The following is a 101,271-nucleotide window of genomic DNA, read 5'->3' as shown; positions in this document are numbered from 1 at the left end:
TGTATCCTGGGCATTTTGAATATTATATTGTGAGACTCTAGGTCTTGGTTAAATCCTATGGAAAATGTTGAGTCTTTGTTTTAGGAGGCATTTGATCCATTTAGGATCAGTTCTGGTCTGCCTCCTGTGGTCTGTTAAAAACAAGACAACAGGCCCCAAATGGAGTCACTTATGCTAAGCCCCACATCACCAAACTGAGACTTAACTAGTTTCAGCTAACCCAGAAATGGAATATTAAACCAGTCAAACAGGAATCACCTGATCAGCACTAGTTAGGTAATCTGCCTGATAGACCCCTGCCATCCCCTAAAGGAAAGTAACCTTGCAATAACCAATGCTATTTTCTGCCTAGAATAACTTCCTTGTTTCTGCTCCCTTTTGCCTATAAAAGTCTTTCACTTTGTACAGCTCCTCAGAGCTCTTTATGTTTGCTAGATTGGATACTTCTCAATTCATGAATCACTGAATAAAGCCAATAAGATTTTTTAAATTTACGCAGTTGAATTTTGTTTTTTTTAACAGGGCCATAGTTCAATTATCAGTTTTCAAAACTTTTGCAACGTAAGTCAAATCTGCCCTAAGCTTGTGCCACCCAGGTACCAGTCTGAAATCTGGGTGGTCTGCATAGTAGTTTCATTCTCAAAGTCATTGCAGTAATGTTTAGGGTCAGATCCATACACGTGAGCCTATGGGATCCATTTCTCAAGCTTCCTCCTCTCCACAGTTTCTCCCACACTCCCCAGTTTTCAAGACCACCCTTTCCCTGGTCCTCCAGCTAGAAATCAGGGCTTTTAGTCTCCCTGCTCTCCTGCATACATTCTGTGACCGGTTCTGCTTTAGGACCAGGTGACAGGACGAACAGAGAGAAAAAAGCAAGGGGATTCCTCCCCAGCACACACACCTTTCAAGCCACAGTTCTTTTGGTCAGACAAAAGGATTCCCCTCCGAGTTTTAGGTGCTTTCCCGGCTTCCACTGCTACTGCTACTTCTGCTGCCCAGTTTCAACTTCAGTATGAGGCTTGCCCGGGGACAGGACTATATGAGAAAAGAACAACAAAAAAAGAGATTTCCCTCACTCTTTCTGTCCTGAAGAGGCCTTCCTTCCTACTCCTTAGACCAGAAAGACAGGGCTGCTCTTGGAATTCTTTCTTTCCATGTCCACTGCACAGTTCCAGGAGTCACGCTGCCTCTGAGACCAGGCCAGCAGATACAGGAGCAAAAAGCAAAACAGGAGACTCGCCACCAGATTGTTTATACTCCAAGTTCTGGTTCCCTTTCCCAGTCCACATGCTACCATTTCTTTTTCAGAGTCCTCAGAGAGCTGCTTCCTGCATTCTGCCCAGGGTTTTTATTTGCATTCAGTGGGAAGGACAGACTATGTTTACTCTAACTTAGTCAGAACTGGCACCCTAAGAAATGTATTTTTAAAACTACATACTCATTTGTGGAAAAAGGAAAATAAATACGGTCCATCTACAATACTATCCTCAAGCAGTAACCAAGTCAACACTTAGGTATTGTGGTATATTTCCTTCTTTCTATGCATTTTTTTTTGTTCATAGTTGAGAAAATATAATTTTGGATCCTCCTTTTTAAATTATTCTTTCAATATTCCGATTTGGATATGGCAGGACCAGCATTTCACATCCCAAGTGGAAGAAGTTGAGGTTGAGACCTCTTGAGAGGGTCCAAGTCCTTTTTTGCAAACAGTCTACTCTGTTCCTCTGGATTCAGGGTAGAGAGGCTGGATCTTAGTTCCCTGACCAGGGATCAAACCTGTGCCCCCCTGCAGTGGAAGCGCAGAGTCCTGATCATTGGAATTCCTGTCATGTTGGAGTTTTAACACAATCCTGTAAGAGGGGAGAATGAAATGTCCCTCACAGCCCAACAGCCTGGCTTGGAGCAGAGATTCCAAGCCTCTGATTTCATGAACTTTTAACTTTCCTACTTCAAAAGTACAGAATCACTTTCTTTCTTTATGATGAATTAAAGTCAATTAAATTTGGTGTGAGACGTTTCTGTGAAGTTCATAATACCCTGCCAGATAAACGGTGGCCCTGAGGATTTTCCTGAACAACCTCTGTTGAGGTGGTGATCTCATTACAAATCTAGGGACAGGTAGCTCTTGACCCTGAAGCACACAGCCCTGCTTACCTCCTGGGAAGCTAAGTCCAGATGCACTAAGAATCCATCAACCACCTCTGGACTGCGGACTTATGTCACACAGGAAGGAGCTCGGGATGAGAGTCGAGAGGTGAGGATTCTCATCCTGCTTTGTGACTTCAGGCAGACCCTGGAATTTTTCTGGAATTCTGCCTGTAAAATGGGAGTCACCATGCCATCTGGGGTGGCCATAGAACGTGTCCCACAGGCCTCCGATTACAGGATGCAATACCAAACAAGGGCCCCGCCGTGACACTCTGAAATCCATTGCCATGTTTATGCTGAGACTAGACTTCCCTCAGGCTCCTTCTAGCCAATTCCCCAGTATAGCAGGGATACCAAGGCAGGCCCAGTCCTGGGAGACATGGACTCTCCTGATTGGCTTCCTTGCTGTCAGCTGTGTGGTCAAGAACGTTTCCCGCCAAACTTCCTTCCCTCTCTCCTCCACTTGCATCACAGTCTGATGGGCTCTCCTAGCCTTCCTAGCCCCCTTCCCATTTTCTCTCACAAATGTTTGCCCTCATAAAATCCTTGCACTTTTAATCCCATCTTGGTGCTTGCTTCTCAGAGGACCTGGACTAATACACCATCCTACTCCCCCTCTCACAGGTGCCAAGAGACACGCAAAAGCAGAAAGCTTTAAACACACATAAAAGCCTCTTACCACAGATCTTTCTAGACTTCCCTTGGCAAAATATCTATAATGCCTTTCCCCTGAAGAAAAAAATGTTTTGCTGACTGAGCTGGGGAATATCCGGCAGACACCCCCTGTGAACCTGGGCCGGACCCTGCACACCCCTATAACCTCACACTCTGGCTCTGTTCTTCACAACAGAGTGGGGAGCAAGGAACAGCGGAATCCCAAGAATTAGGAGATGAAGACCTCGCCCTGCTGCTCCCTCTTTGTGCAAGATCGCTGCTATGGTCCGAACATTGGTGTCTCCCTAAAATTCATATGTTGAGACCTAATGCCCAAGGTGATAGTATTGGGAGGTGGGGCCTTTGGGAGGTAATTAGGTGATGAGGTCATGAGAGTGGAGCCCTCAAGAATAGGATTAATGCCCTTATAAATGAAGCCCTTATAAATGAAGCCTGTGACCCAGAAGAGGGCCCTCACCCGACCATGCCTGCACCCTGATCTCAGACTTCCAGCCTCCAGAACTGTGAGCAATAAATTTCCATTGTTTATAAGCCACCCAGTCTATGGCATTTTGTTATAGCAGCCCAGTGCACTAAGGCCATCTCTTTGGGCTTTAGTTTTCTATGTGTTTAAGGGTTGAACAAGATCTGTGGTTTTCACCTGGGAAACTTGGCAGAGGTGTGCGGGGTTCCTGGTTCATCTAGGGCAACTCTGCTTTGGCTTATTTGATATCGGGCTCCAGCATAAGAAGCATGGACAAGGGTTCTTCCACCAAAGAAAGTTTAAACATATAAAGAGAAGTGCTCAGCCCAGGCAGCAGGTACTGCTGAGCCAGAATCTACCCACTGGGATGCTGGCAGTGTTTGGAGAGGGAGAGAGGGGGCACATGAGGGTTGTGGCAGTCAGGAGGGGGCAGAAGGAGGCCTAGGTACTGGAAGGCTCCATCAGGCACAGGGAGCAGGGGTGGCCTCATATAGCTGGAGAGGTCACGGGGAGTGGGCTTGGAAACATCAGAGAACCAGAGCTTTACCTACCAGACCCAGGAGCCCAGGCCTTCTCCTTGTCTGCAGTGGGGACCAGAGGAAGAAGCCTCCAGCCGTCACAGACACAAGCATTTGCCGAGTGCCTGCTGCGGGCCAGGATTGTATAGTACTGTGTCAGGAAGGATTCAGAAGTGTAGCTGAAGAGATCCGGCCTGGAGCAGGAAGCTCCCAGACTCATTCCGCATGGCCCCAGGCTGTGTCCTCACTCACTCACTCAACAAGCTGATGTGGTAGCCAGCCTCAGAGGTGACCTCAATGATCTCAACTGACCTCCATGATCCCCTCCTCCTGGTGCATGCCCTTATGTAGTCAAGGTGGGAGGGCCCACATTGAATAGGGTTGACTTGTAACCAATAAGACATCAGAGAAATGACAATAATTTGAATTAATAAATGAAGATATTAGAGAAATGAGTGTGACTTTTGAAATTGGATCGAAAAGGACATTGTGGCTTCTTGCTCTCTTGAATCACTCACTCTGGTGGAAACCAACTACCATGCCATGAGTACACTCAAGGAGCCCTGTGGAAGGGCCCACATGGCAAAGGAACTGAGGTCTCCTGCCGACAGCCATGTGAATGACTCATCTTAGAAGTGGACCTGCCAGCCACAGTCAAGCCTTTATATGACTGCAGCCCTGCTGTCATTTGATTGCAACCTCATGAGAGACCCTGAGTCAGAACTATTCCACTCAACCACTCTCAAATGCCTGATCCACAGAAACTGAGATAATTTATATTCATTGCTCTAAGCCATAATGTTTGGGGATAACTTGTTACCCCAAATCAGTACAAGTGATGCTACTCTGCACCACGCCCAAGACACGGGCCCCACTGTCATCTGCTCAATGGACCACAACAATAGTTCTTCCCTTGTCTCCCTGCCTCCTGTCCCAAGCCCCTTCAACTTCTCCTCCACGTAGGATCCAGACCAAACTGAAGGGCCATTATCAAAAAACATTTGTTGTTCCATCACAGTCCTTGCCTGCTCAAAACCTTCCATGGCTGTCCACTGTATTTTGTGTTATTTCTCAGAAGTATTTACAACTGAGCAGGAACAGTGTGATGGTGGAGTCCCTGGCATCCCTGAGCTGATTTGGGAGCAAGAGTCCTTGTTTACCCTGGCCCCCTGGAATGACAATTCAAGGCCCCCCTGGGGAGGGTGGGAGGGGCCCCCTGGCAGCTGGGGCTGAGACAAGGCAGAAGCTTTGTTCTGAATCCACAATGGCAGGATGCCCAGCACAGACCCAGCTTCCTCCAAGGCAGGGTGAGGGGGTGGGAGCTGGGGCAAGAGCATGCCCTGGGGCCCTCGATGTGCAAGGGAAGCCTGGGGGTGGGGGCAGCAAGAGAAGTCTTGGGAGAGGAACTGGGAGGCGTTTGTAGTGAGCCAGTCTGCTAACATGGCTCGAGGACCTGTTAGGTTTGTGAAATAAAATTCATATCTAATGGCAAGACATATAAAATATATATATATAAAATTCTTCTCTGCCTTTTGGCCTCCTCTCTCCCCACACTGTGCATTGTGTATCTGCATTTATGCATCGACCGAACCTCCCACATCGGCAGGAATACCTGCTCAACCATAAAGAGCAACATTCTTCCAGCATCCAGGCAACTCCTTAAAAGATAACACCCCTTCCTGATCTTGTAAGGGGTCACATGACCCACCATGATGATGCTTAGATCTGGATTATGTAAACTGTCAATAATATGTCATTTGATGTACAGCCCTCTGTCTTAAAAAAACCTTACATAACTGTGCCTGGTCTGCTAATGGGCGGAACGGTTCTCAGAGCTTTCTGAGATGCTCATCCTGGGTTATCATCCTCAAATTGGCTCTAATAAAATTTCCGTTTCTTTCTTAGATCGACTGGTTAATTTTTCATCCACAAGTTTAAGGCACTGTCGCTAAGCACTGGGCATGTATGTTAGCTCCTGCCGCCTCCCAGAGCCAGACAGGTGAGGCTCTGCCGCTGCCCCCACTTAACACGCAGAGCCACAGGAGGGGAAGACTCCCGCCCAAAGTCACACAGCTCAGACACACCAGGGCTGGGGTTTGAACCCAGGTCCAACCCCTGCTCTTGACTGGTATTCTCTCCCGCCTACCCCATCCACACCAGGCTCTGTGCTGGTGCTGGGAAGACAGCGGTGAGCAGGCAGTTCTGAGAGTGGGATGTGCTCAGGGCCCTGCCTGGAGAGGTACAGGGAGCTGGCGTGAGCTTTGTGGCTTTCAACCCAGCCTGGCATGGGGCAGGGGAGGGGTGAGGGTAGGGAAGAGACATCCCCCCCACCCCCAAAGGAAGGTGACATCTGTTATCCAGAGATCGCTTCCCAGCACGGACTGGGCACAAGGAGGGAGGCTGGGGAGGTGAAGTGTCTCGCATGAGGAAACAGAACAAGTAAGAAGCAGAGTCCAGAGGGCCGTCAATGGGAATCACCTGATAAGCCCTTCCCTGTGAGTATCCCTGTGAAGCCGGCAGAGACCAGACAGGTCAGACAGGTGAGAAAGGGGGCCAGGACACAAACCCAGGCTTTCTGACTGCCAGGCCAGTGCTCACTGTGCCCACTGCTGGCAGGGGTGGTAGGGAGGGCTTTAACTCTTACCCTGAGGGAATCACGTCAATGCTGGGTGGCCCCAGGTCAAGCACAGCTCCAATTCCCCCCACTCTGCCCCCACAACCGCCAGGGGCTGGCTCTGATCTGACGGGAGGCTCACTCTAAAGCCAAGCATTCCCTGGGGCCCGGGAGCCAGGGCCAGGGCGCTGCAGGAGGCTCCGACAATGGCAGGGGGCTCCTTGAATGGGGAAGGGTCCTGAGGACCAAGGAGACCCTACCCACCTGAAGCCATTCATCCTCTGTCCTGTCTGGCCAAGCCTCAGTGCGGAGCCCGGAGGTATCCAGGCTGCACCGGGACGGGACTGGGCCGGTAGCATCTCTGAGTCACAGGGAGGGTGGGTGGTGAGTGACTCAGCCTAGGACCACTTCCCCTCCGCAAGACGGGCCTGGGCTGAGGCCAGAGGCAGGAAACCCTGCGCCTGTCCTGCCCTGGCCGGGTGCCTCCCAGGCCCTCACTGCCCCCACACCCAGCCTGGGGCTGACCCTCCATGCAGCCCTGTCTACCACTGGCTGGCACAGCAGTCCTCCACGAATTCTGGCTATGTGAAGGAATGCATGATTCCTCCGTGAGTCCCAGGCCCCCGAGACCCCAACCCCGGCCTGGTCTAGCTCCCATCCTCCCATTTTCCAGATGAGCCTAGAGCCTCAGAGAGAGTGGATGACTAGCCCAAGATAAGGACCAAGCCCACTGGCCCCATCGTTCTCTCTCTCCTCCCCGGGCCCCGCCTACCAGGCTCCTCACTGGAATCCTCCCAACGGGGATCATCAGCCCATTTTGTAGATATGGAAACTGAGGCTCAGGGAGGGAAGGTACCTACCCCAAGTACACAGTGAGGCAGGCAGAGCAGGATTAGGCCCCAGGTCTCTCTAACCCAGGCAGGGACCTTATGGTTTTTAACAGGCAGCCCCCAGCAGGGGCAGGTAGGTAGCGGGAGTTAAGTGCTTACCGCCAAGGGAAGGATGAGACGTGATGCAGCTGAGTTGGGCCAGCCCTCCAGGTGCCCCCGCCCCCCAGTGCTCCTCCTTCCATGGAGCCACTCGATTCCTTGCCCTCTGCGCCCACAGCCCTGGGCACGGCCCCTCGTCCAGGCCCTTCCTTCCTCAGGCTTCTTTTTTGGTTTTTCTTTTAGAGAAGGGTTGCATGTTTGGGTTTTCACCCCCAGGCAAGGGTTTCGCCATGAGAAAGGGAGAAGCAGATGTAGGAAGTGGACAACAGACAGGGGACCAGCACGTGCAGAGGCTCCGGTGGGGAGGCTTGGTGTCGGGGGTTGAGGGGGGTGGACCTGAAGGAAGCGGGTGCAGATGGAAGGTGGAGCCCAAGGAGGGGAGAGCGGAGAGGGGAGAGGAGCCTGGTGAAGCTGTGGGGCCAGGCCCTGAGGGCCCTATGGTCTGGGGTAGGAAGCTCTGACCTTGTCCCAAGAGCAGTGTGGAGCCACACAAAGAGTGTGTTTTAGGAGATGCCCCCGGGGCTGCGGGAAGATGGCGTGCAGGGGCCGGAGCAGAGGGCTGGGGTGGGGGCCTGGCCAGGCCCCGGTTGGTAAGGCGGGAGGGGGGTCCTCGTTTCCTTGTGGGCAGCTGGCAGCTATCGGCCCTTGGCTGCCACCCCGAGGAATGACACAGGTGTACAAGCAAAAATAGTTTATTTGAGGACGGAAGACCCAAAATTGGGGGGCCCAGGGCTGAGGCCACAGCAGCTGCCTGGAGTTGGCACAGACGACCCCAACTCCCTAGGGAAGCCCAGCAGCAAAGAAGCCCTTCCCTGGGCCTCCTAGCTGCCTCCCCAATTTCTTGGAGGAAGGATTGTGCGACCCCCCAAGAATCATCATCATCATCATCACCATCATCATCATCTTCATCATTAGAACATGGTGAGGTTTTCAAAGTTTGGCCAGCAGTTTTCGGCGTAGTAGTTGATACTAATCGTAATAATTACTCTGACAAGCACAGTGACTGTGCCGGGCTTGGACCCACCATCCAGTGGTGAGTGGGGTCTGTGATGAGGAGAGGCAGGCAGGGACAGGAGGTGGGTCTCTCTGGGAGTCCCCATTCCAGCCTCCAAGGTGGCCCTGCAGGAAGACCCATCTCCCCCGACAGCCCCAGAGGCTGCCCACTCTCCCCGTTTTCCCATGGCCACGGGCCAAGGCTGGATTCAGGCTGAGGCAGTCCCGCGTGGTCCCTGTGCTCCCTCAGGTCTCAGAGACCCTTGCCAGGCTGGTCTCTCCGCCAGAAGCCCCGGCGGGCAGCCCAAGAAGCCACGAACTCGCAGTTGTGGTAAAGGAACATTCCTGAAAGGGTGAGCGCAATGCCCACATAGCTGAGGGTGCTGAGGCGGCTGCCAAACAGGAGCCGGGAAAGGATGAGGTTGCCCACGACAGTGAGGTTGCCCAGGACGTGGACAGTGAGGGCCGAGGTGAGGGCCAGCAGGGAGAAGCTGGCCAGGTTGTAGAGCACAGACAGGAGGCAGCTGAGCAGGATACAGGCCCAGAGGCGGGAGTCGGTGGGGGCGGGCGGCGGTGCCACGCCAGCCTCCAGCACCAGGGCCGCGCCTGCCAGCAGGCAGAAGCTGGGCAGCGAGGTGGCATACAGCAGGGTCACCGCATCCAGCCTCTCCTCCTGCAGCAGGGCACCTGCAACCAGGACAGCAGCCATCAGCACCCGGCGCGAGACAACCCCCACGAGGCCAACCCGGCACAACCTCCTCCTCGGCCCATCCTCCAGGAAGCCTGCCTGCCCCAACCCCTCAGGCGGAATTAGTGGCTCCGGCTCTGTAACGAGAAGGTCACGAATCCAGAGTCAGACTGCCTGAGTGGTGACCCGGGTCCGCTCCTGACTACCTGTGACCAGGCACTTAACCTCTACAGGCCTAGGTTTCCTCACCTGCAAAATCGGAGGATAATAAAACCTTAAACATGCAGGGTTGTTGTAAAGATTAAAATAGATAATGTACACAAAGCCCTTAGAAGGTAAGTGCTCAGTAAATGTAAAAAGATAAAACAAATAAGCATTATCACCTACTCCTCCCACAGGCTGAAACAATAATCTGCTTGTGATGTCCCACTGATCAATAACCGTGAAAAAAAAAATTCTTCAGGGGCTCCCCAGGCCCTGGAGAAAAACATCCTGGGCTCTTAACCAACTTTGAAGGCCCTGAACCAAGCGGCCCGACCCACCTTTCTTGGATTCAGCCCTTCTCGCACCCTCAGCCCCACAGTGCAGCTTCCATGCCAGAGTAGGGACAGGCCACCAGCAGGCCAGTTCTGCCACTTACTAGCTATGTGGCCTTTAGCTTAAAAAAGATAGAGAGTTTGAAATAATAAAAACCGTTTGAATCAAATGTTCGATCACTTATGACCATTGGGATGACAGGGAAGAACAAGGTCACTGTTTGCTCCCGGCTGTCACTCACTGTTTATCGCTGATAATCAGCATCTTTTGCTACCAACGCTGGGGCTTGTCAAGATGAATCCAGGACACAGAGGAAACCTTAGTCTTTGCGAGGGAAGAGGGGATCCTACCACCTTGCACATGTGTGCCTGTCTGTGTGTATTCATATTACCACCCAGCTGGTTCACAAAACCAGTGGTGCCCATCATAGAATCACACCCGGCTCAGATGAAATGATAGTACTTGCATGAAGGCAACGAGACAGTTTCTGTGGAGAGAGATGAGTCATGGCTCCCCATCCCCTCCCAGGGCTCTCTGAGCCTCTATGCATTTTCTGACACACACTTTCCAAAGAACCACAGAGGCGCTTACTCATAGGCTATGCTTAGAATAGGAAATCTTATTTCTCCCTCCATTTCATTCTGATGTTTTGGCTTTGTTCTCTAGGCAACAGTCCTTCTGTCAAGCATTTCTAGAAATGAACAGATAACTGGAATGCCTCCTGTTCGTCCGCTCCAAATTTAGCACCATTACGAGCTGCCTGTGGCCTGCCTGTTAAAGGTGCGATCACTGGAAGGTGTTTAGGATTTCAGGTGAACTTCACCTTTGGCAAATTTCACCCTCTGAGAGGCAGCCAGGCAGGAAGGTCCTAACTTCCTCCCCCTGCCACTTGCTCCTGTTCTGCATCCCACCCAGCCCTCTGCCTCCCTCTGCTGCAGTCCAGGGAAAGAGCAGGGATCCTCTGCCAGAGGCCACCCACCCGGGGCCCCAAAATGCCAGCCTGTCATACTGCCTCCTCAGCGACCCCTCCTCTGCCAGCTCCCACCAAACCCTGCATTTCAACCTCTCCTGGGACTTCCCTGGCGGTCCAGCAGTTAAGCCTCTGTGCTCCCAATGCAGGGGGTGTGGGGTTGGGGAACTAAGATCCCACATGCCACACGTGTGGCCAAAAACAAACAAAAAACAAACAACTTCTCTTCCTCCAAAGACACTTTTGTTTCAGCATCTGAACACGCCAAGCTTCAGTCACCTGTGGACAAATGTTCTCTAGACCCCATTCCGCTGGCTTCTGGCTTATCCCGTCTCTGCTCCGTCACGAGCTGTGTGATATGACACAAGCCGCCCTCTCTCTATGCCTGTCCTCTTGTGGGAGCATGGGCAAGGTGACAACATGCCCCTCACGGGGGCCTGTGAGGTGCTGAGCGCAGGGCCTGGAGCCCAGCAGCAACTGCTGGCCACCGCAGCTGTCACCATCCCCCACATGCTGCCCCGGCTGGCTGACACCCGTGCCCTGGCAAGCCCTGCTTCCCCCTCCCAGAACGCCCTTTCCTACTCTGGCTGTATGAAGAGCTGGGCATGGTGTGGGCACACAGTGAGGGCTCAGCAAGTGTTCGCCACTATTATTACATTATTGTCACCAGCACTGCCTGCCTCCTCCCCCAGGCAGCCTTCTCTGGTTTCCCCTAGAAGTAGCCACCCAACCACAGCTATGCCCACCTTGGCTCCAGCACTTCTCCCCTGCCTTGTGATCTCTACTTCTCCTCACCAGCCTGAGAGCTCAGTGGGCAGGGTCAGGCTGTTCCCTCATGCAGGTGGATGTAGCTGAGGACAAGTCTCAGCACACTGGCACCCCACTTCCCAGCCTTTCTGTGAGTGGGAAGGTGGCATCACTCCTCTCCCCGTGTAGCCCCCCAGGTCCACAACTGGCCCAGGAAGGAGAGAAACTGCTGGACCTGCCCGTGGCTGCTGGGCACTCCTCTTTCTGGACTTTCATCCTCTGCTCCCATGGAGTCTGCCCTCAGGGAAGGAGCTGGTGTCAGCCATTCACACGCTAGTCTAAATTTGGCCCTGATGACTTTCCTGGAAAGTCTGGCAGTAGAAACCTCCTCTTGTCCAAAACCCATCTCACCCCTTATCTCTAGTCTGTTCCTCCCCACCTCTGCTGGGCTCCCATCTCTGTTGGTGGGGCCTCCAGCCTCCTAAGCTCCCTCCTTAGCACCCTGAGCCAAGGATTTTAACCAGCCTGCCAATTCTGCCATCAGACCATTAATAAATCCACCATTTAAGGGGTACCTTACCTGGGCCAGGCCCCAGGCTATGTGCTGGGGACATGGAGCTGCCTCAAAACCAGGCCATGCCCTCTCAGAGCTCCTGTCTGGTGGGAGGCAGACAGGTAAACAAGAGGCTATAATACAAGGCATGTGGAGTCCTGATGGAGGAAGCAGAGGATGCTGTGGGCACCTGGAGCAAGCAACCAACCTGCCTCAGGGGCAGGCAGGAGACAAGGAGAGAGCTGGCAGAGCCAAGGAGCAGCCTGATGCCAGGCACCTGCCACCCCATGTCCATGTGCCTGAGGCCTGGCCGGCCATAGCCTGTCCTGCAGGCTGGGGCTCCTCCTGTGTGAGAAGCACTGGGCCTTAGCAGGCGTGATGTGAACCCTGAGGCTGGGGCCTTCCCAGCCTTCTGGCCCTGCCCAGGGCAGGGTACAAGGTCAAGTTTCCCACTGACTCATGCCCAGAGCTCAGGTCCCAGCTCTCATGTAACCTGAAGGCAAAAATAGAACTGGGCTCTGGCCCTACCTCAGGGCCCTGGAGGATGGGTACAGGGACTCTGGGTCCTGGCTCCGATGACTGTAAGGCAGGGCTGAGCTCTGACTTCAACCTTCTCTGGCTGCAGGCTGCCCTAACCCCAGCCCAGGGTCCTTGGAGCAGCCCCTTCTCTCTCCCAGGCCTGGGTCACAGGATCTCAGAGCTGAAAGGGAGGGAGACCAAGAAAGCCCTGTGACTATCAACTCTGACCTCCTCCACCAAACAGATGGGGCCCAGACAAGATCCAGATCTCCCCTTCTGCCCAAGGTTGCCCAGGAAGCACAAGCCCAGGTGTGGCTGGAACCCAGGCCTCCCCAACCTGAGTGGGCACCCTTGGGTTGAGGCAGAGAGATGGTGGAGGCTGTGACTCAAAGGACCCTCAGTAGGACAGGCAGGAAGGTGGTCTCCACCCTCAGGCAGAGTGATTTAGCAGGGTCTAGGCCTGGAGCCTCCACCTTACCCTCTGTCCAGAGCCCCCAACCCCCTTTCATCAGAGCTGAGGTCCAGAGTCACATGGACTAGGATTCCAGTCCTTAGGAGCTGTATGCCTGTGGGCAAATCATGAACCTCTCTGGGTCTCAGTTCCAGCATCTTGTAAAATCGGGATGAAGGTGGTAGTTGCCATGAAGACCCAAGGTCAACACCTAGCATGGGACCAGTTACACTGCAGCTCCCAGTAAACACCAGCCCTTCCCAGACTTAGCAAAAGCCCTCAACTTCCAAATCCCAGCTCATGGCCTTGCCCTCTTTCTCTTTCCCTAGTCTCCACTATCAGGCCTCCCTCGGGTCCACAGCCTTATGCCACATCACTTGGACGGCATGAAGTCTGCCTGCCTGGGTTCAAATCTTGCCTCTGCTGCTCACATGGCCCAGGGCAAGCCCCTCTACCTGTCAAATGGGGACAATACAGTGACTTCCTCGATCAGGTATGGAGATCCAGGCTTGACAAAACATGGACCACAGATTTATGGCAGCCAACTGGATGAAACACTGGTTGGGCCTCTAGAGCCTAAGTCTGGGGCCTGGAACTCACTGAGCGGTTGGCCCTTTCTGAGCCTCAGTTCCTGACTCTTCCCAAGCCATGCGCCTCAGTTCCTTTATCTGTAAAACTGGATAATGGCCATAGCCCCTCACAGGGCCACCCAGGCCACACTCCCACCCCGATCCCCAGCTCCTCGACCAGTGTCCTGGGTACTCACTCTGCTGGATGGACTTGAGCCCACGGAGGCAGGTGGCCGCCAGCAGGAAACCACAGCCAGCTGGGGGTGTCCGGAGCTCTCCCGCCAGGCTGCAGGCAGCCCCCAGGCAGAGCAGGCCCATGGCGGCGAACTGCAGTGGGTGGTGGCGGCGGCCGAGCAGCAGCGCGGACAGGGCCAGCGTGATCAGTGGCGTGGTGGTGGTGGCCAGCTGCGCCAGGTCCAGGGGCACAGCGCTCAGGCCCACATTGCCACAGGCCATCGAGGCGCCCAAAGTGAGGCTGAGCAGCAGCACTTGGCGGCGGGTGCGGCCGGGCATGGGGCGCCGTGCCCCCGGGTGGCATGCCAGCGCAGCTGCCAGCATGTGCAGTGCCGAGAGCAGCAGGGGCCGCCCGAAGCCGTGCACCGTGAAAATCCACTTGTTGAGGCTCGACATGCTGGCTCCCGCCAGTAGCCACACCAGCGCTGCCACGGCCACCCAGGCCCGGCCAGGCCGCCGCAGCGCCTGCGGGGTGTCAGGGGGCCACTGGGGGATCCCGGCCCACCGAGCACCGCCAGCCACCGCCACTGCCTCAGCTGAGGTCATCCTGCCGTCATGGCGCTCCCGCGGGCAGCGGCACATCCGTACCAGTGGGGCCGGGTCAGGAGGCCGGCTCCCCAGCGACCAGCTCTGGGCCACTAGAGAGCCCCACTGTAGATCCCGCTCGGTCTCAGGTGAGGACACTGCTTCTTGTGCCCGGCCTACGACAGCCGAGGTCCAAGAGCTATGCTGTGTCCCCGGCTCAGGCAGGGCAGAGCCTAGGTCGCTTCTGCTGGGATGCCAGGCTCCCTGGTGCTCAAGCCTGGCCTAGTAAGCGCCGGGCACCTCTGCCCCGTGCCAGGCGAAGTCTCCACTCTTCTCCCCTTCTAGTGCCCACGCTATGGTTACATGGAATCCTCCATCCCTTTTCTCTTCAGTCCAAACCCCAGGTCCTCCAGCGTGCTCAGGCCAGGCCTGCAAGGGCGATCCGGGCTCCCGCGCCCGGTGGTGCCGGTGGTCCCGGTGGACGGGCTCGCTACCTCCGACAGTGCCCAGACCCTGCGGCGGGCTGACGCGCCGGCCTGCGCTGCGGCCGGTGTCAGGCGGCGAGCTCGACTCAGCTCGGCTCCGGCAGGGCCTCCGCGCCAGCTCCGGCTCCCGGCGGCTCAGGCTGCGGCGGGGTCTCTCGCCAGGTTCGGGCGGAGAGCGAGGCTCCGTGCTCTAGGCCCCGCCTCCGCGGCCGCCCCTCGAGCCTCACCCGGAAAATTGGGCTGAGCCCCAGGCGCCACCTCCGTCCAGGCTCCGCCCCCGAAGCCGAGAGGGATGTCTCGCCCCTCCCCCACGCCGCCCGCTCGCAGCTCCTCCTCCAACAGCCTAGCTTTACCTCCGTCAGCAGACCTCCTCCTAGCTGGAGTGGTCAGCCTGTCTGTCCCACCTCCCCACACCGGTGGGGGATCAGGCCCCTCCCCACGCAGCGCCAAGGCAGGCCCCCCATAGAGATGAACACAGGGCGGGAGACCCTGGGGTATCTTTCTGAGGGAGCCTAATAAAAAGCCCTAGCCTCTCAGGAGATTTCATTTTCAAGGACACCCTCCCCCCAGGAGACCTCATCCTAGGACCAGTCTCGGAACCACCCAATCTCTGGCCACAGTTATCCCGTGGGGCCTCTGCATCCGGAAGAGTTGGACCACGGGGCCCCTTAATACCCCTCCCTCGCCCCTCCCTAACCCGAACACCTCCTCCCTCTCCCAGCCCAGGGCGGGCCCCCTCTAGGCAGGCAGAGGGAAGCTGAATCACCAAGGCCACCCACAGCTGCGGAAGCAGGGTCCCGCAGGCCAGCATCTATCCCTGGCCAGCAGCCCCTGTCCCATCCCCTGGGCACTCAGAGCTGACTCACAGCTGAAATTCCTGGGGTCCACCCTCTGCCCCCACCCCTGACAGGACAAAGAGCCCTAGGTGGGCTGGGAGCCAGAGCAGCTGCCACTAAGCCTTTGCCCCTGCATCGGTGTTGGGTAAACAGCACACTCCAGAGCAGGACAGGCTGATAGGGATTCCAGGCTGGGCCCTGGCCTCTCTGAGCTCAGGAGTCCAAGTGTGCAAGAATCACTGCCCACTGTGAGCCTCTTTCCTGACGTCCAGCTTCCTTCTCTATGGAAGCTCCTTCCCACTGGGACACGGTTCACCCCTAGCCTGTCGTCTGACCAGCAAGTCCTTGATGGAGGAACCAGCAACCTGTCTGGAGGAACAAGACCGCAAAGGGAGACCGCTCATCTCGGTCCACGGCGCCCTCTGGTGGTCAGAACACAGAATGGCTGCAAGTGTCCCCTAATCCCCATCACAATCCTTGGACTGGGATTAAAATACCCCAGCCTCACTACTGTTTCAGACCTGCTGAATTCAGATACCCTCTGGTGGGCCCAGGGATGTGAATTTTTTTCATTTGCCTCTGGTGATTCTGACACCCGCATAAGCCTGCAAATCACTGCTGAATAGTCCAAACTGTAGGGCAGGAGATTTCCAGGTGAAAGACCAAAATATGCAGGTATTTAGATGGCGTTTTTCCAGGAGTGGTTGTGGGAGGGAAACTGAGCCAGCCAAGGGGGAAGCCCCCCTAGCCCCACATTTCCTGAAGAGGAGGAATCAGGGCCCCTAAGGGTTAGATTCTTTTTGAGATTTTGTCAGTTTTCCAGTTAAGCTTCCTTTAATTAAAAAAACAGCAATGAATTAAAAAATAGTAAACACCCCCCAATCTTCTAAGAGCTGAGCTACTGTGGAGTGGTAGGCAGTGTCTACACTTCCTCCAAGACTGCCAAAAAGCACTCCCACCTGCCCGGCCTGGTGAGGGGTGAGCTATGAGGAATGAGGATTAACCAAGATGAGGCCTGTGTTGGCCTTGGTGGGAGGGAGAGCGCTGTACACCCTTGTGGGGGAGCGGGGGCGAGGGGGAGGCTGAGGGCAGAGCCCAAAGCAGGGATCGTGCAGCTTGAGCGGTGGTGGGGGATTCAGACCACATCTACCTGGCTCCCGAGCCCCAGTTTTTAACCTGCCTTGACCTGCAGGCAGCAAGACTCTCCATAGGATGTTCCCTTGTGGGAGAATGGTGGGGGTGGGCACCCAGCTTCACAGAGGGCAGGGCAGCAGGGGCTCCATCACACCCGTTGGGGTCCACCTGAATGCCCAGAGCAGCCCCGAGCAGCCTGCCCCTGCCCACAGGCTCTCATATCCCTCCGGTCTGAGTGCTGCCCTTCACCTGCCGGCCCCCACCGCTGCTGCGGGAAGCAGGTGATTCGGGGCGGGACCCTGAGAGGCACCAGGAGGGAAGAAGAACCCATTTCCAGCAACTGAGCTGCAGAGGCTTGGGATGGGTCTCTTCTCTTGTCGCTGCATGTCTCTAGACTAGTCACTTCACTGCGGGGCCTCAGTCTCCCCACCTGTGATCTATGATGAGCTCACAGGCATGAATGTAAACCAAGGCGCCACCCCACAGATGTGAGTTAGGAACAGGCTGCACGAGGGGACGGGGCTTGTCTGGAGTCACACAGCTCTAAATGCAGGCCAGACGCAAACCTGGGCCCCCATTCCAGAGCGGCCGCTGCTTGTCAAACTCTTACTGTGGACATGACTGTCCTCCCACCCATGCCCCTTCTCGGGGTCCCTGCTGATGGAGCCAGACTAGACACATGACCCAGGGCCCAGAAGCGGGCTGTGCCGGTCAGACCCCTCTCCAGACTTTGGGACACAGGCTAAGAAGATAAGAGGGCCTGGGGAATTAAACTGGAAGTCAGCAGAGTCACTGCTGGGGCCACGTTCAGAGGAAGCTGACAGAGGGGGAGGACACGGAGAGGAGAGAGCCTGAGGGTAGTGGAGGGATGGAGCCCTGAGCCCCAACTTCCATTTCCCTACTGCCCTTGGCTGCCCTTAAATTGGTGCGCTGAGTCTTTTCAGCAAATATCCTTTTTTATTTTTTATTTTTTTGCCACCCCGAGCAGCATGTGGGATCTTAGTTCCCTGACCAGGGATCAAACCCATGCCCCCTGCAGTGGAAGCATGGAGTCCTAACCACTGTACCACCAGGGAAGTCCATCAGCAAATATCCTTTGATTTGAGCAGGATTCAGTAGCTCCCTGTTGCTCAGAGCCAAACACACCCCGACTAAGACAGTTCCTTCAGAGGGAGGCTCACATCCAGACCATGGACGCTGAAAGCCCAGTGCAGGGGTGCTCCCTTCAGTTAAGTCCACCCTCCCCCTAGCCTGGCCTGGGACCTGCCACAGCTGGCCTCCCCTATATGGGAGGGCCCTGGCTTCCTCAGGAGGTGAGGAGGCAGCAAGGCGGTGCAGGGGAAAGGGCTGGGGTCAATGGGTAGGGACCTTGGCTCTGACACCCACAGGCTGTGTGACCTGAGGGAAGCTGCAGGTCTCTCTGAGCCTCCACCCTTCTATGAGGAGAGGGTCCCAGGGCAGGTCCTGAATCCTCTCTAAAGTGCCCTTGGCCGAGATTAAGAAAGGACAGGCGAACAAGCACTCTGGGGATCTGAGCAGACATCTCACCTTCAAAACGGAGGCGGCGGGCTTCCCTGGTGGCGCAGTGGTTGAGAGTCCGCCTGCCGATGCAGGGGACACGGGTTCGCGCCCCGGTCCTGGAAGATCCCACATGCCGCGGAGTGGCTGGGCCCGTGAGCCATGGCCGCTGAGCCTGCGTGTCCAGAGCCTGTGCTCCACAACGGGAGAGGCCACAGCAGTGAGAGGCCCGCATACCGAAAAAAAAAAAAAAAAAAAAAACAGGCGGCTTTTTCATTTGGCTTTTAGGTACTTGGATGTCTGTAAAGCACTTTTTTTTTTTTTTTGCGTTACGTGGGCCTCTCACTGTTGTGGCCTCTCCCGTTGCAGAGCACAGGCTCCGGACGCGCAGGCTCAGCGGCCATGGCTCATGGGCCCAGCCACTCCGTGGCATGTGGGATCTTCCCGGACTGGGGCACAAACCCGTGTCCCCTGCATCGGCAGGCAGACTCTCAACCACTACGCCACCAGGGAAGCCCTGTAAAGCACTTTTTAAATCGCTTACTTCCCCTACTTGCCCAGACCCTAAATATCGGAGGAAGAAGCACATGTTTAATCCATGGCGTGGACGGCCCTGTGAGAGTCACTCTGAAACCTGACATGCTGCCAGAGGGCCCCTCCAAGGGCAGACCCCTTTCCTAACCTCGGTGGGGTGGGGCTTGTGGGGTGCCTGCCTGGCCTGAACCCTACTTCCCAGAGGGCAGCCCAGAGCCCAGGCCCTCCCACAGAGAGGCAGGGTCCCCACCCCACTGGCCGCTGAGGCCTGGGGTGGCGCCTGACTGTGCCTTAGGGAAAAGCTCTAGGGTCCTGGGCCTCCAGTTGCATTTGGACTCTGCCATGTAATCCTAACACTTGCCAACTAAAACTTGTCAACCGCCATCTGCCTCTAGGAGGATTAGGTCACTAGCTCCTGTAGCCGCTGACCTTCGACACACCCTGAAAGGAGTTCAGGGTGGAGATCAGGAATGAGGCACTCTGTCCTCTGAGAAAAACAGGCAGAACAGGCAGATATTTTTAGGAGAAGATTTTATGAGCCCAATTCTTGCATCTTCTCTTATCTAGAAAAGGACTAAAATCATTAATGGAGCCTAGCAGTAATGGTGACTAGCAGTAACCTTCACGAGACGAGCAGCAGATCTCTGCCCAAATGTGTGTTTGACCACATGTACCCCCTTCGCTAAGATCATATATAGTGCTGACCCTTCCCCTACCTCTTCAGAGCAGTTTCTCAGAGCTATCTGAAATGCTGTCTCCTGGGCTATAGTCCTCATTTTGCCCCAAAGAAAACTTAACTCGCTACTCTCATGTTATGCTTTTTTTTGTTTGTTTTTTTAAGTCGACACAATCATGAAAGCCCCTGATTTTCAGTGTTTGAGTGGAGGAACCAGGAGGCCTCCCCAGGCCAGGTCTGTCGTCTCCTAAGCCACGCTCCCCCCACCAGACACTCTCCCTCTGTAAAGCAGAGAGGAAAACAGAAACATCAACAACCTCAGAGTTGTGCAAGAGAGCGTCCAGCAAGTACACACTCCCTGAACAGTAATCAGTGTCACCACCGCCAGCACCGTTCCTGTGCACCCCTCACCTGTACCCAGGAGAATGCTTACCCCCCTCCTCTGCTCCCCACGGGCCTCTCTCCTCCTTCTCTGCTCCCAGCCCCCGCACTGGCTCCAAGCATGAGACATCAGGACCCTGGGGCATGTGCACAATCAATTCTTTAATCATTTTGGAAGTGGGCTGACAGCAGCCCCGCAGAGCCCTCGCCAGCTGCTATGCCGCAGTCGGCTCTGGGGCAGCAGCCCCGATGGAGTAAAGAGTGGAAAGCTAGGGTCAGGGCCACAGAGCTCTCCTTGCGGGACCCCCATCCCAGAGCAAGCGGTACTCACAACGCCAGTGGCCGGTGGCCTCCTCCTGCCAAGGAGTCAGATGCTCACGCCCTCCAGCCTATGAGTGGCCTTCATGGGACACCTGCGGGGCCAGGTGGGGCCAGACCTGGGCAGACAGACCTGCTGCGGAAGGTGCTGGGCTCCCTGCTCCAGGGTGGGTGGTAGTTTAGGACCCCCGCAGGGGTGGTGGCTGTGGCGATCCGGGGACAAGTGCACAAGAGGAGGCAGCAGGGTCAGGCGTGTGCCTGTTACAGGGATGTCTGGAGGGAGGGCAGAAGCCCAGGAAGTGTGGGAGGCAGCTGGGGTGGTGAGCCTGGGGTCTACCAGCCAACCAGCCTCAGCTCGATGGTTTCTCCATCCCTGGGTCTGTAGTCAGCAATACCTGCAGAAATATTGTGGGCTGGGAGTTAACAGGGCGGAGTGTTCCCCCCACCAACCTCACCTTCTGGACCCCTGCCCTGAGGCCACGGTCTGTAAGATGGGCTCAGGGCTTGGTGGAGGGAGACTGGGGGCCTGTCCAGAGCCAGTCTGGAGACTCTGAACTCAGTTGTGACCTCAGGGTCACTGAGACCCACAGGCTCATTTTGCAGTGGGGGACCCCCAGAGGGTGTGGGAGGGTATGGGACAGCACGCCGGAAAACCAACATGGGGCCAAAAGAACCAGAGACCCTGACAACACCTGACCAGCAGGGTCACTGTCTTCATAGTCCCCCAAAGGGCCATCAGGAAGAGGGACCTGCTCGGTGTGGTCTGGGGACCATGAGTGAAGTGAGCCTTTGCTCACTAGGGACAATCCAGGCTCCAGCACGACACCTTGGTCAAGCCCCAGCTCTGCACTCACTAGGGGTGTGACTCTGGGCAGGTTATTTAACCTGAGTGCTGGTGTTCCCATTTCTAAAATGAGGATAATAGTGATATCAACAACCGGGCCCTCCTTTTTCCCCATGGGAGTGGGCTTCCTGCTGGAGTGGGAGTCGAAGGGGGTAGGTAGAGGACACGACCATCCATGTCTGCCTCATGGCCAAGTCCATTGGGCTCTCCCCCTCGGCTACCTCCTCTGTCCAGTCTTTCTCAGTAATAGAGGCCAGATCTGGTCTCTCCATCTGTCACCTCTTGGTTTTATTTCTCCATTTGTCCAGAAGCCAGGCAGGAAAAGAGAATGCTTTTTACTGGGCTCCCTCAGCAAGTCCCACCTTCTGTAAAGCAATTGGCCCAATGCCCGGCCCATGGCAAATGCCCACTAGAAGTTTCAGGTAGCAGGAGTGGGGACAGATGACCCTTAAGAGTCTGTCTGGTAACTGGGCTCAGGGATGCTTATGACAGCTTGGGGCATAAGAGTTAAAACTGGAGACACCCTAAAGGTCCAGCAGGAGTTGATAAGCTGTGGTCCACTCATCCCACTCCACGCCAGGGCTGGGCCCTAATTGGCCTAAGCCAGTCTTGCCATGGTCCCTTCTCTCTAGCCAATGATGGGCGCAGAATCTGGGCCATCTCCTAGCAACAGGGATGGGTCCAGGAACGCGCCTGTGTCCCAAGTCCGCCTTCAGGATGCCAGGAGACATTTGTTGGGGGTTTCAGAGACAAGTTTCCCAAGTCATAAAAGGGAGCAGCCCCAGGAAGACACAGAGTAGCCTCTCTGGAGGTAGGAAGCCAGCAAAGAGAGGAGGAGAGTCACAGGGATGTGGGGCTGAGGCTGAAGTCCTTGCTCCCACTGGAATCTGGTCACATGAGCCAATGGATGAGCCAATGGATGTCGTGGAAACTAGTTTGTATTACATTTCTGTTACTTGCAGCCCAAAGCACCCTGCTGAATGAGATATCCTATGTGGCTATTACAAAGAAAGGGGAAGACCTACATATACCAACATAGAAAGATGGCTACAATATGTTACAGCTGAAAAAAATAAATTGCAAAACAGTATATAGAGCTGTGCCATTCGATATGCCAGCCATCAGCCACATGTGGCTACTGAGCACTTGAAAAGTACAAAAACCAGGCATGCAAAATATGTCATTAATAATTTTGCATTGATCACATCTTGGAATTATATTTTGGATGTATTGGACTAAATAAGATATATTATTAATGTTACTTTCACCAACTTCAGAATTTAGAGTTACAAATGTGGCTCACATTTTATTTCTATCAGAGAGCACTGCTATAGAGTATGGCTTCATTTCTATGAAAAAACAAACGTACATATTTTAAGAATTATCTGGAAGAAAATACACCAAAAGTTAAAAGAAGTTATTTCTGGGTAGTGGATTACGAGCAATTTTAATTTTCTTATTTTTTGCCTATCTGCTTTCCTAGAGTTGCCACAATAACGTATATAAAAATTCTTCAGAATACAGTTAAATACATTATATGCAAACTTGAGCATCAGTGGTTATCTGAGGCTGAGGCCCAGGAAGGTTCAGGGGAAAGCTGGCGTGAGTCGACAAAGCCTCAGTGCTGGGACAGGGCTGGGCTGGGGGACACGTCCAGAGGGGGCTGGCCACCAGACTCACCTTGCAGCAGGGGGGTGTCGGGGGCTCGGAGGAGTTGCCAGAACTCACGTTCCCCAGCTTTGTTCCCCATCACAGAGGTCAGGTAGGGGCCTGACAAGGAGGCCTGTGTTCCATACCTACCAAAGCGACAGGCAAAGAGGGAGGAAAGGTGACTTTTGCTCCCCTCGACCCAAGGGCAGAAGTAGAACCACCCACACAAGGCAAGTCCTGCCCTCGCTCTCAGGGCAGCACTAGCCAAACCCTTCCTGGGCCACCTCACCATGGGTCTCTCCTCCACGCCTCCTCTCCAGCCCGAAGGACACCGCCCACTCGGGGGACTGCATCCCCTCTGGGGGCTGACATTGCAGGGGGTGGGAATCAGAAGCTGACAACGGCCCACGAGAGACAGGGAGGCCAGCGTGAGAAAGAAGCAGGAACAGGCAAGACAGAGGCAGAGACGCCCAGTGGTGGCTCTGGGTCTCTGGTTCCGTAAGTTTCTGTGGCTCAGGGGCACCCCCCTCCTTATGGCTGGGTTGCTCAGTCTTCTCTCCGACTGTACACACCCCATGCTCCCCACTACCAGAGAGGCTTGGATTAGATTCCTGGCTTTTGCAACCAAGAGACTCCTTCTTCATGCCACCCCTCCCTGACGCCACTGCCACAAACACAAAGGGATCCCGGATCCTAGTTCCCGGACCAGGGATCAAACCTGCACCCCCTGCAGTGGAAGCCTGGAGTCTGAACTACTGGACCGCCAGGGAGGTCCCCAAAGGGATCCTCTTAAAACACTGTGGCCCTGTCCTTCCTGTCTCCTTATCAATGGTGTTGTTCTTAGAGAGGGAGGGTTTTCGTAGTTTTAAGAAACAGAAATACCCTCAGGGTGACCTGGTCAAAGGGAAGGTTTTAGGGAGCAGCCCGTCCCCAGTCCTCCCTTAAGTGCGGGGCCACATGGCTGCCCGGAGAACCGCTCTGGACCAGCCTCTCTCCGTTTCTCTCTCTCCTCTTTCTGTCTCTTTCTCTCCGTCTCTCTCTCTTTTCCTCTCTCTCCTTCTAGAATCCAGCTTTCTCTGCTGTGCACTTACATGCCTCAAATGTGCCTCCACACCCCCTCCACCACCAAGAGAATTATTTCTCAGATTGGTATCCCTGACGTTTTCTCAGAGGTCCTGGAGTTCTGAATAAAAATGTTAAGTTCAAATTTTTTTCCATTTTGATGACAATATCCAAACACGAATACCAGCAGGTTCTAGGTAATCCCAGGGCCTGCCGGACTAAGGCCTCCCAAGGGTGCCCAAGGGTGTGTGGCCCCCAGAGGACTGAGGTCGGCTTGGTAATAAGTGGCATGTTCGGGGCCAGGGAAGAGTGTACAAGCTGCAGCTGCCTGTGCAAACTCCGCCTGACAGCAGCTCAAACCCAAGAAAGTGCTGAGCACGTCGGGCTCACTGGCACTGGTGTGTACACCTGCTCCTCAGCAGACAGTCCCTATTTGAATGTTATTGGTTTCACAGTTTTCTTTGTACTTAATTTGCAAAGCTATTTAGGATTTATAGCCGTCTAAGAGCCAAAAAGAGAAAGGACTTTAAATAGTAAACATTAGTACACATCTAAGTCATATTATTACAGAAATAACCTGGGGTCTGGGAGAATTTTCAGCCTTTATAGGGGTTTTTGCATATCTCTGGCCTGAAATTCCCTGCCCCAGATGACCCCAAGGTGCCAGCTGTGGGTCCTCCCTGGCAGCAGGATGCTGTCCTTTGGGGGCTCCAGTTGGGAACGGAAATTGGGACCCTCTCAAACTGAGGCACATTTTTCTAGAAGAGAAGTCTGGGGTCTAGTGGGGTCTGGTGGAAGGTACTCATTCTCTGGGCCAGATCCCCATTGGTGATCCCTCCCATCTTATTTAGGCACAGACACAGCTGGCACAGAGCAGTGCTCTGGAAATGCTTGTCCTCAGATCTGTCAAATCTCAGGGTGAGAAGCAAGTTTAAGGCTGTTGTCCCACCTCCACATTCTGCAGAGGGCTTGTTGCCCAGGTAATTAAATAATCACAGGGATTAGACCAAGATTGTTTGATAATAAAAATTCTTATTCTTCTGAAAGCTAACATGTATCAAGCACTTCTAAGTGCGGGACCCTGCACACAAAAAGCATGTACCATGTCCTCTCTGCGCACTAATTCCTGGACTCCTGCATGGTCTCTGGTGGATGCGGGGAGCACAACTGCCATCCTCATGAGCTGCAGGAAAATAACTGGCCTGGTCCCTAGCTGGACAGAGGCGGAGCTGGGATTCCAGATGTGGAGGGTTTGCCTCGGGAGCCTGCTCTCCTAATCATGATGCCTGTTTCCGCCACAGCGTGGGTGAGTCGGCAGCGGAGAATGTGGAAGAGAGCCCGGGCCTCTCCCAAGGGAACCCTCTCTTCATCCCTTGCCCCATCCACGTCCCATTTTGGGGATGTGGGGTCGAGTCGGGTGAGGGCTGGGAGATGCGGGGGGTGGGGGGGCAGTCTCACGTGAATCTGCTGTGCTCCTGGGCCTTCTTCAGGACATCTTCCAAAGAGGAGCTGACAGGGACAGAGACGGAGTGTCTGTACGAAAGAAAGGTGCTGGAGACCTTCAGCGTGACATGGATGAACTCTGGGACTTGGGTCTGTGAAGGGGTCTCCGTAGCTGGTTCCAACAGGACTGTGCCAGGGAGAGGGGAAGGGGCAGCTGATCTGAGGGCAGGGGGCAAGGCCTTAGTCCTCCTTTCTTCCCTGGAAGACACTGTGGCCCATCGAGACCTCCTCCTTCCCCTCGGTCCCATTCCGGTCAACACCACCACCATCTGGCTGCCTTCCCAGCCTCCCGTCTCTCAGCTCCCACCACCCTCGCCACCCAAGGTCAGGCCCCTCACTGGTTTTTCTGCCTCTAGTACCCCCCTCCCACCTCTCTGCCACAAGCACCCCCCACCCAGGGTTATTTCTAGAACATACATGTTACCTCTGAGGGCCTCCCCTCCTTTTCACCCTCCTGCCTGCCACTCCAGCTCACTCTCTCAAACCCCACTCTTTAGTGAGACCCTTCCCCCCAACTCCAGTCTTGTACACCTCTGAGCCTTTGCCCTTGCTGCCCCCTCCCTGCTCTGCCTTTCCTCCCCTCTTCTCCACTGGCAAATCTCACCCACCCACCCCAGTCCCTCTCCCAGATGAAGCTCTGATTCAAGCAGCTAACTGGGACTCATTATGATGTATCAGAGCTAACAGAAATGTGTCTCTCGCCATTCATTCATTCGAACACTTCTGTACTGGGTATCACACAAGGGGCTGGAGATTCATGGCCTGCCCAGAGCTCACCATTTGATATCTCCCTCCCCACACTGTGAGCTTCTAGCATCTGTGACTGCATTCTAGCTGCCTGTGTGTCCCATGCACACCTGCAAACCCCTGTTGACTCAGCAAATCAAGATGGAGCAAGTTCCCTTCCTGGGACAGGCAGACCTCATTGCAGATTGAAAAGAGCAGGGCTTCTATGAAAGGCCCGGCTACCTCTTGGTGCCTCACAGTCTGGAGAGATGAGATCCACATAGCTCTTCTGGTTCAGGATGGGCAGCAGCTGAGAAATCATAAGAGGGTTCTGGAAGGCCTTGTGCTGTAGGCTGGCCAACAGAGCAGCCTTGGCCTTGAGGCATGCTGTGCCCAGCTCCACCGTGGGCCTAAGGGAGGCCATCAGCAACTGGTGATGGAATGGGGAAGAGGAGGTGGGTCAGCCAGCGGGGAGGGGCCAGTTCTTCCAGCATTCCACCAGTCCACCTCCCACCAGCCACCAGGGTGGAGCCCAGCCCAGAGTCTCCTTCCCACCTGCAGTGCCAGAGGGGTGCTGTAGACATTCCCAAAGTGGCCCTCTGGGGTCTGGGCCTTTAGGATCTTCTCTTGCACTCTCCCGAGGGCCACAGTGCTCCGGTTTCTCAGATTGCGGTTGAGGTTGGATAGCTTCAGACAGGAGAAGGCCAAGCCCGCCATGGCCAGTGTGTCTGCAAGGGACAGAGCCAAGTGGGGTCAGCCCGGGCAGGACCTTGGGGCAATGGGCAGCCACAGGAGGGCTGGAGGTAGGGGGACAATATGGTCAGAGCAGCATTTCAGAAAGTTTCCACCAGCTAGGGGGACCAACAACCTAGTCTTCCCAGTTTCCAGGATGGCAAACTGGGATGGGTGGTCACCGTATCGCTGTCTGCTGCCTGGGGGTTAGAGGTTGGGGAGAGAGACTGGAGGAGGGAGGGCCAAGAGGACTTTAGCCTACACACTTGTTCCCAAACCTGCCTGCACTTTAGAATCACCAGGGGAGTTTGTTTGATTTTTCTTTTTTTTTTTTTTCTTTTTTTTCTGGCCGTGCTACACAGCTTGTGGGATCTTACTTCTCCAACCAGGGCTCAAACCTGGGCCCTCGGCAGTGAAAGCACAGAGTCCCAACCACTGGACTGCCAGTGAATTCCTCACCAGGAGATTATTAAAGGAGCAGGTGCCTGGGTCCACCCCCAGGTGGTCTGGTTTATTAGGTCCAGGGAGCTGCTTGGGCCCTGGGGGGTTTTAAGCTCCCTACCCTGGGATGATTTAATGTGTCCACGGTGGGTTTTCTATAAGCCTCTGAGGCAGAACAAGCTCTCTGCTGGCAGGGGCCCTGCTGCCTTCTTCTCTCTGGGTACCTACCCTCCCCACCTCCAACCTACTCCATCCTACCCCGCCCTATGCGAGGCACACACACTCACAGAACACAGCCAGGCCTAGAAGAGACCTTGCAATCATGATGACAAGAAAGGGCACTGGAAACCCAAGGTCACACAGTGAGGAAGCAGATCCAGTATCCAGGCCTCAGGCCTCTCAGCTCATTTGATGAGAACATCATAGCTGTGTATCCAGGACTTTCTCCATGCTGAGCACCATGCTATGCCCTTTACATGTAAAGCATCTTTTACTGAGATGCTGCTGGGGTGTTATTTTATCAGAGAAGCTGAGCCAGAAAGGCCAGCTGATCTGTCCAGGGTGACCTACAGTAAGTATGTGATGGAGGATGGGGTCAGGAAGCCAGTCCAGCCCCAGCGCTGGCTCGCAGCCCTTGCACCACAACAAACCCTCACCATTGCGCTCCTAGTGGACTCGATAGGAGGGGTCCCAAGGAAAGGTGAGCATGGGACCAGAGGTGGAGGCCTTCATTTGGGGCCGGGGGCTGGAGGAGTGCCAGCCTGGCCTTCAGGGTCTGGCCCACTCACCCACAGGGAGGTGGCCCTGCTGGAGATGCTGTTTGTGTTCCACAGCATACAGGAGCTTGCCCACCACGCTGTCATGGACCCGCTTCTGGTGGACACACAGGGCCAGGATGCCCAGGCCGTACTGGTAGTAGCTGGTGTGAGGGTGGCCCTGGTGATTATGCCCTGGGAGGGAGAAAACCACAGGGTGGGGCTGTCATGCTGGGCTTGAGGAGTGACCTCTCTGTCCCCTCCCAGCAACCAGCACAGCCAGCACTGGACCCATTGCCTGTACTTCCCGACACCGTCCTTTGGGTCGTGGGATCCATCTTTCCTTCATTCCCTTGACTCATACTTGCTGAAACCCCACTAAGTGTCAGACGCTGTGCTTGGAGGTATGAACAGTGATGACAGGCCAGGCACAGTGCAGCCAGGGCCTCCGGAAATAACACAACCCACGCTCACGAGATCGTGATTATAACTGAACTGTGGACCGAGGTCCACGTGGCCAAATAACAGAGGTCTTTGAGTAGCTGGGGAGTCGGGGAAGGATTCTCTGAGTCAGGGATGCTGGGGAGAAAGGGCGGGAGAGAGGTGAAGGTGGAGTAGGAGTGAGCTAGAAGGGGAAGGAAACCTTCCAGATAGAGGGAACATATGTCAAGATGCTGGTTTGTGAGCTGAGAGAAGGCCAGGGTGGCCGGAGCCCACGGAGGGGCGGGCGAGTGGGTGAGCCAGAGGGTGGGTGGGCAGGACTGGGCCTGAGGGCTGTGACCACAGCAGGCAGCAGCTGCTGGAGGATTTAAGCAGCGCTAACAAGATCAGATTTATATTTAAAGGCTCGCTCTGTGTGTGCCAGATTGAGGTAGGAGGCAGGAAAGTTAGTGGAGAGAGGTAAGGAGTGAGTAGTAGGGAGGCTGTGCAGCTGTCCCACGGGTGGGTAATCAGGCCAGTCTTGGTGGGTGAGCAGCAGGGCTTGCCAACAGAGTGTATGTGGAATGCAGGAAAGGCTTGATCAAGAATGGCTACCGGGACAGGCCCAAGCCTCTAGCAGATATGGAGACAGGCAGAATGGAGGGCAGGAAAGAGGCCTGGGGAGAAAACCCGAAGTTCTAATGTAGACGTTTCACCAGACAATGTTGTCTGATGTGCCCTCCCCCACACCGGCAGACCTCGCCTCCTCACCAATGGCCCCCTTCTCATCCTCCAGGAATCGCTTCAGCTGTGAGACCAGGCTGTCCCCCTTGCGGCCTCTAACAAACTCGCAGTTGGCCCGGAGAGCGAGCAGGTAGAGGGCCAGCTGGCCCATGGAGGGCTTGGCCTCGGAGTCACTGTTGTCATTGCTGGAGGCAGACATAGGACAACGCCAGTTAACAACACTTCAGTGAGAAAGTGCCACCCTGGTAAGCCTGGCTTGGAGTGCCCCCCCACCACCACTACAAAGCGGAAAAAAATCCTAGCAGTTGGAACGTTTCCAAGACCTGCCAAAAGCAGATGTCAGTTATGTAAGTTGTGTATGTCACGCTTATTTCATAAAGATGAGAAATTAAACTCAAGGATAAACTCTGAGGGCTCTTGCATCCAAATGACCTGTTTGCCCCACCATTTTGGTCACACTTCACCCATACACTCTCCCCTTTCTTTCCTCTCCCTGCCCTGCATCCACTTCTCAAGAGGGAGTCCAAGCAGGAGATGCTCCATGGTGGTCCTGACCCTTCACCTCTCATTCAGACTCCTGTGCTGGACCTCAGAACAGGCTTCCTCTTAATGCCCCTGGAAAGGGAGCACGGATAGTCCAATACTGCTGCTGGGCTCAGTATGAAAGAGTGTGGCCATGGATTAGTAATGTCTGCCTCAGGTACCAGAGGGTACAGTAGCCGCCCAAGGGCCCCAGATTGGCATCTCCAGTCTAGTCGGATCAACCCCATTCCACAGATGGAGAAAGGCCCAGAGGAGATGAAAGTTGCCCTAAGGTCTCCCAACAAAGCAGTGACAGGCCCAAACCGGAACACAGATCTCCTGTCTCTTAGGATGTGGAGCACGCCATGGGGAAAAGAGGAGAGAGAGCATGGCCAGACCTCAGGAGGCTCTGCTGGTAGCTGAGCTTGAGGCTGTGCAGGTAGTGGGCCTCCTTGGCCCCAGCCTGCAGGCTGGAGAGGCGCAGGCCCACGTAGATACTGGGGTTCAGCTGCTCCGGGGAGAGCCGGTCCATCCAGGGCAAGAGGCGCTGGCCCAGCCTCTCCACCAGCGTGCTGTCCACCTCTGTTATTTCTTAGGAAAGAGAACAGGCCAAGTGAGGTCGCAGGGCCATGCCACCAGTGACACCTTACCAGGGTCTTCTCCAGGGAATAAACATCCCCACCTTACTGTCACCTGGCACACACCCTACTCGTATGCGGGAGTCCGACTGTAACAAGAGGCAGCGGTAACAGGAAAAGCCGGTATCCTGAAAGAGTGGCCGGAGTGGGCCAGGGAGAGCTGGTGGGCCCAGGGCAGAGGAAGCGGGTGCCAGGCAGCCACTCTGTCCATCAGGAGTGACAGAGAGACTGGATGCCGAGCAGCGTGGGGTGCCGCAGGCACTGCACCCCACCTCCCTCGGTCCTCAGGCCAGCCCTGTGACGTAGGTACTGTCATCATCGCATTGCACAAAAGAGGAAACAGAAGTCCAAAGTGTGGGAGTGTTCTACCCATTTACAAAAACTTCAACTCGCACAGGGAACAGGTTACAGAACCAGTTTTAAAACAGAAATAGAGTCACAGATGTAGAAAACAAACCTACGGTTACCAGGGGTGAAGGGGGGCGGATAAATTAGGAGACTGGGATTGACATATACACACTACTATATATAGAATAGATAAGTAATAAGGACCTACTGTATAGCACAGGGAACTCTACTCAATACTCTGTAATGACCTATATGGGGAAAGAATCTTCAAAAAACGTGGATATATATGTATAACTGATTCACTTTGCTGTATACCTGGAACTAACACAGCACTGTAAATCAACTATATTCCAATTAAAAAAAAAACAAAAACAAAAACACTGCAGCCTGCCCACTGGCTAACTGGGGCTGCCTGGTGAACTTCCTCTGGGCAGATCTCAGAATAACGCTTTCCCTGCCCCCTCAGTTTAGGTGAAAAGGACCTGAGATTGTGAGGTGAATTGTTAGAAAGCCATCATCCTTGTGTGCTTCGGGATTTACCCACGAGGGAAGCAGAAGCCCTTAGGGGTGTTTCCCAGCTCCAGCTGACTGGCGCTTTCCTCCCGAAGGGAGGGAACCTGAGCTGAGTAGGTGGCCTTGGAGCCACTTTAGACTTTTCCCCATTTACTGCCTCCCAGTTGCTGTGGGGCTCCAGCTGCTGGGCAGGTCGCCCCTCCCAGGGGACGGAGCAAAGGAACTGGGGAGGGGGCTGTTTCTCTTTTCCTTTCTCTTTCTCAGTGCTTTTCTGTGTGCCTGCCCCCATTTCTGTAGGAATCTCTCTCTCTCTCTGGATCTATCTCATTCTCTCCATCTCTCAGCCTGTCTCTCTCCTTATCTCTCCCTCCACAGTTCTCTTTTCCTCTCCCTTTTCTTCAAACTGGAGAGGGAGCCCCGCCCCCACCTTGGGCTCTGACCTCCAGCGGGTGAGTCAGCCCTGGGATTAGCAGGATAGGAAGAGGAGCTGGTGCTGTAAAGAGAGGTGGGTAAACACAGTTCAGCTTCCTTAGCAGGAAGGAGCTGCTAAGGTTCACCCAGGGTAATAAAAGTGAGCCTGGGCGAGCTCCCTCCCCTCAGGGCCTCCAGCTCACAGGGCCGCCCAGCTCTGCCTGCTGAGGACTGGCTTTGACAAGAGGAAGCACGGAAGCCCATCCTGCATGGGCACTAGTGCAGCTCTGTGTCAGTTTCACAGCCACACAGGGCTTGAACCTGGTAAAGCAGGTGGTGGGATCCTTGCATCACACCAAGGAGGAAGGCAGGGGAGCATTCTTAGCCCATTTTATAAGTGAGTGAATGAGACTGGGAGTGACTAAATGGCCCAGCAGCAGTGGGCTGCACCCCCGAACCCAGTCCAGGGCTCTTTTGGGGTCAGGCCTATGGACCAACTGTTGAAAGGTTCATACCCGCTGAGGGTGCCGGGTCTGCCCTGGGGACTGCCTGGACAGGAACCAAGAGCCAAGGGCCGAGGGGTCTGGTGGCACTTGTGGAACACGCCGGGCGGGAGGCTCCTGGTGCCTAGGGAAGACCGTGACCTGGAGTTCTGAGAACTGAGTCCAGCAAAGCCCTGGAAAGCTGGGGCGCCTTGGGCAGGTCACCTGGCCCCTTCAACCCTTGACTGCTTCATGAGTCACCTGCACACGACTGAACCTGCCTCTCGGTTTCTGCAAGGGTCACAGGAGACCCTGCTGGTGTAGGCAGAGCGAAATGCTGTGGGCAGAGGACGACCAGGAATGAAGAGAGGCGGGCGGCCCACCTTCCCTTCCTGCCTCTGCTTCCCGTGGGGCTCCGGGGCACAAGCAGCCCTGAGCCTGTGCGCTCCAACTCCCAGACAGGTCCCAAGAGTTCCCGAGATACTCCCAGGGGCACCGGAGCAGGCAGGCCCCTGTATGGAACGTAAAGCAAACGCCTTGCCGCCACCGTGACCCGCCAGGGTCTCCACACGCTCGCTTTCCCTCTGCCGGGGTGCCCGCCCCTCACTCCTTTCCTTGCCAGCTCCTTTTCCTCTTTCCGGTCTTAGTTTCTGCATCACTCCCTGGTCCTTGGAAATCCTTCCCACCCCTTCTCCCTGAATTGGCATTCCCCCACCCCCTCCAGGCCTTGGGCTTCCTTTGGCACTCATCACAGCCCCCAACACAGCACTGACTTGCCTCTTGACCACCATCCCATTCACTAGAATGGAAGCTCTAGGAGGGATGGGGGGAGACCTGTCTTGCTCTTTGTTCTTTCCCCAAAGCCTAACATGGTGCCTGGCAAAGAGAAGGCTCAATCAATGTGTATTGAATGAATAAATGAACAAATGACTGAATTAATGGAAGTGATCTTGTCTGGCGGCGAGTCAGACATACAATTCATCTCAATAAAATGTGCTACAACACTGAGGTCCAGCTAAGTCCAAACTGCTGTGGGAGCCCAGAGGGGCAGCTAAGTCATCCCTGCCACACACACACATCTGAGCCTGTTTCTCCAGCTATATAATGAGGGGCTTCGACAAGACGGTCCTCTCTCCTAAGGACCCAGCAGGCAAGAGGCACGGAGTAGATCCAGGTACTCACCGCAGATCTGGGCGAGAGCTCCCAGGCCCCCAAGCAGGAAGAGGAGGGCCCCAAGGCACCCCATGGCAGGAGCAGGGGTAAGCAGCAGGCGGGGAGCAGGACAGATTCCTAGGGCTGGCCTGGCAGAGGCTCTCCTGACCACAGCAGTCACTGCTCCGAAAGAGGCAGCTTCCTGTCACTGATTAATCCCTCCACGCCCGGCGGCACGCTGCTAAATCAGCAGAGAGAAAGGGGAAAAGGTCTGTAGCTGAGGGGAAAGGAAGGCCAAAGAACAAAGGAAGGAAGGGCTGGTAGAGCAGGCCTTCCTGGAGGTCGGGGACAGGGGGAGGGGGAGGGCAAGCAGTGGTGGTGTGCGACATTGCGAAGCCAACCACATTCTGTCCCTGCTGCCCAAAGAGCCCTGGACCAGCACAGGAGGTCTGACTTCTGATCTGCCCAAGTCTGTCCGACCACTCCTGTCCTGTATCCCCTTGGCTGTTCCAGCGGTGGACGGGCAGGGCTGGGGTGCCTACCTGGTACCCCTCCCAGAAGGAGACCTTGAAAGTGTCCACTCTGGCCTGGGACAGGGAGCAGGACAGGGAGCTGCGACGGTCACATGAGCAGCGGCTGGAGTCAGCTGTTCTCTGCCAGCCCGCCCCGGCGGTGGGGTGGGGGTGGGGGTGTGTGGAGTGCAGCCGAACCGGACCAGACAGGCCAGTTTTCTCAGCCGACCAGAAAGCTGGGAGCCTCCTGGAGACAAAACAAAGCCATTTAATGAACAAGACTTAATCATCTGAGACACAAAGCCATGGTTAGCAGGGCCACTTGTCAGGACTAAGAAAGTAACCTAAAAACACTCTCTTCAAGGAGGAGAGAGAACAAAGGATTCCCCCACCTGCCTAGGTCCACAGGAGAATCTATGTCCAAGAGTTAGCTCTGGAGGTGCTGTGTTACCTTGGCCAGGTGACTTAACCTCTCTGAGTTTGAAAGAGTTTCTCCTGTGTGAGCTGAAAGGGTTAGAGAAGATCATTCTAATTAAGCTCCCTTCCAGCTCAACTTGTGAAGATGTTACGACCTTAAAACATCTCTAATCATTTCTAAATAAAATTTTTACTGCAATCATTTTATGGCAAATTGCCACAGTTCAGTCTTTCAAGATAATCCAGTTTTGTGCCTGACTTATCACAAGCCAATAAATACAGACATAAATAAATAGAGACTGCATCTGTTTACGGAAGTACCTTATAAATATAAAATTAGATCGTCTAGTGCAAGGAGGCTGGGCATGGCCCATCAGGGTGAAGTTCCAGGGAAGGAGGGATGCCAGCTAGAGGCCCAACTTCTGCAGATTCTTGGGTTCAGACTTCCACGGGGGCCTTGGAAATTTGTGGGCAATGGAGCTGCCTTGGTTTGGGATGGGACTGCCCCGCTCCCCAACCCTCTGCCTGTGGCCAGTGTCAATGATTCTGTTTCCTGCCACCTCCAGGACAGCAGCCTCTGGTGAGAAGCAGCTTCCTTGGGAGAGTCACCTCTGATCCCTGAGGACTCGAATGTACCACAGTGACCAGTGGGGACGAGGTGCATTTCCATAGCTATCAGAAACAGAGTGACTGATTGGGGGTGGAACTGGACTGTTTCAGGTAATGCAGTCAGGGGAAGTGAAAAAGAAAAACGACTAAATCATTTGGTTCAGGACTTCTGTTTGGGGGTCTATAGCTGAGAAAGTAAAGATTAGCTTGGAATGAGCAGGTAAAAGTTTGCCTGTCCAGACAGGCACAGACAAAGCCAGCTGCAATGTAAAAAGGAAACATTATTTCTCCCAAGGTCACGTTACAACAACTGTAAAGTGTCCCGATAACCATGCTGTGTGAGTGACTATTACTTGTACTTTTTTACCGGGATTTCTTTTTTCCCCTACAATCACAAACTATCAGGAATTTGCTGCCTGAAATTATGTTAGTAAGAAAGAAACAACCCCAGAGGCGCCAAGTCACTTTGACACAGAGAAGTTGCCCCAGTATGGAATTCCTGGACTCAACGTTCCATGCCTGTCTCAACTTTGTAGTTTCCTCTTACACAGGATACTTTGCTGTCCAAACCTGAAGCTGACACTTCTCACGCAGCCCTGTGCTGTGCTGAGCCTATCAAAATACTGCTTGGTTGGGACTTCCCTGGCAGTCCAGTGGTTAAGACTCCACATTTCCACTGCAGGGGGCACAGTTTCGATCCCTGGTCAGGGAACTAAGATCCCACATGCTACGTGGCACGGCCAAAAAAAAAAAAAAAAAAAAAGCACTGCTTGGTTTACATTTCACCTAACCTAACCCCACTCTTCACCCAAATCCTGTAATCACCTTGCCCTCTGTGTAGTCAGATGCCCTCAGTTCCTCCCCCTCATTGCAGTGGATCAACTGAGCTGACTGTCAGACTAAAGGTTTGTTCTTGGTGGTCTCAGGACAACTGGACTAGGATACAGCCTAAGAAAGAATCCAACAGGAAAAAAATTAAATTTTATGCATGAACAAGGATATATTGTACAACACAGGGAATATAGCCAATATTTTATAAGAACTATAAATGGAGTATAACCTTGAAAAATTTTGAACCCCTATGTTGTACACCTGAAACTTATATAACATTGTACATCAAGCATACTTCAATTTTTTAAAAAAAAAAGGTGAAGTGAAAAAAAATTGTATGTGTGAAGGTGGCATGAGAAGAATAAATACATGGCTGTATCATTACATATGGAAAATCCATTTTCTTAATTAAAAATGTAAATATATTAAAATCTTAGACTCCATTTAACGTAGAAAGATGTTCATAATTAATCTTAAATTTTAAAAATTATATAAGTAAGATATGTGGATTGCATGAAAAATCAGAAAATGTGTTAAGGGAGAAGAAGGAGGTAGAGGAAGAAGAGGGAAAGAAAAACCAGAAAATCACTGATAGTCCCATAACCCAGAGGATTGTTCTCAAAGTGTGGTCTGTGGATCCCTGGAGGCCTCCAAGACCCTTTTAGGGGGTCTGTGAGTTCAAAATTACTTTAGAAAATACTAAGACATTATCTGCCTTGTTTGCTTTTTGGGTATTTGCACTCATGGTGTAAAGCAGTGGCATCTAAAACTGCTAGTGTCTTAGCAGGAATCAAGGCAGTGACACCAAACTGTACTAGTAGTCACTGTATTCTTTACCCCCGTGCACTCCAAGGTGGGGAAAACCTGGTTTCACTTAAGAATGTCCTTGATAAGGCAAAAAAAAAAATTATTAAATCTCAACAGCAACACCAAAAAAGGGGTCATCCCACAGACCTGGACTCTAGTTTTGCCTCTGTGACCTTTGGCAAGAGACACCTTTTCTAAGCCTGTTTCTTGTAAAATGGGCGTGTGGCACTGTGCTCATACGTTTCTCATGAGGATCAAATGAGAATGCTTATAAAATGCTTACCACCGGTGCCTAGTGTGTGGTTCGAGCTCATAACACTTTCAGCGCTTATCAATAACTATCTGTCAAAATCCAGGAAAGAATGTTACAGGGAACAGTCAGTGTCCACTTAGCAAGTTTCCAAATTCTAAGGATCTGGATTCCAGCTAAGTAAGAGAAAACAGCCTTGCATGTAACACAAGACTGTTGGACCATCTTAAGCCATGCAACTGAAGAGGTTCAGCTCCAGCCTCCCCCAAACACGCCATGGCATATGGATTCTTTTGAGCTAAAGGAAATCAAGACCCTGTGGGCTCAAGAGAAACATCTGTCCCTCCCTTAACTACCTGGAAGAACTTACATTGGAAGTCTCTCCCAAAATGAGAATTATTACCAGAGATGAATCTTATCTGAGTGACCCATCTGTGTGGCAGGGCAAATATCTAATTACCAAATGTTTGCTCTTTTGCTTCTTGTTCCTGTGAATTGCCCTCCTTCCTGTTGAAGCCCCAGGTCCCTATCCCATTCCTTAGCTCAGGATGGCATAAATACCTCATTTTACCTTTCTATCTTTGAACCTCTCACGTATGTGGGGTTCTCGTACTTACAAAATTAAATTTGATTTTCTGTTACTCTGTCTCATGTCAATTTGATCATCAGACCAGCCAAAAGAACCTTTGAAGGGTAGAGGAAAATTCTTTCTCCCCAACATAAGGCTGGGAAATATCAAATGATGCTGTGGCAGGATTGGAGTAATCCTGTCCGACAGTCTTCCCCTCTTTCCCCTGCATTCCCCCTCCCTCTTCAAAGGCTAGCGGTCTTGACAGGACCTCAGGAGGGGACACACTGGATTCCTACTTGCAGGTCCCAGGAGAGCTGCTCAGACAGATCCTTGGAACTGTTCTGAATTTACAGGCGACTCTTGCAGAGGTCTGGGTCCAGCTTCAAAGTAAATATAGGGCTCATCTTCCTTTCCTTTGGCCACTTATCCAGCCAAGGAGAGTATTCCAGGCAGAGGGAACAGCATGTGTAAAGGCTGGAGGTAGCCGAGGAAAGAGGATCGGCAGGGAAACAGTGGAAGAGGCAATGCCTCCAGGTCCTGGTGATCAGAAATGGCAGAGCTAGGGACTTCCCTGGCGGTCCAGTGGTTAGGACTCCGTGCTTCCATTGCAGGAGGTGAGGGTTCGATTCCCAGTCGCGGGAACTAAGATTCCGTATGCTGCACGGTGCGGCCAGCAATGGCTAAGCTAGAAGGACACTTGGCATCTGACCAACTGAGCTCAGACGCAGAATATGCCCTTTACTTCTGTGTAGACTTGGGCGTGTTAATTTCTCAGTCTCTGTTTTTTTAATCTCTAAAGGGGTCATAACAATACCCACACGTGGGAGAGTTTTTATGAAGATGCAAGTAGGTCAAGAAACTGGCCTGCAGTCTATGTTCATGAAACAGATTCTCACTCAAGATATAAAAACTGAGTGGCCCCTGTACCAACGGACATACATCTTTTTCAATTAGCCCTCAGAACAGCTCCATCATCCTCCAGTTTGTTAATGAAGAAACTGAGGCTCTGAGGAGACAATTGACTGAGGTCATGGCAGGCAGTGGCCAAGGGACCTTCCTCTGCTGTTGCTCCTGCCTTTCTGGGAGCGCTTCCATTCCCACTGTTAAGACCTTCAATAATAATGAAGACTATGGGCTTCCCTGGTGGCGCAGTGGTTGAGAGTCTGCCTGCCGATGCAGGGGACACGGGTTCGTGCCCCGGTCTGGGAAGATCCCACATGCTGCGGAGTGGCTGGGCCCGTAAGCCATAGGCCTGTGCTCCGCAACGGGAGAGGCCACAAGAGTGAGAGGCCCGCGTACCACAAAAGAAAATAAATAAATAATAATGAAGACTAAAGTGATTTATTATTATTATAAATAATATTTTAAAAACCAGCCTGGTACATGGCAGAAAAAAATGATATCTCTTTCATAATGTACTTCAAACCTATACCTCAAAGAATCCCAAAGGAAGGGGAGGGATAAATCAAGAGTATGGGATTAACAGATACACACTATTATATATAAAATAGATAACCAACAAGAAACTACTGTATAACACAGGGAACTATACTCAATACTTTGTAATAACCTATAAGGGAAAAGAGTTTGAAAAAGAATATATATATATATTCAGTTATATATATATATATATATATATATATATATATAAAACTGAATCTGTGCTGTATGCCTAAAACTAACACAACATTGTAAATCAACTATCCTTTAATAAAAAAAAAAAAAAGAACCCTGGAAAAAAAATTTAAAAAAAAATCAAAGAAGTTCTAAATAAATGGAGAGGCATTCTGTGTTTATGGATTGGAAGACTCAATTTTATTAAATGTCAATTCTTCCCAACATGATCTATAGTTTTGAATAATCCCAATCAAAATCCGAGTAAGGTATTTTGTGTATATTGACAAATTGATCCTAAAGGTCATGTGGAAAGGCAAAGAAAAACCAGAATAACCAGCAAAACACTGAAGAAGAACAAAGTTGGAGGACTGACACTACCTGATTTCCAGATTTACAATAAAGCTGCAGTAGTCAAAATGGTGTACTATTGGTCAAAAAATCAACAGACTGACCAACAGAACAGAATAGAGAGCCCATATACAGACTACCTCAAAAATAGTCAACCAGTATTTTGACAAAGGAGCAAAGGCAACTGACAATAGAGAAAGGACAGTAATTTCAACAAAAGGTGCTGGAGCAATCGGATATATCAAAAAAAAAGAATTAATCCTAGGCATATACCTTTTACCTTTCACAAAAAACTAATTCAAAGTGGACCTAAATGTAAGAGACAAAACTAAAAAACTTCTGGAAGAGGTGATGACTTTTAAGATACAACATCAGGGCTTCCCTGGTGGTGCAGTGGTTGAGAGTCCGCGTGCCGATGCAGGGGACACGGGTTCGTGCCCTGGTCCGGGAAGATCCCACGTGCCGCAGAGCGGCTAGGCCCGTGAGCCATGGCCACTGAGCCTGTGTGTCCGGAGCCTGTGCTCTGCAACAGGAGAGGCCACAACAGTGAGAGGCCCGCGTACCGCAAAAAAAGAAAAAAAAAAGATATAACATCAAAAGCATGGTCTATAAAAGAAATGATTGCTAAGCTGGACTTCATTTAAAAAAAAAAAACACTTCTGCTCTGCTAAGCACACTGTCAAGAGAATGAGAAGACAAGCCACAGTGTGGGAGAAGATATTTGCAAATGATATATCTGATAAAAGATGGTTATCCAGGGGCTTCCCTGGTGGCGCAGTGGTTGAGAGTCTGCCTGCCGATGCAGGGGACATGGGTTCGTGCCCCAGTCCGGGAAGATCCCACATGCCGCGGAGCGGCTAGGCCCGTGAGCCATGGCCGCTGAGCCTGCACGTCCGGTGCCTGTGCTCCCAACGGGAGAGGCCACGACAGTGAGAGGCCCGCGTACCGCAAAAAAAAAAAAGATGGTTATCCAAAGAACCCTTGAAACTCAACAATAAGAAAACAAACAACCCAATTTAAAAATAGACCAAGGACCTGAACAGACATCTCACCAGAGATGATATATAGATGGCAAATAAGCATATAAAAAGATGCTCCATTTCATATGTCACCAGGTAACTGCAAATTAAAACAACAATGATACCACTATATACCTATTAGAATAGCTCAAATCCAAAACACTGACATCACCAAATGTTGGCAAGGATGTGGAACAACAGGAATTGTCACTCACTGCTGGTGGGAATGCAACATGGTACAGCCACTTTGGAAGACAGTTGGCAGTTACTTACAAAGCAAAACATAGTTTCCCTATCAGATTCCACAATAGTGCTCCTAGCTGTTTACCCAACAGATATGAATACTTATATCCACACAAAAATCTGCATGTGAGAGTTTATAACAACTTCATACATAATTGCCAAAAACTGGAAGCAACCAAGGTGTCTTTCCATAGGTGAATGGATAAACACATTCTGGTACATATATACTATGAAATATTATATAACTGAAAATAGCAATTAAAAGAAATGAGCTATTGGACTTCCTTGGCTGTCCAGTGGTTAAGACTCCACACTTCCAATGCAGGGGACGCATGGGTTTGATCCCTGGTCAGGGAACTAAGATCCCACATGCTGAGTGGCACAGCCAAAAAAAATTTTAAAGTAAAATAAATGAGCTATTAAGCCACAAAAAGACAGGGGTGAAACTTAAATTCATATTGCCGAGGGAAGAAAGGGGCAAGACTGAAAGGTCTCCGATTATTCCTATTACACAGCATTGTGGAAAAGGCAAAACTATGGTAAATAGTAAGAAGATCAGTAGTTGCCAGAGGCTGGGGGGAAAGAGTAGGGGAAGGGAGGGTTGAATAGGTGAAGCAAGTATGGCAAAACTGTATGAGAGTATAATGGTGGATATATAATACTACATATTTGTCAAAACCTATAGAACTTTACAGCACACACAGTGAACTTAACGCATGCAAATTAAAAAAATATTATTCAGGAGACGACGGGATCCCAGGATAGAATGCAGAATGTGACAAACAATCTAATTGTATTACAAATGTATGAAGCAACCTCACCAAAAGAGTGGGGGAGGACTTCCCCAGTGGCACAGTGGTTAAGAATCCGCCTGCCAATGCAGGGGACACGGGTTCGAGCCTTGGTCCGGGAAGATCCCACATGCTGTGGAGCAACTAAGCCCGTGTGCTACAACTACTGAGCCTGTGCTCTAGAGCCCACGAGCCACAACTACTGAAGGCCACGCACCTAGAGACCGTGCTCTGCAACAAGAGAAGCCACCGCGATGAGAAGCCCGCACACCGCAACAGAGTAGCCCCCACTCACCGCAACTAGAGAAAAGCCCGCACACAGCAAAGAAGACCCAGCACAGCCAAAAATAAATAAATTTGTTAAAAAAAAAAAAAAAAGAGTGGGGGAAAGAGTGCTGGCCTAAGAAACTGTGATGATGAGTCGGGTCTGTAGAATAAAGGCAAGAAGATCTGCACATAAGCACTATATCATGAGGGTGAGAGTTAATAATTCTGATGCTAGCAGACATGAGTATTGGAATTAACAATTAAGCAAATGGATGGCAGGTTACAGAAGTCAGGCTTCTCACTGTTGGAGTCGGGGTTTACAGACAAGCAAGGGGAGGAGGCTAGAATGATCTGTGTGGTGACGGTGTGGTGGAGACATCAGCATGAATTCATGTTTAGCTAAATACAGACAAAGATGGTTACATCCAGAAATAGTTATAGGTATGTGTGTACACAACAGAACAGTATACACAAACATACTTTTTGCTGTCAGCTGAGAGGGTCTAGAAGCAAAGACAGCACAGTAGCAATAAGATTACTGAGTGCCCAGATTTTGATTTATAATAACCATTCTCCAATAAAAGGAACCAGGTTCCCCTAATATGACTGATACTAGGACTGGGACAAGAAATATGCAAGATGAGCCTGGAGCATCTTATAGGTCCAGAAGGTAAGGAAGTACACACATGCACACGTGCACCCACACTGATCATGTCAAAGGGATACAGGAGCAAACTGAAGGGGGGCCCCTAGTGGCCAAAGCTGGAATAATTTGAGCAACAAAAGTGATATTAGACTATAACCCAAAGTAAAAAATAAATATCCATGCTTACATACTGATATAAATAAATGATTCAACAAATAAATAAACACTGACATACACTGAATGTTTGTGTCCCCCCAAATTCATGTGTTGAAACCTAATCCCCATGCCATGTTTTCTGGAGGTGGGGCCTTTGGGAGGTAATTAGGAGCCGTCATGCATGGGATTAGACTCCTTATAAAAGATACCCCAGTAGATAACTAACAAGGACCTACTGTATAGCACAGGGAACTATACTTAATATCTTGTAATAACCTATAATGGAAGAGAATGTTAAAAAAAAGAATATATATATATATAAATATATCTATAAATATATCTATATAAATAAAATAACTGAATCACTTTATTATACACCTGAAACTAACACACTATAAAACAACCATATTTCAATAAAATTTTTTAAAAAAGAGAGACCCCGGAGAGAGCCCTCACTCCTTCAGCCATGTGAAGACACAGTGAAAATTTGGCTGTCTATGAACCAGAAAGCAAGCCCTCACCAGACACCCAATCTGTCGGCACCTTGGTAGTGGACTTTCCAGCCTCCAGAACTGTGAGAAACAAATTTCTGTTCTTTGCAAGCTACTAATGGTATGGTATTTTGTTATAGCAAGTCTATGGTATTTTGTTATAGCAGCCCAGACAGACTAAGACAAATGGATGAGAGACAAATCTCTCATGCAGAAAAATTCCCAATAATATATGCAGATACTCTGCCTTCAAGGAGGGGGAGCATAACTCCCCACTCCCTAAGTGTGGGCTGTGCAGAGTGACTTCCTTCCAAAAAATACAGTACGGAAAGTGGGTGGGAGGAAGAGCATCCTTACAATCGAGAAGCCCAACAAGCAATTCATCAACCAAATGACCAAAGCCAAGGTGAACAATCATGTTGACAGCATACACCCTTGATAGGATGTGATGAAAATGGCACTTCGCCTCTGTGGTCTTCTTCCTCCAACCCACAGTTTTTAAAAAATTTATTTATTATTTATTTTATTTATTTATTTTGGCTATGCTGGGTCTTAGTTGCAGCATGCATCTGGGATCTAGTTCTCCAACAAGGGACCCAACCTGGGCCCCCTGTATTGGGAATGCAGAGTCTTACCCACTGGACCACCAGGGAAGTCCCTCCAACCCCCAGTTTAACCATGAGTAAAAAAACAAATTCCAAACATCCTGCAAAATACCTGACCAGGACTCCTCAAAACTGTCAAGGTCATCACAAATAAGGAAGGTCTGAGAAACTGTCACAACCAAGAGGAGCCTAAGGAGACATGACAAATGTAACGTGGTGTCCTGGAACAGAAAAAAAAAAAAAAGATATTAGGTTTAAAACTAAGGAAATCTGAATAATGTATATTAATAATAAAGTATCAATACTGGTTCATTAATTGTAACAAATGTACCATACTAATGTTAGATGTTAATAATAAGAAAAACTGACTGTGGGATATATGGGAATTCTCTGCACTACCTACGCAATTTTTATGTAAAGCTAAAGCTGTTCTAAAAAATAAAGTCCTGGCGACTTTCCTGGCAGTTCAGTGGTTAAGACTCCACGCTTCCAATGCAGGGGGTGTGGGTTCAATTCCTTGTCGGGGAAATAAGATCCCACATGCTGTGTGGTGTGGCGGGGGGGAAAAATTAAAAATAAAATCTATCTATCTATCTATTTATTTATTTGGCTGCACTGGGTCTTAGTTGCGGCTCGCAGGCTTCTCTCTAGTTGTGGCACGTGGGCTCAGTAATTGTGGCACGTGGGCTTAGTTGCCCCGTGGCATGTGGGATCTTAGTTCCCCAACCAGGGATCGAAGCCACGTCCCCTGCATTGGAAGGCAGATTCTTAAGCACTGGACCACCAGGGAAGTCCCCAAAATAAAGTCTACTTCTTTTAAAAAAAAAGGAGGAGTCCTTAAAATCATCATCTCATCATTTCTGTGGACTTTGAAGGTATTTTGCTGGTGTCCTTAAATAAATAATCCTATGTTCTGGAGGGTCTATTGATTTTAAGTGTAAGTTAAAAATTTTGGATAATCATTTAAAGAACAGAAACAGTATGTAAACTAGTAGAAGGACAAACAGAATTATTGTGGGGAGAATTTAATCTAAAAGAAAACAAAAAGGAGGGGGAGAAAAAAGAAACCCAGAAAAACTGAATAGGTAGAACAAAAATAAGACAGAAGACAGAAACCCAAATATATCAGCCATCACAATCCATGTAAATGGATTAAACTATCCAGTTCAAGGGCGAAGACTATCAGGTTGGTTTTTAAAATACCCAGCTATATTCTGTTTTCAAGAGAAATTCCTATAACATAAAAATGCAAAAAGATTAAAAGTGAAAGGTTAGAAAAAGATATACCAGAAAAATACCAACCAAAATAAAGCTGGCTTAGCTATATTATTATCAGATCAAATAGTCTTAGGCAAAAAGCATTAATAGAGACAAAGAGCATATATCAGATTGTATTTTGCAATGATGGCTGCAACAATACCCCATCCCACTGTGGTCTTCTATAATTTTGTCATTCATTCACAAAGTCTAAGTCCTCTCCCTTTGAATCTGGGCAGATTTGTGACTTGCTTGTAAGTTGCAGAATATACAAGAAGTGATAATATATGACTTCAAGTCAGAAAAGATAATGCACTGCCACCTTGCTCTTGGCAACACTTGAGAGCTGTTGTGTAAACAGTCCAACCACCCTGAGGCTGCTATCCTGGGTGGAAGCCTAAATTGGCCCAGGAAAGTAATCCACATGATTACCTGAAGAAGCTCTGTGATTACCTGAAGAAACAGAAGCATGTCCAGCCAGCCCCCAGCCTATTCCAGCTTTCATGATTTCAACTGCATAAGACTTATAGACAGAAACAGTCAACTGACCCCATCCCCAATTTCTTTTTTTTTTTTTTTATGGCTGTGCCACACAGGGATCTTAGTTCCCTGACCAGGGATTGAACCTGTGCCCCCTGCAGTGGAAGCACAGAGTCCTAACCATTGGACTGCCAGGGAATTCCCCCATGCCGAATTTTTTTTTTTTTTTTTTTTTTTTTTTTTTTTTTTTGCGGTACGCAGGCCTCTCACTGTTGTGGCCTCTCCCGTTGCGTAGCACAGGCTCCGGACGCGCAGGCTCAGCAGCCATGGTTCACGGGCCCAGGTGCTCTGCGCCATGTGGGATCTTCCCAGACCAGGGCACGAACCCGTGTCCCCTGCATCGGCAGGCGGACTCTCAACCACTGCGCCACCAGGGAAGCCCTAAAATTATGTTTTATTCAGCAGACTTTCTGAGGACTTAAGCCCAGGATACAGCCTCTCAGATAACTCTAAGGGACTGTTCTGAAGAGGTAAGGGAGGAGCCAGGATACAGAGAGGAGTTTTTGCAAAAAAATAAACAAAAAACACACAAAGAAACAACAAACAAACGAAAAACAACAAAAAGCCCAGGTAGTTGGAACATCAAAAGATTACTGTTAATTAAAGAGAAAACAGACATCTCAAGTTAATGAATTTAGTGCTTTTCTATGTATGGGAAGATGCAAGAGTCTGGGCTCATTGAAATCATTCCTTTGATATGCACTTTAGCTATCTAGGGCTAGTCTCCTGTTTTTCTCCATCTGAATCCCTTCAGGGTGTAATAGGGAATTCTATTACAAGTTAATCACTAAAGGGATGTTGCCTATAAGCTTGAATTATAATGACCCTCCTCTGGGACCCCTGCCTCCCAGGTGATGAGCACTAAGCTAAAATCCCTTTGTTTGGCTCACATCCAGACCAGGCCCACCTGTGAATGACTACAGGAAGGAGGGAACTAACACATCCCCTCCTGAGGCTGACCAGAACCAGGAAATGTTTGACTTTACTTCCTCCCCTTTTAGTATAAATGAAGCCTGAATTCTAACTCAGGCAAGATGGTTCTTTGGGACATGAGTCCACCATCTTCTCGGTCTGCTGGCTTTCTGAATAAAGTCGCTATTCCTTGCCCCAACAACTCATCTCTCAATTTATTGGCCTGTCGTGCAGTGAGTAGTATGAGCTTGGACTTCGTAGCAAGGATGCCCAGTGAGGCTGCTGCAGTGGCTGATGGCCTGATGGCAGGAACATCCTTTTTTTTTTTTTTTACTGATACAGCAGGTGACATTTTTTTGTCCACAGAGTGTTGAAAAATAGGCAAAACTAAGGTATGATGTGGGAATTTGATTAGTGATTCTCTTTGAGGGATAGGAACTGGAAGGAGGCACTGCAGGGAGGGCTCATGGGCGCTGGTCACGTTCTGTTTCCTGAGCTGGGTACTGCTTATATGAGTGTATTTGGTTTGTGAAAAATCAAGTTATAAATCTATGACTGGTTGTGTTAGTCCTGGTCCTCCAAGAGCAGATGCCAAGATGGTATTAGATGTGCATAGGATTGATCGGGGAAAATTCTATGAGTATAAAGGGAAAGGGAACCAGAGGAAGCCAGTGGACCTGTCAGGCTATGGTGCAGGTCTGACCCCTGTGAAGGAGAGAGGGAAGGAAGGAAATAGGTAAGGGAGGTCTGAGACTGCTGTAGAGATATTTTTTTTAATAGATCTTTACTGGAGTATAATTGCTTCACAATACTGTGTTACTTTCTGTTGTACAACAAAGTGAATCATCCATATGCATACATATATCCCCACATCCCCTCCCTCTTGAGCCTCCCTCACACCCTCCCTATCCCAGCTCTCTAGGTCATCGCAAATCACCAAGCCGATCTCCCTGTGCTATGTTGCTGCTTCCCACTAGCTATTTTACATTCGGTAGTGTATATATGTCAATGCTACTCTCACTTCACCCCAGCTTCGCCCTCCCACCCCATGTCCTCAAGTTCATTCTCTATGTCTACCTCTTTATTCCTGCCCTGCAAATAGGTTCATCAGTACCATTTTTTTTGTTTTTGTTTTTAGATTCCACATATATGCGTTAGCATACGGTGTTTGTTTTTCTCTTTCTGACTTACTTCACTCTGTATGACAGACTCTAGGTCCATCCACCTCACTACAAATAACTCAATTTTGTTTCTTTTTATGGCAAGTAATATTCCACTGTATATATGTGCCACATCTTCTTTATCCATTCATCTGTTGATGGACATTTAGGTTGGTTCCATGTCCTGGTTATTGTAAATAGTGCTGCAATGAACATTGTGGTACATGTCTTTTTGTTTTTTGAATTTTTGAATTTATTTTTTATACAGCAGGTTCTTATTAATTATCTATTTTATACATATTAGTGTATATATGTCAATCTCCCAATTCATCACACCACCACCACCACCCCTGCCACTTCCCCCCTTGGTGTCCATACGTTTGTTCTCGACATCTGTGTCTCTATTTCTGCCCTGCAAACAGGTTCATCTGTACCATTTTTCTAGGTTCCACATATATGCGTTAATATACGATATTTGTTTTTCTATTTCTGACTTACTTCACTGTATGACAGTCTCTAGATCCATCCACATCTCTACAAATGACCCAATTTCGTTCCTTTTTATGGCTAATATTCCATTGTATATATGTACCACATCTTCTTTAATCATTTGTCTGTTGATGGGCATTTAGGTTGCTTCCATGTCCTGGCTATTGTAAATAGTGCTGAAATGAACATTGGGGTGCATGTGTCTTTTTGTTGTTGTTGTTGTGGTAAGCGGGCCTCTCAGTGTTGTGGCCTCTCCCACTGTGGAGCACAGGCTCCAGACGCGCAGGCTCAGCGGCCATGGCTCACAGGTCCAGCCGCTCCGCGGCATGTGGGATCTTCCCGGTCCGGGGCACGAACCCCTGTCCCCTGCATCGGCAGGTGGACTCTCAACCACTGCACCACCAGGGAAGCCCACATGTGTCTTTTTGAATTATGGTTTTCTCTGGGTATATGCCCAGTAGTGGGATTGCTGGGTCATATGGTAGTTCTATTTTTAGTTTTTTAAGGAAACTCCATACTGTTCTCCACAGCGGCTGTATCAATTTACATTCCCACCAACAGTGCAGGAGGGTTCCCTTTTCACCACACCCTTTCCGGCATTTATTGTTTCTAGATTTTTTTTGTTTTTGAATTTTATTTTATTTATTTTTTATATAGCAGGTTCTTATTAGTTATGTTTCTAGGTTTTTTGATAATGGCCATTCTGAACGGTGTAAGGTGATACCTCATTGTAGTTTTGATTTGCATTTCTCTAATAATTAATGCTGTAGAGATTTAAGAAACTTTCAGCAAGGCCTACGGCAAGCCCTGGGATCAAAGTTACTGTAGTGGGGCTTCCCTGGCAGCTCAGTGGTTAAGAATCCGCCTGCCAATGCAGAGGACATGTGTTCGAGCCCTGGTCTGGGAAGATTCCACGTGCCGCGGAGCAACTAAGCCTGTGCGCCACAACTACTGAGCCTGCGGTCTAGAGCCTGCGAGCCACAACTACTGAAGCCCACGTGCCTAGAGCCCGTGGGCTGCAACAAGAGAAGCCACCCAATGAGAAGCCTGCTCACCGCAATTACAGAAAAGCCCGAGCGCAGCAACAAAGACCCAATGCAGCCAAAAATAAAAATAAATTAAAAAAAAAAAAGTTACTGTAGTGTAAGTGCCTGACAGTAAGCTTTTTTTTTTTTAATTTTAAGTGCCTGACATTAAGCTTTCGATTGCTGAGGCATTCATTTCAAAGACACGCACCTCAAACATTTTGTGGAACACAGTTACTAGTTAAACAAATAGATAAGGAGACAGGCTGCCCCCACCCAAGAAGTCCCTCCCCCACTTTTTTCTTTTAGCCCAGCGGCTTGTGAGATCTTAGTTCCCTGACCAGGGATTGAACCTGCCTCTTCGGCAGTGAAAGTGCAGAGTCCTAACTGCTAGACCCCCAGGGAATTCCCCAAAATTCCCCTTTCAGAAAGTCCTGGGTAACCTACATAACTGACTGCTTGAGTGACCCCACTTTTCCCTTCCTGTGTCCTAATTCTGGCTCTTCTGTTTTAAATTTGCCAATAAAGAGTGAACCTGTGAAACCCTAGGCACCTCATCCTCAACCCCAATAAAGGCAAAACCCCAGGTGCATGCTCTCTCTCTCTCTACCTGTGACCTTGCTGTGTGGCCCCAGACGTGCCAGGTACCCTCCAGGACTTCTAATAAACCTTTTCTTTTCCCCCCAAAGTTCCCTAATGGTTGTTGCTGAGGTGTATCTTGCAATCACAAGGACTAGTCCATCCACGACACTGGCTCCAGTTGGGGAAACGTCTGGGGTGTGGGGGGCTCCCACTGGTAGTACAGGCCCCCCAGGCACTCCTAGCCAATAGCATCACTATCGATGATAGGCTGAGACTGACACAAAACAGTCACCCAACAGAGGAGTCCTGTGACTCCAAGGACCAGGCCTCCCTCAGTATCCTTGCTGTGCTCAGTCATTGGCTGGGAGCCCATGGGAAGCACAGCCTTTGCACTAGCACTCGATGGGTTTCAGAGCACAGCTGGGGCGATTGGGCAATTGTGCTCCCCACAGTAGGAGGCCTGAGAGACATGTTTTGAAGCCACTACAGTCTACCCCTTGCACCACATACATTTACTTCTCCACACAGGTTCAGAGATAGTTCCATGGGCCTCGCTTCCTGAGTGGAACCTAAGAAAAGGGATGTTACTAGAATAAACCATAACCTCCATTGCTTTGGTTGATCCGTGACTCAGGGCTGCAGTTGGTATTCATCTTCTTCCACCATCCATCCTAAACTCACCTGAGTCTCAGCTCTTACCTCAGCAGGTCTTGATAGCATAACCCAAACCTTATTGCTGAGGGTCGTGAACCCTTGGTATGTTAACTCTTTTCATGCCAGGGGTAATTCATGTGTCCATTCTCAGTTGCAGTGGGCAATGGAGTGCCAGGAGGCTCCCAAGCAGCTCACCTGGGTTCTGCACATGTTGTCCCATCCCCATTGTGAACATTGGGGTGCATGTGTCTTTTTGTTGTTGTTGTGGTACGCGGGCCTCTCAGTGTTGGTAACTAAGATCCCGCATGCTGCGTGGTGCGGCCAAAAAATAAAGAGGATCAGAAACACTTCTCATTCTCATGGAACTGACAATAATATTCATTTAGTTTTACGTTGGGGCTATGTTAACTCTCCTGCCCTCTGTTATAATACTAGTCTGAAGAGATCTGGATCATCGGAACAGCCCACAGATGTGACACTGATCTGTTACACTGATATCATGCTGATCAGACAGGACATGTAGAGAGGGCTCTGAAACAGGTCCTGGCTGCAGAGCAAACCGTGCGAAAAATTCTTCAAACCTGCTGGTCCCTGTGCACAAGAAGGTCAAAGTACCCATGTGGTAGCCACAACTTATAATTCAATGGAACCCTTTCTGTGTCCCCTGGGAAAAGCATGTCCTCTTTGAGGACCAGGGTCTCCAACATTGCAGAGCTCAGAGTTACAGGAATGGGAAGCACAATATTCTCCCAGTGAGTCATTGGGAGTAAGTGGGTTGGCTTATCACAGAGTATTTCCTCCAAGCTGGTACCTCAGCTATGCTTGTAGAAGGCTGTTCCAGCATTCTGTGATGCTGGATGTCTCTGGATGGTGCAGTAGGTGGTATATCCATGGGATCCCAAGGCCATGGGCCTACTCCTACACCTCCCTGCATGTAAAACAGGTCCCTGGTTGAAGGCTATGATACGTGGGATTCCATGCTTGTAGGTCAGGCATTCCATGGGCTGCTGAATAGTGGCTCTGGCTGAGTCTGCAGGCAGACAAGGCAGACCCTTGCCCAGGTTAGGTATCTCTCTCTCTCAGGACAAACTGGTGACATTTCCAGGACAGAAAGGCCCACTGCAGCTGAATTGTCAAGTGGCCAGTTGGTCTCCTCAAGGAATAGTGGCATACTGGGGGCTCAGTGTTTTCTCTCATCCAGCCATATGCCTCTACCTCAGATCTTATCTCTACATTCTAGTCCTTTTCCTTCCAGATCCCCTTCCAGACAGCCAGACCACTGACCACTGCTCAGGAACCTATCTGTATTTTCAACTTAGGTCACTTTTCCTTCCATAAAAAGCGGATGACTGCTTGCAGCTCCACCTATTGGGAAGATTTTCCATCTCCACTGTCTTTCAAGACCAACTCTGAAAGTGGCTGCTATGTAGCTGTGGTCTATTTTTGCTTTGCACCTGTGCACTGAGCCAACCTGTCCATAAACCAAGCTTGAGTCTTTTCCTCCTCGTTTTCAGCTAGTCATGTGGGACCTCCATACAGGCTTAGGGGCAAACAGGGAAGGGATTTTGGAGCAACTGTTGTGTGCAATAGGGGTCCTAGGCTACTCGCTCATGCAGCTTACTTGTGCCCTCTGGTCCCAGGAGGGCTTGATTATATTTACAATGACCTCTGCTGGGCCCATTTACTTTTATTCCTCACTGGGTCCAAAATAACCCAACTCATAATTGGAAGTTCTGAACTTGGTCACTTGATGACAAATGGCCAACTGTTTTATACCAGGGCTCAGTAACAAGCCTGCAGGTATTTCTTCAATGGTGTACACTTCTCTGCAGTAGGTGGCATGACCTTGCCCAAGAATTCCAGAGTTCTGCATTGTGATTCTCCCACTGGGGCTTGCCATAAGCTCTATACTGAATCTTTCCCTCCGCTGACTCCACCAACACCATAGGGTCTGCTGGATCCGATGGTCCAAGTGAGGCACGGTTTGCTCTGCAGCCAGGACCTGCTTCAGAGCCCTCTCTACATGTCCTGTCTGATCAGCATGATATCAGTGTAACAGATCAGTGTCACATCTGTGGGCTGTTCCGATGATCCAGATCTCTTCAGACTAGTATTATAACAGAGGGCAGGAGAGTTAACATAGCCCCAACGTAAAACTAAATGAATATTATTGTCAGTTCCATGAGAATGAGAAGTGTTTCTGATCCTCTTTATTTTTTGGCCGCACCACGCAGCATGCAGGATCTTAGTTACCAGACCAGGGATCGAACCCGGGCCCCCTGCATTGGAAGCGTGGAGTCTTAACCACTGGACCGCCAGGGAAGTCCTGATCCTCTTTTCTAAGTGGAATGTAAAAGAATGAACTTGCTAAATCAATGGCAACAAACCATATACCTCAAGCCTTATTAATCTGCTCTAGCAATGAAACAATTTCAAGCGCATCAATTGTGATCAGGGCTATTACTTGCTTGAGTGCACAGTAATCTATAGTCATTCTCCAGAATCAATCCAGTTTCTGCAGGCACCAGACTGATGAATTAAACAGAGATGTGATAGAGACCACCACCTCTGCACCTTTTATAACTTTCATGGTGGCACCAATCTTTGCCATCCTTCCTTCTCTCCTGCCCCACTTCTGGAACACTCCTTGGTCTTCTGCTGGGAGCACCACATGACCCTGGTTTTCCTCACACCTCTCTGGCAAGTTCATTCAAAGTTCTGCCAGCTCACCTTCCCCTAGCTGGTTTTCATTTCATCATTTTTCGCTGTTTGTAGAATCACTAGGTTTTTACTTTACTTTAGCTTTAATTGAAAGTACATAATAAAATGCACATTGTTCAAAACAAGCACTAGCCAGTGTTTAATGTCTGTATTTACCTTTAAAGGGTGAGTTCTATCACTACAACTTTGGGTCAGGTCACATTCACAGGGCCTCAAATTCAAAATTTTGAGGCAGGGTCTTCCCTGGTGGCGCAGTAGTTGAGAGTCCGCCTGCCAATGCAGGGGACACGGGTTCGTGCCCCGGTCAGGGAAGATCCCACGTGCCACGGAGCAGCTAGGCCCGTGAGCCATGGCTGCTAAGCCTGCGCGTCCGGAGCCTGTGCTCAGCAACGGGAGAGGCCACAGCTGTGAGAGGCCCGCGTACCAAAAAAAAAAAAAAAAAAAAAAAAAAATGAGGCAATCTTGTGACTTCCCTGGTGGTCCAGTGGTAAAAAGTCCACCTTACAATGCAGGGGACACAGGTTCAATCCCTGGTCGGGGAACTAAGATCCCACACGCTGAGGGGCAACTAAGCCGGTGCGCCACAACTATGGAGCTCTCGCGCCTCATCTAGAGCCCATGTACCGCAAACTACAGAGCCTACACGCTCTGGAACCAGAGCGCCACAACTAGAGAGAGAAAAACCCTCATGCCGGAACTAGCGAGAAGCCCACGCACCACGACCGGGGAGCCTGTGAGTTACAACGAAAGATCCCCCATGCCTCAGTGAAGATCCCATGTGCCGCAGCAGTCAAAAATAACTTAAATAATTAATAAATAAATAAAAATTTGAGGCAATCTCCAAATGGAGTTTAGAGGCCTGAAAGAAGAAAACATCAAATTTTACAAATTTTACCTGCTTCCCAGACCACACCACTTGGTGTGAATATTTGTATAAATTTGTAATTATTCTTTGAGAAACACACTACGAAATTTGTGTATACATATTAAAAGCTCAAAACGTCTTAAATGTGCATTTTAAATATACCACGAGTTCTGTAATTCTGCTTGGTCTTTCGTCATTTTTCAACCCTCCGCTAAGGCTCAGAAAATATAAGTGGCCTCTCGAGTCTCTCCACCCCTATGAAGAAAAAAGTCTGCTTTTGCTCTGTTTATCCCGGTAACAGCGAATGGACAAAAGTAAAAGCCAATAGCCACCGGCGAAGCGCGCCCAGCTTCACTTACCGCCGAGGCGGCCTCTCAGACAAGGGAAACTCGTACTCCCACACCTCTGAGTGCTTCTCCCCTCTGCATCCCAGAAGGCGCTGCGTCGCCTCTAAGCCTTCCGCCCCCTTCCATCCCAACAGGCAACGGGGCTTATAACGTCAAACGCTCGTCATCAGGATGATTATAGAAATGCCTGAATATACGCCCATGCTTAAACATTAAAAATGTCTGTAACAGGCTCACCGATGAGAAAGAGCCCAAAAGATATGTCTTAGTGATTTTTTTTCAGAGGATTTAGTTTTAATCTCCAGGAGAAAAATTCCATCTTTCAGTAGACTCGCTCAGGCACCTCCTTGGACAGCACGCGCAGGCCGGCGGCTCGGGGGCCTCGGGGCCCTAGGCAGAGCAAGTGCGAGAGGAACTGGTGGTGTCTACGCGGTGCTTGTAGATTCTTCTGCGTGGAGCCATGGGAGGCCTGGAGAAGAAGAAGGTGATGGGCGAGAGGCCGGGGCGGGTCTGGGGCAGGGGGGACGGGGGTGCCTCAGGAGGTAGGAGACGGGAGCGATGGAGCCCGGGGACTGCGCCTTTCTCCGGCCTTGGATCCTCGTGGGTGCAGAAGCGGCTGGGATCAACGCGACAGGAGACAGCAGGCAGAAGGGGTTCGAGGATGGGCGAGGACGGCAGTACTTGTTCTGTAAAATAGGGGAAAGAACCCTGGAGTAGAGCTGTGAAAGAGCGTTGAGGTTACCAAGCAGAGCTGCACCCCAAAACAGGCCGAGCCGGAGGATAACTTTACTGAAAGTGATGAACATTACGTAGAGCTCACCATTATTTCGAGCTCATCATCTCTAAAACTTGTGACTCCCTTTTCTGCTGAATCAGGCTTTGTCCTGGACATTGGGGATGGGAGATATAATCAACTAGTTGTGGTCCCTGCATTCGTGGAGCTCACTTTCTAGTGGGGAAGCTGGACACTAAAGTAAATAACCAAATAAAACGATCACAAACAAGCCTGGCAGCGGAAACTAAGTGCCAAGGCCTTCGGGTGGAAAACGCTTGCTGTGTGCAAGGAATTAAAGGATATCAGCTTGGCTGGGGTATAGTAAACCAAGAGGAGAGTGGCATCTGGTGAAGTTGCGGTTGGACAGGGACCAGGTCACGCAAGGCCTGTCAGGCACAGTGAGGAGACTGATTTTATTCAAAAAGCAGTAAGAATCAACTGAAGGGGGAGTGATATCTGTTTTTCAAGGAGTTGTTCTTGTTGCCGTATGGAGAATCATCTTGATGGCATGAAGAGATTAGAGAGGGGATGGGGATGAGGATGAGGAAGATGTAGTTGCCTCGATTGTTTCTGTCAGCTGGAAAGTTCCTGCTACCAATCTGTTTTTAATCCAGCTATTGAGCTAAGTGCTAGTAATTGGAACTACAAAGATGTAACATTGAAAACCTGACTTTGAGGTACAGGTGCAGATATGTAAACAAATCATGACAGTTTTTGTCGTTGTTGTTTGTTTGTTTTGTTTTGGCCACGCCCAGCGTCTTGCGGGATGGAACCCGGGCCCCGTTCAATGGAAGCTCGGAGTCCTAACTACTGGACCACCAGGGAAGTCCCAACAAATCATGACAGTTTTCAAAGCAGGGTTTCACAACCGTTTTGACATTTTGAGCCAGATAACTGTTGTGGGGAGGGTTGTCCTGTGAGTTGTGGGATGTTTAGCAGCATTCCTGGCCTCTTACCCCCTAGGTGCCAATAGCATCTAACAGCCCAAAATGCTGAATACACCGCCATACATCCAGGGAGTAAAGTCACCCCAGTTGACTTTAATTATCCCCTTAATGTTTGAAAGAATAAGAATGGTGACAGTGTAGGGCAATAGAAAACAATTTTAATGAAAGAATGAAAGCAACTTCCCTAAGACAGTCTGAAAGTCATCTTTGTACCCTCAGAACTTGGCGCGGGCCTGATCCCCAGTAGACAATTTCTAAAGGGAAGAATGAATGAAGGGCATGTTTCGTGACTGTGGGATTATTCATAAACATACCCCTCAGAAGGCTACAGGTTTGTCCCTTTAGAGCTGGACCTGGCCATTGAGGCCTATGCTGTCTTAATCCAGAGGAAGACCTCGTTTGGGAAGGACGTGCTTGGTTAGCATTGCAGGGAGCTGGTACAGTGCACTGCTGCTCTATCAGGGATACAGACGTGTGAGTGTGAGGCAGCATCTTAGCACCACAGATGTCCAGATGGTTGCACAACACAGCATGCTCTTTGGGTGCAGGTAGAGACCAGGCCTTTTGTCTTTATTACCTCCTAGCATCTAGCTAAACACTTGGAAGATAGTAGAGGTCTTGTGATTGTCTGTTGAATGAATGAGGAAGGAGAGAGGCTGTGTGGCTTAGAGTGTGCATTTTCAACTGGATGGTGTCATGCCGAAGGGAACAGAAATTGGTTGGGGGACATCTTAGACATTACAATGATGTGTAGCCCTCAGAAGGACCACATTACAGAAACATCTACAGTGTACCTGTGGTATTAACATTTTATGGGGCTGTGAGAGAGGGTGATTAAAGGGGAGAAAAGGTCTAAAAAGGCCTCTGGTGGTGGAGGGGTGGTTATAATGAAAAAGAAGTTGAGAACACTGGCTTAGTGGATGAGGCACTCAGGTTCTGGACTTGGACCTAGGTCTGAATCCAGCCCCAGCTCTTAAAAAGCTATGTGACCTGGGCAGGTTATTTTACTGAGCCTGTTTTCCTCCCTTGTGAAATGAGAATTTTAATGGCACCCACCTCACAGTGTTGTGGGGATTAAATGAATAATGTGTGCAAATCAGTAATCATAATGGTCAGTACTTACAGCCACTACTAAGTGCTTGGCATAGCACCTGATCCACAGCAACCTCATGGTCCTGCATCGTGCAGATGTGTGTGTCCTCCTCTGTGCTGACAAGTGCAGGGACAGTGCAGGAGCGCTCCGTCCCCACAGCCTCTTGGCCATTTATCCAGAGTAATAGTCGCCTCTTGCATGAGCAATGTCCAGAGGTTGCTCTCCGTCATTGTAATCATTGCTAATGGAGAATTGATTTTATCCTCCCCAAGTATGAACGAGGCTCTGCTACCAACTACATCACCCGAAACAAAGCCCGGAAGAAGCTGCAGCTGAGCCTGGCCGACTTCAGGTGAGGTTGGAGAGGAGAGGGGGACTTCGGGTGCCTGGCCAGTGAAAACTCAGCCACATCCCTCTCTTAACTGCACTGCTGCAAACTCTGTCTGGGATTCTGCTATTCCTTCTCTTTCTTGCCTGGCTTTGCTTTAGTGAGCTGTGCTTTGCCAGGTGTGGTCCACGGGGAGGCTGGAGAACTGGGTCGTGTCACCCTGAGTCATCAAAATGGGCCCACTGGTGCAATGCACTGCTGCTCTCTTATCTGGGTCTTTGTCACCCATCCTCTCCCTTCTGGCAGTAGTGACCCCTGATCCTGCAGCTTGTGGTTCTCAGCTCCTTGGAGAGTCCAGTCCAGACTCTTCCACAGCCTGCGTCCTGCTGCCTGGCTCACTTTTCATCTTCCAAACGCACCCAGCACTTCCCACTCTTACAGCCGCTGTCCTTCTTAAGATTCTCTTCCCTCTGCCCTTTATAGGCAGACCTTGGAGATATTGTGGATTCAGTTTCACACCATTGCAATAAAATGAATATCACAATGAAGCGGTTTCCCAGTGCATATAAAAGTTACATTTACACTCTACTGTAGTCTGTTAAGTGTGCAGTAGTTTTATGTCTAAAAGAAATGAACATGCATTAATTTAAAATACTTCATTGCTAAAAAATGCTAATCATTATCTGAGCATTCAGTGAGTGGTAAGCTTTTTGCTGGTGGAGGGTCTTGCCTCGATGTTGACGGCTGCCGACTGATCAAGGAGGTGGTTGCTGAAGGCTGGGCTGGCTGTGACAGTTTCTTTTTTTTTTTTTTTTTTTTTTGCGGTACGCGGGCCTCTCGCTGTTGTGACCCCTCCCGTTGCGGAGCACAGGCTCCGGACGCACAGGCTCAGCAGCCATGGCTCACGGGCCAACCGCTCCACGGCATGTGGGATCTTCCCGGACCCGGGCACGAACCCGTGTCCCCTGCATCGGCAGGCGGACTCTCAACCAGTGCACCACCAGGGAAGCCCTGTGACAGTTTCTTAAAATAAGACCACAGTGAGGTTTGCCACGTTGATTGACTTCCTTTCGTGAATCATTTCTCTGTAGCACACAGTGCTGTTTGACAGCATTTTACCCACAGTAGAACTTCTGTCAGAATTGGAGTCGATCCTGTCAGACTCTGCTGCTGTTTTGTCAACTAAATTTATGTAATATTCTAAATCCTTTGTTGTCATTTCAGCAATTTCCACAGTAGATTCCATCTCAAGAAACCGCTGTCTTCACTCATTTATAAGAAGCACTCCTCATCTGTTAAAGTTTTATCATGAGATGGCAGCAATCCAGTCACACCTTCAGGGTCCACTTCTAATTCTAGTTCTCTTGCTGTTTCCACCACATCTGCAGTTACTTCCTCCACTGAAGTCTTGAACCCCTCAAAGTCATCCATGAGGGTTGGAAGCAACTTCTTCCAAACTCCTGTTAATGTTGATATTTTTATCTCTCCTGAATCACGAAAATTCTTAACGGCATCTAGAAGGGTAAATCCTTTCCAGAGGTTTTCAATTTACTTTGCCCAGATCCATCAGAGGAATCATTGTCTATGGTGGCTATAGCCTTATGAAATGTATTTCTTAATAAGACCTGAAAGTCAGAATTAGTCCTTGATCCATTGGCTGCATAATGGATGTTTTGTTAGCAGGCATGAAAACAACATTAATCTCATTGTACAGCTCCATCAGAGCTCTTGGGTGACCAGGTGCATTGTCAATGAGCAGTAATATTTTGAAAAAACAAAAAACTTTTTTCTGAGCAGTAGGTCTCCAGGGTGGGCTTAAAATAGTCATTGACCATGTTTTTTGTTTTGTTTTTTTAAATTTATTATTTATTTTTGGCTGCTTTGGGTCTTCATTGCTGCTCATGCTTTCTCTAGTTGCGGCGAGCAGGGGCTACTCTTTATTGCAGTGTGTGGGCGTCTCATTGCGGTGGCTTCTCTTGTTGCGGAGCACGGACTCTAGGTGCATGGGCTTCAGTAGTTGTGGCTCACGGGCTCTAGAGCGCAGGCTCAGTAGTTGGTGGCGCATGGACTTAGTTGCTCCACGGCACGTGGGATCTTCCTGGACCAGGGCTCGAACCCGTGTCCCCTGCATTGGCAGGTGGATTCTTAACCACTGCACCACCAGGGAAGCCCCTGACGTTGTTTTTTGTAAACAGATGTGCTGTTATCCAGGCTTTGTTGTTCCATTTATAGAGCACAGGCAGAGTAGATTTTAGCATAATTCTTAAGGGTCCCAGGATTTTCAGAATGGTGAATGAGCATTGGCTTCACCTTAAAGTCACCAGTTGTGTTATCCCATAACAAGAGAGTCAGCCTGTCCTTTGAAATTTTGAAGCTAGGCATTGACTTCTCTCTAGCTAGGAAAGTGCTAGAAGGCATCTTCTTCTAATATAAGGCTGTTTCATCAACATCGAAAATCTGTTGTTTAGTTCATTATCTTAGCTAGATCTGGATAACTTGCTTCAGCTTCTACATCAGCACTTGCTGCCTCACCTTGTACTTTCATGTCCTGGAGATTGCTTCTTTCCTTAAAGCTCATGAACCATCCTCTGCTAGCTTCAGAGTTCATCCTGCAGCTTCCTTACTTCTGTCAGCCTTCATAGAATTGAAGAGAGTTAGAGTCTTGCTCTGGATTAAGCTTTGGCTTAAGGGAATGTTGTGGCTGGTTTGATCTTCTGTCCAGACCACTAAAACTTTATATCAGCAATAAGGCTGTTTTGCTTTCTTATCGTTTATGTGTTCCCGGGAGTAGCTCTTTTAATTTCCTTCAAGGGCTTTTCCTTTGCATTCACAACTTGGCTGGCTGCGGTGCAAGAAACCTAGCTTTCGACCTGTCTTGGCTTTCACCATGCCTTCCTCACTAAGCTTAATCATTTCTAGCTTTTGATTTAAAGTGAGAGATGTGGGACTCTTCCTTTCACTTGAACACTTAGAGGCCACTGTAGGGTTATTTGTTGACCTCATATCAATATTGTGTCCCAGGGAGTAGAGAGGCCTGAGTAGAGGGAGAGAGACTGGGGAATGGCAGGTCGGGTGGAGCAGTCAGAACACACACGACATTTATTGAAGAAGTTCACCATCTTGTATGGGTGCTATTCGTGGTGCCCCCAAAATGATTACAATAGCAACATCAAAGATCACTGATCACAGATCACTATAACAAATATAATAATGATGAAATAGTTTGGAAATATTGTGAGAATTCCAAAAATGTGACACAGAGACATGAAGGTGAGCAAATGTTGGAAAAATGGCGCCGATAGACTTGCTCAATGCAGGGTTGCACAAACCTTCAATTTGTTTAAAAAAAAAAGAAAGAAAATGCAATTACCTGCAAAGTGCAATAAAGTGAAATTCAATAAAATGAGGTATACCTCCATGTGGCTGAAATGTTGATTTGTCAGCAAGGCCTTTCCTGACTCTCCTTGCTAAAAGAGGTACCTACCAGTTGGCCCCTGTCAATATCCTGATTGTTTCCTTTCTGGTGCTTGGGACTGTCTGCACTATGTTTGTCAGGAACTTGTCACTGTCGGACTCCTGCACTAGAAAGTGAGTTTTCCAAAGGGCAGGGCTCCTGTGTTCTCTGTTCACTGCAGTTTTCCAGGCCCAGCGTGCCCAGTGCTCAGCACGTTTGCTGATAGAAGGAGTGGCCTTTGTCTTCCAGGCGGCTGTGCATCCTGAAGGGCATTTATCCCCATGAACCCAAACACAAGAAGAAGGTCAACAAGGGCTCCACGGCAGCCCGAACCTTTTACCTTATCAAAGACATCAGATTCCTCCTCCATGAACCCATTGTCAACAAGTTCCGGGAGTACAAGGTGAGGCCTGGGCTCTAGGGTCTGGATGGGGCCCTTCCCAGCTCTATGCAGACCCACTAACACTGACCTTGGGCAAATTGTTTGATCTCTCTGAGCAAGCCTGTACATAGGGTGAGGTAATTCTACCTCAAAAGGGTGTCAGGGGGATTGACTGAGATCTTAGGTGTGGAAATCATTTACATAGAACCTGACCAATGATTAATGCATTACCTGTCATGCTTTTCCCCTGGTTCTTTTGGAGAAGGGTAAATGTATTGCCTCTGAGGCAAAGATTGTGGTCTTTCAGGGGCTCTCTGGTGTGTTTTCTGCCCAAATAAACCACTCCTATTCAGGTTCTTTCTGGAATTGTTCCCAGGAGACCAAGCTTTTCATTCCTCAAATAGAAACGATTAAATGCTTAAATACTGCAGGGAAAGAAGAAACTTAATTATACCAAATGCAAATAATTGAAAGTAGACTGCTGTTACTGTAGCCTTTGCCGAGCAGCAGGGCCAGGCTGTGGGGTACAGCTGCTGGTAGCCCTCTCGCCAGAGCTGGCCGAGGTGGGCGGCTGGACCTGTCCTGCTGCTGGGTTTTCCAGACACCCCAGCTCATTGCATTGGAACTGGGCCCCTTGTGGGACTGGCTGTCTCAGAGCTGCTGTTTACAGTCTCAGCGCAGGTGGCCTCTGAGCCTCTGAAGAAGTGCTCGGGGGAGGCAGTTGGTCAGTTTAGAGGACTTTCTGGGGCCACCATTGGCCTCAACTGCATTTTCTCGTGTGGCCCAGCCCCACATGTGGGCCCGAGGCTCGTTTCACACACATGTGGACTGGTGTTTCTGGCCCAGCCTCCTGGCCCTGGTCTGTCTCACTTCTCAGTTGGAAAATAGGGCTGAAAACGTTATACTTTCACGTAAACATGCGGAGTCAGCCCGTCTGAATGCTTATCCCTGTTCATCTGTCAGCGGGATGCAGTGGGGTGGCTCTGTTGTCAGTCTGGGTCAGGTTCGCTGCTCCGTGGAGGTGGCTGTTGTGCAAACCCCGGGCTGAGGGGGCAGATCATGCCGGCAGACAGCTGTGGTCGGAGAGCCCTCCTGCCCCGAGCATCCCTCCTCCATGGAAGGGGTGTACGGGAGCCGTTGGCCCCACATCAGCGGTCTCCTCCTCTCTCCCAGGTGTTCGTCCGGAAGCTGCGGAAGGCCTATGGGAAGAGTGAGTGGAACACGGTGGAGCGGCTGAAGGACAACAAGCCCAACTACAAGCTCGACCACATCGTCAAGGAGCGGTGAGCCGGGGGTTCTGACCTGGTGCTGGAGGTACAGTGGGGAACAGGGCCGAGACCCTGCTCACAGAGCTGGCGTCCTGTTGGAGGAGGCAGACCAGAAAACAAACTGCCAAGTTGTTCTAATGGTTGCAAGTCCACACGACTGCCACGAGGGATGCTCTCCAGGAAGGGAGCTGGAGGACGCACGTTAGTTACAGGCTTGTCAAAGGAGGTCTCTGGGGGGAGACAGTTGAGCCAGCCAGGAGAGGCATGGTTCGGGCAGAGCAAACAGCAAGTGCAAACGCCCTGTGGTGAGAGAGAGCCGGAGTCCTGGGGGTATGCGTGGGGTGCATGGTCAGTCCTGGAAGATGTGACTGGACACCTCTGATCTCAACTGTTTCTTGCCCATCCTTCTCAGCAGTCCCCGTCATTCGTTGACTAAATCAGTGGGGACACTTGGCAATGTCTGGAGGCACTTCTGCTTCTCCTGACTTGGATGGCAGGGGGTCTACTAGTATTTAATTAGCAGAGGCCAGGAATGCTGCTCAGCACCCTGTAGTGCACAGGACAGCCCCCATGACATGGGACAACCTGGCCCACAATGTCAGTGGTGGTAAGGTGCAGAAACTCTGGGCTAACTGAATGTCTGCCTTCTCTTGGTGGCTGTTGGCCCTGGGAACACTTAGCTCCAGGCTGGATGGACTTGGCTTCGTTGAGTCGGGCCAGCCATGGGCTAGCAGGGCAACAGCCTTGGCCTGGGAGCTCAACAGCAGGTGTTCTCACCCCAGCCCGTGGCCACGAGCTGGGCAGTCCGCGAACTGCTCCTGCTCCGAGCAGGTCCTCCTCTAACAGAGAGATGACGCGTGTGACACAGCTGTCCTGTGGAACAAATGAAAAAAAAAAAATGCTCAAGAAAAAAGCAAGTGTCTGGATTCATGTGCACACTAGATGGCAGTATGGTGGCAGTCCCATTCTGCGTCACCTCCTTCTCCTCAGCCCTTGCTTAAGAAAAATGGCCAGTGCTGTTTCTAGGAAAGGCCCGGGTTGTTGGGTTTGTCTGTGAGGTGCAGAGCGAGGAAACTTCAAGGCACAAGAGGGGGCTGATTGAGTCTTTGGCCTCTGAACCAGGAAACCAAGTGCCTCTCTTGTTCTGAGAGGTCCCTGCGGACCTTTCTTCTGTTTTGCTCTGTGTCTGAAGACCTGGCTGGCCCCTCCTGACTCATATTTTTCTGACCTCAGAGCCAAGTGGGCACATCCTGGTTCCGTGTTCCTCCGGAAGCTGTGGGGAGATTGGCGCTGCCAGGCCCCAGGGCGTTGCCCAGCTCCCTGTTCAGGAGATGGCGGTGGCAGGGCCTGGGGTGGGGCAACGAGTTCAGGGGCCCCTCAGAGCCCAGGCTGTGCGACCCTACGAGCGCCACCCTCCTGGCCACGCAGGTACCCCACGTTCATAGATGCCCTGCGGGACCTGGACGACGCCCTCTCCATGTGCTTCCTCTTCTCCACCTTCCCACGGACCGGCAAGTGCCACGTGCACACCATCCAGCTGTGCCACCGGCTGGCCGTGGAGTTCATGCACTACATCATCGCCGCCCGTGCCCTGCGCAAGGTGAGCCCGGGGCCACCCAGTGGGGCCCAGCCCCCCGCCCCGCACCCCCATGTCCTCACCACGCTGTCCCCCCTCCACCGCAGGTCTTCCTGTCCATCAAAGGCATTTACTACCAGGCCGAGGTGCTGGGCCAGCCCATCGTGTGGATCACGCCCTACACCTTCTCCCACGATGTGAGTGTGCCCACAGGGAAGGGTTGTGCAGGGACCGTTGCTCCCTCTCTGCTTCCTAGACAGAGATAATGGTGTGGGTGAAGGGGGGGCTCTTCCTGTCCTGCAGAACCAACTGGGTTCCTGAGTGCCAGACAGGGCAGTGGCGGGGGGGGGGGGGGGGTGTGGTACAGAATTGTAACAAGAGCCTGAGCCAGCCTGACTCCAGTACCTTCTAGCTGGTTGACCTTGGACGTGTTCCCTTACCTCTCTGTGCCCAGTTAATAACGTGCTTCCACCTTTTAAGCCTTGTTGTGAGGATTTGAGGGAAAAAAGCTTTAAAAGTGCCTGGTGCTTGGCCCTCGGGGGTTGCAGAACCAACAGTGAGCGGCCACCGGGGCCGAGCACTGCCTGTATACACGGCCCTGCCCTCCAACCTGCTGGGTGCTCACCCCGCTCTGCCACCCCCACTCCTGTGCCCCACCCAGAACTGGGGACTGTGTGAGATTGGGGAGGATGAGCACAAGAGGAGTATTACTTATTACTGGCACTATTTCTTACTCATCTTTCTTTTTAAGACTGTGAGAATTTTTGGCAGGATCCGTCGAGAGAAATCTTGGTTTGGCCTCCGTATGGGGGTTGTTAGCCTCTAGTCTCCCACAGGGTCTCAGGCTTGGCGCCTGACTTATCCTGCTGTGGGCCTGCATTTGGCCTTGCTTCCTGCTTGTGCCTTGAGTGAGAACTGGTGCCTTCAGTGGAGACTCAGCTGGATGGCAGGTTTGCTGGCCAGGCAGCGGGGGCTGGTGGTCTGGGTCCCCTGGGCCACTGCTGATTACTCTGGGCTGGGGGCCACAGGCTGGAACCCCCGCTGAGTGCAGAGCAGCAGTGACAATTGGTGGCAGCCTGTGGTCTTTGTGGGTGAGAGGTGCTCGGCCCTCAGCAGTCCCTGTGCCCACTCCCTGGGGGCAGGCGTGTGTGCAAGTCTGTGCTCTTCCTTCTTCCCCTCTCTGTCCCTCCTCTCCTCTGTCCTTCCTGCCTTCTCTGCCCTGCCTTCCCTCCTTCCTCTCTGCCCCTCCCTCTCCTTCCTTCTCTCTGATGTCCCACCCCCTCACTGCTCAGACTGGTCTTTGTCTGTACTGCCAGTGGTGAATAGGGCCCTGTGGAGGCCGGCCTCCACACAGCTGGCCCTGGAGGAACGGGGGAGGGCACAGGCCACCCCTTCCTCCTTCCTCTCTGGCCAGCTCACTGCCACTGCTTCCTCTCAGCAAGAGGATGGGGGACCAGCCCTGGGTCATAGTTGGGGCCCCTGTGCAGCCAGTGCTGGGCTCCTGGCAGCAGGACCCAGGCAGGTAGCGGGGCCCAGGGGGCTGCTGTGCTGTGGGGCAGTCACCGCTCATGTGTTCGCAGGCCCGTCGAAGGCCCTGGTGGATGCTCATGGAAGGACTGAGGTAACAGTGGGGGACAGGTGGGGCACCTCTTGGCCCCTTTACCCCCACAGCCCAGTCACTGCCTGTTGGCAGGATGTAGAAACAGCTCAGCGTCACAGGCGCACAGGCACAGAAGGGATGCTGTCATCATTACTGATTTCATCATCGCTTGGCGTATCCCCCTGTCCAAGTCTCAGAAGTTGGCCAGGCTGGCCTGGCCTCTCTGGTATGCCAGGCAGTGCTGCTCAAGGGTCGAGGCACTTTGGTTTGGGTCTCAGGTCCTTGCCCTGTTTTGTTTTATCAACTCCTCAAGGTTTAAGACGAGCCCTCCCGTGTCCCCCGCTTGCTCTGTGTTTTTGCCCCAAGCAGGCAGCATTTCTCAGGAGCTCCCTGGGGCTGCGCCAGGCAGCTGCCCAGCCTGTCCTGGGTCCTCGGGTTGTGCCTTTGTCTCCGGCTCGGGCCCAAGGCAGGGTTGCTGAATTCTGAGTATCTGTCCGAAGGCTCCTGCCAGGGCTCGTAGGTGCTGAGTGCCGCCCGCCCACTACCCCCACCCAGGCAGATGGGCTGATCCAGGGCCACCTTTCCCAGCCAGGCCCCCAGGTGCTCATGGGCTGGCCCCAGAAAAGACAGTAAATGGAAATTACGGGATGGCTAAGGGAGCAGGCGTGAGCGGCCTCTGCAAGAACAGAAGTCTGCCTTGCAGGGTGAAGGGGAGAGCTGGGGCAGGGAGCGGGGGCACCAGCCTGTCCCGGGAACCTCGTGACAAAGGCTTCCCTCTTCTCACTCCTAGCATCCCCTTTATGGCACGGGGATCTGGCACTGGCCTCCAGGACAAGCCTTGGGACCCTTGTCCAGAGCCTCACTGGTGCCCAGAATGCTCCTGGGTAGGGCCATGCCACACAGCCTCTTCTCCTGGGGCAGAGCTCCGAAGGCGGGGCCACCCTGGAGGAGCTCCTGGTCCTTGGGCACCTGGAGCCCCCACCCCACATGGGTTGTCAGTGCCATCTTTGCACTGACACTGCTGATGCGTCTCTGTGTCCCCAGCACCCAACAGACGTGGACTACAGGGTCATGGCCACCTTCACCGAGTTCTACACTACCCTGCTGGGGTTCGTCAACTTCCGCCTCTACCAGTCGCTTAACCTGCACTACCCTCCCAAGGTAGGCCCCGGCCCAGCCCAGCACCTTCTCCTCACCGGGCAGAGGCCACGGCCTCTCTCCCCACGTGGAGGTGGGGGCTAGGGGCATCCTCTTCCTCTGACCTTCCCCTTGCCTCCCAGCTCGAGGGTCAGGCTCATGCAGAAGCGAAGGCCAGCGAGGACACCTATGCTTTGGACTCCGAGAGCTCTATGGAGGTGAGAGAGGCTTCCAGCGTTGGCCCTGCATCCCCCAGAAGGGTGGTTCCTGGCCTGGGGGTGGAGGCGGTCATGGCTAGACAGGTGGTCTCAGGGCTTACCCTCAGAACCCAAACCCACTGATACCCGGCCAAGAACTGCCAGCGCTACCCCTCCCCACCCGCAAGCAGCATCCCTGAAACCCTGCTGCTTTCCCACAGAAACTGGCCTCTCTCAGTGCCAGTCTGGCCCGTGTGGTGGTGCCTGCGGAGGAGGAGGAAGCCGAGGTGGATGAGTTTCCTGCTGACGGGGTGAGGACTGCGCTGCCCTCTGGAAGCGGGGGTTGGGGAGGCGGGCGGACTGAGGGGTTTAGAAGGAAGCTGGGGAGGGGCTCGTCTCCAGACTCTGCCTCCAGTGGGGTGCAAGCAGGCCTGATAGTGTGAGCAGCCCCTTTTCTTGGCAGGAGATGGTGGCGCAGGAGGACTGCAGGAAGGAGCTGGAGGCTCAGGAAAAGCACAAGAAGCTCTTTGAGGGCCTGAAGTTCTTCCTGAACCGTGAGGTGCCCCGGGAGGCCCTGGCCTTTGTCATCAGGTGGGGAGCCTGACGGCACTGGCTCTGCCATACTGGGCTGGGTCCTGCCGTAGACAGCGCAGCCCTGGACGCCCATCGGTAACAATGGGCTGGCATCAGTATCCGCTGCTTAGGGCTGTTGTGAGGATTCAACAAAATGGGTGTGGAAAACTCAGCACACCCCAAGCACGTGGAAGGCACCCATTAGAGGGCAGCTGGCATCACTTCCTCACCAGCTTAGGGCAGAAGGTCTCCCCTGGGCCAGCACTGGAGGCGTCGGCCAATTGAAGGGGGGGTTCCTGGGGTGGGGAGGGGACAGGTGTGTCCTAGGAGCGTGAGCTTGTGGGCCAGTGGGTTCCAGGGTGGGCACCTCATGCCTCAGTACCCTCATGGGCTCCCCCTGTGCCTGTAGGAGTTTTGGAGGGAACGTGTCCTGGGACAAATCTCTGTGCATTGGCGCCACATACGACGTCACAGACTCTGGCATCACCCACCAGATTGTCGACCGGCCTGGGCAACAGACCCCCGTCATCGGCAGGTAGGCCCCCAAGGCCCTCGTCTTCCTCCGCCTGTTTGGGTTTCTGGGGGCGGAGGTCTGTCTCCAGGCCCCTGCAGATGCAGTGGGGTCTCGGGTGGCAACACGGCTTTCTCTGCCCTCACCCTGCGCAGGTACTACGTGCAGCCCCAGTGGGTGTTTGACTCCGTGAACGCCCGGCTCCTCCTCCCTGTGGCAGACTACTTTCCCGGGGTGCAGCTGCCTCCACACCTCTCGCCCTTCGTGTCAGAGAAGGAAGGCGATTATGTGCCCCCTGAGAAGCAGAAGTTGCTGGCCCTGCAGCGGGGAGAGCACCCAGGTGAGTGAAAGGGAGCTGGGCAGGGCGGGGTGGGCAGGCTCCTCCAGGCTGGCCTCGGCTCCAGGGGCTTCACCTGGCTGTTTCCCTTCTTGGCTACAAAGGTGGCAAGCTCCAGAGAACAGGGCAGCAGGGGTACAAAGCCCTTTAAACTCTCATCGGAGTAACGTGGCTTAGGAGGAGGAAACGTTTGTGTCTTATAATCCAGTGTTCCTTGATGTCCAGAGTGACTGAGCAGAATGGTCTGGAAGTTCCACGCGAGGCAGCAGAGCTGAGGGGTTGGGGGCCTGGAGTTTGCTCTGAAGGCAGCTGGGCCTGTGGTGGAGGTGCCAGAGGGCCTGTGGTCAGGATGGCCCTGCTCTGCCTTTGGAACGTCTGTGCCAAAGAGGGTGGTGCCTGGCGCCAGTTCTCACGCCACAAGGGGAAGAGCAGGCTCCCGGGTGTTCGTAATCCTTGGCTGTTTGTAGGAAATTTGAATGAATCTGAAGAGGAGGATGAGGAGGAAGATGATGAAGGTGATGGTGATGAAGAGGGAGGAAAAGAAGAGGAGGAGGAAGAAGACAAGGAGGCTGGTTCGGAAAGGGAGGAAGAGGCCCGACTGACGGCCCCGGAGGAGCCGAGGCTGGAGGGGAAGGTACCAGGGAGTTGATTGGGTTCTCGGCCTGGGAAGCAGCCCCACTGGCCACCTTGGTGCCAGAAGGGTGGGAGCCAGGGGGCTGGAGATAGAGGGTGGGGGTCAACCTGCAAGCACAAGTGTCCCCCCTGTGTCCCCAGAAGCCCAAGGTGATGGTGGGCACAGTGAAGCTGGAGGATAAGCAGCGGCTGGCCCAGGAGGAGGACAGTGAGGCCAAGCGCCTGGCCATCATGATGATGAAGAAGCGGGAGAAGTACCTTTACAACAAGATCATGTTTGGCAAGAGGCGAAAAATCCGCGAGGTGAGTCTCCCCGCCTCCTGAGGCTCCAGCTGGGGCCGCATAGCTGAGCTTCGAGGCCGGCTGGCTCTCCCGGGCAGTCTCTGGGCCCTTTTCTAGCATTTTTCTGACGTTGTCTGCCTGCCTTGGGCATCTTGGTGTCAGTCTCCTTCCTGCACCCGGTGGTTTCTGAGTCTGCTGGGATTGGGGGCCAGAGCTGCTGCAGCAGACTCGGGGCCTGCACTTCACAGAAGTGCGTGAAGCTGGAGGGACTGTGGGAGGTTTTGGTTCAGCTTCTGTTTTGTTTCCTCTCATTCACAGAGCCACATATGCTCAATATAAAAGAAAAAAAATTTTTAAGAGAGTTCTGTGCATGCCAGAACTTTGTAATGGACGCAGAAGTGGCTCACAGTCTTGCCCTTGGGGTGATCTGTAGTAACAGCCCCCCAGGTTTCTTTGTGCATGTGATAACACAGATGTTACTTGGGGGGCATATTGTGCTACACATACAGGCAGAGCTGGTTTTATGGCACTTAGCTTTATTGCACTTCACAGATAACGAGTTTGTTACAGATGGAAGGTTTGTGGCAACTCTGTGTTGAGCACATCTGTTTAGCACCATTTTTCCAGTATTTGCTCATTTCATGTCTCTGTGTCACCAGTGATGGTAATTCTCACAATATTTCTGACTTTTTCATTATTATTATATTTGTCATGGTGATTTGTGATCAATGTTCTTTGATGTTACTGTTGCAAAAAGACTATAATTCACTGAAGGCTCAGACGATGGTTAGGTTTTTTTAGCAGTATCGTATTTTTTATTAACGTATATGCACGGTGTTTTTAGACATAATGCTATTGCCACTTAACAGACAACAGCATAGCATAAACAGAACTTTTATATGCCCTGGGAAACCAAAAAATTCACGTGACTCCCTTTATTGCAGTATTTGCTTTATTGGGGTGGTGGGTGGAATCCAACCCACAATATCTCCGAGGTCTGCCTGTAGGTTGTTCTGCTGTGTGTTTGTTATTTAACCACAGCATGAACTGTCCGTGGCATCATACAGTGCATGGCCTGTTCCCTGCTGACAGGATTAGGTTGTCTCCCTTTTATAGTCGTTCTCAGAGAACAGTCCTGAGCACCTCTCTTCCTACCTCCAAGTGTCTCTGCAGGGTAAAATCTTAGGAGTGTAATTGCCAGGTTGAAAGGCCACCTGTTTTGGAATAGATAGTGCCACATGGCCCCGGGGAAGGACTGTTCCAGGTCGACCCCACCCTAGCAGCTCCTGGTGAAGGTTTGAATGGCCCCCAGCTTTCCCAGGTGAAGGGGGTCAGTGGGGCAGTTGCCTCCAGCTCTGGGAGCCTGCAATCCTCCTGACTTGCTGTGGGCCCATAACTTCACAGAGTCATAAAGGCAGGGGTGAAGGCACGGTTCCTCACCTGAGGCTCTTCAGAGGGGTTTGCTTTTTCCCCTTGGTAATTTGCCTGTTAGCTTTCCTGGAAGCTCTGCTTTTAAGGGGTGGCCTTGAGTGGCAGAAGGGGGAGTCCCCTTCCCCGACCTCCCCCCATCACAGCTTAATCCTCCCCTTCTTCCTCACAGGCCAACAAACTGGTGGAAAAGCGGAAGGCCCACGATAAGGCTGTAAGGTCTGAGAAGAAGGCCAAGAAGGCAAGGCCGGAGTGAGTGGCGGCAGCCTCGCCATGGGTGAGGCCAGCTCCCGGAGGCTGGACTTGGCACAGGGACCCAGAGGGCCTGGGCTTGGTGACAGACCAGGGTCTTTTCTGTTTTCATCCTTCTCCTCCCTCTGCCGGCCCTGGCCTCCTCTCAAGATCTCTGGCTGGGCCCATGGACAGCCCCAGCCTCGCTCGGATGGAGCTCCCTGCTGGTGGCTGGGCAGAGAGGCCTGTGCCTCTCCTTGACCCCGCAATGCTCCCGGGGGTCAAGCGACACAGGGGGTGGGACCCGACCAGCCCCTCACTGACTGTTCCCATTCACCCTGGCTTTCTGCATCCCCTCCCCCACACGTACGGTTGGACCCACGATTTTCCCAGTGCTCTGATGGGGGGTAGGGTGGGGAAGCATTTGTTATTAAATGGCTGGAGTTCTGCAGCCAGTTGAATTCTGTGTTCGTGAGCCTTTCTGGGGTTGGAGAAGGGCCACCTAGTGCTCCAGGTTGGCCAGCCCTCAGTATTCACTGAGAGGAGCCGGTCACTGCTCAGAGCTTTCTGGCTGCCTGTGGATCCCTTGGGGTCCAAGGGTGCCAGAAGGTAGGTGCACATTCCAGCCCAGAGACTTCTCCTCTGTGAACATGCTTCCTCACGTGTAAGCTAAGCGTAGAAATTCTGGAGCCTTCCTCCCAGGCATGTGTGAAGGGTTCACTGATAATGTTTCAGAGAGTCACTAGTGTCAGGTGTCTGGTAGGTAAAGTACTCAGCAAACACCAACCGTGATTGTCATCACTTCCTGCTGGAGTCAGCGTGGGAGGTAAAAGCCAGTGTCTGAAGGATCTATGGGGCCTGAGTTGAGGGTACCTAGCTTTACCTTGTGGGCTTATGGGCAGAGCTGCCAATGACCCCCAATGTGGCTTTGCCAGCAGCTGGACTTGTAACCCTGGCTGGGCCATCCTTATAGCTTCCCACTTGACCCTGGCAGTGCCCTTGCAGAGGCCCAAGGGGACATGCCCTTGCCTGGACTGCCGGTGCCTCATGGCAGAGCCAGGGCCACTCAACCCCTCCCAGGTCAGGCAGGGAGATTCTGAATGCCCCCCCAGGGTGCTCCTGTGGGCTGAGTGCTCTCAGGGGCAGGGCACAGGATGGGGAAGTATGGGTTTGGAACTGGGCTCCTCCTTTGCCAAATCTAGGCATTTGAGGGCCTTGGCCCTCTGCCCCTCACTCTGTAGAAGTGCCCAGGCTCTATAGAACTCTTTTGGGCAGTGTCTTCAGACCCACCCTGTGCAGGGGGAAGGCAAGAGCTTGGGCAGGCTCTCTGGCTGAGGGAGTGGAGAACCTAGGGCTCCTGTCTCACTGGGCCTCACCGTGGGTGTGCTGTGGGTATCAGAGAGAGATTATGTTCCACTCTGACATGCTTCATGGTGTGTGTGGGGGGGTGGTCTTCTAGAGTCAGGGACAGGGTCAGGGTCTCTGGAGCCAAAGTCTGCAGCCCTAGGGGATAACTTGGTCCTGCCTGGGTGCATGTACATCCCAGGGCCACGGCAGGGGTGCCAGGGCAAGGCCAGAGAGCGGGCCCATCAGATATGGAAAAATCCTGGACTTCCCTGGTGGCACAGTGGTTAAGGATCTGCCTGCCAATGCAGGAGACACGGGTTCGAGCCCTGGTCCGGTAAGATCCCACATGCTGTGGAGCAACTGAGCCTGTGCGCCACAACTACTGAGCCTGCGCTCTAGAGCCCACGAGCCACAACTACTGAGCCCTCATACCACAACTACTGAAGCCCGCGTGCCTAGAGGCCATGCTCCGTTAGAAGCCACCGCAGTGAGAAGTCCGCCCACTGCAATGAAGAGTAGCCCCTGCTCACCGCAACTAGAGAAAGCCTGCGCGCAGCAATGAAAACCCAACGCAGCCAAAAATAAATAGGAAAAAAAAAAGATACGGAAAAATCCGTGGCAGTCATGCTAACGTGGAATTTTCCCCATTCCGGAGTCACCCAGTAATGGCAGGGGCAGTGGGGCTCTGACGTGGCTTATGCCCCACTGGGTGGCCAGCTGGTTTTGCACTGCCCACAGCTGGAGCTGAGCATTCTCAGCTCCAGGCAGGCACTAATCCCCATCCTTGGGCCTGCTCCTCTGGGGTGAAGGAGGGAAGCCTGGGACTGGAAAGAGTCAGATCCTGAATGCGGCACCTGCATCCTGATGGCACTGTGCTCAGTGATGGGCACCTTGGAGGGGGGGCGTCAGCTGAGACCTCCCGGTGGTATGACCACCCCTACTCCTCTCATCCACATTTCAGATGCTAAAAATGTGTCCCCAGTTTGCACTGACTTTAGAGCCACAGGCCATATCTTCCAGTGAATAAAGTTAAGCAGCTAGTGTAGCCTCCTCCCTTTTCCCAGAGCGGGGCTGCCCTCACCATCACCACGCCACCCCGTTTCCCAGGCACCCTCGAATCCTCTACGGAGCTGGGAGCTCAGCCGAGCCTCAGGGTCCGGCGGCAGGACAATGGCCCCGTTGGCACATCCGAGACAAACGCGCCTTGTTGGGCCAGCGGCGGGGGCGCGACGCTGCGCCCCGGCGCGCTGAATGCGGCTTCTGTGCGACCCGGGCAGGCGCAGAGGGGAGGGGAGGGGGCCGGGCCCCGGGGCGCCCATTGGCCGCGGCGCCGGGGGGGCCGGGCCAGGCTGGCGGCAGCACCTGGCCGGAGAGGTTGCGGCGGCGGCGGGGGCGGGAACATGGTCCAGGCCCGGCCGAGCAGGGGGACCCGGCGGGTACGCCCCGCCGCCTTAGTAAGCGCCCGGGCGGCGCGGCCCGGGGCCGAGCCTGCACGCCAAGGCCGAGAAGGACGGGGACAAGGTACGTCCTGGGGGCCCAGCACCCATCACCAGATTGCGCCCTGCCTCAGTCTACCCCCTGGGGTCCAAGCCCGCGCTGCCCACGCCCGGAACTGGGGCTGCGCACGCCAGACTCTAGACCTGAGTGGTGAGGGAGTGCTACACTACCGCTTTGGGGCTCACGCACCTGTCCTAGCTGACAGAGGGTGGGAAGGCTGGGGCCTGCGGGGGGGCGGGGAGGGGGGTGGCGCAGGTTGGTGCTCGCCCGGCCCTTGGTTTCTTCCCCACGGTCCCATTTCCAGGGTTTACCCAGTCCTTGGTCTTGGGGCGGGTGGGGCTGGAGCTGGGCTGGAACTGGGAGTTCATTAATCATTAATCTTGGACATGGTGCCAGAGCCCTGGGGGAGGAGGGGCAGGGATCTTCCCTCTTCCCACCAGCCCTCCCCAGAAGAGGGGCCGTCAGAGCAGGGGCTGGGCATCAGCGTAAATAATGGATCCCCTCTGCCTGGGGAAGGCCCTGTCCTCTACCGCTTAGGGGGCAAGGCCACCAAGGAAAGGCTTGTGGGAGTGGGATAAACTCTGGTATCCAGGAATGGCCCCGTAGGTAACCCAACAGTTCCCTTGTTCCCTGGACCAGTGCTCAGAAAGGGGGTCCATCTTGGTCTGCCCCCGTTGGTGCCAAGCCAAGGTGCTTTGGTAACATTACAGAACAAGGCTGTGGTTCCTTCCCAGCAGGGACCCCCTCCCACCTGCCTAGAGCAGGAGAGGTGATGGGCACACATCTGGCTGCAGTAACCCACACCAGTGGGAGGGAGGGAGAGAGGGTGGCAGACCTGACACCTGATCACCTGGGTTGCCCCGGTGACAGGTGCCATGGAAATCCTCAGGAGGACAGTCCAGTTCCAGAATCCAACCTCTGCCTTTACAAAGAGGGTGACATAAGGCCCAGAGACGGTAAGGCCATGGGCAGGCCTGAGCTGGAGCAGACCATGTGCTGCTGCATTGTCCCTTGCCCCTCAGAGGAGGCATTGTTACTAACCCTATTATCCAAGGGGGGAAACTGAGTTTCAGGGGGATTCGGTGACTTGCCCAAGGTCACATAGTTCAAATGTGGCTAAACTGACTCCAAATTCAGTGGCTTGCCCGAGTCCCCATTTCAGGACCCCAGCGTTGCTCAAGATCTGTCTGCCCTTCTGGGGTCCTAGCCTCTTAGACCTTCCATGGCTGCCCCCAGCCCCCAGCTCAGGACCCCTCCCCCCTTGCCTCCCTAGCTCCCAGCTCTGCCTGACACTCGGGGGGTGGGCAGGCTGCTACCCTGGGAGCAGAGACAACAGAGCCCTGTTCCCAGCTGCCACCTCGGACTGCTTCCTCCCTGCTTCTCACTTGGGCAGAGCCCTGCCTGAAGGAATCCCTGTGGACAAAGAAGCACGCCTGCCTCCTGTGCATCCCCTTGTCTGATGCGCATGGGTCTGATATTTGAGGGCATGGGTCCAATCCAGCAAGGGAGGAGTGTGTCCTTCCCTCTAGGCTTTAAGGGACTAATTGTGTCACCCTGGTGAAAGAGGCAATGATTAACCTGGGAGAACGATACACAGATGTTGGAATTCCAGGCATGGCAACAGGCTTGTGAAGGGCTTCTTGCTTCCCTCAGACTGAGCAAGGAATATGGACCATCCCTGTTTAGGAACCCTGTCCTACTCCAGACAGGGAGGGCAGGATGGAGCAGAGCGCCCATGGGGGTCAGCAGGCTGGGGTCAGGGGAATAGCCAGGTGAGGAGTGATGGTTCAGAGGAAGTGGGGTTCCAGAGGAAACATGCTTTCCTACCTGCCAGCCCCAGGGCAGAGATGGGGTGTGGCTTGGGCACCCCCAGATCTGATCCCAGTGGTGCCCAGACTTGCCATGGGACCCTAGGCAAGTCCTTCTCTCTCTGTGCCTTGATTTTCTCAGATGTGAAATCTGGGAGTCAGGGACCTTGGGTCTGGAGCATGGGAAGTATGGGTGCTTGGATGGGGAGGGTGGCCCTCCAGGAGATGGTACTGGCGGGTCCTGCCTCTCCTGCCAGGTGGATCTAGAAGGGTCATGATAATAACCCGAGGTGTGTGCAGAGGGCTCCTTATGCCTCACCCCGTTTGATCCTCACAGCAAACCCGTGAGAAGGTTGAAGTATCCCCATTTGTTAGGAAACCAAGGCTCAGAGAGGGGAGGTCACCTGCCCAGGGTCGCCCAGCTGGGGAGCTGGGATTTATAGGCAGACCTCTCCAGGATTAGTGAGGCGGGCGGGAAGATCCAAGGCATTGTGCATAGCAAGTGCTCAGCACCTTTTAAAAAACCTTTATATTTTACATATTTTTATGCAAACAAGTGCATGATATCCCTTTAAAAAACATTTCAGTCATGCTAGAAGGTAAGGAGAATGATACTACCAACTCTCACATACTCACCTGAGGGCTTCTCAGTGATTTTGAAGCTAATAAAGAAGGGACTGACTACTTGCTTAACATGTGTTTTGCCACTCTTCAGTTAGAGCTACTTTGGGGCGACTCAAATCTGCCATCAGGAGGGGTGGTGATTTTGCCTGGACAAAGCAGCGAGGCAAGACCTGTGGGCTTGCTCGTAGTTCTGAGCCTCGGTGTCCCCGCCGTCACATGAGCTAGCAGGTGACACTAAGCGTGTCTGTGTGGTTGCCATTTGGAACCGTGGAAATAGGTGATTGACCCTGCAAGATCAAAAAGTTTTCTAGTCATCAAAGAACACTGCCTTCTTAATCAGCTGCCAGGCCTGGTACCCAGCTGCAGCCATTCCCCCAGCCAAGGGGGCAGTAGGAGCAAGCTGTCAGGGCTCCTTGACAAGTTTGGAGGTGGTCCTGAAAGCTGAAGTGCCCCTCGGGAGATCCTCCCCATCTCTACTCCAGCACCCCCTCCAGAGGGTCTCAGAGGGGGGAAGCTTCCAGATTCTTGCAAGTCAGTCCCCCAGCGCTCCTGGATGGAGGGCCAACCTCTCCATCTGCACCTTCAACTGTGCAGCTCACACTTTCCAGCTTCTTCTTGGTCCCAGACCCTTGCTGTCTCTTCCCCATTTTAGGACACTGAGGTTCAGAGAGGGCAGCATGCCTGCCATGGTCACACAACAAGGTGGGGCATGGTTCAGACTAGCCACGTTTCCCTCCTCCTCCAGCCAGACTGCAGTTTTTCAAAATGGAAACGTCGTTATTTTAATTTTTTCCAAAGTAATACAGACTCTTTGTAAAACAAAATTATATGTGTGTAAGTATATATTTATGTGCGTGTATGTGTGTACATATATGTGTGTATATATGTGTTTTTTTACTTCATTATATATTATGGGCATCATTTTAATGAGGACATATTAGACCATTTGAATGAATGTCACATATTTTTAACCATCCCCTCTTGTTGGACACTTAAGTTGTTTCTATTTTTCCCCTTCGCTAAATAATACTACAATGAACATCTTTGTGCTCCGTCTCAGATCTCTTGTTAGATTTTCTTCTTTGAACAAATTTCCACAGGTAGAAGTGCTGGGTCTGAGGACGGACACTTTTAGAGCTATAACAGTTGCTGTCAAATATGCATTCTAAGCACTGTAGGGAGAGTCTTTCTGCTCTATTCTTAAAGTCTCCTCCATTGTCCCCGTAAGATTCCCTTCCAGCCACAGGAAACAGCCCTAAGACACCCTCACTCCACCACCATCTCTGCCAGAGCCCTGTTCCTATGTGTGCGCACTGAACAAACAGCATGGATGCCCATCAGTCAGGGAATGGTTCACAGGAGCAGTGGTTCCACAGAATATTCTGTAGCCGATGTCTTTGGAGGCCCTTTATCTGCTCATTCTGCTCATATTCCACTGGCCAGAATTCAGTCGCGTGAGGACACTGAACTGCAAGGGAGAATGGGAAATGTAGTTTAGCCATGTACCCAGGGAGAAAGGGAACTAACTGCCTTTGGAAATTGGAAAACACACTGTAGCTTCTGCCGCTGGGGCCCCCTACCCCAGCAAGTCTCCCTGGCCACGCTCCTCCCGCCTCCAGGCTGGATCAGGTGTTTTCTCTGTGCTCCAGGAAGCCCTGCCAGTGTGTCCTCTATCACAGCATCTGCAGCTGTCAGCTTGCTCCTCTCTCACGTCCAGCACTGAGAGCCCGAGCTCCGTGCACCGGGCATCAGGCACCCCAGTGCTGGGCACAGTGCAGGTGCTCAGTAAATACCTGCAGAACAGATCAATTTAAAACTCATTGTGATCACAAAACGATGTCCATAATCTATTGACATGTGAAAAAAACAAAATGTGCTCCCCAACAGAGACACCTCCTATTGCCTCTATTGATAGAAAAAATGTGAGGAGGCTTTTGCCGAAGCTTTAAGGGTGCTGCCCTCTGGGGATGGAGCTCTTTATATTTTTCTGTAATTGTCTGAACTTTTTTTCATTGAGCATGTGCTGCTTTTATAATTACAACAATTTTTTTCCGGTGGGGGCAGAACCAGCCGGAGCCGACGTCACTGACACTGGGGGAAGAGACCCCTCTGGCAGGGCTGGAGGCGCAGGTTCTGCAATCAACGCTCCCACTCTGGAAAGCTTGGCTTCACGTGGCTCTTCTTTTCCTTTTTTAAATTTATTTTATTGAAGTATAGTTGATTTACAATGTCGTGTGAGTTTCTGGTGTACAGCAAAGTGATTCAGTTATATATATATATATATTCCTTTCATATTCTTTTTCCATTATGGTTTATTACAGGATATTGAATATAGTTCCCTGTGCTATACAGTAGGACCTTGTTGTTTATCCATTCTATATATAATAGTTTGCATCTTCTAATCCCAAACATTTCTTACTTTAGAAAATGCTTTTATTGAGGTGTTTTCTTCATACTTCCCCAAACTGCTTACTAAATATGTAAAAAATCAGAGTAGTGTTTTATATCATAGCTTTTGATAAAAGCAATGAAAAGAGCCAAAGTTCTTGAGATTTTTTTTTTATTATTTTTTTTTTGCGCTACGCGGGCCTCTCACTGTTGTGGCCTCTCCCGCTGCAGAGCACAGGCTCCGGACACGCAGGCTCAGCGGCCACGGCTCACGGACCCAGCCGCTCCGCGGCATGTGGGTTATTCCCGGACCGGGGCACGAACCCGTGTCCCCTGCATCGGCAGGTGGACTCTCAACCACTGCGCAGCCAGGGAAGCCCTTGAGATATTTTTAAAACAGTAATTGAGTCACATTTTCCTCTTTACCGTATCAAGATGCTGTTGTTTTATTGAGTTGCCCTTGTCTCAGACTTAAACTATCTTGAACTATTATCATGTTGTAATTGAGATAAAAGAGGAATTTGCTTTGCATCAGCACTAATTGGTTTATCAATATCCTGTACCATTTACATTTTAAAACTGAATGTCTGTAAGATGGTAAGGCATATCTGTACAAAGCCTTACAACTGGTAGTGTATAGGAAGCTGTTCAGAGTGTTATGTCTGTATTATAGCCAGTTTTAGGCTATGGTCACTTATCATAATCGAAAAACTAGTTACTAGTAACTTGTCCAGCCTCTAGACTAATTTTATGGGAGAGGAAATGTAAATTTCTGGAAGAAAAATTGCATACAAAATTAATTGGTGTTGACATAGGATTAGAGCAGTAGTATGCATTTGCATCTTTAGAATTTCATCTTCGTTTTTCTGGATGTTAATGAATATATAATAAAAAAGTAAAAGCCTATGTTATGCTACACTGAAATTTCCCTCTATCTTTGCCAGTTTATCTTATATTCCGCTTCTTACTTTGAGTGTCACTGGATCAGAATGTTCCTTAGGCATCCTCTGGCATTCCTCAAATAATTTTCCTAGCAAAACTCTTATTAGATGATCATTTGCCATTCTAAAATGAAGTTTTTGTAGCATTAGTGCTTGTGTAAGTCTAACCCCAAAGGTCAGCTAATAAAGAACTGTATGAAAATCAGTTGAATCAAATTAATTGAATAAAATGTATACAATGCAATGCATGCATTGGCTACTAGAGTAGGGTTGTTATCAAAGAGGAAAGGAAGTGATCAAATTCCAAATAGAAATATTAAGAGCAGAAGCAACAAATAGATTTTTCCTTATTGTTGGCCTTGATCTACTATGACAAAAACAATATTTAGAAATATGAAACTTTCAATGTTTAATTTTTTCAAAACTATATATTACTGTTACAGATATATATGTGTGTCAATAAAATATTTATATGGCTCTTCTTTACTAGCTTCCCACTCTTCCCACGATCTCACCTCTTGCTCAAAAGCTTTCACTCCACTCCTACATGGACGAGGTTCTTACCCCTCTGTGACACTGGGCTTGTCACGTCCCCTCCCTGTGCCTCAGCTTCCTTATATACAACAAAGTGGGGGATCTAAAGGGCTCTCTGCAAAGATTATGAGGGTGCGTGATGCATGGGAAGTCCTGAGCACAGAACTGGGCTGTGGTCCAGAGTCCACGCTCATAAACCAGCATGTCTGCTATTTGATGCCAGCTCTGCCCCAACTTTCTCCCATGCATCCGTCTTCAAGCTAGCTCAGCCCAGAAAAGATAAAACATCTCTATCCCATGCCCTGGACCTGGTTCAGCACTCAGGGAGATCAGGACTCTGGGCCTCCCCTGTTTCGTGGGTGCTTGCTGGGCTGCTCCCCGGCTGGGTGGGGCTTTGGGGGAAAGAGCATTCAGAGCACACTGTCAGATGCCTGCTGCTCCTTGGGAGGGACTGGCAGCTGCTCGTCCTATGAAAGTGCTCGATGTGGGATAAATGACCGTCACAGTAGGGAGGGTGGGAGGGAGGGAGACGCAAGTGGGAAGAGATATGGGAACATATGTATATGTATAACTGATTCACTTTGTTATAAAGCAGAAACTAACCATCGTAAAGCAATTATACTTTTATACAATTGGAGCAATTATACTCCAATAAAGATGTTAAAAAAAAAAAGGAGGGTGGGAGGTAGATGTAGGAGGGAGGAGATATGGGGATGTATGTATATGTATAGCTGATTCACCTTGTTATACAGCAGAAACTATCACAACATTTTAAAGCAATTACATTCCAATAAAGATGTTAAAAATTTAATTAATTAATTAATTAAAAAACTGATGGTGATACCTGGGTTCCTAGAGCCCCACGCATGGGCCATGGTGGGAGCTCTGGGCATCAGTGCTGACGGAAGGATGTGGGGGGCTTTTCTGGGCACCCTCTGTCCATGGGCAAGGCTGAGCGAGAACAGACCTGAACCCAGCAAAGAACAGGATGCGAGAGATTCCAGTGCCTGGGCTGAGCCCGAGGGCCTCTGGCCCCAAGAACTGCCTCTTCCTAGGGAGACCTTGGGAAGGATCAGCATCTCTGATCAGCCCAGATTCCTCAAGGCTGGTCCAGGGTGTCCTGTGCCACCATCCCTCACACAGGGTGGAGGCAGGACAGGCAGGATTCCGTACCGTACTTCTTTGATAAAGGATTTGGAGGTCAGAGAGGTGGAATCTCATCAGACTCAGTACCTCCCAGCCCTGGTCAGGTACTCTTCCTCCAGCAGGCCTTCCAGGTTGAGTTGCTTGCTCTCTGGGCTCTCACAGATTTTAGGCAAATCTTGGTCTCAGGTTGTGTCTTGGCATCTTTAAGCCCTAGAGTTTGGGAAGTCCCTGTTTTGACTCTGGTTCTGTCTGCTCTTTGCTAACTGTGTGACCTTGGACAGGTGATTTCACCTCTCTGAGCTTTGGTATCTTTACCTGGGGAGTGGCTAACAATGGTACTTGACTCATAGGGTAGCTGTGAGACTTAAATGAGATGTGATTGGAGGAGAAATTAGCTTCCCCAAACTCACCTGCCTCCCTGTCCCTCCCATGGCCTTCAAGCCGGTCCCAGGCTCTCTGCCGGGCTCTGCGGCTGCTTGTCCTTGGCCCAAGGACGCCAGGGGCCTTGCTGAGCCATTGGATAAAGGAGCTGCCTGGCTGCTGAGGTCCAGAGAGGTTTGGGGACCACCCAGGGGGCAGAGGGCCAGGGCAGCACCTGCAGGGTACAGGGACATGCCACCTGCTCTCCCCAGGGAGGGAACTCATGAATATTCACACCCACTAGAGCATGAGAGAGCCAGCCAGCACACTCCTGGGTGTCATTGGAGCGTTCCTGTTTCCCAGTGACCACAGAGGCAGCCTGGGAGTCAGATGTGGCTCAGTCAGGGAGAGGAAAGGGGCATCCAGACACGGCCGGAGGTGAGTGTGTCTTCCTCTGTCTCGCGCACAGGCCCCTGGGGGGAGCAGGACACCCTGGGACTGAGGCCTGCCTGGTGGTGATGCTCTAGGCAAGAAGGTTCACCATCCCGGGCTCGGTTTCCCCGTGTGCATGCTGTGGGGGATGAGTCCTGTTTCTCCTTTGTTCCCTGGAGTGTGCTGGTCCAGCCAAACAGGAGGATTGCTGGGCCTGGCCAGGAGCCAGCCATTGGCACAGACGGAGGGTGATGTGGCTAGGGTAGCCCAGAAGGACAGGAATAGATAGGGTGAGCTAGGGAGGGGGGATGGTCTGCCCTGAGTGCCTGGGACTGTCACCACCATAGCAGAGGAAAGAGACTCAGGTTCTGGCCCTGTCTTTGCTACTGCTGCACTGTGTGACCTTGATGGTGGCTCTGCCGTTTCTGAGCCTCAGCCTCCTTGCTGCACTGTCTTCCAGGCTACAGGCCGTGAGGCTTGGGCCAGGCTGAGATTGTCCTTGGTACCCCATGGACTTAGACCTGGGACCGTCAGCTGCCTGCAAGCCTCAGCCTTCTGTGATGGAACATCCAGCTGTGCACACCCTCCTTCCCACGGGCTTGGGCTGGGCCTGGGACATGCCAGGCAGAGGCCGCCATGGACAAACAGGAACATGCACATTACAGGCCAACAGATCTGAACTCGAATCCCAGCCCTGCCCGCTGCCTTGCTACCCTGGGCAAGTCACATCACCTCCCAGAGCCTCGGTTTCCCCATCTGCAAAATAGATGTGACAGTGGGATCTGCCTCCCAGGATAGCTGGATGGAGTCAGTGAGATGCTCTGGAGGAGACCCCATCCCAGGGCCTGGCTCATAGCAGGGCTCAAAAGTGAAATCAGAGGGTGGAAAGGGCCCAGGGCCCAGCACCTATCAGGGCAGGGCCCGGCTGGTTTTGAGGAAGCCAAAGTTGGGGAATGAACAAATGAATGAGGGAAGCAGGGATGGGGGTTGAGGGGGCGGTCCTGGGCGGGGCCAGGCAGAGCCTGATTGGTGGTCCTGGGAGGCAGGTCTGCCCCCTGCTGCCTGACCTGCACCCAGAGCCTTGCCAGCCGCCTCCCAGAGTTCCAGAAAGTGCCCTGGTGAGTGGGGCTCCTGGGGCAGGGGTGGGCCCCGGGGTTTTTTAGAGGGCAACAATCCGAATCCCTCCCCATTTTAAAGTCAGAGAAACCGAAGCCCAGGGCCCCGCTCAGGGTTGGGGCTCACATCTGAGGCTCTGGCCTGGCCCAGGGCTCTGTCCTGATATTTGCTGGGACCCCTGAGGAACAGGAGGCTGGTGGGGTCACTTGAGGCAGGGGGCAGGTCTGTGCTTGGTCGGGTTGGGGGCAGCCACTCTTTGTTCAGGGGGAGACTACCCTGAGGGCGACAAAGACAGGAACCCAGAGCAGGTCCCCACGCTCTTTGAGCGGTAACTATGCGCTAGTCGTTTTGCCAGCAGGAAAAGCCAGCACTACCAGCTTCCCCACTTAACAGATGAGAAACTGAGGCTCCAAGGGGTTCCTGTGATTGAAACACAGGCCCGGGGCTTCCAGGTTGGCTCCTCCCCTCTCCTGAGGCCTCTTCGTGACCAGACCTTCGCCAGCTGACTTTACCCACCTCGCAAGCTTTATCTACTATTTAAATATAGTAAATACGTGTTATTGCCTTTTTCTGATTAAAAGTAATACATGCTCCTTAAAAAAAATGCAACCCTTACAGAAATGCATAATATAGAAAACGATTACCTTTTATACCCCTCCCCCAGCTACGCAGAGAATACCACTGTTAAAACTTAGAATATGCCCCTACAGTGGTTTCTTTCTGGGCCTATGTATATTTACCTATTGCCTATATGGATTTGGGGGCATAGTGTTCCAGAACTTTCTTTTTCCACATTAGTAGATCATGGTGTGTTTTCAAGCAAGTCCACTCAGCTCCACCTTGTTTCTTTTTCTTTTCCTTTTTTTGTTACGCGGGTACAGATGCCTCCATCTGGGAAGGGGCCTTGGTTTGTGGAACAGGTGCCCTGCTGATGGACACTGAGGTTGTTTCTAACTTTTTTCTGACCAAACCGCCATGAACACCCTTGCATGGGTGACTTTGCCCAAGTGTTTTTGCAGAATAGTTGGAATTGGAAGAGCTTGTACCTTCCTCCTTTGATAGGAGTACCGGAGACTCTCTCACACTCTCATCCACCCTTGACCCTGTCCACCTTGCCCACCTAAGAGTGAACAGAGATATGTCATTGTCACCAGGGAAGCCAAATTCCCTCTTATATAGTTCCTTCCTCTGCAAATTTCTTCTTCATGTCCTTTCCTGTGAGGACAACTTTCTAGATGAGAAGCGGAAAACTCAGGGGCTAGTCAGGCAGACCTGGAGTACCCATTCTCTGGGAAAGGTTTGTGGGTGCCTCCGGTCACTTTTCCAGGGGGAATTACATAGGGTCCTCCTCCAGGCTGACTGGCTGACCTCTGGCTGCAGGGTCAGTGGTGACGTGCCATGCGTGTGATCACGGGGCAGCACGCGTGATCTCTCTTGGCCTCTGGGGCCCAGGGCCTAGTGCAGCATGCACCACAGCAGCAGTGGAAAGTTTTGGACCTTGGCTTTGTAGCTAAGGGGCAGTGGGAAGGCTCCCAAGTCCCAGCTCTCTCCTGGACCCCCCATGGCTTAGCCTGAACTGCCCCCATTACAGCTCAGGCCTCAGCCCCCTGCCGACAGGGTTGCCACAGTTAGACCTAAAACCTACTACCCCCCAAACTGAAAACAAACAAAAAAACCAGGACATCTAGTTAAATTTGATATTCAGAGACATATTGAATAATTTTTAGTATAACTATATCCCTGGCAATATTTGGGACACGTGTATACTAAAAAAAGTTTTATTTGTTGTGGGTTTTTTTTTTAATTTTATTTATCTTTGGCTGCTTTGGGTCTTTGTTGCTGCACATGGACTTTCTCTAGTCGCATGAGCAGGGGCTACTCTTCATTGCGGTGTGCAGGCTTCTCATTGCGGTGGCTTCTCTTGCTGTGGAGCACGGGCTCCAGGCACGCAGGCTTCAGTAGTTGTGGCACACGGGCTCAGTAGTTGTGGCTTGCAGGCTCTAGAGCGCAGGCTCAGTAGTTGTGGTGCACGGGCTTAGTTGCTCCATGGCATGTGGGATCTTCTCAGACTAGTGCTCAAACCCGTGTCCCCTGCATTGGCAGGTGGATTGTTAACCACTGCGCCACCAGGGAAGTCCCTATTCGTTGTTTATCTGAAATTCATACTTACCCGGTTAACCCTGCCTGCCGGCAGTTGGAGAAAAGATGGGCATGTGGGCAGAGGCCGGGCTGGCTGTGTGATCTGAGCCCTCTCCTTCCTCGCTCTGAGCCTCAGTTTCTCCATCTGGCTCCCCTACAGATCCCATGGGCACGGGGGCCAGTAAGGAGAGATGAGGAGCCTTGGCCCCTCACTGGGAAGCTGGGAAGGGTGGCACGGGGGACAGGTGGGCTGGCTGGGCCTTCTGAAAGGTGAGGGATTCGGGCCCAGGCCCCTCCCTGTAGACAAACCTGGCCCCAGGCCTGGGGGGACAGAGCACTGGGAAAGGGTCTTCTTTTCCTTTTTACTTACAACATGATTTCATCATGAAGCCCCAAAAGGTGTAAAAAATAAACTAATGAACACCCACGTACCCACCACTCAGCTTAAAAGTTAAAACAGAACCAGGCAGCAGAACCTTCTCCCTGCCACACTCCCTAGCCTCTCTTTGCATTGGCTTTGCCCAGCGGGTCCATCTGCAGCCCAGAGTCTTCCTGTCCCTGTCTGGACCTGCTGGGGGGCCACAGAGCTGGCAAAGGCAGGTCCCAATGTTGAAGGCTGCCTCTCAAGCCAGCCAGGCCTGAGATGGTGGTGGGGGCTCCCTGCGGCCAGCCCCCTAACGTTTTCCCTGCTCTGTACTCCCCACAGGTGTCTGAGATGCCGCTGCCACAGAAGAAGCGCTGGGAGTCCATGGCCAAGGGGCTGGTGCTGGGAGCACTCTTCACCAGCTTCCTGCTACTGCTGTACTCCTACGCCGTCCCCCCGCTGCACACTGGCCTGGCCTCCACGTGAGTGGCCCTGCTGGGCAGCTGAGGGCTGGGGGTGGGGGAGGGTTGGCTCCTGCCCCCGTGACCACGGTTACCTCCTGGGTGGCCACCCTGTGCCCTTCATCATGCTGTGCCAGGCAGAAATCCCACTGAGAGCAGAACACCCTGTGGAACCCTAGGCCTCAGTGTCCTCATCTGTGAAGTGGGTATAGTAACAGAGCCTGACATGGAGCATAAGAATCAAATAACACCATCTGCACGGTGGGCTCCAATGGGGCCAGGAGGTGGGGAGGACCTGTCCAAGAGCACACAGCTGGCACAGGCCTGGATTCAAACTGGGGTCTGTCTGCCTCCAAGCCTGGCTCCTAAGCATGAGTCCACCCCACCTCCCCACAGGGCTGTTCTGCCCAGGACGCAGCACAGCCTGTGCCCTTAATTGGAGGTATTAAGTTGAACTAGAGGAAACTGCTAATAACTGACCATTTTCGGCCTGCAAAGTTTCATGTGGTCCTACCTAATGCTAATTCATGATAAATGTACTTAACAGTGGCCATGAATGAGACGTGTTATTGTCCTCACAGCAACACCATGAACAGGCTTATTGTCCCCGTTTCACAGATGAGGAAAGTTAAGGCCAGAGAAGCCAAACAACTGACCTAGGCCTTGCAGCCTGAATGCAGGCCCATCTGGTCCCTGGGCTCCCCTGCCACACACCCCACCCCCAGCAGCCCGCTCTCTAGACCTGGGGTAGCGGAGCCCAGGGTGCTAAGTCCTGAGGCTCTGCCACCACTCCATCCCAAGCAGGACCCCCGAGGGCGCAGCACCCTGCTCCCCGGCCCTGAGCGAGCCAGAGGCACTGACCCCGGCCAACGGCTCGGTGGGAGGCTGCCAGCCGAGGCGCGACATCGTGTTCATGAAGACGCACAAGACGGCCAGCAGCACGCTGCTCAACATCCTGTTCCGCTTCGGCCAGAAGCACGGGCTCAAGTTCGCCTTCCCCAACGGCCGGAACGACTTCGACTACCCGGCCTTTTTCGCACGCAGCCTGGTGCAGGACTACCGGCCCGGGGCCTGCTTCAACATCATCTGCAACCACATGCGCTTCCACTACGACGAGGTCCGGGGCCTGGTGCCGCCCAATGCCACCTTCATCACTGTGCTCCGCGACCCCGCCCGCCTCTTCGAGTCCTCCTTCCACTACTTTGGCTCCGTGGTGCCCTTCACGTGGAAACTCTCGGGCCGCGACAAGCTGGCCAAGTTCCTGCAGGACCCAGACCGCTACTACGACCCCCACGGCTACAACGCCCACTACCTCCACAACCTGCTCTTCTTCGACCTGGGCTACGACAGCGACCTGGACCCCGGCAGCCCGCAGGTGCAGGAGCACATCCTGGAGGTGGAGCGCCGCTTCCACCTCGTGCTCCTGCAGGAGTATTTCGACGAGTCGCTAGTGCTGCTCAAGGACCTGCTGTGCTGGGAGCTGGAGGACGTGCTCTACTTCAAGCTCAATGCCCGCCGCGCCTCGGCAGTGCCGCGCCTCTCCGGCGAGCTGTACCGGCGCGCCACAGCCTGGAACGTGCTGGACGCCCGCCTCTACCGCCACTTCAACGCCAGCTTCTGGCGCAAGGTGGAGGCCTTTGGGCGCGAGCGCATGGCCCGCGAGGTGGCCGCCCTGAGGCGCGCCAACGAGCGCATGCGCCGCATCTGCATAGACGGCGGCCACGCGGTGGATGCGACCGCCATCCAGGACTCGGCCATGCAGCCCTGGCAGCCGCTGGGCACCAAATCCATCCTGGGCTACAACCTCAAGAAGAGCATTGGGCGGCGGCACGCGCAGCTCTGTCGGCGCATGCTCACACCCGAGATCCAGTACCTGATGGACCTGGGCGTCAACCTGTGGGTCACCAAGCTCTGGAAGCTCATCCGGGACTTCCTGCAGTGGTGACGCCCGCCCGTGGAGGAGGGCTGAGCAGGGGCCCGCTGGCCTCCCCCCACGGCCCTCCTGGTGCCACCCCAGCCCCTGGGGTGAGGCGGGGCTACTGCAGGGGTGCGACCAGCCAAGGACTGGGCCCACTGCACACAGGGCCTGAGATCAGTATTTGACTAATTATAGTTTTTGGTTTTTCGTTTTTCGTTTTTTAAATTAAATCCCCTTCCCTCCAAAAAAGAATGTTCTATTTTCTGGCTCCCCTTAAAGGGGAGACTTCAGAAGTAAAAGAATTTGATGTGTTTTTGTTAATCAGCCTCAGTGGTGCTGACTGGCGGGGCCCTGGTGTGTGTGGGATGACTGGTCGGGATTGGGGGAACCCAAGGGAGCATGATGGGCACCTGAGCGTGTCTGTGGGGCAGAGCCCAGTGGTATGGCAGGGTTTGGTGTGTATCTGTCACATGCTGAAGCCCTGTGTGGTTGAAGTGGTCCCATGAGCTACCAAGACCTGGAAGATTGTGTGTGTGTGTGTGTGTGTGTGTGTGTGTAACAGGGAGGTGGGGAGAACTTGGTGGAGCCGTGAACAGCAGGCCCAGGGCCCAGGCTAACGGTTCCTCGTGCAATCTCATTAGTCCTCACAATAATCCTTTGAGGTAGGCACAATTACCATCCCATATTACACATGTGGGATTTGACATTCTGAGAGCAGGAAGGAAATGCTTGAGGTCATGTTGCAAGATGTACCAGACCCAGTACTAAGCCATCTCTCTGGGAACCCAAACCCTTTCCATAGCCAATGTCTGTTCACCCATCCCTGCCTGCCCCCTTTCCCCTACTGACCACTCCAGGCTGCCTCACCATCTGCTTGTGCTCTAACCCTACCTAAGTCCTGGGTTTTCCCCTTCCACCCTGGAGTTCAGTTTAATTAATCCAAAAAACATTTTATATTCATTAGATGTCTGTAGTGCGCCCCAGCCTTGAGCTGGCCCTGAGCAGACAGCAGTCAGCAAGTTGGCTTAGACCCTCCTGGAGCTCATGTCCAGAGAGCAACCAAGGCATGTCGGGTATGATCAACCATGGCAGGGGTGTGTCAGCTCTAACCATCTGCTTCCGTCAGCCTCCCCGGGGAACAGAGGCCCTTCCTCAAGTCTCTAACCAGTAGCCAGCAGCCAGATATGAAAGGCAGAAACCACAGCCAGGAGATTCGTTACTGGAGACCTGTTTGTGCCAGGTTCCAAGCCAAGTGCTTACATAACTTATCTGAATACCTACAACATCCTAGCTTTATAGATCAAAGCTCAGAGAGGTTGAGTGACCTACCCAAGGTCACACAGCTAATTAGGGCCAGGGTCAGAATTCAAAGTCAGATCAGTCAGCCAGATCACTCAACCTCCCTGGGCTTGAGTCAATCTTCCTCCTGGGAGGAAGCTTCTGGTCCAAGGAGGGTAGGAAGGAGTTAGGGTGACCAACTGTTTCACTTTTCTAGAACTGTCCCAGTTTTAGCACTGAAAGTTCCCACATTGAAGGAAGTGCCTCAGTCCTGGGCAACTAAGACAGTTGGTCAGTATGGGACAGGTTTGACCCCACCAACCCTCTGGGACCACTGCCTACACCCTCATAATATTCCTTGTGGCAAGAAATTAGCACAGCCTTGGAGTCTTTATTTAATTCATAGGGAGAAAAATAAGCAAAAATAAATAAATAAAACTGACAACATCTAAGACTATTTGCAGGAAAAGATGTAACTGACCCCACATTTATTAGAGAATTCTCCCTCCTTTTATTAATCAAAGAGAGACGTGACTCAGTGCAATATGATAGCTTCCTGGGTTTGTAGAACCCCATAATTCTATTTCCTTGGACCCCTAAGGGCCTAGAAATGCCCATAATAATATTATATATAATTACATTATTTATTATTATTAATACTGGCCCTTTTAGGTCCTTTCAAGATCCAAGGAGAACAGTTCTGGCAGTTAGTAGATGCTAAGAACATAAATTACTTCATCAGCATTTACTATCTGCCTGGTTTGTTTTAAAAGCATTATAGTTATTAACTCCTTTATTAATGTAATTAATACTTTGATAATGAGTAGTTGCCAGGTACTGAGCAACCACTCTGTGCTCAGCCCTGTGCCATGTGGGAACATGCACAATTCCCTTTGCTCCCCCAAGGAGGTGACTGACATGCAGAGAGGCAGAGCAACCAGCCCAGGGTCACCCAGCCAGCAGCCATAGAGGCAGGATGCAAACCTAGGTCAGTCAGATGCCGAGGCTTGTGCTTGCGGCCTCCAGACCTTCAGCGCCATTCCAGTTGGCCACCTCAGCCTCAGGACTGAGGGCTGTCCCATGGCTGAAAAAGTATGAGGTCTCCAAGGGGCTCTGCAGGGGTAGCCTTCAGGAACCAGACTGCTCTTGCTACACCTGAGCAGAAGGCGCCATGGTACCAAGTTCGGTCTTGCCTAGTTCTGACCTTCCTGGCCAGTGGGAGCTGGGGGCGCCCATGGTGACCAGGCATCTGTAGACCGGACACGTGAGAGCCAGGGCAGGGATCAAGGCTGCCCCCTGGGAGAAATTAAGTGAAACCACATGTCCCTCTCCGTTATGGGTTGAACTGTATCCCTTAAAAAGATGCATTGACGTCCTAACCCTCAGTCCCCTATGACCGACATTATCTGGATATAGGGTCTTTGTACATATAATCAAGTGAAGACAAGGTCATTGGAGTGGGCCCTAATCCAATATGGCTGGTGTCCTGATAAGAGATGGAAATGCCATGTGAAGGCACAGACACACAGGGACAACACCATGTGAAGACAGGCAGAGGTTGGCATGATATAGCAACAAGCCAAGGAACGCCAAGGGTGATGGCCACCTCCGGAAGCTAAGAGGCAATGAAGGAGTCTATCCAGAGTTTGAGGGAATGTGACACTGTCAACACCTTGATTTCAGACTTCTAGCCTCCAGATCTGTGAAAGAATAAACTGTTGTTTTAAGCCACCCAGTTTGTGGTACTTTGTTACAGCAGCCCCAGGACACTAACACACTCTCCTGGGTGAGGCATCTCCCCCTCACCTGAACCCCTCCTTTCCTCTCTCCCCCAGGCTCGCCCCTAGGAGCCACCCTCCACCTGTAGCCAGAGGCTGTCCTCTGCTCCAAGCCCTCCACTATCCTCCTTTCCATTGAGGAAAAGCCAGGCAGCTGCATGCCTCTGGGGCTTCGCACATGCTGTTCCCTCTACTATAAGGCCCCCTTACTTTTGCAGGCCTAATACTGCTACGTGTTTTCAAAGCAAGTTCTGCCTCTTCCTCTGGGTGTCCTTCCCTGACAGCCCAGCCCCCAAGCTAGCTTAGGGCCACCAGGCTCCCCATCTCAGCTCTGCTTGCCCAGGGCCAGAGCCGTGGATTTGCTTGTCTGAGAGGCCCTCCAGGATGCGGCCCGGGTCTTATGGAAACAATAGGCCTCCAGTGCCCAGACCAGTGCCTGGCACACAGTCAGTTCTTAATAAATGTTGAAAGACAGAGGAAAGGGACTTCCCTGGTGGTCCGGTGATTAGGACTCTGTGCTTCCACTGTAGGGGTCTCTGGTCTCACTCCTGGTTGGGGAACTAAGATCCCTCATGCCATGTGGTGTGGCCAAAAAAAAAAGAGGACAGAAAAAAAGGAAATAGGGAGAAAGGAAAAAAGGAAGGAAGAGAGAAAAGAAGAAAGGAGGGAGGGAGGGAACAGGTAAAAAAGAGAGAGTGAAAATAGGGCAGAGGGGAGAAAGGGAGCTATTTCGCCCTTGAGGGCCTTCTTCATACTTGTCCTAACTGACTGGGGCCTGTGTCCCTGGGAAAGATAATAGATTAGCCAAGGCACACAAGTGCTGGAATGAGTTCATTAGCTGAAGGCTCACATGACACTGGGGCGGGACACAGGTCAGGTAAGTCTTGACACGGGCAGGTAGAGGCAGGGAGTCTGGAGAGTGGGTGGCCCTGGGCACCCACGAGCACAGAGAGCCATATAAGAACTGAAAAAGGAGAGGTGGCCACTCCCAGCTTCCCTGGACATCACATCTTTGGCAAACTCTTATTGAGTACCTACTGTGTACAGCGTGCCACAGTGGGAGTGCTTTTCTCAGACAAGTGCCTACTGTGTGCAAGCCCCGTGCCCGCCGCATTCACTGGACTGGGACTCACTTCCCAGCAAATAAAACCAATTAGAAAAGACCTTGCAGAAGAGGAGGGCTTTGATTATAGGCCTTGAGGGAGGCAGGGATTGGATGCAGGGTGTTGCAAGGAAGGGCATTCCAGGGAGAGGGAACAGCATAAGAAAAACTGGACAGGTAATAGTGGAGAGGCAAGGGGGCTGGAATAAGGAGGAGAGCAGGAGAAATCCGCTCAGCAAGGACAGCAAATGATCTTGCGCTCTAGGCTACGGAGTTTGCAGTTTCTCCTGAGAGTGACAAGGAGCCAAGGGAGGCTTTGGAGGAGGCGCAGGACTACTCAAAGGTGGGCTTCGGAGGTGCTGGGGTGGGGAACCAGGGAGAGGAATGGGGGCCTGAGCCAGGGAAGGAGCAGGGGAGGGTGGCCCACACTTGCCCCTTGTGGCTAAAGCTCTAGCCTATGGGTCTGTGGGGTTCTAGGGAGACCTCGCCCTACAAGAGAGGCAGATCCACTCCAGTTACTCCCGTGCAAGGCTAAGGAGGGAGCATCTCGGGCTCAGCGAGGCGCCCCAGGTGTGTGCTCTGCCTGGCGCCGGCATGTGAGAGACAGAGTCCTGAGTAAGCTCCAAGTTCAGACGGTCCTGATTGTCACCCAACTGCTGCACGGCTCGGGCACTCCACTTCCATCTTCCAGGCTCCGGGAGGAACAGTAAGGGGTTCACAGAGCAGGGATGCCTTTGTCCGAGAAGCAGGCACAAAGCCCAACACGTGGTCCCAGATTAGAGGTGAAGCTGCTGGTGCCCTGCCCGTGTCCCCTGCCCTTATCCCCTCAACCTCACCACCCCCCGAGGCCTTTCTCCAGCCTCCAGGGCCACAGGTGCCAGCAGGATCGTCAGCCCCTGGAGCAGCCCTCAAGCAAAGGTGTCTAAAGACCCTCAGACCCTGGGCGGGACTCTGAGGTGAGCGTTCCACACTGTCTCCCATTATCCCCATTGGGATCGACTTGTCCTTATTTTCTTCATTACTTCCCCGTACAGCCACCTCCCCACCTCTGTCTCACTTCCTCACTCTCCTATTTGTGTTTCCCCGGATCACCTCCGGAATAAGCTCCTTGCACTGGAGTGCTTATCTCAGACAAGTGCCTGTTGTGTGCAGGTCCCGTTCATGCAGCATGATCCCACGTGTCCTCGTCTTGGGCTCTGGCTTTCTGCTTGTCCAGGGGTGGGGGAGCTGACTGTAGCCAGGAGTCTCCTGTCACCCCTCACCTGAAGGCTGGGTGTGGCCCAGCTCAGGGTTGCACATCCATCCACCTGCTGGGTCTGGGTCTGGGAAGTCTCTCCTCACCCCCGATGCCACATGCCCTAAAGGCTGTGATGAATCATGGGCAGTTGCTCCAGACACGTGGGGTGGTAATTGGAGCCTGGGACATGTCGGGGCACAATGACAGTGGTTTCAGACCTCTGTTGGGTGTGAGTGGTGGCCTTCCTGGCTCAAGGAAGCATCTGATGGGACTGCAGGAGTAGAGGGTGGGGACTGAGAGGCAGGGTAGAGAGCAGCCCCTGTGTGCGTGACAACAGGCGGTGTCACTTTCAACATGCTGTGGGGCAAAGATCGCTGTCTTCATTTCACACATGAGGATTTGAATCTGGGCCAGTCAGGTCAAGGTTTGGTGCCTTAGGCACCCAGCAAGGAATGGACCTTGCCATGTAGGGACAAGAAGCCTGGCAGGAAGAGGCGGGGCTTCTGGGCAGTGGTAGGCATGGGCGGGGCTGCCAGCTAGGCAGAAGACAGGTGGTCTGCAGGGAGCCACAGAGTGGGGCCTGCACTCGGGACCAGCCAGCTGGACCCCATACCCACCACTGTAGGGAGAATGAGCGGGCAAGAGCGTGAGCTGAGCCCATCGCAGGAGAGGATGCTAGCCCAGGTGAGGTGGGGGAGAGAGCCCTACACCTGCCTCAATTTCTCCTTCTGCCCCAGAAGAGGTAGCCCCTAAGGCCCCTGAGGTTCCTCTGAGCTCCGCACTCCCGGGTCGCTTCTCAACTCTGAGGGTCTTGGTGGCCAGGGTCCACACTGGCGCTGTCCAATAGAAACATAACACAAACCACAAATGCAAGCTACATGTGTCATTTCAAATATTCTAGTAGCCACGTGAGAACAGGGAAAAGAAACAAGTAAAATCAATTTTGATCATATATTTTATTTATTTATTTTTTGGCCATGCAGCACGGCTTGCGGGATCTTAGTTCCCCAACCAGAGATTGAATCCTGGCCATAGCAGTGAAAGTGCCGAGTACCAACCAACGGACCACCAGGGAATTCCCAATAATATATTTTATTTAACCTGACAGAGCCAAATTGGTATCACTGCAACATGTAATCAATATAAAAATGATCACTGAGATTTTTTTGCACTTTTATTATTTTTTTAAATAAATTTATTTATTTATTTATTTTTGGCTGCGTTGGGTCTTCATTGCTGCGTGCGGGCTTTCTCTAGTTGTGGCGAGCAGGGGCTACTATTTGTTGTGGTGCGCAGGCTTCTCATTGCAGTGGTTTCGCTTGTTGCAGAGCACGGGCTCTAGGTGCGCGGGCTTCAGTAGTTGTAGCATGCGGACTCAGTAGTTGTGGCTCGCAGGCTCTAGAGCACAGGCTCAGTAGTTGTGGCACACGGGCTTAGTTGTTCCACGGCATGTGGGATCTTCCCTGACCAGGGCTCGAACCCGTGTCCCCTGCATTGGTAGGCAGATTCTTAACGACTGCGCCACCAGGGAAGTCCCAGGGTCTGATCTCTTAACAACTTTTTTGGAGCATCAGAAAAAGGGCCGCGGGCACAGCTGGGGTCCCCAAGGCCTTGGTAGTGGCCGTGGGTGTGACAGGGACTCAATGTGCTGTTTCTCTGGACACCTTCTCTTCCTATCTCCCTCCTGGGTGGTGGCTTCTTTCTCTGCTTACCACCATCACCAAGGCCCGCCCAGGGGCACACCCACTGCCATCAGCCCAGGAACTCAGGGGGCCTATACCCAAGTCTTCCTGGGGCTCTGGGTACCTCAGCTCTTACCCAAGCCACACTGTGGTTCCCCATGTCAGGAAAGGAACACTCTGAGCAAAGCGGGTGGGAGGGTGGAGTGGGGCCTCTTTCTTCAGACACCTGGAACAGGCCCCCAGGATTCTACAACAACAGCCTGTCCCCTTGTTGCAGCTCGGAGCTTTGACCTGGAGAAATCCGATGACATGCTGCGGAAGGTGAGGGCAACGCCTCCCTGACCGGCCCTGTTTCCTACCCCAAGTCTTCTGAGATCTTCCTTTCTTCCTGTCTTCCCTCCTTCCTCACTCCCTCCCTCTCTCTCTCCCTCCCTTCCTTCCTTCCTTTCTTTTTCTTTCTTTCTTTCATGCAATGACTGTTTATTGAGCCCCAAAGGTGAGTCTAGCTGGTGCTGGCACTGGGGAGAGTGCAGTGGTAGAAAGAGAGAGAGAAGAAACCAGATAAATAAGTAAACAAGACGCTTCCTGAGAGTGGAAAGTTTAACAAAGACAGTGGGATGGAAGGAAGTGAGGGAGGTCAGGGAGGTCTTCCTTGCTGAAGGGTGACATTTTGGCTGTGTCACGAATGCCTGAAAGGAGGCAGGCAGGTGATGATCGGAGGCTGAGGGCACAGCCGTGCAAAAGCCCTGAGGTGGAGGCAAGCTGGAGCAATCCAGGAGCACAGGAGGTTGTGTTGTAGAGAGAAAGGGGAGAGATGCAGCTGCGTGGGTGGCGCAGGCCCATGGTGGTGGCAGTGGGGTGGGGCTGCAGGCCACCATCGGAGTCTAGGTTTTTGACTAAGGAGGACTGGAAGCTAGGGGGTGAAGTCTGACTCCCAGAACTCCCTGGGAGACCATGTGGGGAATGGAGGGTGGCAAGCAGGTGGAAGGATGCAGGGAGAGGCAGCTGCACCTGTTGGCTTCACCTGTTCCTTTCTGAGATTTTTTTCCCTCCTCATCCATGTCAGACCCACGTCTCCTCTGTCCCACTCCTGTCCACATCCCCAGTTCTGTGCCCGTGGAGCCCCAGATGCCCTGGCAGGCCCTCAGTGGTTGCAGGCAGAGGGGCCTGGCCAAGTGTCCCTGGGTCCCTGCAGAGGCCTTTGGCTCGGGGGGGTCTTCGGCTTCTCCCGTGTCTCTGTAGCAGGTGAAGTTCCGGAAGCAACAGGATCTGCACAACATCCTTGCATGGCAGCCTCCAGAGGTGAGATCCCCGGCCCCCCAGCCGCCTCGGAACCCAGGTCTCCCTCAAACCCACACCCCCTCCCCAGCCCTCTCTCTCGTGCATCCAGGTTGTCAGGCTATACAACGCCAACGGCACCTGTGGCCACAACAACGAGGGCAGCCCCATGTGGTACCACATCATCAGAGGCCTGGACCTCAAGGGCCTCCTCCTCTCCATCTCCAGACAAGAGCTGCTCAGGGCCAAGTCCCAGAGCTGTGGGCTGTCCCTGAGGGAGTGTGCGAGCAGCGGAGCAAGGAGGCAAGGGTCCCACGCGGCCCTCCCAGCCCCCGGGGCAGCCACAGCCTGGCAGCCTCCAAGGCAGCCCCCAGCGCTGGGCACCCAGAACCTACCTCCCTGGTCTCCTCGGCTCCTCCCAGCACCTCTGAGCGTACACAGGGTTCAGAGGCCAGTAACCCGCTAAGTGGTCCACACTGGGGCTCACTGCCCCAAAGCCCAGCTCCACGCACCAGGCCACGCTGCTCTCTGTGGCCTCATTTGATGGAGAAAGACAGGTATTTCAGCCGCACTGGACAGAGGAGGAAACTGAGGCATGGCGACCTGCCTTCCCATGGACAGATGTGGGAAGGGCGCCCCTTGGGACGGCCCCATCCCCCTGCACCTGGCTTCCTGGCGTGAAACCTCCACGCCAGGCGGAGCCGGGATAAGCCAGGCCAGTGCCCTGGGCTCAAGCCCGGCCCCACCTCTGGTGGGGTGTGGGGGGCACTGACCCTCATGGGGGTCTCACTTCCCATCATTCCCTTGCACCTGGGGAAGAAAGTGGAGAAAATCATAGCTGTTTTCGATTTCGAGGGGCTGAGCCAGAGGCATCTGTGGAAGCCAGGAGTGGAGTTTGCCCAGGAGGTGAGGGAACCCCACCAAGGGGGGCAGGGTGTCCGCCCTCCTGGGCCTCTGTCCCTCACTTGCTGATGTGGAGTGTGTATGGGGGGGTCCTCGCTCCGCCCACAGGTTTGCAGCTCCTTACTTGCTGTTTGCAGGGATATTTTCAAACCCACAATCTCTTGGGGCTGTGCTAAATCATACTCATCACCCCAATGTCACCATTTCAAGTCCAGCAGGTCACAACAACAGGTGACCTGCTGGACATGGTCACCAGGCCTGCCAGGGTCCCTGTCGATGCCCTTCCCTCTCATACTCCCTCCCCGCTCCTCCCTACCGGCCCCACCCCCTGCCCTTGGCTTGAGCCCCTCCCCCCATCCCATTTGCTGCTTTGTCTGGGAGGCGGCTGGAAGCTAGTCTGCTCTGAGAGCCCTAAGGAGGGAAGGGAGGCCCTGACAAGACCTGGGCCCCCCGGGGCAGCCAGCCTGCCTTTTCTTTTCTTTCTGCTCAACCCAGAATAGCAGAGAACCTAAACTTTAAAAAAGTTTAACAATCATCAAAACATACTAAATTGAGGAAGCCAGACACAAAAGGCCACATATGGTGTGATTCCATTGATAGGAAATACCCGGAATAGATAAATCCATAGAGACAGAAAGCAGACTGGTGGTTAACCAGGGCTGCAGGGAGAGGGAAAGGGTGGGGGTGGTGACTGCTAACAGGTACGGGCTTCCTTTTGGGGTGATGAGAATGTTCTGAAACTAGACAGCGGTGATGGCTGCACACCTCTGTGCATATACTGAAAACTACTGAATTGTACACTTTGAAAGGGTAAACTTTATGGTATGTAAATTCTATCCCAATTAAGAAAAAAAAGGTATGTCTTACAACTTTGAATCTTTCTTATGCTAAAAGTTTTTGTTTCTGAAGCTGAACTATTGTCTAAACCACATGGAGGGGAACCTTCCAGAGTCCTGAGGGGGATTTTCTTACTCTGCAGTAGATGGGGTCACCCCCTTGAAATCTGTCAAGAATTTTGCACTAGTGGCTTCAGGAGGGTCTGTGACTGGGACCCAACAAACTGGAAAGCAGCAGCTTCTCTTGTCTGGGTGGGTTCTGGGTGTCTGGGGGGCCTTGGGAGCCTTAAGGGGGCAGCATTTAGGCACCTGTAGCTTGTGCACTGACCTGAGTTTGGCCTCACAGTTTCTCACAGCACTCGAGGCAAATTACCCTGAGATTTTGAGGAATATAATTGTTGTGAGAGGTGAGTGAACCAGCCTGGGATATGCTGAGTGGGGGGCAGGGGATGTGGAGGCAACAAGGCAGGGAACTGAGACCCCAGGAGACCCTGAAACAGTGCCTTTCTCAGCTTCCAAGCTGTTCCCAGTGGCCTTCAACCTGATCAAGCCGTACATAACTGAGGAGATGCGCAGGAAGGTGGTGATTCCTGGAGATGAGTGAGCAGCTCTGGCCTTCTCTGCAGCCCAGAGCCTGAGCTGGGGGCTGCCCCTCTGCAGACCTGACAGCTCCTGCATCCGAGGGCACCAGGCGCGGGGACCCACTCCTCCAGACCCACTGCTCTGGAGGACCCACTCCATTATGGCATCAACGTTGAGGCCAATGAGTCCACCTGCCAGAGGGCAGAGGGGCCAGGAGGGGTCCGTCCCCAGGGGCACCAGGAGGATGTGGGAAATAGGGGGAGGGAGCCATATGGCACCGGACAGCCCTGGGCTTGGCCCAACTGCCCTCAGTCGAGCCTCCCCGATCCCACATGGGACCCCACTTTCGCCCCCACAGACAGCTGGAAGCAAGAGCTGCCTAAGTTCACCAGCCCCGACCAGCTGCCTGTGGAGTTTGGGGGGACCATGACTGACACCGATGGCAACCCCAAGTGCCTGACCAAGGTACAGGTGCCCAGAGGATGGGGAGGGAGGGGAGACAGCCATGGTCTAGTGCCCTCTCACTCACCCTCGCCCACAGATCAACTACGGGGGCGAGGTGCCCAGGAGCTACTACCTGCGCGACCAGGTGAGGGTGCAGTACAAGCACCAGGTGACCGTGGGCCGAGGCTCCTCCCTGCAGGTGGAGAACGAGATCCTGTTCCCAGGCTGTGTGCTCAGGTAGGGATGGCGGCCACTCCACACCTGGGCATGGTTGGGAGGGGCCCAGAGCCCAGGCAGGTGGTTGTCAGTGGGGCCCTGTCCCCTACAGGTGGCAGTTCGCATCGGACGAGGTGGACATAGGCTTCGGGGTTTTCCTGAAGACCAAGATGGGGGAGCGGCAGCGGGCCGGGGAGATGATGGAGGTTCTGCCCAGCCAGTGCTACAACACCCACCTGGTGCCCGAGGATGGGAGCCTCACCTGCCTCCAGGCCGGCGTCAGTAAGATCTATAGGGTTCGCTGGAGTCATTTTCCTCCTCATGGCGGAGAAATGATCTGACATCTCTTGCGAGTCTGACCTCTCTGTTTGCTCCTATTTCCAGATCTCAGGGAGGGTGTGGGAGTCTGTGCTAGCTCCTAGATCCCACAGGCACCAGGGACATTGGTTTCAGGTGTTGGATCTTATGAGTGGCCCCCAGGTGTGGATACAAGGGCAGAGACACATGGTGGAGAGCACGGTTCACAGCCGTGGACTCAGCTCCTGGAAAGCCTCCTCACTGCACTCAACAGGCTAAGTAAGAGACAGCTGGAAAACAGCCATGGGCTCAGCATCAGGGCTCCCAGCCTGTCCACATGTGTGGACCACCCCACTTTGGGAATCCTGAGGAGATGACTCTTCCAGGTTTTTGTTCCCCCATTCCCAGGCCTCCCAGGCCAGATGCAGTTTGGTCCGCTTTAGCAGAAGCGACGTTGCCCAGGACCACTGCTGACCTCCCACCTCTGTGGGGAACAGAGCTAGGAGAAGGGAAACCCAAAGCTGATCTCCCCTGGAGAAGAGAGTGAGTTCTGCTAATGCTTTAGTTCATCCACATCTAGTTCATCTTCGTGGCAAAGGGAGAATTAGAAGGGTGGAGACAGAGAAATCTGGATGAGTCACTACGTCCCAGCATTCATGTTGGACCTTGGTGTCAAACAAAACGCCTCTAAAAAAGGCATGATGAGAATGAGGCTGATGGAACTCAGCCCTCTCTTCTGGCGAAAGCAGGGCTCCCCTCTGGGTGGGAACATCAGGATAAGGGAATCCCAGTCCCTCCCCTCCCTTGCTCTGGAATCATAAGTCTTACCAACCTCTAAGCCCATTTCCTTATCCATAAAATGGGGGTGGTAGTGCCTTCTGTGGGATTGCTTTGAGGATTCAGGGAGCTGTGAGCACCGATGCAGTGCCCGTAGACGGGGCTGATGCACGCTGCTGGTGGTTACCATTATTCCTTTGGTTGGCAGAAGCATCGGCCAAGGAGATATCCGGGAGTGATGGGCTGGGGCAGACCCTCCAGCCCCACCCACAGTTCTGGGCGGCCCACTCCCAAGGGCACTGGGCGTGCAGATGTGCCAGGCTCGCTTTGCTTGCTTACTTCTCCGTCCTTGCAGACGTCCTGCGCTTTGACAACACCTACAGCCTGATGCATGCCAGGAAGGTCAGCTACACTGTGGAGGTGCTGCTCCCCGACAAAGCCTCCGAGGAGAAGATTCAGAGTCTCGAGGCAACAAGACAGTCCCCACTGCAATGAAGACCCTGGGCGCCCCTGTGCCTGTGCTCTCCAACCCCTTAGCACCCCTCCCTGTCCCCTGACCCTGCCTGCCGCCCCCAGGAAGGGCGGTGCTGGAGGTGACTGCAGAGAGCCACCCACCTCAGCCATCACCATCTCAGCTCCTTGTGGGCCAACCTGGCTCTGTGGCCGAGCAGGAAGGGGAACCTTGGTGCATAGGCCACGCTGAGGAGTCAGACGGACACCCCATCCCCTGTTCGCAGAAAATGAGGATGAGAACCCTGAGGATAAGCTTGTGTCCACTGAGGAAGGGTCCTACCTGCAGAAGCTGCCCTTGTGTCCCTCCTGACAAGGTCCCCCCCATCCCAGGGCTCACCCACACCTGGCATCGTGGTTGGAGGACATGCGCATGAGCGCCAGGGCCTGCAGGGAGCACAGCCTCAGGCCTGAAGAGCAGGGAAGCCCCATTCTCCACATGCAGGGGGTCAGCAGGGATGGGCAGGGCCAGCTGTAAACAGCTGGGTGGAAGGACAGGCAGGGCTGAGAGTCTCGGTTCTGACAGAGCATCAACCCTCCAGGGCTGTTCTACTGCATTTGGAGGGAAAATCAGAAACGGAGAGCGAGAGCCGGCAGGAACAACCATCAGGAGGAAGAGCCGCGCTCAGCCTTACGCAGAGCTGAGTGGGTGTGACTGAGTCTCCGGGGAATTCCCAGTGTCTCCCCACCCCCAGCCTGCTGTGATCCAGCCCACCTTCAACTTGGGTTCTTTCCGGCTCTGATGGGGGCTGGGACCGAAGCAAAGCTGGAGGG

At 52.3% G+C, this 101,271-nt stretch overlaps 5 protein-coding genes across 12 annotated transcripts; 3 read left to right on the top strand and 2 right to left on the bottom strand.

The window, feature by feature from the left end:
• Positions 1 to 8,083: 8,083 nt before the first annotated feature.
• SLC35E4 (solute carrier family 35 member E4) lies at positions 8,084 to 18,381 on the bottom strand. The gene is made up of 2 exons (XM_019950540.3): positions 13,632 to 18,381; positions 8,084 to 9,087 (listed from the first exon to the last, which is right to left on the bottom strand). The coding sequence occupies exons 1-2, from the start codon at positions 14,248 to 14,250 to the stop codon at positions 8,654 to 8,656; spliced, it is 1,053 nt and encodes a 350-aa protein (XP_019806099.2). The 5' UTR covers positions 14,251 to 18,381; the 3' UTR covers positions 8,084 to 8,653.
• A 1,518-nt stretch (positions 18,382 to 19,899) lies between these two features.
• TCN2 (transcobalamin 2) lies at positions 19,900 to 53,877 on the bottom strand. 6 transcript variants are annotated; one of them, XM_073790300.1, is made up of 13 exons: positions 53,763 to 53,877; positions 43,311 to 43,419; positions 35,382 to 35,504; positions 33,561 to 33,777; positions 33,049 to 33,259; positions 29,873 to 30,065; positions 28,980 to 29,137; positions 27,822 to 27,983; positions 26,416 to 26,588; positions 26,104 to 26,290; positions 25,090 to 25,261; positions 22,600 to 22,715; positions 19,900 to 20,470 (listed from the first exon to the last, which is right to left on the bottom strand). In XM_073790300.1, the coding sequence occupies exons 5-13, from the start codon at positions 33,110 to 33,112 to the stop codon at positions 20,409 to 20,411; spliced, it is 1,287 nt and encodes a 428-aa protein (XP_073646401.1). In that variant the 5' UTR covers positions 33,113 to 33,259; positions 33,561 to 33,777; positions 35,382 to 35,504; positions 43,311 to 43,419; positions 53,763 to 53,877; the 3' UTR covers positions 19,900 to 20,408. The 6 variants fall into 6 exon arrangements, 5 of the variants coding, with proteins under 5 accessions (XP_073646401.1, XP_033693080.1, XP_073646403.1 ...); XM_033837189.2 differs by having other exon boundaries at positions 33,049 to 33,256; XM_073790302.1 differs by lacking the exon at positions 27,822 to 27,983.
• A 199-nt stretch (positions 53,878 to 54,076) lies between these two features.
• Positions 54,077 to 70,963, top strand: PES1 (pescadillo ribosomal biogenesis factor 1). The gene is made up of 15 exons (XM_033837187.2): positions 54,077 to 54,234; positions 56,838 to 56,917; positions 60,597 to 60,750; positions 61,903 to 62,012; positions 63,426 to 63,597; positions 63,681 to 63,770; positions 66,218 to 66,334; positions 66,454 to 66,528; positions 66,729 to 66,818; positions 66,971 to 67,098; positions 67,490 to 67,615; positions 67,747 to 67,931; positions 68,396 to 68,562; positions 68,703 to 68,864; positions 70,444 to 70,963. Exons 1-15 carry the CDS (start codon positions 54,211 to 54,213, stop codon positions 70,525 to 70,527), a joined length of 1,764 nt encoding a protein of 587 aa, XP_033693078.1. The 5' UTR covers positions 54,077 to 54,210; the 3' UTR covers positions 70,528 to 70,963.
• Positions 70,964 to 73,201: 2,238 nt separating this feature from the next.
• Positions 73,202 to 87,898, top strand: GAL3ST1 (galactose-3-O-sulfotransferase 1). 2 transcript variants are annotated; one of them, XM_019950579.1, is made up of 4 exons: positions 81,246 to 81,332; positions 81,452 to 81,585; positions 85,541 to 85,680; positions 86,464 to 87,898. In XM_019950579.1, exons 2-4 carry the CDS (start codon positions 81,538 to 81,540, stop codon positions 87,602 to 87,604), a joined length of 1,329 nt encoding a protein of 442 aa, XP_019806138.1. In that variant the 5' UTR covers positions 81,246 to 81,332; positions 81,452 to 81,537; the 3' UTR covers positions 87,605 to 87,898. The 2 variants fall into 2 exon arrangements, with proteins under 2 accessions (XP_073646394.1, XP_019806138.1); XM_073790293.1 differs by lacking the exons at positions 81,246 to 81,332; positions 81,452 to 81,585 and adding an exon at positions 73,202 to 73,370.
• Positions 87,899 to 94,936: 7,038 nt separating this feature from the next.
• SEC14L6 (SEC14 like lipid binding 6) lies at positions 94,937 to 100,711 on the top strand. Of its 2 annotated transcripts, XM_073790895.1 has the most exons (10): positions 94,937 to 94,975; positions 95,897 to 95,956; positions 96,045 to 96,233; positions 96,743 to 96,838; positions 98,018 to 98,078; positions 98,184 to 98,271; positions 98,616 to 98,718; positions 98,795 to 98,934; positions 99,026 to 99,195; positions 100,343 to 100,711. In XM_073790895.1, the coding sequence occupies exons 1-10, from the start codon at positions 94,964 to 94,966 to the stop codon at positions 100,480 to 100,482; spliced, it is 1,059 nt and encodes a 352-aa protein (XP_073646996.1). In that variant the 5' UTR covers positions 94,937 to 94,963; the 3' UTR covers positions 100,483 to 100,711. The 2 variants fall into 2 exon arrangements, with proteins under 2 accessions (XP_073646996.1, XP_033693823.1); XM_033837932.2 differs by lacking the exons at positions 95,897 to 95,956; positions 96,045 to 96,233.
• Positions 100,712 to 101,271: the final 560 nt, after the last annotated feature.

Source organism: Tursiops truncatus, chromosome 13, assembly GCF_011762595.2.
Source record: "Tursiops truncatus isolate mTurTru1 chromosome 13, mTurTru1.mat.Y, whole genome shotgun sequence".
Classification (NCBI taxonomy): Eukaryota; Metazoa; Chordata; class Mammalia; order Artiodactyla; family Delphinidae; genus Tursiops; species Tursiops truncatus.
Note: the sequence above shows the minus strand (reverse complement) of the source record. Positions and strands in the feature narration are given on the sequence as shown.

What these genes read in the sequence shown, in the direction of transcription:
- SLC35E4 (XM_019950540.3), bottom strand. Translation starts at nt 14,250, where the DNA reads ATGTGCCGCTGCCCGCGGGAGCGCCATGACGGCAGGATGACCTCAGCT. An exon ending in GCTCAAGTCCATCCAGCAGA is followed by an intron (nt 9,088 to 13,631) that starts GTGAGTACCCAG and finishes TCCTGGTTGCAG; the next exon opens with GTGCCCTGCTGCAGGAGGAG.
- TCN2 (XM_073790300.1), bottom strand. Translation starts at nt 33,112, where the DNA reads ATGGGGTGCCTTGGGGCCCTCCTCTTCCTGCTTGGGGGCCTGGGAGCT. An exon ending in GCAGGGCCACCTCCCTGTGG is followed by an intron (nt 26,589 to 27,821) that starts GTGAGTGGGCCA and finishes TGTCCCTTGCAG; the next exon opens with ACACACTGGCCATGGCGGGC. An exon ending in AGACTGTGAGGCACCAAGAG is followed by an intron (nt 25,262 to 26,103) that starts GTAGCCGGGCCT and finishes TCCCTGGCACAG; the next exon opens with TCCTGTTGGAACCAGCTACG.
- PES1 (XM_033837187.2), top strand. Translation starts at nt 54,211, where the DNA reads ATGGGAGGCCTGGAGAAGAAGAAG. An exon ending in ATGAGTTTCCTGCTGACGGG is followed by an intron (nt 66,819 to 66,970) that starts GTGAGGACTGCG and finishes TTTTCTTGGCAG; the next exon opens with GAGATGGTGGCGCAGGAGGA. An exon ending in AGCCGAGGCTGGAGGGGAAG is followed by an intron (nt 68,563 to 68,702) that starts GTACCAGGGAGT and finishes CTGTGTCCCCAG; the next exon opens with AAGCCCAAGGTGATGGTGGG.
- GAL3ST1 (XM_019950579.1), top strand. Translation starts at nt 81,538, where the DNA reads ATGTGGCTCAGTCAGGGAGAGGAAAGGGGCATCCAGACACGGCCGGAG. An exon ending in GCATCCAGACACGGCCGGAG is followed by an intron (nt 81,586 to 85,540) that starts GTGAGTGTGTCT and finishes TACTCCCCACAG; the next exon opens with GTGTCTGAGATGCCGCTGCC. An exon ending in CACACTGGCCTGGCCTCCAC is followed by an intron (nt 85,681 to 86,463) that starts GTGAGTGGCCCT and finishes CATCCCAAGCAG; the next exon opens with GACCCCCGAGGGCGCAGCAC.
- SEC14L6 (XM_073790895.1), top strand. An exon ending in GAGTGGAGTTTGCCCAGGAG is followed by an intron (nt 96,839 to 98,017) that starts GTGAGGGAACCC and finishes TTGGCCTCACAG; the next exon opens with TTTCTCACAGCACTCGAGGC. An exon ending in CTGCCTCCAGGCCGGCGTCA is followed by an intron (nt 99,196 to 100,342) that starts GTAAGATCTATA and finishes CCGTCCTTGCAG; the next exon opens with ACGTCCTGCGCTTTGACAAC.